This window comes from Myxocyprinus asiaticus, chromosome 20 (genome assembly GCF_019703515.2).
Source record: "Myxocyprinus asiaticus isolate MX2 ecotype Aquarium Trade chromosome 20, UBuf_Myxa_2, whole genome shotgun sequence".
Taxonomy (NCBI): domain Eukaryota; kingdom Metazoa; phylum Chordata; class Actinopteri; order Cypriniformes; family Catostomidae; genus Myxocyprinus; species Myxocyprinus asiaticus.
The window spans coordinates 3,718,752-3,840,647 of record NC_059363.1 but is presented as its reverse complement, the minus strand read 5'-3'; the positions used below and the strand labels follow the sequence as shown (position 1 = coordinate 3,840,647).

General features: G+C 36.9%; 6 protein-coding genes and 1 pseudogene across 7 annotated transcripts; 2 read left to right on the top strand and 5 right to left on the bottom strand.

The window, feature by feature from the left end:
- Positions 1 to 541: 541 nt before the first annotated feature.
- Positions 542 to 5,170, bottom strand: ddo (D-aspartate oxidase). The gene is made up of 5 exons (XM_051645833.1): positions 5,115 to 5,170; positions 3,967 to 4,140; positions 3,741 to 3,849; positions 3,469 to 3,645; positions 542 to 1,536 (listed from the first exon to the last, which is right to left on the bottom strand). The coding sequence occupies exons 2-5, from the start codon at positions 4,136 to 4,138 to the stop codon at positions 978 to 980; spliced, it is 1,017 nt and encodes a 338-aa protein (XP_051501793.1). The 5' UTR covers positions 4,139 to 4,140; positions 5,115 to 5,170; the 3' UTR covers positions 542 to 977.
- Positions 5,171 to 5,755: 585 nt separating this feature from the next.
- zbtb24 (zinc finger and BTB domain containing 24) lies at positions 5,756 to 19,780 on the top strand. 2 transcript variants are annotated; one of them, XM_051645827.1, is made up of 6 exons: positions 5,756 to 5,779; positions 13,689 to 14,592; positions 14,796 to 14,963; positions 15,956 to 16,123; positions 16,296 to 16,377; positions 18,462 to 19,780. In XM_051645827.1, exons 2-6 carry the CDS (start codon positions 13,716 to 13,718, stop codon positions 19,294 to 19,296), a joined length of 2,130 nt encoding a protein of 709 aa, XP_051501787.1. In that variant the 5' UTR covers positions 5,756 to 5,779; positions 13,689 to 13,715; the 3' UTR covers positions 19,297 to 19,780. The 2 variants fall into 2 exon arrangements, with proteins under 2 accessions (XP_051501787.1, XP_051501786.1); XM_051645826.1 differs by lacking the exon at positions 5,756 to 5,779 and adding an exon at positions 8,046 to 8,310.
- A 1,369-nt stretch (positions 19,781 to 21,149) lies between these two features.
- LOC127410779 (coiled-coil domain-containing protein 162-like) lies at positions 21,150 to 39,668 on the bottom strand. The gene is made up of 22 exons (XM_051645990.1): positions 39,346 to 39,668; positions 38,875 to 38,992; positions 36,278 to 36,440; positions 36,040 to 36,178; positions 35,713 to 35,860; positions 34,892 to 34,987; positions 34,618 to 34,782; positions 34,259 to 34,467; positions 33,984 to 34,122; positions 32,404 to 32,524; positions 31,496 to 31,608; positions 30,247 to 30,396; positions 29,600 to 29,653; positions 29,334 to 29,501; positions 25,964 to 26,116; positions 25,747 to 25,881; positions 25,498 to 25,650; positions 23,432 to 23,641; positions 23,227 to 23,347; positions 23,084 to 23,131; positions 22,857 to 22,987; positions 21,150 to 22,695 (listed from the first exon to the last, which is right to left on the bottom strand). Exons 1-22 carry the CDS (start codon positions 39,507 to 39,509, stop codon positions 22,582 to 22,584), a joined length of 3,012 nt encoding a protein of 1,003 aa, XP_051501950.1. The 5' UTR covers positions 39,510 to 39,668; the 3' UTR covers positions 21,150 to 22,581.
- On the bottom strand, positions 39,653 to 55,337 carry si:ch73-242m19.1 (uncharacterized). The gene is made up of 24 exons (XM_051645989.1): positions 55,237 to 55,337; positions 54,827 to 54,899; positions 54,615 to 54,725; positions 54,374 to 54,487; positions 54,095 to 54,289; positions 53,905 to 53,989; positions 51,984 to 52,135; positions 51,691 to 51,843; positions 51,419 to 51,520; positions 51,159 to 51,323; positions 49,747 to 49,811; positions 49,309 to 49,429; positions 48,234 to 48,437; positions 47,288 to 47,480; positions 46,059 to 46,165; positions 45,766 to 45,966; positions 45,549 to 45,670; positions 42,455 to 42,683; positions 41,386 to 41,588; positions 41,116 to 41,268; positions 40,276 to 40,369; positions 39,973 to 40,184; positions 39,759 to 39,868; positions 39,653 to 39,666 (listed from the first exon to the last, which is right to left on the bottom strand). The coding sequence occupies exons 1-24, from the start codon at positions 55,335 to 55,337 to the stop codon at positions 39,653 to 39,655; spliced, it is 3,279 nt and encodes a 1,092-aa protein (XP_051501949.1).
- A 9,263-nt stretch (positions 55,338 to 64,600) lies between these two features.
- Positions 64,601 to 75,981, bottom strand: foxo3a (forkhead box O3A). Its single transcript, XM_051645828.1, has 2 exons — positions 74,659 to 75,981; positions 64,601 to 67,931 (listed from the first exon to the last, which is right to left on the bottom strand). The coding sequence occupies exons 1-2, from the start codon at positions 75,223 to 75,225 to the stop codon at positions 66,561 to 66,563; spliced, it is 1,938 nt and encodes a 645-aa protein (XP_051501788.1). The 5' UTR covers positions 75,226 to 75,981; the 3' UTR covers positions 64,601 to 66,560.
- A 4,534-nt stretch (positions 75,982 to 80,515) lies between these two features.
- LOC127410777 (AFG1-like ATPase) lies at positions 80,516 to 86,900 on the bottom strand (annotated as a pseudogene).
- An 11,659-nt stretch (positions 86,901 to 98,559) lies between these two features.
- Positions 98,560 to 112,098, top strand: vsnl1b (visinin-like 1b). The gene is made up of 4 exons (XM_051645835.1): positions 98,560 to 98,831; positions 103,026 to 103,192; positions 105,054 to 105,269; positions 110,386 to 112,098. Exons 2-4 carry the CDS (start codon positions 103,031 to 103,033, stop codon positions 110,581 to 110,583), a joined length of 576 nt encoding a protein of 191 aa, XP_051501795.1. The 5' UTR covers positions 98,560 to 98,831; positions 103,026 to 103,030; the 3' UTR covers positions 110,584 to 112,098.
- Positions 112,099 to 121,896: the final 9,798 nt, after the last annotated feature.

The window sequence follows — 121,896 nt, the reverse complement described above, 5'->3', positions numbered from 1 at the left end:
GGGAATTGGGCATTCCAAATTGGGGAGAATTTTATATATATATATATATATATATATATATATATATATATATATATATATATAAAAATCCTAAAGTTCTCTCATAATTTTGAACTTTTATTGTTTGAATAAAAATATTAAAATATATTATACTTTAATTTATTAAGGTTAATGGTCAAGGGGGTAATTCTGCACTACTAGTGACACCAAATGGAATTGCACAAATAAAATGTTTTCATACAGGTTTTGCAAACACTCTTAAGACCAAAGTATACTTTAGTTTCCAGCGTGCCGCTATGTATCGCACACAGTGTTCAGGATGCAAAACGCACAGACTGTCTTTAAGTTCATGACAGAAGTTAGTGTTGGATGTCCTCACCGAACAGCTTTATAGAAAAGTATACCTTATTATCTTTAAGCCCACAGTGAGCAAGCCAAAGGCGGCTCTGTTGCAAGGGGAAAAAAACTCTAAAAGATGTTATTTAGTGGAGGGTGGGAAAAAAAAGACTTCGCTGGGGGAGCCAATCCACTTCTGGCTTTATGGTAAATGTACATATGCTAATATTATTTATATAAAGTATGTATAATACAAGTCATGTATTTATTTAATAGATTTAATGATCTAATTTTTCAATATGTCAGTAAGGCAGTTTTTAATACTGTAATGCTAACAATTAAATTCTGAGTAAATGATGACAGAATTTTAATTTTTTTTGGGTGAACTATCCCTTCTCTAGTCTTCTCTAGGTTTCAATTCATTGAACAAAAACAAATATACTTCCAATAATAATACATTAGTAATCAAGGAGACCGAAACATATATTAGATGCAAAACAATAAGTCATGTCTGTCTCTCTTACTAAGTTCAAAGTGCCATTTTTCAACACACTTACACAAATACACTGGTCCAAAATAAGCAGCATGTGTTATTGTAAAATTGTAGCATCAGTGTGTAAGTACTATGGTACAGAGCAGAGTCAAAGTTTGGCAGATGGTGGTTTTTCAAACAGACTTTGCCTCACCAGTCCGAGCGCGTCCAGTGCAGTGCCCCAGCTTAGGGTAACACCCCATCCGCCATGGCCATAGTTATGCACCAGAGGCACGTGACGGCCCTGTACGTTCAGATATTCCAGCTCCAATCGCAGGTTTGCCCGGCCCGGCCGTAGCCCCACCCACGCTCCAATCACCTGAGCCTTGATCAGCGATGGTTCCAGCTGGCTACAGCGTTCCATGATCCCCTCAGTGTCCGCTGTATCCACCTCCAACCGCCAGTCATCCACCTGCCGTGTGCCTCCGATGGTGACATGGCTGATACCAGGGTAGATGTAGGTCATGCCATCTCCATCTCGTATGAAGTTCTTCAGCCAGGAAGCATTAACCTTCAAGACTTGACCTCGTATTGGATAAACCTCCTCATCTTTAACCAAGAAGCGTGACCCTAGGCCTGAGCAGTTAATGATGACATCATACATCTGGGCCAGTTTCTGAAGGTCGGTCACCTTTTCATGATGGATTTGACCACCGGCTTCTATAAACCTACAGGGAAATGTAGTTACTGGTTACTGGTTCATTGATTAAATGCTTCCTTTTTCTCCCCTATCCTTTTTTTTTTTTTTACTTTATATATATATATATATATATATATATAGACACACACAGCATAATACATTAATTGGCTCAATAACTCTACTCTCTCATCTCCACCAATAGCTAGTGTGTGGTGAGCGTACTGGCACACTATGGCTGCCGTCGCATCATCCAGGTGCGTTCTGTCTCCTAGACATGAACGTAGTTTGGTGCGAAAAGTGCAAATCAATTCCAGAACAACAGCAAAGAACCTTGTGAAGATGCTGGAGGAAACAGTTACAAGTATCTATATCCACAGTAAAACGAGTCGTATATCAACATAACCTGAAAGGCTGCTCAGCAAGGAAGAAGCCACTGCTCCAAAACCGCCATAAAAATCCAGACTACAGTTTGCAAGTGTACATGGGGAAAAAGATCTTACTTTTTGGAGAAATTTTCTCTGGTCTGATGAAACAAATATTGAACCGTTTGGCCATAATGACCATCGTTATGTTTGGAGGAAAAAGGGTGAGGCTTGCAAGCCGAAGAACACCATCCCAACCGTGAAGCATGGGGGTGGCAGCATCATGTTGTGGTGCTTTGCTGCAGGAGGGACTGGTGCACTTCACAAAATAGATGGAATCATGAGGAAGGAAAATTATGTAGAAATATTGAAGCAACATCTCAAGACATCAGCCATGAAGATCGAAATGGGTCTTCCAAATGGACAATGACCCCAAGTATACCTCCAAAGTTGTGGAAAAGTGGCTTAAGGACAACAAAGTCAAGATACTGAAGTGGACATCACAAAGCCCTGACCTCAGTCTGATTTGTGGGCAGAACTGAAAAAGCGTGTGCGTGCAAGGAGGCCTACAAACCTGACTCAGTTACACCAGTTCTGTCTGGAGGAATGGGCCAAAATTCCAGCAACTTATTGTGAGAAGCTTGTGGAAGGCTACCCAAAATGTTTGACTCAAGTTAAACAATTTAAAGGCAATGCTACCAAATACTAACAAAGTGTATGTAAACTTCTGAACCACTGGGAATGTGATGAAAGAAATAAAAGCTGAAATAAATCATTCTCTCTACTATTATTCTGACATTTCACATTCTTAAAATAAAGTAGTGATCCTAACTGACCAAAGACAGGGAATGTTTCCTATGATTAAATGTCAGGCATTTATATATATATATATATATATATATATATATATATATATATATATATATATATATATATATGTAATTTAAAATATTTAAACAGTATAGGTTTGTTTTATAGAGTATAATTATATTTTATGTAATAAAATATTATAACATATGAATATGTTTTGTATATTTACTAATATGTAATGTAAATGTATATACAGCACACAGTAGGTATTTACTAATATCAAATATACAAAACACATCTATACTGTATATAAAATATGTAATTAAAATATGAATGTATAAAACAATTTATATACACTATAGATATGTTTTATACTTATATTTTATGTAACTTAATTTTTATACAGTTCATAAATTTGTATGCAATACAAAATATTTTATACATTTAATTTTCTGTAATATAATATATTTAATATACAGTACAGATATGTGTTATACATTTAATTTTAGGTAATATAATATACTTAATATATTTACAATATAGATGTTTTATACATATTTTTATGTAATATAAAATATACAGTATATATATGTTTTACACATTTATATTCTATGTAATATAAATTATTTTATATACAGTATAGATATGTTTTATATAGTTTATGTAATATAAAATAGTTTATGTATAGATGTTTTAATGCAGTATAGATGTTTGTTTTTTTAATTCTGTAATATACAATATTAGATACAATATAGATATATTTGATTTCTATTTTTTTTGTACTGTACCTTTTCCCCAGCCAAGGCAAGTAACTCGAACATTCACACTTTATTGTGGTGAAAGCTTGACCAAATTTATGCTCAGGAAAACGCTTCAGTTCACGATCTGTCATGTTCCTGAATCCCAGAACGAAATCTGACCAGAACGGTTTTTTGTCCCAGGGCACGTCCTTGAAAATTTGGTACCTAAGGGGAAGCAATGTAGAGATTATAAGAGGAAAGAAAAACACTACAGGACAATATTGTCTTGTCTTCTTTTTATCTTCTTTCTTTTTTTTTACCCTGAGCTGAGGAATACTCCAGCATCTGATGCTTGTGAGGAATCTGCAATAGCCAGTAGATGATCAAACGTCTCCTTGAACCAGCGCTGTTGCCACTCTCGAGGGATATCTGGTGGGAGATCATAAAGAAAGTGGTTTATGAATTTCATTGTATTAGAAACAAAACATGAAAGCAAGTAGAGCACATTAACTGTGTACTTCATGTATCTGTCAATGTTCATCTCACCATGGAACTCCGAGGCAAAGAGGATTCCAGCAGCTCCATCACTGGTGGTGTCAGGTGAGAACTTCTCAGCTATAATGGTCACCGAGCAGTACGGAAGAGTCTCTGCGATACAGACCGCAGTGGATAAACCGACCACACCTGCTCCAACCACGACCACTCTCACACGCTTCATGTCTGGGCAGATATACAAGATAAAATACTGTGGCCAAATGAGGATGTGTGTGCACTCAAACTGATTACATTCTTCTTGAAATCTTAACTAGTTGTTTTTGTTTGTGTTATTATTCCTCTTCTGGCTGGAAGTCTATGGCAGCCCATAGAACCTTACACAGGAAAGCTGTGAAATTTGGCACACCCATTGCTGAGGGTCTAATCATAAATCTGCCCAACTTTAATTTCATTTCATCATAGTTAAGGGTAAACATTAAACAACACTGATTTATGTTAATCCAAGAAAGGCAGTGACAAATGAGAACTTTGACCTGAAATAAGCAAATACAGTCCATTGGTGCGATAACGAAAGAATAGTTACATTATTTCATAACTGTGGTGAATTCCATGGCTTGCTGCTCAAATTAGTCAACATAACCACTCCCATTGCTTTTCTGTTGTACATAAACTTTGAATTGATTTTGCACCAATGAAATGTTCACAAATGTATTATATGTTTAATGTAGTATACACTTTGGAAAATTAGGAAATCCAAATTAAGAGAACCATATGTGTGGACCCTTGTAACAAATGTTTATGAAGTCTGTACACAACAATCTATAAATTATTCTGTAAATTAACATGAACTGCAATAATGCTCTGGCTTTTTATAATAATAATAATAATAATAATAATAATAATAATAAAAGTTGTGTTATAGCTGTTACTTTGTGTTTTTTTATTCATTAAAAGTACAATAATAAACACTAACAGATAAATATTAGTTCATTATGATAATTTTTTGTTTCTGTATGGTAATAATAGTTTAAATGTGTTATGAAAATTGGCAGCCTGCATACTAAAATTACACATGCAATAAACAATAATGTAGATATCCTACTAGATTTAGAATGAATGCACAACATTTACACCATTGCACAAAGAGCATACATTTATTGTTATTAAAAAGTCATTATATTTATATTTTAAACGCCTACCTGCAGTACACTGCGACGAAATACACAAGTCTCTTCTGAAGTGTGTTAATATTACTAGCACCCATAACGCTGATGAATCATTCGGGAAACTTCCTACAGGGGGCGCTTTAAGGCTCACGAAACTGAATCCTCCATTGAACAGTATTTAAATCTTAGGACTTTTTTTGTCTTATTGGAAGTATTAATATTCTAAGACGTATTACCTTTTAAATATGATAATAACAATAACTTTTTATCAGATATAAAAATAGAAAACCGAGCCATGAATTATTATTATTATTATTATTTTAAGAATCCATTCCCAGTAATCACAATCGCCTCTGATTGGTCCATCTCGAAAAGTGCTGCGAAAGTAACAAGCACCACGTGATCAATGTTTTTTTTTTTTTTTTTTTTGTCCTACTTCACAGCAAGCTGGACAATATTTTACACATAAATAATGACACTGAGAAACTTTAATAGCCATTGAATTGAAAAAATTAAAATAAATAAATCCACATTTTCAGAGGACTCGTGCATGTCCGATTAGAAGCCACTAGTCCCCGCAAAATTTAATACTACTTTAACGGTAACTGCCATTCTACTCTTTTATTCAATTTCTATGTGCTAAAATCACATTACGCAATTCTCGCGAGTTTTGCCTTGTCTGACTCGGTTCCTTTAAGGTAAGGTCCTGAAAGCTTCATAATCGTACATTCGAGTCCTTAGATAGCAGCGTGAGAATACTTTGAAATATATTTACAAATGAAAAGTTGTTATTTTAAAGTCAGCGCTGCTCTTTTAGTTAAATGAACGTGTTTTTAGAAGAAAAGCGAAGCTTTGTGTTGCTGCCTATGGCGCTGTGTAAGCGTGCAGTTTATTCCTTTATTTACTGTGCTGATATACCTTCACCTGATTTAGACAGTGTGTGTGTGCAAATGTGAGTGTGCGTGTGTGTATGTATGTGTGTGTGTGAGAGAGAGAGTGTGTGTGTGTGTGCATATGTGAGTGTGCATATGTGAGTGTGCATGTGTGTGTGTGTGAGAGAGAGTGAGAGTGTGTGTGTGTGCATGCGCGCGCGCGCATATTCATATGTGAGTGTGCATGTGTGAGAGAGTGTTTGTGTGAGTGTGTATGTGAGTGAGAGTGTGTGTGTGAGTGAGAGAGAGAGAGAGCGATAGAGTATGTGAGAGAGTGTTTGTGTGTGTGTGTGTGTGTGAGAGAGTGTTTGTATGTGTGCGCGCGTGTGTGTGAGAGAGAGAGAGAGCGCGCGCGATAGAGTGTGTGAGAGAGTGTGTGTGTGTGAGAGAGAGTGTTTGTGTGTGTGTGAGAGAGTGTGTGTGTGAGTGAGAGAGCGATAGAGTGTGTGTGAGAGAGTGTGTATGAGAGAGAGAGAGTGTGTGAGAGAGTGTTTGTGTATGTGTGAGAGAGAGAGAGAGAGTGTGTGAGAGTGTTTGTGTGAGTGTGTGAGAGAGAGAGTGTGAGAGTGTTTGTGTGAGAGAGAGAGAGAGTGTGTGAGAGTGTTTGTGTGTGAGAGAGAGAGAGTGTGTGAGAGTGTGTGTGTGTGTGAGAGAGAGAGAGTGTGTGAGAGTGTTTGTGTGAGAGAGAGAGAGAGTGTGTGAGAGTGTTTGTGTGAGTGTGTGAGAGAGAGAGAGAGTGTGTGAGAGTGTGTGTGTGTGAGAGAGAGAGAGTGTGTGAGAGTGTGTGTGTGTGTGAGAGAGAGAGAGTGTGTGAGAGTGTTTGTGTGAGTGTGTGAGAGAGAGAGTGTGTGAGAGTGTTTGTGTGTGTGTGTGTGTGTGAGAGAGAGAGTGTGAGTGTGTGAGAGTGTTTGTGAGTGTGTGAGAGAGAGAGAGAGTGTGTGAGAGTGTTTGTGTGTGTGTGTGTGAGAGAGAGAGAGAGTGTGTGAGAGTGTTTGTGTGTGTGTATGTGTGAGAGAGAGAGAGAGTGTGTATGAGAGAGAGAGTGTGTGAGAGAGTGTTTGTGTGTGTGTGTGAGAGTGTTTGTGAGTGTGTGAGAGAGAGAGTGTGTGAGAGTGTTTGTGTGAGTGTGTGAGAGAGAGAGAGAGTGTGTGAGAGTGTTTGTGTGTGTGTGTGTGTGTGAGAGAGAGAGTGTGTGAGAGTGTTTGTGTGAGTGTGTGAGAGAGAGAGAGTGTGTGAGAGTGTTTGTGTGAGTGTGTGAGAGAGAGAGAGAGTGTGTGAGAGTGTTTGTGTGTGTGTGTGTGTGTGAGAGAGAGAGAGTGTGTGAGAGTGTTTGTGAGTGTGTGAGAGAGAGAGTGTGTGAGAGTGTTTGTGAGTGTGTGAGAGAGAGAGAGAGAGAGAGTGTGTGAGAGTGTTTGTGTGTGTGTGTGTGAGAGAGAGAGAGAGAGTGTGTGAGAGAGTGTGTATGAGAGAGAGAGTGTGTGAGAGAGTGTTTGTGTGTGTGTGTGAGAGAGAGAGTGTGTGAGAGTGTTTGTGAGTGTGTGAGAGAGAGAGAGAGAGTGTGTGAGAGTGTTTGTGTGAGTGTGTGAGAGAGAGAGAGTGTGTGAGAGTGTTTGTGTGAGTGTGTGAGAGAGAGAGAGAGTGTGTGAGAGTGTTTGTGTGTGTGTGTGAGAGAGAGAGAGAGTGTGTGAGAGTGTTTGTGAGTGTGTGAGAGAGAGAGAGAGAGTGTGTGAGAGTGTTTGTGTGTGTGTGTGTGTGTGAGAGAGAGAGAGTGTGTGAGAGTGTTTGTGTGTGTGTGTGAGAGAGTGTGTGAGTGTTTGTTTGTGTGTGTGTGTGTTTGTGTGTGTGTGTGTGTGTGTACATGTTTATACTACATTGTGGGGACCAAATGTCCCCGCAAGGATAGTAAAACCTGAGATTACCTACTTTGTTGGGCCCAGCCAGTGGTCCCCATGAGGGAAATGACTTATTAAACATACTAAACAATGTTTTTTTGAAAAATTAAAAAAGCAAAAAGGTTTCTGTGAGGGTTAGGTTTAGGGGTAGGGTTAAGGGATAGAAATTATTGTTAGGTCTGTATAAAATCCATAAAATGCATGGAAGTCTACGGAGAGTCCCCACAATGATATAAAAACGTGTGTGTGTGTGTGTGTGTGTGTTAGAGGTCTGCATGGGCTTTAAAATGAAACCCGGACCTGAGACTGTGTGGCCCTACTCGATCCGAATGATACCATCAGATTTTAAGCCCAAACCCGAAATCGCTTACTATCTAATTTCTTCTCCTAGCAAGTAACACAAATGTAAGATTCTTTATTTGGAATAACTGCAATGTTTTGTGTAGGAATACCTTTTTTTTTTTTTTTTTTTGGATAACTGGTTTAGGAATGGGTTCTTATTTGTGATCAGTTGTTCAATAATGAAGAGCCTTTATTTGAGTTTGCAGAATTTAATTCAAGATACAAAATACCTATTAAATTAAAATCATATCATATGGTTACCAGGGCTATACTGCTGGTGTAGGCATACTTTTTAAAAACAATAACTATAGATAAACAGTAATGTCATCAATATCTGTCTGTCCTCCCAGACCTGAAAACACCCCAGTTGGCTCCATTTGCTTTTAGTTTTTTTTAATAACAAAAAGTTTTTTTGTTATTATATTAAGGATAATTACTCAAATGATGCTGATCTCATTATATTTTTGTGTAAACAATTTTTATGTAAATTCTATATTCACAAATGCAAATGGACAAACGGCAAGCCTCTTTTTACAGTGTTTGAGGAGGTAAAAATGGGTACAGATGTAATGTAAAAATCCAAAAACAGGAAAGCAACCAAAACAGTTGCAATATTCATTTAACATTCTCATATAAAAAGAGTGCTTAATGCTGCATATGTACCCTCACATGCATATTTTTCTATAAAACAGTTATATAATATGTAATTGATGATTATGTACCCTCCTTATTTTTTTTTTTTTTTTTTTTTGTCTTGCCTATGTAGCTATTTTATTTATTTTTGTCTTATTCTTTGCTTTTATGTTGTAATGTATGTGAAACGTCCTCCAGTTGTGATATTGCGATATCTTGTGTCATTCGTTGATAAAAACATAAAAAAGTACATCTGCCAATAGACCGTTTTCACAGACTGTGATGACGTGTTTCCGCCTTATTTAGCAGCGTAAATCTAGCAAAAAAATTTATACGTTACTTAATTCATTTAATAAATGAAATGTATTTATTTATTTTTAAAAACACGACCACCTAGCTGAAGCAGGCAGCACATAGACGGCGCTGTCACGTGGCACCTGTTACTTTTGTCAGCGCTGTTGAGAATGGACCAATCACAATCAATTGTTGCTGGAGGATTTAAAGATATATATTTTATACATACTGTTGTGGCGGATTTAACAAGTATGAATCCTTGCAACTATCAGTTTTAATTAAAAATGACTCTCCAGAGTGAAAAAATTATATGAGATATAAAACGTTCTGAGATTTGAATGCAGATCAATGGAGGATTCAGTTTTGTGGGGCGCTAGACATGTAGAGAAAGCTTTGTGTCTCACGAAATAGGTCATTTCTGACAACATTTGGGTCAATATCAAAATATGTTGACAAACATGTCCTTGACTTTTTTAGCTTTCAATTAGCAAAAAAATAATTAAATAAATAAAATAAAAAAATAATAAAGGGGTATAATTCTATAACCCAACCTTTAATGATATGAAATGGATTGACTCTGTTTTGCATTGTTTTAGAAAATATATTTGAAATTTTCAATTGGCTGAACAAAATCCTTGTCCCCTTCATCTGGTACACCACTTCTATGACATGTAAAGTTATTTATGTATTTATGTTATTTATGCCGAACAAGTGTACAAAAAAGCAAAATAAAATTATTATTAATAATTTAAATAATTTAAAACGAATGTTTGTCCATTGATTTCATGACATTGGTGTTATCAATGTAAAAAACATTTTTTTTTATGTTTTAATTTTTTTTGAAATGCGAAAATAATTTTAAGGCCAAAATTCAGAGGCTGCTTAAAGATGCATATAGTGATTTTTCCAGCATGTTAAAAAGTTATTAATTCACATTTTAACTAATATTTTCACACAAAAATATTTGGTGTTGTAACCCATTGAACCCTCAAAATGTGGTGTTTTAGCCTAATCCATTTAACCCTCATTAGTGTTAACTTCATTCGTGAAACAAAATTAAATAATAAAAGAAAGTATAACAGCCAAGTTGTCCTTTATGAATAAAAATCATGTCAGCATGTTATAAAATGTTTACCACCAGCGTTTATGGGCAAAAACTGAAATTAATGGAAAATTTCAATATTTTGTAAGTTGGAGTCCAATTTTTTTTTAGAATGACCCATTTGCAATTTAGGTCAGTTCCTCACAAAAATCTGTTGTGTGACTTTAGAAAACATGGAACATAGCACATGAGTCATATGGACTACTGTTTACAGACCCAGTTATCCACCATTGTTGTAAAGCAAAGTGTGTTTTAAGGGAGCACACTACAATTGCACATCAATTTCGTTATGAATGAACCAAGAATTGTTACTGTGAGAATATGTAGTTAAAGATGCACATTGTGATATGTTGTACTTGTAATAAGTGGTGTTTTATAAAAATAAATTAACTGAATGAATAAAATATTTTTCTTTAAAGTGAACGGCTGTGGCTCAGGTGGTAGAGCAGGTTGGTCACTAATCACAGGGTTGGCAGTTCGATTCCCAGCCCACGTGACTCCACATGAAATGTCCTTGGGCAAGACACTGAACCCCAAGTTGCTCCCAATGGCAGGCTAGTGCCTTGCATGGCAGCTTTGCCGTGTGAATGGGTGAATGAGCCACAGTGTAAAGCATTTTGGAACCGCTAAGGTTAAAAAAAGCGTTATATAAGTGCAGACCATTTACCAATTTGTTTTAATGAAGCCTCGAGCATAGCCCTTGAAAGCAAATAAAAATGTGCTTTGAAAGTCCTTGAATTTAACTTTGAAGCATCTGTACGAATCCTGGAAATGTAATAGTGGACTTTATCTTTTGTTCTTGGAGCAGATGGGTAAATGAAAACAAGATTTGCTGTGGTCTCCCATTCACTCCCATTCACCGCTGTTGAAGTTTACCCTGCGATCGTTTACTTCTGCGTTCCAAAACCCGGAGTGTAAAAAAGGTCTATAGACTGTATTTTATGTAAGCATATAGACAACATTCATAACAGTACTGAAACATACACAGTTTTAACAAGGCACAGCAGACCCTTAGTACACTAGAGCAGAAGGGGACAAAAGCATTGCCTTACCGTTTATTTGCTGAAACTTCACTTGGTGCAGAACAATCTAGAATAATATGAAACAATGCAACAGTCCCCTCTGTGAAGCCTGAACTTGTTCAGATATTGAGTCTTTGTCACAGCTGCACTAAAAACAATCTAGATGCAGTGCAAAGAATGAAACAGAGCGCAGGTGTCTCAACATGCGTTTTCGACAGTTTGAAGTTATTTTTAACTTGACATGGTGTTTAAAATATGCCAGTCTTCACTGAAAAAAGCGAGACACGGTGCAAATGTCAAAGACATTCATCCAGCATGTGTTTACAATGGGAAAACAGAACAGACGCACGCAATAACACGTTCGGTGTGAACGGCCCCTAACTCGTCCATTCGCCTGTGTGTATATATATATATACACACTATATTGCCAAAAGTATTTGCTCACCCATTCAAATAATTGAATTCAGGTGTTCCAATCACTTCCATGGCCACAGGTGTATAAAATGAAGCACCTAGGCATGCAGACCTCTTCTACAAACATTTGTGAAAGAATGGGCCGCTCTCAGGAGCTCAGTGAATTCCAGCGTGGTACTGTGATAGGATGCCACCTGTGCAACAAGTCCAGTCGTGAAATTTCCTCGCTACTAAATATTCCACAGTCAACTGTCAGTGGTATTATAACAAAGTGGAAGCGATTGGGAATGACAGCAACTCAGCCATGAAGTGGTAGGCCACGTAAAATGACAGAGCGGGGTCAGCGGATGCTGAGGCGCATAGTGCGCAGAGGTCGCCAACTTTCTGCAGAGTCAATCGCTACAGACTTCCAAAGTTCATGTGGCCTTCAGATTAGCTCAAGAACAGTGCGTAGAGAGCTTCATGGAATGGGTTTCCATGGCCGAGCAGCTGCATCCAAGCCATACATCACCAAGTGCAATGCAAAGCGTCGGATGCAGTGGTGTAAAGCACGCCGCCACTGGACTCTAGAGCAGTGGAGACGCGTTCTCTGGAGTGACGAATCACGCTTCTCCATCTGGCAATCTGATGGACGAGTCTGGGTTTGGCGGTTGCTAGGAGAACGGTACTTGTCTGACTGCATTGTGCCAACTGTGAAGTTTGGTGGAGGGGAGATTATGGTGTGGGGTTGTTTTTCAGGAGCTGGGCTTGGCCCCTTAGTTCCAGTGAAAGGAACTCTGAATGCTTCAGCATACCAAGAGATTTTGGACAATTCCATGCTCCCAACTTTGTGGGAACAGTTTGGGGATGGCCCCTTCCTGTTCCAACATGACTGCGCACCAGTGCACAAAGCAAGGTCCATAAAGACATGGATGAGCGAGTTTGGTGTGGAAGAACTTGACTGGCCTGCACAGAGTCCTGACCTCAACCCGATAGAGCACCTTTGGGATGAATTAGAGCGAAGACTGCGAGCCAGGCCTTCTCGTCCAACATCAGTGTCTGACCTCACAAATGCACTTCTGGAAGAATGGTCAAAAATTCCCATAAACACACTCCTAAACCTTGTGGAAAGCCTTCCCAGAAGAGTTGAAGCTGTTATAGCTGCAAAGGGTGGGCCGACGTCATATTAAACCCTATGGATTAAGAATGGGATGTCACTTAAGTTCATATGCATCTAAAGGCAGATGAGCGAATACTTTTGGCAATATAGTGTATATCTGAAAAGGTTATTGACAAAATATTATTTTTCAATCCATCCCAAAGTTCTTCTCTAATGTAAAAAATAAAAAAATTATTGGGAGTAATACTGGCATCTTAAAATCCTGCACCTCTGACACAATCGTTCAAATTGTAAGGTGTCTTCCTCGAAAGGGTGCTTACCTGCCGAAAAAGCAGAGTCCTCCATTGGGCAGCATGCAAAACTCAGGACATTTTTGACTTCGACAGGAAAGATTTGTACACAAAAAGTATGCTTGTTTAAATCTGTTAACTTAAAGGATAGGATGTAAGATACCAATGGTAATCCACCCGTATATTCTCAATAAAATTATTTTAAAAAAAATCTTTCAAATGACTGTGATTGGTGCATCCTGAGCAAGTGCCACGCGACAACACCAGCTTCCGAAGAGGTAAGACAATAATTTACACATTAATAATTAAACTAAGGAAATTTCTGTGTGGTAAAATTTCCCAAAATGTTGTTCAGGACATTTGAGTTTCTGAAAGATGACAGGGACATGTCTCTATGATCCCCACCTAAATGTACGCCTATGTTTTGAACTCAGTAAATGAAAACATGTCAATCATAGAAGAGGTGTATTCCAGGAATTGTTTTGTATAAATTGCATTTGTAATGTGTTAAAAAAAAAAAAAATGTTTTATACATCTGAACAAAAATGAACTGATGTCATTCAACAATTTTTTTTTTTTTTTTTTAGGTCTAAGCCAACACATGCGAGTAAACCATGTCTGTGCAGCCTCTACTGCCAGCATCATCTGTTCTCGCACTGCATTCAAAAACGCACAAGGACACAATCCTGCATGAATTTGACAAGCTCAGAAAAAGAGAAATGCTTTGTGACATAACTCTTATTGTAGAAGATGTGCACTTCAAGGCCCACAAGGCTCTTCTAGCAGCAAGTAGTGAATACTTCTCATTAATGTTCACTGCTGAAGATCAGGTGAGTCAGACGGTCTACATACTGGAAGGCCTGGCTGCGAAGACCTTTGAAGCCGTGCTTGAGTTCATCTACAGTGCAAATGTGTCCGTGGAGGAAAGCAACTCTGAACAGCTGCTTGAGATGGCCCGGTTTCTGGAGATCCAAGATTTGGTCAAAGCCCATGAAGATCTTCAAAAGGACAGGTCAAATGCAACGGTCGAAAATGTGCTGTCCACCAAAGGACCTGGTGTTGATGAAACCATACAGATTACAACCAAGCGCAAAAGAGGACGCCCTAAAAAGAACATGCAAGCTCAGGAGTCAAGCCAAAAAGAGATTCCAGCTTCCTTACAGACCAGTTTACCAACCCAAACTACCTCGGAGATGTCTTCAGCATTTCAAGAACCTACTGAAGCTCTCTTGGAGTCCACCTCCTCACCCAGAGACGCAAGCGACAGCGACTATAACCCCAGAGAAGACAGGCCCCGTCACAGCAAACGCAAAATAAAGCCGCCTGTCAAACTGAGAGGCTTCAAGTTAGGGGCCGATTTCAAGAGGCAGAAGGAACCTGGCAAGAGAGGACGAAAAAGAAAATATCCAGACACAGAGGCTATATGTGATGACTGTGGGAAGGTTTTTAAAAACCATCTGTTTTTAAAGATACATCAACGAACTCATACAGGTGAACATTTCTTTACAGTGGCCCCAGAAGTATTTGGACACTTTAGCCACACTAAAAATGTAAAAATGTTATTGCATTGTTCTGCACACTGTAAATTCTCTATTTAAGTGGTGTACATTTAAGCAGAAAATATTCAGATTAGTTAAAAGCCCATATTTACGGTATAATCTAAAAAAAAACAAACATTGTTTTTCTTCATGCAGGTGAAAAGCCGTTCAGGTGCAGTGTTTGTGGGAAGGGTTTCACTCAGAAACACACTCTTCTGGTTCATCAGCGAATGCACACGGGGGAAAAGCCCTTCATCTGCACGATCTGCTCCAAAGCGCTGTCCACCAAACACTCCCTACAGGAACACATGAACCTGCACACTGGTAATACAATGACAAGAATAGAAAAATATTCAGTTGATATTATATTATATACAGTAGTATATGATGATCTCTTTCTGTTTTAAAAAGTACTGTGGTGGTACAATGACAGTATCAGATGGTAATAACATGATTCATTAATATATACCCCAGGGTATTCAGTGATTACTGTATTAAATTAACTTGGTATTTTTCATGCTACTTATCATGGTATTATCAAGGTATGTGTCCAAAAAACATGGTACAGTATTACCATGGTACATTTCCAAATAAATCAATAAAATGGTATTAATATGGTACATATCTGTAAAAACATGCTATTACTATGGTAAATATCTAAAAAAAAACAACAACAAAAAAAACATGGTATTACTATAGTAGAAAAAAATTTATTAATATGGTACATATCTGAAAAAAAACATGGTATAACTATGGTACATTTCCAAATAAACAAAACAAAAAAACATGGTATTACCACGGTACTGTACATGTATAAATAAACATGGTATTTCTATGGAACATTTCCAACACCAACAAAAAATGTTACATTTCTAAAAAAACAAAAAAACAACAGCATGGTATTACCATGGTACTATACATTTTGAAGAAAAAAAAGCATGGTATTACTATAATAAATATTGGAAATAACATGGTATTACTATAGTACATTAAAAAAACATGGTATTACTATGGTAAATATCCAAAAAAAACATGGTATTACTATAGTACATAAAAAACATGGTATTACCATGTTATGTGTCCAAAAACATGGTACTGCTATGGTATATACAGTATCTGAAAAAATAACACAAAAAAAACATGATAATACTATAGTACATTTCTAAAAAACATGGTATTTCTGTGATAAATATCTGAAAAAACATGGTATTACTATGGTAGCATGTCCAAAATTCCATTGTATTACCTTGGTACTTTTGTGTAAGTAATATATATCAAAATACAACTTATAAAACTCTCAGTGTGTCTTTCCGCAGAGAATAAATCCTTCAGTTGTGACCAATGTGGTAAAACCTTCAGTCAGAAGCGGCAGCTGAAGAGTCATTACCGCGTTCACACAGGAAAAGCATTACCTGAGTGTGCACACTGTCATCACAAATTTATGGATGCAGCGCAACTAAAGAAGCATCTCAGAACTCATACTGGTAATATAAAGAGATTTACAATACAACTGGTCTCCTTACCAGCAAAGTACATACCTTTAGTGTAGTAGCTGTGTTTTAGGATGCAAATGTCATTAGTTTTTTTTTCATTGTGTCTAAAGGCATACCGATCATACAGTAGGCTATATCAATTATATCAATGTTATTGCTGCAGGTGAGAAACCGTTTACATGTGAGATCTGTGGCAAGTGTTTCACAGCCAAGAGCACCCTACAGACACACATCAGGATACACAGGTTAGAAACATCCCATAACTGTCATCACCAAACCTTTCAAGAACATGTTCAGGCCATATTGCACCCCAATCAAAAGAAAGAAATGTAAATATACAGTGTATATATATATATATATATATACACTATATGGACAAAAGTATTGGTACACCTACACATTACACCTACAGGAGCCTTTATGACATCCCATTCTAAATCCATAGGCATTAATATCGAGTTGGTCCCCCCTTTGCAGCTATAATGCTTCCACTCTTCTGGGAAGGCTTTCTACAAGATTTTGGAGTGTGTCTGTTGGAATTTTTGCCCATTCTTCCAGAAGAGCATTTGTGAGGTCAGACACTGATGTTGGACAAGAGGGCCTGGCTCGCAATCTCCGTTCTAGTTCATCCCAAAGGTGTTCAGTAGGGTTGAGGTCAGGGCTCTGTGCGGGCCAGTCAAGTTCTTCCACACCAAACTCATCCCACCATGCCTTTATAGACCTTGCTTTGTGCACTGGGCACAGTCATGCTGGAACAGAAAAGGGCCTTCCCCAATCTGTTTCCACAAAGTTGGAAGCATAGAATTCTCCAGAATGTCTTGGTAAGCTGAGGCATTAACATTTCCCTTCAGTGGAACTAAGGGGCCTAGGCCAACCCCAGAAAAACAACCCCATAGCATTATCCCTCCTCCACCAAACTTTACAGTTGGCACAATGCAGTCAAGCAGGAAACATTCTCCTGGCATTCGCCAAACTCAGACTCGTCCGTCAGACTGCCAGATAGAGAAGCGTGATTCGTCACTCCACAGAATACGTTTCCACTGCTCCAGAGTCCAGTGGCGGCATGCTTTACCCCACTCCATCTGACGCTTGGCATTGTGCTTGGTGATGTAAGGCTTGCATACAGCTGCTCGACCATGGAAACCCATGCCATGAAGCTCCCGGTGCACAGTTTTTGTGCTGATGTTAATGCCAGAGGAGGTTTGGAACTCTGCAGTTATTGAGTCAGCAGAGCGTTGGCGACTTTTACGCACTATGCGCCTCAGCACTCGGCGACCCTGCTCTGTAACTTTACGTGGTCCGCTACTTCGTGGCTGAGTTGCTGTGGTTCCTAAATGCTTCCACTTTGCAATAATACCACTTACAGTTGATTGTGGAATATCTAGGAGGGAAGAAATTTCACGAACTGACTTGTTGCAACGGTGGCATCCTATTACAGTACCACGACCCATTCTTTCACAAATGTTTGTAAAGGCAGACTGCATGGCTAGGTGCTTGATTTTATGCACCTGTGGCAATGGGACTGAATGAAACACCTGAATTCAATGATTAAGAGGTGTGGCCCAATACATCTGTCCATATAGTGTATATATATATATATATAGTGGAGCCTATTTTTAGTATCATTAAGATTTTAGCAGTATGTTATTTTCATGACATTTAGCAATTTTTTCCCCCTCATTCTAATGTAAAATTTTTAATGTAACGCAAGAAAAATAATATGTTTTGTAAATTAAGTATTTATATATTATGGTGATATCAGATTTACTGCCATTTGTGCTAATTTTAAATGTAAAAAAACATTGTATAACAGTATTTTGTATATTGTAAAAAAAATAAATAAAAGTGTATTACTGTAATACAAATCTAATTAGAATCAGCAGTGAGAAAAAGAATGACAAAATAAAAAAAAATAGATGTGAAATCCAGATGTGAAAACATATCACAACAAAACAAATCTCAATGGTCCTAGAATTGACTACATTTTCTTCCAAACAATATATATATTTACAAGTTTTTCCTCAGCTTTCATGACCCATGGGGCTGATTTTTATTAAGACTTTATTAAAAAAAAAAAAAAAAAGGTGAGAGATCTACACTTTATAAGGCCCACCACAGCCTTTATTTTTGGAACTTTTCAAATGCCTTTTATGTATAGATTTGACTGTTTTATCCTTGTTCAAGACCCAGACTTTCAATATTAAACTATGAAAGTCTGTTATAAAAATACAAATGATTACATTTAAAACTATATATAAAAAAAAATCTAAACAAAGTATATTTAAGATTTGAATATGTGAATGTTGATTTGTTATTTTGTCATATCTAGAGGAGAGAAGCCATATGTCTGCAATATCTGCGATAAGTCCTTCTCCGACCCCAGTGCGAGGAGACGACATGTGGCGTCTCACACGGGTAAAAAGCCGTTTGCGTGTTCCGTGTGCAGTCTGGCATTCGCCCGAATGGATAACCTCAAAGCTCACACCAAAACTCACAACAAGGAACGTCAAGGTGCCGAGACTGCCCAGCCTGCAGTGGTGGAGGTCACATCAGGGGCCGAGGAGATGCACAACATTCTCCAACTCCAACCGTACCAGCTCCCCACGCACCCCGAGCAGGAGATCCAGCTGGTCGTGACCAGGGAGGTCAATAACATCAACCTGGGTCATGATCAAGGTATCAGCATCATCACCGCTGAAGATTCTTCTGAGGAGCAGGGTCTCACTCTTCTCACCCAACCTTCAGGTCATGTCCAAAACCTGGCGCTGGTCACCCCAGATGGATTGGATGCCGGTACGCAAATTCAAACCATCAGTGTCTTAGGAGGTCAGGTGACCAGCGGACAGGCAGAGCAGATGCACGTAATCACGTTGACAAAAGAAGCCATGGAGCAACTTCAAGTACATCATGGAGCTCCACAGCAGCTGCAGGTGATCCATCAAGCCATACCAGAAATGGCTGTATCTCAGGAGGCCTCAGCTGAAAACCAAAGCCGCCCGAGTCAAACAGGAAGCATTCATATCAGTAGCCAGAGTGGTCAGCCCATCTCCATCAGTCAGACCAGCGAGCAGATCCCCAGTGACCAGATTCAGGGTCAAACCTTCCAGATCCAAGCAGGAACAGTTTCGTATCTCTACACCACCAGTATGGCACCAGAGAACTGAAGGGACACTCGGCTTACTGTCTGAATTCTTTAGAACAAATTCGTAATACTGACGTTTGTTCATTTCTGTTGTAAACGGTTATATTTTGCTTTAAACAATAATACTAAGGAATTGTGTAATCATATTTTTTTGATTTTTTTGGGTTTAATGATGAGTTCAATGTGGATCATGAAGATCATCACCATTATTTACTGGTTTGATACAAGTTAATGAGTAAACGCAATCAATATTACACATACAGACAACTCCAGTTGTTTTTGTCCAAAAACGCTTTGAAAATTTGTAATACTTGTATGAATATGCAGAACAGACAAAATGGCACCTTACAGTATGTCAGGTAATAAGGTGAATCTCATTAAACCTATCAAGATTATGTTCAAAATATGTCATATTTCAACCAATGTGATTTTCAGGACAATTAAGCACATTTCCTCACAGTTTTCTTACTGTAATGCAAAAAATAAAATAAAAATGATGCAAAACATCTTATTGGTCCTGAATGCAAAATATAATTTCTTATTTTTTCTTTTGATTTTTACGCAATTAACGCTGCACTTACAGACACCAATTGCCCAAAAATGCTTTAAAGAAATGCTCATGATTATACAGAACAGACAAAATGAAACGACCATTTTATTTGTTCAGGTAATAGGGTGAATCTCAAGAAACCTGTCAAGAATATGTTCATATTTCACCCCAAAATCAAAAGAAAGTAATAGTAATTTTATTTTTCTTAAAGAAAGGCTTGTTTTAGGACTTACAAATGTGATTCTCATTACTGTTATTTGGTACAAAAAAGTACCAAATATAATAATGTTACAATGCCAAAATACCTCAATGGTCCCAAAAAATAGGCTACGTTTTCTTGATGCAAAATATCACTTAATATTTAATATTTTTTTTCTTTTGATTTTGAGGTGAAATAAAAAACTATATAAAGTTTTAAACCATGAACCAAACTAACCAGCTCCGAGGTGAATCACAACATTACAAACACTTTGATTTCAAGCAAAACAATATTTGAAAATTGGTCAAAAGGACAAATGTACAACGTCCTTAACGTCTTTAACCCTCCTTCTATGGGAGTCAAAAATGGCACCTTCCTTTGGTATTCACTGTCATTTTTGACCGGAAGGTTTAGATGTGTAACCCTTATTTTTTGATGATGATGATGATGATAATGATAACATTTTTTCTTCTCTGAAGTAAGAACAATAAAATTAAGCCTTTCTTTTGTGATTTTATGCTATTTTGATCTTATTTACATGTACATTTCTAAATATTACCATTAATTTGCATATACAAATAAGCACATTTTTTACAAATAAAAAATTCAGAAATCTACACTTCTATAAGTTGAAACATGAAGAAAATATGAGAATGACATAAATTGGAGGCAGATTGCTGCCATCTGATGAACAAAATATAAATAACATGACTTTAAAACCATGTCATGCCAGTAACAGCCATTAGATGACTGTAGCCACCTACTGTGTAGTCTGATGGCTTGTTGTAACCTAATTTTATATTTTATCACAAGATATGCATTTGGATATATAATTTAGACGTTATCAAACTATTATTTGTCAAAGTTTAGCATTTTAAAATTGATTTGAGTGTCAGTTTTTGAAGTTTATTTAATTATGCTTGCTATCAAACCTGACCATGGTGTTACAAAGAGAAGACACATAATAAGCATTTTTCTACCAATAATTTATTTCAAACATAAAAATGTAATTAAGTAAATGCATAATAATGTCACGAAAATGAACATCAAGTTCTGAAAATTAGAGTATAAAACAGAAGAATCAGAGTAAACATTTTCAAAACAATTGTAATTTCAAACTTTCTATAGTAAACATTTATTTTGTGTGTATGTTTGTGAGGGTGTCAGGTTGCTGTCATCAGCTGGAAAACAACAGATGACTTATAATGCCAACAATGACCACAAGAGCTGTAGAGCTCCACTTATTGATGCCCTGGTTGGTTGTGTTTGTGTGTGTGTGTGTGTGTGTGTGTGTTCTGCATTGTGAGTGTGTTATCATCTAAACCCTTTATTTCTGAGTGTGTTTAGCATTGTGGCTGATTTATTTGTTTTATTTGATAAATGTAAAAAAAAAGTGTTGTGTGAAAGTCTCACCATTTAATTCTTGTGTGTGTTTGTGTGTGAGTGGGTGTGTATATTTTGCACTGAGGATGTTTTAGAGTCTCACCCTGTAATTTCTGTGTGTTTGTTTCTGCATTGTGGCTGATTTATTGATTGTATTTGACAGATAAAAAAATCTTTTTTTGCTGTTTTTTTGTCTTTCCCATTCATTTTCAATGGTGGGTCAATTTTGACTGCGAATACCAAAGGTGTTGCTTTTTTTAACGTCCACTTAGACTTATCGAATCAAGCTCAAGTTTTTTTTTTTTTTTTTTTTTTTTTTGTATGTTCAGATTCAAATGGAGGAAAAGTCAAACCATTTTTATTATTATTTAATTATTATTATTTATTTATTATTATTTTAAACATTTATTCAAATATAAAAATACCATAGTTAATGAGTGAATGAACTACAATCCCACGAAGCAAATGGTGTAATATGAAAATAGTGATTTAAAGTTGTTGATAAGTATATAAAAATATTTTAGTTTTATTTCAAAACAGTCATACATTAGTAGAAATGTATAAATATCAGTTGTTTGAGAGTATAGGGAGAATGACTCTTGCGTCATTCATAGTGTGTCATGGGAGTGAGCGGTCGCTTCAGAGCTCTTTTGGCGTGCTTTGTTCATTGTGATTCTGTAGGATTATGGGTAGTGTAGTTCATCACCAGAAATTCCACTATTAAACACGATTTTTTAAATATGAATTTGAAATAACACATACTGATGAGTTCAACAGAAGCATATATCATCGATTAACAGTCTGTCTTTAAAGGTTTATAAGTTCGTGTTTAAAATCTATTCCCCAATGGAGAATATGAATGGGAATTTTACTTCCAGAACCAGACTGTTGCACTCTATAATGATTATGGTAAATGTTAAGCATTACTAGTGAGTTAATAAATGCACAATTCAGATAAAAAAGGATCAGATCTGTGGACTAGCAGTTACAGTAGTGCATGTGCTTTGCGCATGAGCCTTAGACCATACGTGGGAGACACAGGTTCGAATCCAGCCTGTGTTTTGCATCCCGAAACCATTCATCCCATCTCTCCCCCAATTTTCTATCTTCTCAGTCAAAGGTCTAACAATAAATGGAAAGGCATCAGATCTGTTGTTAATATGTGGTTCAGATGATTATTTGTGACCCAGTCTTAGATTCTGATATGTTGTTTGGTTAGAAGGTGAGGTTCCATCAGTAAGACTGGGCAAAAGCGCTTCTGAAATGTCCAGATGTAGACCACTGGTGTTCTGTGAATGAGGACAGAGGAACGTCAAGGAACATCTAAATTCACACCACAGAATTTAAGTTCTTTCTGAACTTTAAAAGGCTCTCAGTGAAAGAGTCACCTTGCAAATAATCATTCATTGTAGTGTTTTAATTCTGAGTGTAAATCAAATGAATATCTCACTGTTTTTGGTCTTTCCAGAGGTGTCCAAGACTCCCTCCAACCAGTCTGAATATCAAGGCCTTCAGTTGTATAATCTCTATATATAAAGCTACTGTTTGTAAATGATGTAGCTGAGTTTTTCCTTAGCAATCCTGTGATACAAGCCACAAAGTTCTGCGATTAAAGCTATGAAGCGAAAATTCTTTTAAATGGTGTCAGAGAAATTAAGTACTGTAAGTGTCATTTACCAGCTGAAGCATTTCTTAAACGCAGCTTTCTTGAGGAACTTTGCCGTCCTTAAAATAAAAGGAACCAATTGTAAATGATACATTTAGGAAAATTCCTCAATGCTGTAAACATGCCAAATAAAGTTAAGCATGTTTGAGCGCACCTGAGGGAATGGTGGATTGAGACAATGCATCTTGAAAACTGTGGATCTGACTTTGTAGTTTGTCTACATGCTGGAATGCTTCTCGTTTCAGGCTCCGTTCCTGATGAAGCTGATCTCTCACCTTAAAAATACAATAATCGAGATGTTTGCAATATTTCAAACATTTTAAATGAATATAACGTAAACGCATGCTGATCAGACTCACGTGTTTGATTTGCTTGTGGTTGCGTTGTTGTTGCAGTTCCGTCTCTCGACTGTTCTTCTCTAGTTGTGCGCTCAGAGCTCGGAGCTGACCGTCTTTGTCCACTGTGTCCTCCTGTAGCTGCTCCAGACTTTGCATTCGCAGGTTCTCAAGTTCTTGTCGGCTTTGTGCGTCTCGTGCAGATCGGTGTTCCACGTCCTGTAGCTTCTGAGACTGTGATCATAGCAATGGCGAAGTTTTTATATCTATATCTGTCTACATATGTTTTTGTATCGCAATAACTTCTGCTAAAGGACAGTTTGGACTGCTGAGAGGATTATTGGTTGCCCCCTGCCCCCCCTTCAAGAACTATACACTTCCAGAGTGAGGAAAAAGGCTGGAAAAAATCACTTTGGACCCCACTCCCCCTGCCCATTACCTTTCTGAACTGTTGCCTTCTGGCCGACACTTAAGAGCTCTGAGCACCAGAACCGTCACAAGGCACAGGAACAGGAACAGGAACAGTTTTTTCCCTCAGGCTATCCATCTCATCAACAGTTAAAACTGCCCCTTTGAGCAATAATTAATGTGCAATACACAGCTTAGTCTATTTATATTATCCAACACATCCTACCTCTTCTGCCATTACATTCCCTTGCACTGTATATAACCGATTTGTATTTAGATTTGCACTACGTATGTGTATGTGTGTGTGTATGTATGTATGTATATTCATATATGTGTATATGTGTATATATACGTATATGTATATGTATGTGTGTATGTGTATGTGTGTGTATATGTATGTATATGTATGTATGTGTATATGTATATATATGTGTGTGTGTGTGTGTATATATATATTGTCTATTGTGTATTCTATATATACTTTTTTCTTTTCAATATTTATCTATTTTTTATTCCATTTCAATTATTTTTTAAAAGTTTTGTTGCTGTTTTTTGTATTGTTGTGTACTGGAAGCTCCTGTCACCAAGACAAATTCCTTGTATGTGTAAGCATACTTGGCAATAAAGCTGATTCTGATTCTGATTCTAACTGTATGTGCGTCCCAAACTGCACACTTCTGCACTATTCTAAGCCATTCTGTAGTGTAGAGTAAGTAGTGCGAGTAGTATTTTAACACTGAAAATGCAACAAAAATATATCCGGATGATGTACTTCTTTAATCATCAAAACTGAGTGTGCAATGTTGGACATGATCACGGCTTACTGTACGTAGCGAAAGGGGCGGAGTTACCTGGCTCCAGACACCATTGCTGGTCTGACAAAACAATTGTAAAAAATGGAGAATGTGGCAACTAGCGAAATGTCAGTGAAGACAGCACCTTACAAATGAGAGTTGAAGGCCTTACCATCACCCTGTGCTGACTGAATATGTTCATTATTTGAGATATAAGTGTTGAGCTGAATTTAGTTAACACGCTAAAGCAAGCAGCAACACATCACGTGCATTTGAAACGCCACTTCCGTAAGCAGTAAAAAAGTGAATGCTTCCATTTAGTAAAAAAACATCAAGCGTTCCATTTGGGACTTTAATAATTCATACACTACATAGCTGAGTGCATAGTGTATATTGTAACTACATAGTTTATAGTGCATCATTTGAGACACAGAGTGCATCTAGTCTTTGGTTGCGTCCTTATCCATATACTTCTACTGCAGTATGCACTGAACATACAGTACTGTATGTACTTAGCTGTTAATGGGAAAATAAATACTTTGGAGTATGTAGTAAGACAGTATGCCAGTATTTCTTCACGTGTATATCTTCATATTTCCAGATGCGCAATGTAGTCGAGCGCAATTTTGACATTTTAAAGAGCCAATTTAGGTGTATGGATCACATTGATTGAGTGACACTGTGCAGTCCAGTAAAAGGATGCCAGATCCACAGCCGTGCACAAATTGCAATCAGCACAGATTTTGTGGGAGTGTCTGCACACTACCTGATTTGCATAATTCTGGGAGTGAAACAGGGTTGTAAAACAACACATAATGCATGCAAATAAACCATGCTATCAAGAGGCGCAATTCATTCTAAATGGATTTCCCACTTTGTGTGTCATACCTGCATGGTGATCTGTCTTTTGATGTGTTCATAATTGGTCTTATACTGCAGCATGGCCTCCTTCACAGCATCAAGCTCTTGTTTTAGTGCGATCTCTCTCTGTTTTGAGATCATCTTCACTTTAACGGCTTCTGTTTTATAGGACCCCTCATTCTGGACACATAGGAGCCACATTCAGCATTACTGGAATCAAAGAGGTCCAAAGACTATCCAATACCTCTGGGTGAAGTATTCATTTAAGTACAATACCTGTTGCCATTGCAGCAGCTCTTTTTGCAGTTTGCCTTGATCGACCGCCAGTCTCCAGTATTGAAATGCTTTCAGTTTACAGAGAAGTCCAGCCAGCTTGCTATTCTCTGCATAAAGATCTTCTAACACCTCTTTCTGAATAAGACAACAACAATATTATACTAACAATATGATTTATGACTATTCCAGCATATCAAATAGCATTTTAGCAGATTACCTCATTAAGGGTCTGAGTGAGGGCCTCGTTATCTTTGGTAGATGACAATTTATTTTTCAGTTTGATGATTCTGTCTATGCCCTCTTTCCTCACTCTGCTCACCATCTGTCTCACATCTTGGTCCATATTCACATGGTATTTGTCAAGCTGTGACTGAGGCCAAACAAAGACATCCAAGTCAACTGGGAGGTCACGCTGCATAAATTCTATCAACAACATACCAAAGGTTTTAAAGAGCCCATGTAATGAAAATTCAAGTTTTGTGGCTTTCAGATATGTCTGTTAGTTTTGAGACTTTTAGATTTTAATAATTCCATGTCAACTCAACCAGAGTTTTTTTTTTTTTACTGATGAAAGATAAAAATATATAATGATGAAATCCAAAATATAAAATGCCAAGGATCAATATTTACTGAGTAATCCATTATTTTGTAGAGGAGGGTCAAAATAAAAATTTCGCCTATGACTTTGGAGGAAAACTACAGGTTAAAAAAATCATTTTAGAAAGGTGTCAGCATCGTTATTTTATTTTTTACACAAAGTTAGGTAAGCCTATTACTAAAATCGGTTGGTTTCAGCACTCCTTGTTGCATTAGATGCCAGTGGTGAGAGTCCAAAAATGGGGGAAAATAAACACTTTTTTGTGTTGTTTTGCAAAGTTTGAGTGCCTATTACTCAAGAAGTATTAAATATATCGTCTCAGTTACTGTCGTAACCTCCATTCCCTGATGGAGGGAATGAGACATTGTGTCGATGTAGTGACACTAGGGGTCACTCTTGAGAGCCCCGAACACCTCAGATCTTTGAGAAAAGGCCAGTGAAAATTGGCAATCGGAATTTGCATGCCACTCCCCCGGACATACGGGTATAAAAGGAGCTGGCTCGCAACCACTCATTCAGGTTTTGTGCTGAGGAGCCGAGACAGGGTCCCGGCCATTTCAGCGGGTAGTACAGCGTTGTGGCAGGGGGAACACAACATCTCATTCCCTCCATCAGGGAACGGAGGTTACGACAGTAACTGAGACGTTCCCCTTCTGTCACTCACTCGACGTTGTGTTGATATAGTGACACTAGGGGTCCCTGTACGAAATGCCACAACTAGCTGAACCGTTTTACGCGGACTGTCGGTGCAAGCAAGCTGCTGCGTGCGTAGTAGCAGGTGCACCGGTCTGCATGTAGCCTCCCCCAACGCCCCAAAAAATGTCGTATAGTTCCCCACATCCCTAAGGGGGGGAAGAGACGTATCTAGTATGGAACCTCTATGTTTTCTCTCCACAGAGTATTCAGTTATTTGGCTGGGGCCATTTTAACGCTCAATATATGCGTGGGCGAACGTGTTCTTTTCCTATCCTATTTTTTCAGGGGGAAAAGACCCCGCGGAGACCACATTCTGCCCGGAGGGGAGGTAACATGTGGCAAGCATGTCATGTGGTCTCAGAGCCGCACATGGAAGAGTCACGGTGGTAGGTCCTGCCTGAAAGGGGAGGTGCTCTACAAACATGGCGACCAGGACAGAGAGGGCTCTGTCGAAGGGAGACGCAGGTCTGCCGACAGGGGGACCGTACTGCGGAAAATACATCACAGGGGGTTACCGGAGTAACCGGCACCTGTGGAGCACCTACCTCAGTAAGGGAATATTAGCACATGTACTGGTTCCGGCTGCGAATTCCTCCGCTGAATTTGTGAGCCACAGGGCTAGGGAGGAAGGACATCCAGGGTTCACGGGTTCGTGAACTCGCATGGGAAAAGAAGCGCACATCTTCGCCTCTTTGGAGGGGAAAGGCGCTATATGCAAGTATATATATAAAGCTGCCTCGTGGAGGGAGCTCTGACCTGAGTGATTGTGTCTACCACTGCTGGTGGTAGGCCGCTTAGGTCTTCCGCGTCCTGTCCAAGGGCCAGACATGGAGGTTCCAGAGGTCTGGGCATGGGTGCCAGATGGTGCCCCGTCCCTGAGAAAGAAGGTCCTTCCTCAGGGGAATTCGCCAGGGAGGTGCTGTCGCGAGGAGCGTGAGGTCTGAGAACCAAGTCTGGGTGGGCCAATATGGGGCCACGAGGGTGACCCATCCTCCCTGACCTTGCTCGCGCCGTGACCTTCATCGCCCGGAGGGCGAGGTCGGTCGCCGAGCGCAGCTCCTGCATCACATCGGGATCAGGACTACCCACGTGCAGTTCCTTTGGTGCCTTGGCCTGGTGTACTTGCAGGAGGGCCATGGCATGCAGGGCAGAGGCGGCCTGACCAGCGGCGCTGTAGGCTTTGGCCGTCAGAGATGACGTCATCCTACAGGCTTTGGAAGGGAGTGCCAGGCGATCCCGCCAGGTGGCTGTGCTTTGCGGGCACAGGTGCACCGCAACCGCCTTATCCACCTGAAGGACCTCCGTATACCCGTGGGCCGCCCCGCCATCGAGGGTAGTGAGAGCGGACGAGCTGGGAGGTCGGTTTCGGGCAGAAAAAGGTGCCCTCCATGACCTCGTCAGCTCGTCGTGCACTTTCGGGCGTGGCTGAAATGCGGCGTATATCCAACAGCATACGCTTCTTAAGAGGTGAATGGAACAGCAGTAGTATACAGCTCACTGATAGTACAACCGCTCTGCTCTGAAGAAAAAATCTGATTGAGTGGTTGTGAGCCAGCTCCTTTTGTACCCGTATTTCCGGGGAGTGGCATGCAAATTCCACTCGGCAATTCTCATTGGCCTTTTCTCAAAGATCTGAGGTGTTCGGGGCTCTCAAGAGTGACCACTAGTGTCACTACATCGACACAACGTTGAGTGAGTGACAGAAGGGGAACTAAATATCCTTTTGGATTCTGGTTCAAAACAAACTTTCCTTTTTGTATTTTAAATTTGAAGGCCCTTTATTGTTAAATCCCAGAGATATGGGGCTCTCAGTGTGGTACATTTTACCCATTTTTTAATAGTCGAAAAACAGAAGTGGGTCACATGGTCTGAAGCTAGTTTTTCTTGTCCAACAAAACAAAGGTCAGAAGTACAAATAATGTTGAAACCAGAACCTTTATTTATTCACATAAAGCAACTGTCAAAATTAAAAGTCCAAGTTAAAATTTAACATTTTTCTCTTTCACAAAAATGCTGTGTTTTGTCAAAATCTTGTGCTGTACAATTTTTTGGCAAGTTAAATGAATGAGAATGTGGCAGGAGTAAATTTTGAAAGTGTTTTCATTGCTTTTGTCCATGGTACAAGATGTCCAGCATGGTTTTGCATTATAAACTAAAGGCTATCAACTATATAAACAAAGGACAAACCTTTTAACATGTCCGACCCCAACTTCCTGTTTCAATAGTAAATATGTCTGCACAGCAAAGAAAACTGCCCTCAACACAATTTCGTAAGGTCTCAAGAGATACATACCTTCAGAAGAATACACGTAGAAAAGAGCTGGCGAACCAGCGTGTCATAACGTTCTCTGTGTTTAAGGTTGAGATGTTGATCTAAACTTCTCCTTTCCTCCTCTAGTTGAGTTACTCTGGCACGTAGAGCTGTGATCTCGACCATCATCTCCCGACAAACCTCTGCTACCTGTGATTACATGTGTTTACTGACCATGCTGTGAAGAACTGTGGTACAATATGAACAAATGATGGTATACTGCCTGCTCACTCAAACTCACACTATACCTTTGTATAGGAGTCATTGGCTTGCAGATCTTTGCCTTCAAGCTCTTTAACATCCTGTGAAAAAAGATTATTGAGCACTTAGGAAGATACATACTAGCAGCCTCAGTTTCAGCCACCTACAGTCCGATCACTGACCATCTGATACAAACTGCACACAAAAATGACAAGCGGTGACAAAAAACGGCAGTTGATTAGCTGGCTGAATGCACAGTTAAGTTTAGTCCACCAGGAAACAAGTCGAGTTTACAAGGTACTGGGCTGCTACAGTGAAGTGCTTTTGAGGAAGAACTAACCATTGGGTTTGCCAATGTTTGCAAGATTTGTTGCATCAAAGATGCTCAGAGTTTAGGTGCTCATTAGATATTAAACTAAATATTAGAACTGTATATGCATTTTTCAGCTGTACAACTGGTCTATTTTACAGCCTACTATTATCATTTCTCCCCTAAATGGCATGTAAAAACAAAATTAACTGTTGTTGGTCACTTTACATGTCAGATGGTCTCTTCCTGTTTAAGTGGGTGGTTCATGGCCAGAATTAGCTGCAAAGTGGACCAGACTTTATGCCGATTCTGGCTAAAAATTCTGGCTGTGTGAGCCTATATACAAGCAGTTGAGAGGGTTAAGTAGATGGACTCTTTCTGTACCTGTTCTCTCTGGTAGAGTAGTTGTCCCTGCTGTTGAAGGATTTGCTCGTAGAACTGTGAATATTGCTGGAAGGTGCTCCGCTCGCGATTCATTACAGCGCAAGCTAGATCAGTCAAACACTCCTGCAGATGAGCTTTGGAGAAGGTCACCTAAAAACATTCAATATTTGCCATACATATCATCCACATCAATAGCTCATCTGTGGAATTTTGTGGAATGGACTGAAACGGTAGAATTATTATACAGATTGATGATTACTATTATTAGGATTTATTTATTTATTGATTGATTGATTATTAATTTATTATTTTATAATTAATATCTCAATTAATATAATATAATGCATCAATATAATATTAATATAATAAATATTACTTATATTTCATTCATAAATATTATATTTGCTATACAATATTCTATTTAATTAATATATATTGTATAAATTAATTAATTATACAATAATAATTGATAGCAGAAAGCACATTCAAATTTGGAAAAATATTTATTTAAGAATTAATCACAAGCTGTCGGATGAATGATTATTATTATTAGTAGTATTTATTTATTCATTTATTTATTATTAATTTATATTGTTATAATTAATATCACAATTAATATAACATAATAGATTTATGTAATATTAATATAAAAACATAATTTATATTAAATTAAAAAAACAAATATTGTATTTGTTATCAAATATTATATTTAATTTATAAATATTGTATAGTAAATTAATTAATTATACAATAATTATTGATAGCTGAAAGCACATTCAAATTAGGCAAAATATTTATTTAAGAATTAATCACAAGCTGCCGAGCTCCTGGATTAATGATTATTATTATTAGGATTTATTTATTCATTTATTTCCTATTAATTTATGTTGTTATAATTTATATAGCAATTAATATAACAGAATAAATTAATATAATATTAATATAATAAATGTTACTTATATTTAATTAATAAATATTGTATAATCAATCAATGAATTATACAATAATTATTGATAGCTGAAAGCATATTCAAATTAGGCAATATTTATTTAAGAATTAATCAAAAACTGCAGAGAATGTGTAATTTTATGAATTATTTAGATTAACATTTTTCTTATCAGGTACAGTATTTCAAAGTTCTGTCATCATACTAAGTCTTTTCATTAAAAAACATTACATTAACGATGAATGGAAAAATGTAGTTATAATAACACTAGTGAGAAGTATTTCCAGTTGACAAGTTTCTAACCTGTGCTTCAGTCTCATCCTCGTTACCGTTCATTAACTGCTGGATGAAATTCTCCACAACCTGGGGTCTTTCAAGTGAGAAGCTGTGCTTCATGGAGGCCTTTTTCCACAGATCTACAAGCCATGTGAAAACAGCAGAGGAAGACAGTATGAGCAAAACTCTCAATTTTATTATTTATTTATTTTTATTTATTATTTTCTTTGTTAAAGCAAAAATAATTATAATAATAATTATAATAATAATAATAATAGCGTTCTCATCGTAGATATGTTTAAAAGTAAAAAAGCTAAACTGTTCATGTAGTTCAGATTTTTACGTGCCCTGCCAAAAGTTTCACTGGCCCCTGCACAAAAAATTATAAATATTATTTTTAGCAATGTTTTTATATGTATATTAAAAAAAATCTATATTTTTTTATTAAATGTTAACTATTCTTTTAAATTTTCATTAATCTATCTAAATAATATAGCTTACATTATATACAGTACTTCCACTGCTATACATTAATATGCACACTTTTGTTGGAAAACGATGGCATATGATGCAAAACATCACTTGCTTGTTTAGAATTTTGAACCCGTTTTAACTGTTGTTTACCAAATGTTTACATTTGCAAGACATAAAGCCAATAAGGCAAGTGACAGATCCGTCAACTAGCCCAAAACTCTCACACCGGCTCGGTCCATCAGGTCATCCTTAACCTAAAACTCTGTGATGACTCAAATAACGCTTGATCCCAGTGTTCAGTCCTCTGTAGTATAGAATCTTCTGATTCTCAGAACAGGGTGTGGTGAGGTTTATTGGCTTCCTAATGACAGCCTGCAGATAGAATGAGGCTCAGCGCCCGTTCTCCTGTGATGCTCTTTGATCTTCTGTGGGTACCTGCGGTAGCATAGGCTAATGGGTACCTGCAGGGAGCCCGGTGTCATGCCGTGTGCGCTCTGACATCACTAGAGTCATTTCACCGCTAATCCTCATCTGAATGGCTCGGATCATGTCACACTCTGTGATCTCCAAGAGTCGCAGTAACTGCAACACATACAGCAGAAATATCAGCAACTGTTTGATGTGCACTATATGCCTGAGATATCAAACTAAAGAATTTTTAATTTTTCTAAAGAAAATGTAAGTAGTAGTGGCTTGCCAATGCAAAACTCATTGGGTGTTCTAGGCGGTTGCTAAGAGCTTCTGTGGGATTTTCAGCATGTTGCTATGTGGTTGCTAAGGTGTTATGGGTGATAGTTAGGGTGTTACGTAGTGGTCAGGATGTTTTTGGTGGTTGCTAGGTGGTTACATTAAAAAAAAAAATTTATTTGAAGATTTAAACGTTTAAATTTCACAACATTATTCCATCAAATTGAATGTAAATGAAAAAAAAAAAAACCTAAGTATTTTAGTTGTATTCATTTAATTTAGTTAAAAAGTACACAATTCAATTTGATGGAATTTTATTATGAAATTTAAATGCCAAAATCTTAAAATAGGGTAAAATAATTTGAGTGTATTACTGGCCCAGGTCAAAAAGAGGCCCCCCTCAAGTATCTATGCACTCAAATAAAAAAATAAAAAATAAAATAAAAAGATGGTATTATTTAACAGAGTGACTGTTTGCACTAGGTGTAAATAGCACCTGTCACACAGCGTGGCTACAGTATATGCACTCCAATAGTCTGGTGGAAACACTGAAATTAAAGACAAACTGCTCCCTCAAGTGTCGCCGCAATTGTGTAACGTGTAAAAACGGTGCAGATGTACTTTTTCCATGCGGAAGGACCCACATTTGATTCCCCCTTTTGTCCTACTTTTTTCCATCCTGTTGCCTGTCTCCACTCTAAAAATTTCCTTTAATACTACTTATAACAATAAATACAATTTTATTTAAAGTTTGATTGCCTCGCAGTGATTTGGTCACGGTGAAGGTTGGGGAGTTAGATTTGATCCAGGTAAAATTGATCTGGTTTACTATAGTAATATTGTAGTAACCATGTTTTTGGCGGAAGCCATTGTTTTAATGGAATTAACCATGGTGTTACTAGTCTACAGCAATATGGTGTGGTAACCATGTTTAATTGTGTGGTTACTATGATTTTACTACAAAATACCATGGTGATACTATGGTTACTGTCGTAAAACCATGGTTAATTTTTGTAAGGGAAAGTTAGGGTTAGGTTTAGGGGTCGGGGTGGGTGTAGGGTGCTTGTGGGACTCAGTAAACACAATAAACATTAAACTCACTGCTATTTTATTAGGAGTGAAAATACCATCTAACACTATTTGTACTTAGTGCAAAGAAGACTTTTAGTGCAAATAGCCTCTGCTATTATTTGATTGCTTTAAACAAACATTGCAATTCTGCTATGCTAGGTCTCTGAGGGTTAAGGCTATAACTGGATGTTTAGATACATGAATTGTCTATAGATGATAAATTACAGTAATAAAGAGACCACAATACTTCATAATAAATACAAGGGAAGTTTATGTACTTTACCTGCCATGTTTTGATGTCAACCTCTGCTGCTCCTGGAGGTGGTTGAACAGACTGATTCTGAGACAGCACAAGCTCATATTCCTTCTCTTTACCCATGTGCTGGGCCAGAGCTTGCATACTGGGAAAGTAAATCTCTGTTCTACAACACAAGATCATGGGTCACAACATGGGTCCTTACAACTGATTTTAAACGTTAACACCATCCAAAATCAACTCATTTGAAATTCTCAGCAATTACCAAAGAGCGTGTTTGGTAATGATGAAATGTTCTTAACCTGTAAAGTTGTGAGATGTTTTTAAAAACTGCAGGGGTGTTTATTTTCACCAAACCCAGCTGTCGATGTGTCCAGCTCTCTTTGAAAACTTCCATTTGTTTCCAAAGCAGTAAAAATCCTCGCTGGTTCATCAGGGATCTTATGGGGTCTTGAATTTTAGACATAACTTCATTTTTTCCCCCCTCATTTCCCATGTTATCGTTGGAGTCCTGTCAGATGACAATACAGAGACAACTGTGCTTAAAGTAATTAAAAAGCAGATAGGATAAAGGTGTCATGAGCACAATAATTCTACATTGCTGATTTTGTAGTTGGATAAAAGCATCTACTAAATGAGTTTGTGTAAAATGTAAATTTACTTCTTTCCCAGACTCAACAGTATTGTTGGGGCCTCCAGTGCTTTGTAGCTGAAGGGGTCCTGCGTCTTGTCCACTACTGAGCACATCGTCAATAATCAGAGCTACGCCCAGTATCGCCCCGTTAGCCTCCATTCTACAGCGGTCATTCAGATCACACAAACAGAGCTACAAAAATGCAAAACATGTACGATCATGCTAGTAATAAAGCAGAGAATTGATTGAAGGTGAATCATAAGACTTTATGCGGTAATGAAGGTTACAGAGAAGTGCACACCTGCATGTAATATTCAATCGGTGGGACGTCCCATATGATCAAGGGGTGTGATCCATGGCATGCAAGAAATGATCTCCATGGATACAATTTTTGGGCCTAAAAACACAAATGAAGCAGTTATGAAAAGTTCAATCACAACAGAAGAACAGCTTGTTCGTATCCATGCATGATAAAACCAGACATATGCTATCTTGGTAAGAAATTTGGATTTGTAACACCATGTCCAGTTGTTCTATTATTACTAGGTCTATATGGAATTGGCACATTTTGTGGGGGTAGAACAGAATTTTGTAATGGATATAAATATGGTAAAATGTATTAAATTAGAGGTTGTCAACCTTTTTCTGTCCCACAAACCCCCACCCAGATTCTCACCCATCCCAAGGACCTATTAATATAAAAATTATAGCTTTTCTTGGTTTTTCATAATATCTTCCATTATCTACCTTAACCAACTATACTGCATTATATTAAACTGTGTTCATCATGGATTAATCCAAGAGCGTAGCCAGGCATTTGTTTACTGCGATTCTCTGATTGGTGGGTTCCGCCGTAGGATTATGGGTAGTGTAGTTCTACACCAGGCGTTCTGCTATTAATCATGTTTTATTTAACGAATTTGAAATAAAACAGATTAATGAATTCAACAGAAGCATCTACCATCGATTAACAATCTCAGAGCTTACAGAAGGTCTGTCTTTAAAGGTTTATAAGTTATTTTTCAAAATCAACTCCCCTATGGAGAAATGAATGGGATTTTTACTTCTGAAACCAGACTGTTGCACTGATGCAGATTCTGTGCAGTTCTGGTCTTTCCTCACCTGCAGGCAGCATGGATCTAGTGTTTGAGGAACAGAGAGAAAACTGGCTTCTCCCTTCACACTGTCACTCATGATTGGGAGGGCGTGGCTCATGTTTTCACTCACGCTTTGATAGGCTGAGATGTTTCCAGAGGTGAGGAACACTTCCCTTGTGGAGAGATAAAACGCTCATATGAAGCTCATATGTGATTATACTACAGCTACTATTAAAAAGACTTTTGGACCCCACTGTAACTAGGCATATTACTGTAGTTTTTACCTAATTTCTCTTTATCTAGAGGGAAGCTGAAGTAAAAAGTGGCACATCTTTTCTCCACTCTCCCCTACCTGATCATGTACCGCACTGCAGTATCAAAGCGCAGGAAGAGAACTTCCCTGTGTAGCTGCAGGAGCCGCCCGACAGCCTCTGAACTTCTGGGCTCATGGAGAGAGTCAATCTGTCGCTGGACGTCCCACAGCTCAGCCCCTTTGGACAAACATCAGAGCATAACGACACTAACACTGTGCTTGAAGTGTTTATGCTGGATATGAGCCACACCCTGTGTTTTCCAAAATTATTTTATACCGATGCTCTCAGATCCGCCCCAGTTCGCTGTAAGTCTCTGAGCACTGCTGGGATTGAAGGACGTGTTTGGATTGCCCAGCCGAGCAAAGCTCACCAGGAAATAGACAACATCATGAAGAGATGATATTATTTGCAGTGTGTTTTGAAGAGCTTGTTGACATTCCTGTAACAAAAACATCTATTATCCATCACCCATTTATTTCTAAATTGTGCTTCACATATCAGAAATTAAAAGTCAAAGACAGTGACTGCTTTAAAATAAAACTGTATAATATATATATATATACAGTTGTGCTCAAAAGTTTGCATACCCTTGGAGAATTGGTAATATATGTACCATTTTTAAAGAAAACATGAGTGAGCAGGCAAAACACATTTCTTTTATTTCTTATGGGATTCATTTTCAACTGTAGGTTATAACAGAATGGCACAATCATAAAACAAAACATGGCAACAAAGAATGAAATTAAATGACCCCTGTTCAAAAGTCTGCATACCCTTAGTTCTTAATACTGTGTATTGCCCCCTTTAGCATCAATGACAGCGTGCAGTCTTTTGTAATAGTTGTCTGTGAGGCCCCAGATTCTTGCAGGAGGTAAAGCTGCCCATTCATCTTGGCAAAATGCCTCCAGGTCATGCAAAGTCTTTGGTCGTCTTGCATGAACCACACATTTGAGATCTCCCCAGAGTGGCTCGATGATATTAAGGTCAGGAGACTGTGATGGCCACTATAGAACCTTCACCTTTTTCTGCTGTAACCACTGGAGGGTCAACTTGGCCTTGTGCTTAGGGTCAATGTCGTGCTGGAAAGTCCAAGAGCGTCCCATGCGCAGCTTTCTTGCTGAAGAATGCAAATTGTCTGCCAGTATTTTCTGATAACATGCTGCATTCACCTTGCCATCAACTTTCACAAGATTCCCCGTGCCTTTAGAGCTCACACCCCCCCAAAACATCAGTGAGCCACCACCATGCTTCACAGTGGGGATGGTATTCTTTTCACTATTGGCCTTGTTGACTCCTCTCCAAACATAGTGCTTATGGTTGTGATCATAAAGCTCTATTTTGGTCTTGTCACTCCAAATTACAGTGTGCCAGAAGCTGTGAGGCGTGTCAAGGTGTTGTCGGGCATATTGTAACCGGGCTTTTTTGTGGCATTGGTGCAGTAAAGGTTTCTTTCTGGCAACTCACCTGTGGGTTTTTCTTTGTATCCTGAACAATTCTTCTGGCAGTTGTGGCTGAAATCTTTCTTGGTCTACCTGACCTTGGCTTGGTATCAAGAGATCCCCGAATTTTCCACTTCTTAATAAGTGACTGAACAGTACTGGCATTTTCAAGGCTTTGGATATCTTTTTATATCCTTTTCCATCTTTATAAAGTTCCATTACCTTGTTACGCAGGTCTTTTGACAGTTCTTTTCTGCTCCCCATGGCTCAGTATCTAGCCTGCTTTAATTGCCATTTAAACCTGTGTGTGTCACCTTGTGTGTCTGTAACAAGGCCAAACATTCAAGGGTATGTAAACTTTTGATCAGGGCCATTTGGGTGATTTCTGTTATCATTATGATTTAAAAAGGAGCCAGACAACTATGTGATAATAAATGGCTTCATATGATCACTATCCTTAAATAAAAGACAGTTTTTTTGCATGATCAGTCATATTTTCAAAATCAATGCCAAAATTTCACAATTTCTGCCAGGGTATGCAAACTTTTGAGCACAACTGTATATATATATATATATATATATATATATATATATATATATATATATATATATATATATATATAATGTAATTCAAAATTTAAATAATAATAATAATAAGTAAAACAAAAACAAAGTAAATGAAGAGACGAAACATTCACACATACATACCAACATATCAACCAAATGCTAATTTTAAAAAAAGAATATATATATATTCTTTAAATCCTTTTTAAAAATGTGGATGCTTGGAGCCTGTCTAATTTCAGTATGTATTTTACTCTGTGGATATTCCAATTAAACAACCTGAATGCCTTTTCCAAAAAATAGTTCAAAATAGGTAGTGAAAGTATGTGATTTATTGTATTCTTGGTCACAGTTTTAACCGTTGAGAAACTACAGTCTTTATAAGACCCAATAAGAAATTGCAAACAATAAAGTAACATAATATTGTAAAAAAAAGAGCAGTCTTTTTATTAAATCAATAATAAACCCTTTAAAAATTTAATCTACCAAATATGGTAGTTGTATGTGTTTTAAGAGAGGTTTAAACTCCTTCCTTTCATGGAGATTCGACACTATCATTATCACAGTGGAATTATATGGCTCTGGTCATGTGACTATTTGCACCACCCATGTAAACAACTCTGTGTAAAATACATCAACAGTTCCTTTCAGACCCTTAAAATTTCAAGCTAGATTTCATTCACAAATGTTACTTGGTGGGATTAAAATGTTTATTACATGTCTGTGGTTGTCACACTTAAAAATGTACTGCATGAATGCCATTGCAATAATAACATTCCTACTGTAAGTGTTCAAATTTGGCTTAAGTGCCCAAATACGTTTAGGGCCACTGTATATTATTGAGAACTGGGGCAAAGATGCATTTCTTACCTTTTCCTCGAGAGATTTGAACATGAGCAGCACCTCTGTGTAATGAGGGATGAACCACAGGTTTACGAGACTCTTTCCATCAGCTGATAACAGTCTTTTAGGGCGAGGTTGAAATGTCCTGATGAGTCGAAAACAGTCTTGACATTTATATTGTGTAAACTGATAAAGATTTAATGGGATAGATCACCAAAAAAGTGAACATTCTGTCATCTAAATGTCAGTGTATGGCTTTTCTTCTTCCATGGGGCACAAAAGAAGTAATTTAGCACAAAGTCTAAGTTGGTATTTTCCAAACAATGAAAGTTAATAGTGACTAAGGCTGTAAGCCCCTAACATTCTGCCAAACATCTGCTTTTGTGGTCCACAGATAAACAAAGTTATGACAGAAATTTCACTTTTTTCCAAAGTGTCCAAATACTTTATATACATTCTATATCTCTTTTAAACATTCAGTAATGTACATGTTTCCACCTTGGATCAGGGCACATGTTCTCTTCAGACTGCAGGTCTGATCTGGTTTCATTGGGTGGTCCAGTCACAAAATGGTTTTCACGGATGTTTGGCACTTCATCTAATAGTGATGTGAGACTGTGACAAAGAGCAACAATCTGCCCTCTGATACAACACAGTGACATATGTTTATTAAATCTGAAAAGGAGTAGAGAGACATTCTATCATGTTTGTTTTCATGCTTATGGTAATTTCCTCCAAATAAGAGCCGTTGTTCATTGACCAAACATACTTGTGACAGAACTCGAAAATCAGTTTCCTCTTGATTTTAGCCACCTCTGCCTATTGAGGAGCACACGAAAAAAAAAGTAATAATATTTGTATACATATTTTCATACATAAAGAACAAAAATCACCTTCCCCTTCATGCTTACGTACAGAGCTTAACTTCAGTGTATGTTCTTTGTTCTTTATAAATGCATTCAGCATTTCATCTCGAAGAGCCACTTTCTCCAGTTGAATGGACACAAACGCACCTGCAAGCCTGAATTACAACCAACATTGGACTCAAGGTCTGTAAGTCCACTTTGAACAAATTCATGACCAAATAATTTCACATATACTTGTAGAATGTGGAATATTCTGCACCTGTTTTTAGTAGCCAACGCATGTCTTTGTGCTCCAGTAGAAGTGGATCTGTCATGATGATGTGGCTGGGCTCTTGGTTCTGTGGATGGACCAAACTTCTCTGCCCAACAGCAAAGCAACGCCTGTTTAATTGCTCCAATCAGTGCGTTCTTCTGTACCATCTGACAAACCAGGACCACTTGCATGTTCTCCAGGCTGGACGGATTCATTAGCTGTTGAAAGATCACACAATTAATATATTGGAAAAAATAAATGCAGTATAATGTTTCAAAATGCAACAAATGTAAATCAGCATGTGACTACCTGTAAGACAGCCTCGTTAGATTGATAGCTAAACTTGCCAATATGATTCTCATCAAGTTCCTGGATGGCCAATGGCAGGTTAGTAGGGACATACCTATGAAGCAAGAAGGTAGAAAGAAAATCAAACTAGATATTTCAATTTTCAGAAAAAAAAAAAGAATAAAAAGTGTCTGGTGATTTTAATAGGCATACGGGTTTGCTCAAATAATAATAGTAATGCTTGTCTTAATTACAGGCTGCAACATACCATATACACACTACAATAAATACAACTAATTAAAACAGAAATAGATCATTTCTAAAAGTGTTATCAGACTGCAGGTGAATAAATGTCCTGCACAAAACAAAACAAAGCAAAACAATACAAAACAAAATAATAAATAAAACAACAAAACAAAAACAATAAATAAAACAAAACAACAAAGCAAAACAAACAAAGGAACATGAGGAACATGTTCAAACAAAACAAGAAAAACAAAATAAACAAAACCATCAAAACAAAACAACAAGCAAAACAAAATAATAAAAAGAACAAAACAAAAAGAACAAACCAAACAAAAACAATGCAAAAAATGAAATAAGCAAATGCAAAACATAGTAATAAACTATGCGACCCCAGCTACGATTAGAACTTAGCAGTGCGATATGCGGATATTGTTGACTTTTGTATGACTAAATGCTTATGTTCCTCATTTTGTAAGTCCCTTTGGATAAAAGCATCTGCTTAATGACTAAATGTGAAAAAACAAACAAACAAAAAAAAACATTAAAATAAATAACTAAACAAAAATAATAAACAAAACTATAAAGTTTTTATATATATAGAAAAAAAGCTGTAACCTGTCAACACACTGACTGTCCTCCTGAAGAGCTGTCATAAACACAGGAAGTTGTCTTGGTATCTCTTTCTTCACAGCAAACTCAAACTGCACCGGCCGCATGTATAAATGAAACTGATCAAAGCCCATCATGCTGGCAATTGATTTATATAACCTAGAGTAACATTAGACATTCAGTTTAATGGTTTTCAATTGCCATTTTAAAGGCAGGTCTGAAACACTTTTACAGTCCAACAAGGAAAAGAAGTTATAAATCCTTGAATAACTCAACTGGGACAGACGCTCGGTCTCTGATGCTGATTGAATGATGCGGTGACGGATTGTGATGAGTTCTAGCAGTGTACAGAACGTCTTCACCATAAACATCTGTCTTTCTTTGCCTTGTTTTCTCTCCTGTTCCTCAGCACATCTCACAACAGATATAGCGAGCTCTCTGGCCAGGAGAGGGTCTTCAATGAACACATCTGAGAATAACTGAAATGAGAGAGAACACTGAATGTATCTGACATCTTTCTGTTAATAACTGCTGCAGTGTGCTCTTTTGCATACTTCAATTTTGGCAAATGTAGTAGGCCATATGGTTATTCAATGCACACAGAAAATGTGCATACTGTGCACAGTACACATTCTACATACTACACAAATTGTAAAATTTGTATGTTAGTCTCCTATCACAATACTATCATATCTCACAATGCAATGCACACATTTGACCTTAGCAACAAATGGAAATTACAAAAAAAAAATACATTACCAGAAGTAATATCAAACATGATAATTAACATACCTGTTTTGTCTTATTATTTAGATTGTCAAGAGTTTTAACAGAAACTGAACTACAAAGGAAGTAGACTACTGTATACAGCAGTGGTTCTCAAACATGGGGCCTCAGGAAACTTCCAACGGGGCCTCAACATGACTTAAATGATTTAAAATAGGTTAATAAGCTACAATAAAACTTGCTATACTGAATCTGAAAATGCTTTAAAAAAGCTAAAAACAAGATGTACAACATGCAAACTCACATCATATTTCTTATCTTAATTCAACAACTCCTCTCAAAAACAAAAAAACAAAAAAAAATGTATTGAAAAAATAGGGGCTTCAAATATAGTCTTGGACAGTGGAGGGCCTTGAAGTCAAAAAGGTTGAGAACCACTGGTATACAGCACATACTATGCAGTATACTGGTATTGCATTTCAATATTGCGGTTGCAATAAAATTTCCATCATGGTACTAATGACGTATCTACATATCTAAAGAGGGAAGGGACTTTTACTTTTATTTCCCCCTTAAACAGTGACATCTCAACTTATTTGGCACACAAAATGACACATACATCTCTCTGGATCTGAGAACTGCAGGTGGCACCAGGAGTGGCAAGGGTGTTCCAGTGATGCAGGGCCATTTTCAAGAGCCTTTGCTCAAGTTTGACTCTCTCAGATGCTGTTTTAGCTCTGTTTAGCTCATACAGTTCAACACAGACACGATCAAGAGCATTGTACAGCTGAGATGCCAAACACAAGGACGGATGTATCTCCAATAAATACACACTCTTCAAAGCAGGCCTGCGATGAAAGTAGAAGGAGATGCCATTAAACAAGGAATTTCTTAGAAGTCTTTTGTCTTTTATGTTTTTATATTGCATATAAGAGAAATATTCTGGGTTCAATACAAATTAAACTCAATCGACAGCATTTGTGGTATAATATTAATTACCACAGAACTTAATTTCGACTTGTCCCTCCTTTTCATTAAAAAAGGCAAAAATCCTATGATTGGGAAGGTTAATATTATTAAAATGAATTGTATTCCAAAATGTAACTACCTGCTACAATCTCTCCCTGTAGATGTCCCCCTTTCTTATTTCAAGCAATTTGATAGCATAGCGAAGTCCTTCATTTAGAATGGTAAATGTCCCAGATTACATTTCAGTAAATTGCATAGGCCAGTTGATAAAGGTGGGATAGGTCTACCCAAGATTTTGTTTATTATTATGCATTCAATCTCAGACATTTGGCTCATTGGTCGCTTCCACCTGAGAGAGCCCCTCCCTGGTTTTGTATTGAACAGGAAGTTCTTGCCCATATTTTGCCATTGCACAGCCTATCTATCAAACTAATCGGAGAAGTTAAGTCGCACCCTGTTATCTCGCATTTGCACTCGGTATGGACAAAAGTGTCCAGAGTGTTTAATTCTGGCATTTATTTAAATGTTGCTTCAAGCATATGGCTGAACCCAAAATTATGTATTAATATGTCCCCTCTCTGCTGGACAGAGTGGATTGTGAGGGAGGTTAATAGCTCGGTGACCTATATGAGAGTGGAGTGTTGATATCCTTTGAAAATATGGTTCAACATTTTGGGATTCCCAGATCTCAGTTTTTTAGGTATTTACAGCTGAGCCACCTGCTCTGTACTATTTTTGGGAGTAGCATACACCCCCCTAAAGCAGCAGATACTCTGGGAGTGGTGATAACTGCTTTTGGAAAAGGTCATGAGGCATCAGTGTATTACTTCCTGTTAATTCAGAGTCTGGGGGATGGAGCTTCAACTTCTCTCAAGAGATTATGGGAGAAAGATTTAAACTTGATATTGGAGGAGGGAGTGTGGGCTAAGATTCTAAAAAACGTCGAGTCTACATCTGGAGATGCAAGGGTGCGCCTTATGCAATTTAATATTTTACATCGATTCTATTGGACTCCCATTAGATTGTATAGGCTTGGTCTTAAAGACACACCCACCTGTTTGTGATGCCAATCAGAAGATGGGGACACAACCCATGTTTTTTGGTGGTGTGTTAAGATCCAAGAATTTTGGTTGAAGGTTCAGAGTTTTATGTGTGACGTATTGGGCACTCAAATTTAATTTTGCCACAGACTCTGTATTTTAGGCGATGGGGCGGTCATTAATATAGGGGATAAACACATAAAAAATTGGGTCCTAACCAGTGTTATGATTGGCAGACAGATTGTTCTTAGGGGATGGAAGTCGGCTGGAGAGCCCTTATTTCAAGAGTGGTGCACAGAGATGAGGAGGGTGGTGGCATTCGAGGAAATGTCATGTAGAAGGCTGCGGAACTTAGATTAATTTGATAGGAAATGGGGCAGCTATTTGGCCTTATTGGAGGGCTCTCAGGAGGGGCAGTGGAGAGAGAAGTATAGTTTTAAATGTGTGTGATTATTATATATATATATATATTTTTTTTTTTTGTATTATTATTATTATTTGTGTGTGTGTGTGTGTGTGTGTATAATTATGAGTGACCACAGGGATATTTGTTGAGGGTCAGGGTGGGGTTGGGGATTGGGAGGGGGAGGGGTAATAGTGGGGGTTAAATGTTGATTCTGTGAATATATGATTTGCTTTTCTTTGTTAATTGTATGAATCAATAAAAACTGTTAATCAGAAAAAGAAAGGCAAAAATCTGTTACAGTGAGGTACTTACAATTTAAGTGAATGGGGCCAATCCGTAAACATTAAAATACTCACTGTTTCAAAAGTACAGCTACAAGATGTAAACAATATGCGGTAACATGATTTTAGTGTGATAAAATCACTTACTAATCGCATCTGTGTAAAGTAATATCCAATTTTACAATGTTGTTGCCATGACGATGTAATGCTGTAAACCTTAAAACGCCACAACGATGTAATAACAAATCAACTGTGGCTTTTAAAATAAATAAAAACAAGCACAAATAATACACTTTTATAAAATTACAAGCATCATTTTCTGCTTGTAAACCCTCCAAAAATTGTCCCCATTCACTTCCATTGTAAGGCCTAACTGTAACCTCGATTTTTGTGCTTTTTTTAAAAGAAAAGAAGGGATGAGTCGAAATTGTTTTTTGTGGTAATCAACATTACGCCACAAATGCTGTCGATTGAGCTTAACATGTACTGAACCCAGAATATTCCTTTAAGGTGAACATAAATCAGCATTCACAACCCATTTTACTTCAATAATCGGACCTATTTCAAAGTAAAGATTTAATATACAACAAGAAAAAAACATCAGGAATTGATGGGATAGTGAAAAGTGGCCGTTCCATACCAGAACAGTGCCTGACCTGAATGCGATTTTGCAGTAGATTTTGATCATTATTTGATTTAATTGCCTTAACTTTTATAAGCATTTACATTAATCGGTATAAATTTCAAGATTAGCAGGATTTTAGAAAGGATGTGATACATTACCTGCAACTGTAGCCTAAAACTATACCTAAACTTTATTATCCCTGCCTGTGCGGACTAAGTGACATCAGCCAAAAAGAAAAAGAGTTTTTAGAGGTGTAGAAAGTCATTACATTATGTTGAAGACTTTTGAATAAAATGCACTAATAACTCACATTAAGATTGGGAACATGTATGAAGAAAGTAAACTGGGTCAATTTTGATATCATGTTGACTTTATATAAGTTTGATCTTTACCAGCTTCCACCAATTGATACCAAATGCTTCGGGATGTAATTTGGTGGCAGCCCGTATTCACTAGGACAACCATTCTGTCCCTCTCTCCATATTCTCTCCAGATACTGTCTCTGCTCATCAATCTAATGTGCCGAAAATAAGAAAACAAAATCATTTGACAACAGCGAAAGTGACTGAAGGTTATATAAGCAGGATTAAAGAAGGAAAGCTCAATTACTTGATTGTTCAGCACTAGTTTTATGAGTTGTTGGTGGCTCTGCAGACACACAATCGCATCCCTGTAAGCTTGTGCAAAGTATCCAGCTGTGAAATCCATCTGTGGTCTTTTGTGCATGATGTCTGTGATGACCTGAGCAATGCTAAACCGTTCCTCTGGATCTGTGACATGCTGATAAGCTTCCAAATAGCAATTCAACAGCTGGGAATGAAAGTTAAACAGAAATTAATAAATTTTTTATCTGTAAAATTGATTTTGAATTGCATTTTGATACGTACGTGCCACAAACAAACCTGTATTTTGTGCTCCAGAAAATCTACTTCACACGTCCAGGTGTCCAAAAGAACAGCCAACCGATCTACATCCATCCCAGCTAAAAATTCTTTAGATGCATATGACTCTGTCCGAACAACATGGTATAAATGACTAAGTTTAGGCATGAAACTCTGAATGGCGCAAGCTGATACGTTTTTTGAACTTATCTGTTAGCCAATCAGCACGTTCACATATGTTAAGTCAATCGGCTCACATGGTGTGAGCGGATAGATCTTTTGATGTGGTAGCCAATCAACTTATGTAATCTCTCTTTGCCTAACATTTATGAATGAATGAATGTTATATTTATATAGCGCTTTTTCTGACACTACACTCAAAGCACTTTACACAGTGAAATCTCCTCAACCACCACCAGTGTGATGCGACGGCAGCCATAGTGTGCCAGTACGCTCACCACACACCAGCTACTGGTGGAGAGGAGAGTTATAAAGCCAATTAATGGATGGGGATTATTAGGAGGCCATGACTGAGAAGGGCCAATGGAGGGATGTTACACCCCTACTCTTTACGAGAAGTGCCCTGGGATTTTATTTTTATTTTTTCTCCCAATTTGGAATGCCCAATTCCCAATGTGCTTTTAAGTCCTCGTGGTCGCGTCGCGTCAGCACACCCTGGGATTCGAACTAGCGAACTCCAGGGGTGATAGCCAGCATCTTTACCACTGAGCTACCCAGGCCCCCTATGCCCTGGGATTTTTAATGACCACAGAGAGACAGGACCTCGGTTTAACGTCTCATCCGAAGGACGGTGCCTTTTTACAGTATAGTGTCCCCGTCACTATACTGGGGTATTAGGACCCACACAGACTGCAGGGTGAGAACCCCCTGTTGGCCTCCCTAATACCTCTTCCAGCAACAACCTTATTTAGTTTGCAAGTTAGCGGTTTCACTACAGTGTGCTGTGAGAGTTTTCTCTGAAACCCTCCTCCTCCCCAGCTCCACCTGTGAGTTGTCATGGCATGTCATGGTTTCTACTTGCCGGTGCAAAATTTGACACCACAATGCTCTAAAAAGTCTTTTTGCAATCTTTCTTGAAAATATAAACACTTTTGGTTGTCGCACCTTCACTGCATACAGGTAAACGTATCAGTCATAAAAAAAGTATATGCTAACTGTAAACTGAGCACAATTATGTACACTACATTTTTATGTAGATAAAGTCCATTCACACAAATGACTGTCCTGACCTCTGTTCTTCTGAATGAAATGGGATGCTGTGAGTAACAGATGATGCTCCAACTCTTTCAGATCCACCAGAGCCGCATCATAGATGATGTAGAGACCTCGCTGGTCCTGCGTGTGGATGAAGCTCCCATCAGTGCTGTAGTAGTCATGGAGATTCTCCACCTCAGGAAACTCCATGAACTCGGCACAGTGAACCTGACATGAAACAAATAAGGCTGAGTTTAAAGATGAAGTATGTCATTTCTGCACCACCAAACAAAAACATTGCAAATCAAACTGTTTCGAACTGGTTCCCCCATCTGCCATTGGTAAGGTATCCAGACAGCCCCAAACTCATGCCATTTGTTGAGCCAATGTTGCCGTGTCAGTTTGCATATTAAGCAGGCATAGACATTATTTTAACATAAAAAATACAGACATTACTATTAAGTGGTGAAAATGATCATTTACAATTAAAGTACAGAATTCAAAAACCCAAAAACAGCAATCTTTGTCTTTTATGTTACATTGGTTTTATGACCTGTAATAGACACAACACAAAGTAAAGTACCAATAAGCACTGGGCCAATTTGCTAATTACGCAGCTAAATATTTTATGTTCTAAAAACATTTTCCTAACGTTCCCATTAGGTTGTGATAAAGTTATTTGAAACTTCTGGGAACATTCAGAAAAAAGTCCAGTTTTTTAAAAATGTTTTAAAAACGTTAGGAAGACATTCTGGAAAACTTAAAAAAATGTCAGAAATGTTTTTACAATGTAGTAACATTTGAAGAATGTTCCAATAAGGACGTACTGTATGAATAACATTTTCATGCTTATGTTATGAGAACATTTATTAACAACAGAAACTGTTGAGAGAACATTCTGTTATCATTACTGCAAGAACGTTTGTTCATAACTTTTAGAGAAACTTCAGCCAAAGTTCTGATCACGTTCCTTATAGGCACCTTGTAGTCAACGGGACTGTTGTAGATGTAGTTTTGTAATCTGAGAGCTCCTGTAGAGCTGTCACCTCCTTGAGCAGCACTCATCCAGCCCGTCTTCTCCACACTGCTCACCAGATCACCTTCAACCATCTCCAGACCTGCTGCATCCATCGTCAGAGTCCTCTCCACTGACCGCAAGTAGTTTAGCATGCTCAGACACGTACGCTACAGAAACCAGAGGTCGAGATAAACAGACTCACTTCAGTCTGGTGTACCATGATACAGTGATTGTATCGACATAGTTCTGAATGATTAGCATATTCATATACCATATTTACATGGTATTCCAATGTACATCAAAACTACCATGGCATTACAATGGTTTTAACATAAACATGTTAAAACCATGATATCAAAAAGAAACAAGTTAATATATTGTACATGCCCAAAAACACACGGTATTATCATGGTGCATGTACAAAAACATGGTATTATCATGGTACATGTACAAAAAACATGGTATTACCATTGTAAATGTTCAAAAAAGCATGGTATTACTACAGTACTTGAAAAAAATAAAAAATAAATGGTAATACAATAGTAAATTTACAAAAAACGTGGTATTACCATGGTACATTTACAAAAAGAATTGTACTATCATGGTACATGTACAAAAACATGGTATTACCATGGTAAATGTACCAAAAAAAAATTACTTTTTTTTTTTTAAATTAAATTGTAGTTTTGTAATGAAATAAATTAATATGGTGGCACAATTATATTTTTGTCTACAAAACTAATTTCAAACATTTAAGCATACGCCTTCAGATCAAAAGATTTTTAAGATCATGACAAACATTTCAGTCAAGTGTTTCAAAACTTTTGACCGGTAGTGTATGTCAAAAAACATGGTAATATGATGCAACAAACAAAACATATTGATACTGTGGAAACCCCCTAACCCCCCCCCCCCCCCCCCCCAAAAAAAAAAACAATGCTTAGTACATACCATAGTACCATATTACATTTTGCTCTTTTATTGTAAGTGAAAAGACAATTGTAGAAAAACAAACCAGATTGAAAATGTTTTTTTTACCTTCAGTTCTCTGATCCTGAGGTGTCGCAGGTAGATTAAACACACAAACGCTCCTCTGGATGATACAGGATCATTGGAACTGTCCTCAATATCTTCATTTTCCTCAAGATCATAAGCACCACTGATTTGAAATGTTTGACGAAAGAGAGCGAAAAGGAAAAGGTCACACACAAATGCGCCGTGCTGGTAACATTCCTATAAAGTATATTTTAAGGCTTAGAAGAGCTGTGTTGCGGCTTCAACCCATGTGAATTTTCCTCTGGTTTTAAGGGTAAGTCTAGGGTTAGGGTTAAGGTTAGGGGTAGAGATGGGGAGGGGAGGGGACTTTGTCTGACAGGAATCTTGTTCAAGGACCAATAAAACATGTTGATCTATGAACACGTCCTATGGTCAACGTGCAGTGATAGATTGCAGACACATTTGTGTTTCTTAAATTACCGATTATTCTTTTTCTCATTGTGTTTTTGGTTTCCATGCTTAGATGAACGAACCTTCAAGGCCACCTAAAATACAAAGAAAAAGAACAGTTAAACTCACAAAATCGCAATAAATTTTTTATTAAATGAGTTACTACCAGACTGGAAACAATCATTTTCTAACTCAATATTTTATTCTTGCTCCTCACACATTTCCTTGAGAAGCAAAATGACATACTGTAAAACGTTAAGATTTGTTTTTAGAGAACTATAACTAAATTTAATGAGATTTATGCTTTAAATTAGAAAAACTATTTGCCAACTGGTTCAGAAAAATAAACTTATTGAATTAAGTTCAATAATAAGTATTTTTCTTACCCTATTGGCAAATAGTTTTCTAACGTAAAATAGTTGTATAGATTTTTTTGAGCATTAACCTCACTCATTTTATTTAATTTTTTTATTTAATTATATTTCCCTGAAAATAAGTCTTAATATATTATAATTTTGCTTCTTAACTACAGTAAATGTGTCTTGTTCTAAGTACAACAGTGTAAAATGCATTTTTTATTGTATTTTCTCCCAAAATAGCACTAAATAGCAACTAAAACTACCACAGCACTTTCCTAAAAACCTTTTTGTCACTATACACTGCAAAAACATTTCCTGATCTATGAGATCATTGTGTGTAAAGTCTAAAGTTTGATTTTCACGCAATTTGATATAACATTTAATCATTTATAAAATTTATATAGCTAATGAATATCCTGGAAATTATCACATTTATTTTGAGACAAAATACTCATTTGTTATTTTCAGTTTCGTTCGAGGTGATTAAATCAAACGTTTCAATAACTGTCCAATAAGAGAAAGTTTATTTGGGGTTAAAATCCTCATGTTGCAGTGGCTAAAGGCCCCTATTAAACATTTGGGGCGAATAGATTTGTTATGAAGAATACTCAAAGTGGGCTCTCATTGACTGATCCAATCACAATGGAGATTCATTTCTTTATAGAATACTAGACAAGTAATGAAATGTCAAATGTGTTTAAAATTAAAAGGAAATTGTGAACCCTTTTCTAAAGTGGATATTTTGAATATGCATTATCATTATTTGTTACTCAAAATGCATCTTGATGTCTCAAAATTATTTGCATAGTTGACAAATTGTGCACTTATATCTACACAATATTACTATTACCCCGCAAGTGTGGGGTAAAAGACCCCCTCGCCACTTTTTTTTTATTTTTATGAATGTTTAATCAAAACAATCTTCTGTTATTATATCCTGAAACATTTTGTGACCAGAAAAAAGCACATTTTCCTTAAAGTGTGTCTTTAGACGAATTTTACGCAACAGTATTTACTGGACAACAAGACAAAAATACTGAGTAAGAAAATACTTTTTGCAGTGTAGTTCAGATAAATGTTCACCTGAAACATGTTTTCTCTGTTATAAATGCTTCTCCACATTTTAGATGTATCTTTGAATGTCTCTTGGAGTCCTGTGCTGATGGATGGAGGTTTTGTGATGTCTTGTTGACAGACAGATGCAGCATACTGCTTCAAAGCATCAGTCACTATATGTAGATCTGACTCCTTTAAAAGAAAGTGCAAAACAGGCCAAGTATAGTAATGTTAAATATAGAAGTGCAGACATAACATTTGTGTTTCAGTGCATTAGATTTATTCACCTCAAGGAACTTGCTGTGCATGTGAAGTAGTTCATCCATTGATCTGAGCTCCTTAAGTTTGGCCATTTGTTTTTGTTGCCATGGATCTCGTTTTGGTTTCACCTGTTTGAAGCACAATATTGGTTATAGATTATTGCGTACACTGAAAACAATCTTTGCCATGTTGCCTAAAAATGTGGTGACATCTAAATGAAATGATTTTTATTCAAGTCAACCTGACTGAATTAGGTTACAACAACAAAAGCTCTATAATATAAATATCTGATTCTCACATGAATGTGCGGAATCCAGTTGGACTCTTTCCTGAGAGCCATATTTGGGCTCTTCCTCCCCCACTTCCTCTCTGTAGCTTCAGTGCTGTCGTACTGCAGGAAAGTCTTCATCTCCTCCTGGCTTCTAAACACTATCCTGAACATGTGACTAACCTACATTCAGGACAGATAACACTGTTTAATTCATTCACAAGAATGATTTTTATTTTCATAATGTTTGAGAATACATCATATTGCACGACTGTGTTATATCCGATGATATCATTGAAATGCTGTAATTCAATTCAGATTACCATACTGTACAGCTCCATCTCATCTGCTGTTGTCTTGATGGTGTGGATATTAAATTGGATGTTGTAATGTGACAGGAGAAACTCCAACTGGGTTTTGAAATCCTCTGTTTTGATGGAGTGCAAGGGAATATCTGACATTGAAGCAATTACCCCTGATGGGTCAAGAACAACAACAAAAACAAACAAACAAATAAACTGATTGACTGATTAATTATGTTTTGAAAAACAATTACTTAGAGAAAGATCTTGTAATCTAAATTAAAGACGTGGGTAAAACTTTACAAAAAGGTTCCATTTGTTAATATTAGTTAATGCAGTAGGTATCATGAACTAACAATTAACCATGTTTTTTTATTACAGCATTTAGTCATCTTTGTTAATGTTCATAAAAATACAATTACAAAGCCAAGCACACCAACGGTATGTAAGGAAGTATGATTGGACTTCACTGATTATGATTTCAAGAAAAGCAGTATTAAATACATCAGTAAAATTGCTTATATAACAATAAAATGCATTGTAACTTTTAAACATTAGGTGGCGCTTTCTCCAAATTTTTATGGAGCAGTCAGGGTGCAGTTACACACACATGCCAAAGCATTTCAGAGATACAGCCTCAGATGCTTTTTGGCATTGTGCCATCTAGTTCATTGGGGCACTATTCGAGAACCGTTTGGTCTACCGAAAAGCTTTTGATAACTTTTTGTTGTGAGTGTCCCTAGATGATACACAGGCGAATCGGACGTACAGCCTTGGAGAAGTAAAAAAAAAAGAAAGAAAAAGGTTTTCAATTAAGTTCAAAATGGCGGACAGGGAGTATGGCTGACCATGGCAAATTGGGTTACCAGCGTACTCTGCCTAACCTAAGGAATCTTAAAAGAGCAGTCACAATACAATAGGCCAAAATAATTAAACGTTATAAGCATTTTTTAACATTTCATAATATCTACTGACCACAAGGTGGCGCTGGCCCCAAATTTTGTAGGTAACCTCAGGACATGGTACTGATAATACATACCAAGTTTTGTAATAATACGCCAATGCATTTGTAAAATGCAGCACCTTATGACAAAATTAAAAATGGCCAACATAGAAACATTGGGTATCATTTGACTCTGTATGCCCCAAGGAATCTAAAGAGACCAGTTTTGTGATTTTAAGCCAAACTATTCAGAAGTTATAAGCAAAATAAGCAATTTTTCATATCTCTTGACCACTAGGTGGCACTGTGACAAAACTGTGCAGGTACCCTAAAGTCATGATGGCTATGGCAAATACCAAGTTTCTTTTCAATACGTTAAAGCATTGCAAAAATACAGCCTCACGTCCATTTTGGCATGCTCGCCGTCAAATTGATTGAAGCGCAGTACGAGAAGGGTTTGGTTTATCAAAACGTTTTTTAATAACTGTTTTTTTTTTTTTTTTAAATAAAATTTTCCGACAAATCAGACATGCAGCCTAGGAGGAGTTAAGAAAAGTCATTTTTTTGGAAAATAAAAAATTGTGGAAAATCTAGTCTGGAAAAAGTTATAAGCATAAATATAAGTGCAATTTTGAACTGTTGGTGGCGCTAGAGAGTTTGAGTTAGAGACCCCAAATTTGGGTCAGTGATAGTTTAATGTGTCCTTTATCAGTGTACCAAACTTCACAACTTTCCTCCAAAGGGTTCTATGGGCTACTCCCAGCCGGAAAAAAAAAAGAATAAGAATAATAATAAGAAGAAAACTAACGGATACAATAGGTGCCTACGCACCTTCGGTGCCCCTAATAATAGTTGTCCATCCACATTAAGCTGGCATAGGAAAAAGTATATTAAACACTTCAGCTTTATAAGTTCACTTTTAAATCACTAGTGATAAAGTTTATTTCAACTTAAGGGCAGTATGAAAAGTCACTTTCTGAACACATTCCAATTTCTTACCTGAAAAATAGGCAGGACAGGTCAAATCTTCAACACTGGACATCTGTTCATTATTCCATTCAGTTAAAGGGAGATAATGAAGCACCTACAACATATAATAAAAAATAATAATAATAATAAAAAATGAATAATCACAGTTTTCTTTAACACTGTCAATATGAGACTTGACCAAGTTTGCAGGGATTCTCACATGCAGGAAGCTGTGGACGGTTTTGACAGAGTGCAGATGGCAAATAAGCCACTGCAGGTAAATGATGACATCTTCTTGTGTGACCACACTGATGGGACTCTCCACACCGGCCAGCACCTTCTCTCTGGACACGGCGAGACGACGAGCACGATGCACAGAATCCTCAAATTCATAAGTCATGTGTGTGATCTGCTTCTAAACAGTAATATTACATACAGAGTTATTTAACATAACATAAGAAATTAATTAAAATATTCCACAATCCAGAGAACAGATTACCTTATATTGAGGATATCGTTTTTCCAGGACAGTGGAATGATGGCCGAATCTCCTCCATCTGAGCATCAGTTGATATTTGCATTGTGCCAGTTTGAAAGTTTGATCTGTGTAAAACTATAGTGAGAAAGAAAGAAAAATGTCATTAGGAATACAAATTCTGTTAATGAGCGAAAACGTTAGATCACAAATAGGCTAGAAAACTCTAATGTGTGACCATAATAAAGCGCAGTCTGCAGCACACCTGATGCAGTAGTAAGGGTAAACTTTCAGGTGTGTACTCTTGGATCAGGCAGCTCTCCAGCTCCCTCTGAGTCACTTCTGCTTGTGACACAACAGGCTTTATGGATGAAACCTAAACGACACAGTGTTATTTAACAAGCCTGTCTGACATACATAGAAAACTAGAAATGTAAAATAACTCCAGACACTTACAATCTGCTGAACAAAACTTACCTGCAGTCCTTTGAGGAGCACCTGTTGCCTCTCCATACGAAAGTAAGACACATCTTTTGGAATATGGATGGAGCTGAAAAAGTTAGGATTTTAAAGCATTACAGGACCAAAAAGCAGCCAGGACATTCGGCAAAATTTCTACTTTTGTGTTCCACTGAAGAAGAAAAAAGGTAATGAGGGAGAGTAAATAATAATGACAGAATTTTCTTTATTGGGTGAACTGTTTCTTTCAGGCTATTCGGTTTGGTTGGATACATTAACGAACACCAGTAAGTCATGCATATAGATTGGAATATATGAAAATATATGAATGATGAATCAAGTTTTTAGGACATTTCTGAATATTTTGAATGTGATTATATTTTTAAAGGTTATTATTACTGTAAGTGAATAAATATCATCTGTCTCACCTGTATGGTTTTGAGGATGTATTATGTAAAATCTCCTTCTCTTCAATTTCAGTCCTCAAAGCCTGAAGCTGCGCGGACAGTTCCGATTCCAACTGCTCCATCTTCACCGAGGAGCTCAATTTATATGTTTGTGACATTTTCTTAGAAATATTCAAATTAAGAAGAAATTCATGCAGTCAGTGGGTCCGCTCTGTAAAAGAAAGTCTACAAAAATACGCTTTGCAACAAATGTTTAAGATAAATAACTATATATATATAAATCATAAGAAAGCAGTTTTAAAGAGTTCTACTTTTCAAACTTTTGCTTCAGTGTATTCAGTGTTCGTCAGTTGTTCCCGCACAGTGTGGTTGCGCGGTGTCCATGGAGACGACAAACGCACACACTTCAAAGGGATGGCGGTAAATCACAGCTTGACTTCTAAACACAAGAGCCCTTACAATGGATGATAAGTTTGAAAGTTTTCTTCCTCACAAATATCTTTAAAGTGAAAGATGTTGCTTATTAGAAGTTATTTTAGAATATATAACTTGATTATTAGAATATTTATGCAATATTTACAGTACACACACACACACACACACACACACACACACATATATATATATATATATGAAAGGCTGCTGTGGTTGCCAGACATTTACCTTAAAACATATTGTTTATATTTTTTTAATGATATAAATTAATAAATCATTATATCGTTTATGTTATTAAATTATATAAACTTGATATACTCACCTTCTGGAACTTAAAAAAAAAGTCTGCTTTTCACTTTAAATGTATTGATCATCACTATAGTAACTACAAAAGACCACATGATGACAAAGTTCATCAAGACTGGCTCTTCCAGGAGCAATAATTAATACACATTTAGAAACAGTGCACTCACAAAAACACAAAACACCATCAGGGTCACATACTGTATGTGACACTAAAATAATGCAATATATATTAACTAAACAACATAAATTATAACACAGAACACCCCAAAACTGATATAAAAAAATAAGAAGAGACATAACTATTCACAGACAATTTAATGAAATGTGATGGGTCACACAGGGACTTATTATTATTATTATTATTATTGTTTTAAGTAATTTTAACAATATTTTACAGTAAAACAAAGTACATGTATTGTCCTGTTTAACATAATATACATTTTTACCATTAATAAAATCATTATTTTTATATCTAACAAAGAAAATATTTGTACAATATTTTACAGTAAAATTACATGTATTTTCTTGTTAAATATATTTTAAATTTTCACAGCATTTATTAAGGTTAGCCAACTAAATATACATATATATATATATATATATATATATATATATATATATATATATATATATATATATATATATATATACTGTATATGTGTATATATATATATATATATATATATATATATATATATATATATATATATATATATACATATACAGTATATATATATATATATATATATATATATATATATATATATATATATATATATATACACACATATATATTTGTATCACTTATTTGTATCATATATTGCTCTCTTAATAAAGCTTGTAATGGACTTGTCATGGAGATAGCATTTCTGCTTAAGCTCATATATCCAAAGCATTCACCTTTCAGTTTGTATATATAGCACTGTCATATTTGTAAAGCGAATAACATTGAATGAAGGTAATAAAGCATTTATGTGAATCTTCATCACGTGTAATTCGCTCTTCACCTGCAGAGGGCGATACAACTCTCTTTGTGCTGACAGAAGCAAAGAGAAATCTGACAGAAATCTACCTGAACTCATGCACGTTATTTATTTATTTTTTTTAATCAGTCTCTTTTTTCGATTTAAATGAGCCTATTTCAAAGTTATAAATGAGAATCTTTGCCATACAAAGAATATCCACATATTTTATTACCTGATGAATTTATGCCAAGTCTATGCTTGAAATGGTAATGCACAGTAAATCAAAACATAGTTACAATACTTTGATGAAAAGGTTATTAAAATTTAAACATAAAAACAAAAACCTGTCAATCACGCAATTCTCGATCTAAAATTCAATACATCGCACACCTTCTCTGGATTTAAATAGCTCAACATTCCAAGTTGACTTGGATACAGAAGACCTGATTGGTTTGCCGAAAAGCAGCCGACATCCAATCAGAGCGCATCACCGAGGTGCTGTCCCACCAATCAATGCACAAGGACATAGGGAACATTTTACAGCTATTGTCACTAAGGGGTGCTTTTCCTCCCTAAAGAGAGCAGTGAAATATTATGAATGATTTTCTTACCACACAGTTTGATTGTGCAGTGCTTATGAATGAGTAGCTGATTGCTACATTTGTATCAATACTCAATAATTATGCAACAGAGGGGCCTCCATCTACGAGAACATTTAATGCATTTTCAAGGGCCATGTCTCCTTGGCAACCATAGATAATCTGGATGTCCTTTGATGTGGTATTTTTATAATATCGGACACAGAGCCTTATTTCACCGCTTGTACAAGGGATACAAGGGAAATAACTCTCAAGGGCTTTAAATATTCTCTCTGAGCCCAGGAGAGATAAGACAAATCCAGTGGGGTGTAGATAAGTATGTGAGATAGTGATTTCTTTGGACTGAGTTTCAATCTGGTTTCAGTTCACCTGTCCTATGTTACATTGCCTTTAGAAAGAAATCCCTTCACTCCGCACGATTGTAGCTCATTTCATCAATTAGCGAAGTTAATGTGAAGCTCATTTAAATCAGAATTTTTGTTCTCTACTCCTGTAGAAGTTACTCTCCCTGGCATTAAAATGAGTTGCCTAAAATATAGCAACCTAACCTGATGAGGTATTCAATGATCTTTAGAGACGTTTCAAAAATGATTACAAGGTAACCACATCTTAATGTCAAAATCCTCATGTTTTATTACTTGATTAATATCACTAACCTTGTAAAGGTAGGCTACAACAAATATGAAGAGCTACCTGTGGACATGAAATCACAATGAATGGGACAAAGACAAATACGATGTAGATAGAGATGATGTAGATCAAAAAAAAAAAAAAAAAAAAAGATGAAGATGTCCACTGTAACAAAACAGAAACAAGGACAAGTACATGACAGGAGGAAAATGGACAAGAAGGACAATAATGTCAGCAACATGATGAGACCAGAATCAACGCTGACAGGGTTTCAGAGCTCTTTGGTTGAAATTGGAGAAACTAGCCTGTCAAACGTATCAACGATTCAAAAATATGGCCTTCTTAGTGGCAATATGTCAATATGACAAATGTCCATCAAACTGAATTGTAACAGGTTGCAATTGTTAACATATACTGTACATAACATGACTATGCATTTAGCATGCAAGTATTTCATTAAACTAAAATACTTCGCTTGATTACCACAAAAAATAACTCAATTTCTTTCTTTCTTTTTTTTTTTTTAAAGAAGCAAACATCTAAGTTACAGTGAGGCACTTACAAATGAAGTGAATGGGGCCCATTTTTGGAGGGTTTAAAGGCAGAAATGTGAAGCTTTAAAAATTGATAAAACAACTTACATTAATTCTTATTAAAACTTGTGTATTAGCTGTAAAGTTGTTTAAATCATCGTTTTTACAGTCGTTTTAGAGTTTACAGCATTATGTCGTCATGGCAATGAAATTGTAAAATGTGATATATCATTACACAGAAAATGTTGGTAAGTGATTTCATCACTAAAAACCTCTTGACACACACTATTTACGTCTTGTGGCTATAAATAAGAAACAGTATTTTAATGTTTATGGATTGGCCTCATTCACTTCTATTGAAAGCGCTTAATTGTAATCCATATTTTATTTTTGTGTGTGTGTGTGATTTCAATATTATGCCACAAATCCTGTCCATTTATCTTAACATGTTGAACCTGGAATATTCCTTTAATCTCCCAGTATATTGAATATTTATTTGATTCAATTAATTTTTAATGGAAATCTTTAAAATAGTATACAATATATATGTACATCAATACATATTTATATACATAGGCCTATTTATACCACGGTCTATTCAAAAACTCGATTCTGATTAGCTGGAATGTGTGCGTTAAATCTGTTTAATGCACAAGTAGTTCCAGTCAGTTCTACTCTGCTGTCCTTCATAATGAGACATTGCAAGTTTTATGGCTCTGTTCAAACTACCTCCAGGAGCGAATAATATGTTGCAAGTCTGATGAGCCTCAAAGACGGGATTAACCATCACATGTATGTACAAGTCATGCAATGGCATCTTTAAATCAACTGTTAAGCCCAACAGGAAACAATGGAAGAGTATCCAGTTTATACTGTATGTGTGTGTGTATATATACAGTATATATTGGGTGTAGGATAAATGTGTTTTGAAGTGTCAGTTATTATTATTTATTTATTTACTTGCAACGAGTGTGCATGGATGGCCAAATAACTTCGAGCATCTTTATCTCAATCTTCTTGTTTTTCATTTATTTTCTTCAAATGTATTTGAACAATAGTTAAGAGCTATTGTTACTCGGCTGCAAGGTTGGACATGTGCATTCATTAATAACAGTCAACTGTGCCACCAACATCAAATTAATGAGAACCTGTGGATATTTGCCAACATGAGCTTTGATCAAAATTAAACTATTAAGAAATTAATATATTGGTCCAACACTCTCCTCATTGGCCAGTGACTGATATTCATCATAAAGCATACATCACCATGCAATGTCATGACATACACTATATTGCCAAAAATATTCGCTCATCTGCCTTTAGACACATATGAACTTAAGTGACATCCCATTCTTAATCCATAGGGTTTAATATGACATCGGCCCACCCTTTGCAGCTATAACAGCTTCAACTCTTCTGGGAAGGCTTTCCACAAGGTTTAGGAGTGTGTTTATGGGAATTTTTGACCATTCTTCCAGAAGCACATTTGTGAGGTCAGACACTGATGTTGGACTAGAAGGCCTGGCTCGCAGTCTTCGCTCTAATTCATCCCAAAGGTGCTCTATTGGGTTGAGGTCAGGACTCTGTGCAGGCCAGTCAAGTTCTTCCACACCAAACTCGCTCATCCATGTCTTTATGGACCTTGCTTTGTGCACTGGTGTGCAGTCATGTTGGAACAGGAAGGGGCCATCCCCTAACTGTTCCCACAAAGTTGGGAGCTTGGTATGCTGAAGCATTCAGAGTTCCTTTCACTGGAACTAAGGGGCCAAGCCCAGCTCCTGAAAAACAACCCCACACCATAATCCCCGCTCCACCAAACTTCACAGTTGGCACAATGCAGTCAGACAAGTACCGTTCTCCTGGCAACCGCCAAACCCAGACTCGTCCATCAGATTGCCAGATGGAGAAGCGTGATTCGTCACTCCAGAGAATGCGTCTCCACTGCTCTAGAGTCCAGTGGCGGCGTGCTTTACACCACTGCATCCGACACTTTGCATTGCACTTGGTGATGTATGGCTTGGATGCAGCTGCTCGGCCATGGAAACCCATTCCATGAAGCTCTCTATGCACTGTTCTTGAGCTAATCTGAAGGCCACATGAACTTTGGAGGTCTGTAGCGATTGACTCTGCAGAAAGTTGGCGACCTCTGCGCACTATGCGCCTCAGAATCCGCTGACCCCGCTCTGTCATTTTACGTGGCCTACCACTTCGTGGCTGAGTTGCTGTCATTCCCAATCGCTTCCACTTTGTTATAATACCACTGACAGTTGACTGTGGAATATTTAGTAGCGAGGAAATTTCATGACTGGACTTGTTGCACAGGTGGCATCCTATCACAGTACCACGCTGGAATTCACTGAGCTCCTGAGAGCGGCCCATTCTTTCACAAATGTTTGTAGAAGCAGTCTGCATGCCTAGGTGCTTCATTTCATACACCTGTGGCCATGGAAGTGATTGGAACACCTGAATTCAATTATTTGGATGGGTGAGCGAATACTTTTGGCAATATAGTGTATTTATGCTTGTAACATTGCTACTATATATTACATATGATGCATACAAAACATTTACATTTATTTTCCGATCTCTCGCATTCAAAAAAACAAATAAAACAAAAAGACACAAGAAATGTGTGCTATTGTGTTGTACAAGCTTTATTTACATGCACCTTGCCTTGAACTACCTAGTTTACATTATCCAAAATGGAAATACACAGGTAAAGTCAAGAATCTACTACTGGTAACTATAATGGCCAATTGTAGTTTGAATTGATACATTTAGATGTGTTTTTTTAATTTTTTTTATTCATTTGTATTCTCTCTTAACGATTAAGATTATTAACAATGAATCAAAACTGATCTAAGCTGTCATAAAAAATGTACCGGGCCAAGATATCAATTTAAATGCATTTACATTTAGGCAAATTGTTATGCTGAGCCGAGATTACACAATGTGAAACTGAGTAAACAAAAGGTAAACACAGCACAATCGACTTCAGTGCTTGAGAGGTTTATGAAAATTCTGGACACGTGTCTGACTTTAAACAAGATACATTCGACTGATGTCAAAAGAACTACTTAAAAGTCTTTTTACACATTTCAAAATAACTTTTAATGTCCCTGAATGGCACTACTATTTTAACAAACAAAATAGCTGCATTATTTCTAATCAGCCTCAAATTATGTTGTCCGGCATTTTCAAGAAAAATTGTGAAATACAGTACAAAGTAATGCAGGTGCTTTCTTACATACAGTTGAAGTCAGAAGTTTACATACACCTTAGCCAAATACATTTAAACTCAGTTTTTCACAATTCCTGACACAATTCTTAGGTCAGTTAGGATCACTATTTTAAGAATGTGAAATGTCAGAATAATAGTAGAGAGAATGATTTATTTCAGTTTTTATTTCTTTCATCACATTCCCAGTGGGTCAGAAGTTTACATACACTTTGTTAGTATTTGGTAGCATTGCCTTTAAATTGTTTAACTTGGGTCAAACCTTTTGGGTAGCCTTCTACAAGCTTCTCACAATAAGTTGCTGGTATTTTGGCCCATTCCTCCAGACAGAACTGGTGTAACTGCGTCAGGTTTGTAGGCATCCTTGCTCACACATGCTTTTTCAGTTCTGCCCACAAATTTTCTATTGGACTAAGGTCAGGGCTTTGTGATGCCCACTCCAATACCTTGACTTTGTTGTCCTGAAGCCATTTTGCCACAACTTTGGAGGTATACTTGGGGTCATTGTCCATTTGGAAGACCCATTTGCGACCGAACTTTAACTTCCTAGCTGATGTCTTGAGATGTTGCTTCAATATAATCCACGTAATTTTCCTTCCTCATGATGCCATCTACTTTGTGAAGTGAACCAGTCCCTCCAGCAGCAAAGCACCCTCACAACATGATGCTGCCACCCCCATGCTTCATGGTTGGGATGATGTTCTTCGGCTTGCAAGCCTCACCCTTTTTCCTCAAAACATAACAATGGTCATTATGGCCAAAAAGTTTAACTTTTGTTTCATCAGACCAGAGAACATTTCTCCAAAAAGTAAGAACTTTGTCCCCATGTGCACTTGCAAACTGTAGTCTGTCTTTTTTATGGCGGTTTTGGAGCAGTGGCTTCTTCGTTGCTGAGCAGCCTTTCAGGTTATGTCGATATAGCACTCATTTTACTGTGGATATAGATACTTGTCTACCTGTTTCCTCCAGCATCTTCACAAGGTCATTTGCTGTTGTTCTGGGATTGATTTGCACTTTTCGCACCAAACTACATTAATCTCTAGGAGACAGAATGCATCTCCTTCCTGAGTGGTATGATGGCTGCATGGTCCCATGGTGTTTATACTTGCGTACTATTTTTTGTACAGATGAACGTGGTAACTTCAGGCATTTGGAAATTGTTCCCAAGGATGAACCAGACTTGTGGAGGTCCACACATTTTTTCTGAGGTCTTGGGTGATTTCTTTTGATTTTCCCATGATGTCAAGCATAGAGGCACTGAGTTTGAAGGTAGGACTTAAAATACACCCACAGGTAAACCTCCAATTGACTCCAATTAGCCTATCAGAAGCTAATTTGGCTAATTGCCAAAAGGCTTGACATAATTTTCTAGACTTTTCCAAGCTGCTTAAAGGCACAGTTAACTTAGTGTATGTAAACTTCTGACCCACTGGAATTGTGATATGGTCAATTAAAAGTCAAACAATCTGTCTGTAAACAATTGTTGGAAAATTTACTTGTGTCATGCACAAAGTAGATGTCCTAAATGACTTGCCAAAGCTATAGTTTGCTAATATGAAATCTGTGGAGTGGTTAAAAAAATGAGTTTTAATGACTACAACCTAAGTGTATGTACATTTCTGACTTCAACTGTAGCTTGTCCATAGAGGATGTAATACTACAATATGGTTGCTTTTAATTTTAAAATTATTAGACTGCTTAAAACATATTGCCATCAGAACTGAAACTGCTTTCTACTAGCACCACCCACTGTACAAATATGTACACACAACATGTTAGTCATATGAACTGACCGAACACAATTTCACTTAGCACCAAATGCTCTTAGTTTCTTCTCTCCCGCTACAAAGACACAAACATCTAGTGGTCCTTAATCATCATTCTGAAATCTATAACTAATATATATATATATATATATAGACACACACCGATCAGCCACAACATTAAAACCACCTGCCTAATATTATGTAGGTCCCCCTCGTGCCACCAAAACAGCACCGACCCGCATCTCAGAATAGCATTCTGAGATGATATTCTTCTCACCACAATTACACAGAGCGGTTATTGGAGTTAGCGTAGACTTTGTCAGTTCGAACCAGTCTGGCCATTCTCTGTTGACCTCTCTCATCAACAAGGCGTTTACGTCCGCAGAACTGGTAGATGCTTTTTTGTTTTTGGCACCATTCAGAATAAATTCTAGAGACTGTTGTGCGTGAAAATCCCAGAAGATCAGCATTTACAGAAATACTCAAACCAGCCCGTCTGGCACAAACAAAGATCCATGCGATTATCTAATCAGCCAATTGTGTGGCAGCAGTGCAGTACATAAAATCATGCAGATACAGGTCAGGAGCTTCAGTTAATGTTCACATCAACCATTAGAATAGGGAAAAATGTGATCTCAGTGATTTAGACCGTGGCATGATTGTTAGTGCCAGATGGGCTGGTTTGAGTATTTCTGTAACTGCTGATCTCCTGGGATTTTCACGCACAACAGTCTCTAGAATTTACTCAGAATGGTGCAAAAAACAAAAAACATCCAGTGAGTGGCAGTTCTGCAGACGGAAACACCTTGTTGATGAGAGAGGTCAACAGAAAATAGCCAGACGGGTTAACCACTCGGTACAATTGTGCTGAGATGCGGGTTGGCGCTGTTTTGGTGGCACGAGTGGGACCTACACAATTTTTGACAGGTGGTTCTAATGTTGTGGCTGATCGGTGTGTGTGAGTGTGTGTATATATATATATATATATATATATATATATATATATATATATATATATATATATATGAATCCAATATTTCTGTGTATATACACACACATATACAGTGTTCAGTATTTGTACACATACACTATGGGCCTTCTACATGAAACAACACAAAAATTCTTAAACCATTCTTACGTTAACTGTCACAAAAGAAAAATGTACACGCACATACATCTACAGTGTACAGTTTGTGTACAAGCCATTTACACCTTGGGCATAGAATATGACAATTGACTTAAGAATAGCTTTATGAATGGTTTATGCAAAAAAGTTTTTCAAACCATTTTCATGTAAATTGTTGCATATATGAATGGTTTTTCGAATCCTGTATACTGTAAATTGTAAATGCGAAATTTTACCCAATAATGGTTTTACAGACAATTTACAAAGAACCACTTTTATGAATATAGTCATATGCAAGAACATTTTTTTTTTATTATTATTTCTTTATAAATTGTGAATGCAAAATTTTACGAGAATGGTTTTACAAACAATTTACACAGAAATGCGTAAAATTATTTTTACATAAATAGTTGCATGCAAAAATGGTTTTACGAATTTCTGTATAAATGGTGAATGCTAAATTTGATCTAAAGAATGTTTTTTTTTAAACTATTTTTACGTAAATTGCACGCAAGACTGATTTTACGAATTGTAAAGTAAATTTAGTGGTAAATTGTCTGGTTTTACAACATAAAGACATTCATTCTGCTCAAGTTTACTTAACGAGGCCCTGTGTGTGTGTGTGTGTGTGTGTGTGTGTGTACAAACAGTAATATTAATCTATAGCTCATTATCTGTTCTAAAATATTTGATGTTGGAAGTGAATGTGGTTTAGAGGTGATGAAGGTGCTCAAGAACTCTGAGCAGGACAAATGCACACAAAGGTTGTGTTAGGAAATAAACACTGATAAACTAGTTTCATACAGCAGAACACTAAATATTTAGCTTATCATCATATCATAATTCATTTTTCCGTAAAATGAGTCAATGTTACATTATGATCACTGATTTCACAAAACACAATTTCGATGTAATTGTCCTAAGGACTAGTTTGGTAAAAGGCAAGTGTTTGTTTCGACTTGATGACAAGAAATCTCGATCACAGTTACAAATAATTACAACAAACTAAGTGCGGCTACATACTAGAGTTTATGTTGCATCAGAGAACGCTGCAAATCCTTTGATTTCAATGGGAATTGTGCAATGCAAAGACATCAGAAAAATGTACTGCTTTGTGAAAGCGACACTCCGTCATGTGATAAAAGGTTGAGAAAATTTTAACTTTTGCTGCAACAAGGAATAAAAAATTCACAGAGGCAGGTCCAGATGCACTTCACTGTATTTCCCACTTGCTTCCAAACTAACCCTGTTCTTTCCACACTCTCAAAACACATTTTCTGATTCCAATCTGTCAACTGTCCATTAGCACTTTCTCTAGTGTGCAGGTGCCCTAATTTGCATTGGTGCTGTTTCTAGAGCGTGGGTTTAATTTTTTTTTCTTTTCTAAATAGACCAAGGAAAGTACTGATGGCCAAGACTTCATATATAGACAACCTTCACAATACAATACTCCACTTGAGCAGCTGAGTTCAATACTTGGTGATTAGATTAAACTGCAAGCAATTCAAGCTAAATTTTGATAAAACTCTTCAAACCGTCCATCAAACAAATCTCAATCATGAAAATACAAAACATACAGCCACAAAACTATAACACCACCAACTGGGTAAATCACTGAAGTTGACTCAAACTCATTCCAATGGATGTCAAATAGCTTTTCTACAGCACATTGTACAGTTGTTTTACAGAGGACATTGGCTCAAATGTTGTGTTCTGCCCTGACACTACATTCCTGGGACTGGCCTGATCAACCTGGTACCCAGCTTTGAGAGGAGGTTCGTTTGGTCCCAGAGAAGCTCCCTGAAGTCAGGTTAGCATTCTGAGAGGAGAAGAGATGTGAATCAAAGCTGAACTCCAGGCCTTCGGCATCCATTAGGTCATTGCGGGTGATGGCGTCTATATCACAATCGAGACTACCACTTAACGCTTCGAGATCCAAGTCTGATGGGAATCGATCCTGAGACACTGAGTGAACTGAGTTCACACTGCCGTTGAGACCTACCAACAACGAATCTGAGGAGTTGAGCTGCACAGATGTGCTTATGAAGGGAGACTGTTGGAGATGTTGCTTCATCAAGCTTTGGTAGTCTGATTCACTGCTCGATACACTGTTCATCCGCCATCCGGATGGCGACGCCTTCTTGAGTCCCGCTTGTCCACCAGGCCCAGCCTGGTTGGAAAACATGGGGTCATTACGCAGCAACAGAGCACTGCGACGAGCATTCTGAGACGAGAGCGAGGCACTGGCTTGAGACATCAGAGGGTCAGTCTGGGTAAGAAGGACATCAATGTGACTGTGGGACTCTGAGCTAAGCAAATCCTGCAGACTTTGCTCGCTAAAGAGGGAACCGCAGGAGAACGTAGCCTGTTTGTTTTCCTGGATCGTTTGCATTGGAGACTGCCTCAAGCCAGTGATGGACGGTGGGCTGAACATGGAGTTAGGACTGTAGCTGCCAGACGGAATTGCCAGACTGCTTCCAGAGCAGCTGAAAGTAAACACAGGGCTTCCTTGTAGGTTGCCCCCACTCTCATCTTCACCTGGAGATTGGGAAGCCGTCAAGCTGATGTTGTCAAGAAAGTCATCCATTAGGTTGTCGGAGAGGCCGTCGTTGAGGTTCATGGTTCCTGCGAGGTCAGCCAGACGGGGCAGTTCAGTCAGGCCGGTAGATGGAGACATACTACTAGGGCTAGAGTACAGCATGGGTGACAGCTGAGAGTCATCATCGGGAACTTCATCCACCTCCAGGTTGGCCAGGATTGGTGAAAGACGTCCACTTAGGGTGCTGGCATTTGAATTGGTGCGGGAACGGAAATCTGTCCAAGCATCGAGCTCGTCGCTGCTACGGGACATCGGGCTCCCGGTCCATTTGGACAAGTTGGAGGAACTCTCAGAGCTTCCGTCCTGAGTAGCCTGTAGAGCGGCCTTCTTTTTTGCAGCACGGCCACGGGCGCTTTTGATCAGCTTATTACTGTTGTCCATGGAAACAGCACGCCTCCGTGGGGCTTTGCCCCCTTTTCCACCATCTGGGTTGACCATCCACCATGAACTCTTTCCTGTCCCTTCATTCTGGACCCGGACGAAGCGACTATGGAGTGACAAGTTATGTCGAATCGAGTTCTGTAAAAAGAGAAGAGTAGTCAATGAGCTGTGCATCCTAACACATACATTTGAAACATTCATATAGATCTTTTCAGGATAATGGCCCAACATTCAAGGTTCATTCAATTTCATTTGTATACATATGATCTTGGACTCCAAAGAGCACAATGTTGAGTGAGGAACAATACTACTGTAAAGTGATTGCTTTACCTAGAGACTGAGGGGTCATATGACCCCTCTCTGACTAATAGAGTCCATGTGGTAAGGTAAACAAATAAAAAGCATTACTCAAATTAGGATCACCAATAAAACAAATGTTCTATCCTCTTTAAAACTTGTCTAGGACAACCTCTTTCATGAAAGGCCCTTATTGCATGTTGCTAGGGTGTTCTGGCTCACCCTCTTGTCTGTATAATATCCTGGTCCCTCGATACTGCTCGGGTCCTTTCGACAATGTAAGTACATGAAATGTTATTGAAGTCTATGAGAGGTGTATTGAGACGTCTATAAGAAGTCTATTTGTAGCCAGGTGAAAATCATATATTATTTTGCTTAGAAAAGTAAAATTGCATAGCATTATCTCCTCAGCACTGCACTCTGCGGCTATGTATTTACCTTGGGCATAACTGGTTCATTTAATATTACCCAAGCTTTGCATCTAACTACTTTCCTAAAACCTACTTTTACACATGCAGAGAAAGCTAACAGATGTACGGAGAGTTCCTAAACCACACAGAAAGTTTAAGATTGCAGTTCAGTGAAGCTGCATTGTCTTCTGCAGTACAGAAGATAGAGCAATCCATAATGCAGTATCTGGAGAGGTGTTAAAATTCACAAGTTCGACATAGTTTTCCTCGTTGGAGAATAGCAGAACAGTCTGAATTTAAAAATGGTGTGAAATTATCACGTCGTCCTGCAACATTTTGAAGAAAGCTGTACTCTTCAGACCAGTGTCCTGTGAACACCTCCACAATGACCTTTGTACTTCTCGAACAGTAAATGGGCTGACCTTATGACACTTCACTTCCATTAAAGCCTTTGCTTCAAGCCTATTACTGGATTTAATCATTGGAAGAAAACTTTTTGCTCTCCTTGCTGAACATGCATCTCAACTTATACTTGAAGTGCTTGAGCAGTTTTCCTTTTTTGCTTTAAGCTGGCTAACCAAATTGATTGGATTGAGAATCTAATCTAAGACACATGCATCGGTTTGTTCGTTGACATTCATAGCTACATTGATTACAAAACAGATCGTTAAAAAAATAGGCTTACAACAAGAGCAGCACTTTCGATGATAAACAGAATTAGTGATCAAGCCAGTTTTACTATGGAAAACAGCATTTCCTCCATGTTCACTTTTTCTGGAATTACATTACTTGTGGAAACTGTGATGAGTTTTATGTTTCTGAAAAAAAAAAATAACTTACAGCTTATTCATTTAATATGTTATTTGCATTCCTTGGGAATTGTACTCATTACCTTGCCATTGCTAGTGCCATGATCAACCAATTGAGCTACAAGAACATTTGACATGCTTTGATTATAAGCAATATAATGTAGTTCCTTGCAATTTTAGAAGATTCATGTCATTCAAAGTAAGTTCACAAAGCAAGTTCAATTACAATTCCTGCTGAGAATTCCAGAATGTTTGAAGTGCTTAATTGTCATGAAATAACACCACAATGCCAAAAATCTTAAATCGCCCAAAAACATGTTTCATTTACTTTATTCAAAATATTTTGTTTTTCTCATTTTTATTTATTTGTGTGTTTTTTTTTCTTTTGATTTCTAAGTGAAATTCAACAGTGTTTTAACAGTTTTGATGAGATTCATTATGACATTAGTAATCCATGATATTGACTATAGTGTAGGCATGTGACAGTATTCATTTATACGGTATATCACGGTAATTAACATGCAAGATATTGTTATGGTGGGGACTTCAAAATACCGTAAATAATTCCAGATATCCTTTTGGCCAAATTGTTTAGATTTTCCTGATCACACAGTAGTTTTTTTCCCCCATCAACGAATCAAGATACACAACACAGCATGTACGCGGCACAAATGACACATGCGCACTCTAATGTAAACAAAGTCCTGAGAACTAAGTCCTGTAATTAATAATGGCAATGTGGCACAATGATGATTTCAAAATTAATTTCAAGTTGGAACACCACACAATCGTAAGTTGCCTACAGTGTGAGTGAACTTGCGATTAAGTTGTAGCTAGCAATATATTAGCAACTGGCTTGCTATCCAGAAAAAAACAAAAACAAAACATGCATACTAGAGCTGGGCGATACATCGAATACCCATGATATAATCGTGTTGATTTTGCTGACGATATGAAATTTTAATGAGTGATAAATAAAATTTTAATGAGCCTTTTATTTGGCCATTAAGTTTCATAGAGTGCATCAGTAGACTAATTTCACGATCCTTCAGGGCTGTATAATTAATCAAAATAACATCAAAATGGAGATATGATCATATGTAATTATTTAACTGCCAAAGGCAGCGATTAAAGACTAAACCGGCGACACGCTGATCTGTGCACGTGTGGGGGCGGCGGGGCTCATGAGCTACTGTTTTTAGCGCGCTGCAGGTTCAAGCACTCGCGCAATTCCAAACATTAGTAACTGCTATAAAGTTATTATACAAATCTACAAATGCGGAACAGTAAAGGAGAGTTTGACAGTCACACGATGCGAAACTCATAACTGTCAAACAAACATTGCACTTCCTGTTTCATAATAAAAGCTCCTGGTGAAGGTGAAATAAACATGACTGCACTTGCAGTGTCAAAATTAAAACCCCAGTTTAGGATTAATTAAATGGGACTGAAATATTTAACTTTATCTTTAACAAATCCTCTCCTGAAAATAATAATTCAGTATTATATTATAATAATAAACCTGAATGGGTTCCACAGTAATAATTTAGTACTATGAAATATTCATCTGGTTTCCAAAAAAATAAGTGAAGTAGTTTTTGCACACTTTGTTCATTCACAAAGAAAAATGTATTAGTAAAAATATATGAAGGTAAATATGATTTTTATTAAGCTTCCATATATGATTGTATGTTAAATATACTGTAAGTATAAACATACAAATCACTAAAACTGATTACATTTTACCAGGGGTGTAGATTCCGGGGGGGATGGGGGGGAAGGTAACCCTCCCAATAATCAAAACAAGCAAGTACAACCCAACACCCCCCCAATTATTTATACCATGATCAATGGAAACATGTAATTGCTTCATGCTGCAAAAAAACACTTTTATGCTATTTCAGAGCAAAAACATAATTATCGAGATATATATATCGAACATCGTCAATTTGCTGAAAAATTTCGAGATATAATTTCTGAAGCCATATCGCCCAGCCCTAATGCATACCTATGTTGTAGCCTAGTAGCTGGCTTGATAAAAATGAGTCTAGTCTTACTTTAACATTAGCCTCATCAAGATAAGGTCTGTACTGATCTGTAATGATCAGTGGCCCAGTGGCATAATGACATTTTAAATATTAAGACATCAACTTATATTTGGCTATGTATCTGTGGTGCTGATGGTAGTTTTTTAAATGTTCAGGGTTCTTTTTAAATTTTGTTATCTGTTCATTTAAAAGCCAGTTTGGTATTGAAAAAGTAATTAAATTGCTATTAAGAGAACAACAATAAAGTTTATCTTTCAACCTGTTTTTGTAATGTAATTCAATACCGTGATAATACCGTATACCGTGATAAAAGCTTCAGCAATTATCGTGACGTGAAACTTTGATACCGTCACGTGCCTAAAGGAGTATGTGCATTGTTCATTACAATTCTCCTATAAATTTCTTTGGTGCTGCTTTCCATTAAATTCAAGCTACAAAGAACCTATGAAATATAAATATAATGGCTGAAAAGAGGGTTTGAAATCATCTGAAAGCCATGATGCAGTTGCTTTTGAGCACATCACCGCATAGAACAGCAATGGAATGCTGCCAGTTTACACACAATGCTGTGTGTCAGAGTCAAACAGCAAAGCTCTTCACACGCTGCTACACACTGACCTACATAGTTTCCAGTCAGCTGATTGCTGCTTATGCTGAAGCCCTGTGCCAATAGGAAGTGGAGGTGGGGACCGAAGAGCCAATAGAAACACTGATGCTGACGAAATCCTCATAGTTTCTGTTTTTTTTTTTTTTTCATTTAGAGTCAGGCAGATGCAAACACTCTGCAGGGCGTGCAGAATGGCTTTATCTGCACAGAGCACGGCTCATTGTTCATGCAATCTGCTCAGTGGTGAGAAGGGGCCTGTTTTACAGAATCAAAATCTATGTTCTATGAAATTTAAATCAATGTTTTAGTGCAGAGTTCAAGGAGTAGTTCACCCATAAATTAAAATTTCTGCCATTATTTACTCTTCCTAACATCAAATGATTTTCTAACTTCCTAGGAACATGTTAGGAAAAAAGTTACAGGTTCCTAGCTAAATGTCCAAGCTGCGCCAGCTGTCCCTAGTCCTGTTCCACTTTAATTGTATAAATAAGAGCAGCTTGGACATTCTATTAAATATCTTCTTTGGTGTTCCACGACACGAGGGTGATAGAATAATGATAGAATTTTCATTTTTGGGTGAAGAATCTCTGAAGTAATAGATTCTGGGAGAAAGCAAAAAGCAATTATTTAAACAGATTAAAATAAACAGCAAACCTATATGTTGCTATGAACACCTCCAGAAAACAACCTTTCTATATCTAAAGGGAAAATATGTTAAATATTTTCAAACAAATCATGCAGAGCTGTTTAAGTCCAAACTATGGTCGCAAAACTGCATTTTTGCCAACATAAAAAAAACCCTGTGATGATGTATTGAAATAATCGATTATTTACAACTAGTTATTTTTTTAAATGGTATTCAATCGACTGTGATTCTCCACCCTCCTGGTCTTACAACTGCAAGATTGCACTGGGATTTCCCAAGGATTTTCTTCTTATTCAAATCCATGCCAAAAGTATGCATCAGACTTGATTCCATGTTGGATAAATTGCTTTTCCAGCCCAAGCTAATCCCTGAAATCAAATAGGAACAAGAGATTTGCATAGCAAAATCCCTTTGTACAATTGTGTAAAAAAAAAATTATAATTCAAAAAGATTTACTGAATAGCTCACAAATATGGCAAGGGAGTTTCAATTATTTTCCTGAAGTCTATACTTAAAGGAACAACCAGGCTCTTAAAATGTGATCATACATGTTGATGATGAAAGAATGATTAATAAAAAGGTCTGGGCTTCATGTTGGTAAAACTAACCTATACATTAAGCTCAAATACTAGGTAAAATGGTGAGTTAAGCAGGCCATTTAAAAAGACAGGTATATCACTGGCACCTTTTCTCAATTTATCTGTTGTTGCTGTAATTCCCTATGCCATAACCACACAACCATGCATCTGATCAGTAAAAGACACATTACTTGACTGATAGTCCAACATCTGTGGCATTTGACCACCCTGTCATCCTGAACAAATTAGGGATTCACCAGTCTGATACCTGGAATGGTATCGGCTCAGATACTTACATTTTTAACTGGATCAGGTATCGGTCCGACGAGCCTGATCCAAATTCGATATTGTGTGTTAGTCATGGTTGTTACTGTCAAGCTTCAAAAATGGCATAAAAGAACCATAAAAGCGCCATTAAAGTACTCCATATGCCCACGCACAGACACTCTAAAGTTTTTTTATTTTGTCAAAATAAAAGCTCCAGGGTTTTAAAGTTAAGAAATTACAACTGAAATACGTTGTTTGTATATATATATATATAATTAATAATAGCAAAACATAATTATTTTAGTTTTATTAGTAGATTTTTATATTCAATTTCAATGAAACTTAACTTGACTGAGTCCCCCCCCCCCCCAAAAAAATGTGGGATTGAAAAGTGGATTTACAACTAAAGTGAACAAAAAAGAGGTCTGAATCCATTTAGTCCAGATACTATTTGAAAAAAAAAAAAAAAAAAAAAAACCTGTAAAGAGAACTGGCTTCTTTAAAGACTTTCACTGGAATTACTTTTAATTTTGCTCCTGCATTATTTAGTAACTAACGTTTTTCTTACCAGGCTACATATTTTATGTAATGTTTTTTTCTTTATTTTATAATAAAATAATGTGTAGTTAGATGTTTTTATTTCTTAACATATATTAGAGTACCTCCAATCAGTTCCACACAGTAGGTCATTGATAATATTAAAAAAAAGCGCACAATACTGGTATTGGAATCGGCCGATACTGAAAGTTCAGGTATAGGAAGAGGAAAAAAATGCATCACTAGTACAAAGGCAAACATTTTTTTTAACAGGGTTCCCACTCTTTTTGTCCAGTAATTTCCATAACCTTTCCAGTTGTTAGCGATTACTGGATATTTAAAAAAAATTATAATAAATAAATCATCAAAATTCAGACCAATTCGTTAATGATTCATTCCGTCCAATTTGTGAACCACTTCGACTGATTGAAAAGAATGATTTACTCACAAATCAAAAATTCTCTAAACATTTAGAGCAGAGCATAACTGTAAAAAATGTATACTAACTATAGAAATGTTAATGACTTTTCCAGCACAATGCTACAAAAGCATTTGTATCAACCTGAAACCTATGTATTTAGATGTATTTTTATAACATATAGTCTTTAGATATGCACAAAAGCAAGTCAAGTTTAAAATCAAGCACATCTCTATGACATGGCATACCTTCCACCCCGCGGAGCTGTTGCTGTCACCTTTGTCCTTGAAGTATGGCACATTTCGGACCATCCAGTCGTAAATCTGGGCCAATGTCAGCCTCTTCTCCGGTGAGCTCTCAATAGCTTGAGTGATGAGATCTGCGTAGGAATAGTTTCCCCAAGCGTTCCTGCGGGCAGAAGATTTTCTGGGCTGTTGAGGAACAAGGCCATTGGCGCTGGAGTCACTGCATGCAGCGGCCAGCACTTGTTGGGAAGATATTGGAGACCCATAACTGTCTTTATCATTGATTGCAACATTGGTTTCTATGACAGGGGTAGCAGTGCTATTGCTCGGTGGCTTTGATTCTGTATTGGCAGCTTTTGATGTATCAGTAATGTTGCTAGAAGCACAAGCTTCATCAGTGCCATTTTCATCCACCTCTTCCTCTGGAATGATGCCCACTTCTCCTGGTTCGGCTTTGCCCGCATCGGACTCCGGTCTGGGCAGAGGCCATGTGCAAGACCTAGGCCTTTTCTGGGGCTCGAAATCGGGGTCTATGTCGACGGGGTTCTCCACAAGAGATGCCTCTGCCATATTTTCTCGACTCCTTTTCAGATGAACGATGTATGGACGGCTCTTTTGAACACAACAGCGGCAGCGCCTTCATGCATTCCATTAATGAATCAATCCTAGAGTCCACATTTCAGTGCGGGACATGACTTGGACAATTTCTAATTAGATTATTTATAGGAATATTTAAAAATGCATTCAAATGCATTATGTAGCGCTATAGCGATTCTCTGCAAGATTTGAATATGAATCTCGCGTCCTTTTGGTTAGTTTAAAGGGTCCACCACTTCTCTACATACAAGTTTGATGGTTATAACACAACTTCACTATGACAAAATGCGTTTTTGAACATAATACAACACAAAATGATGAAGATCTACTCATCCGCAGAAGCTTCCGTGGTTTAGAAGGACAAAGAATATAGCACAGCGGACGATAGGAATCTGTTACATTGTTTCATGACATCGCGCTGCGAATTTGCTACACTGTAACATTACATCACTCTGCGAATTTGTTACATTGTTTCAAAACGCATTTGCCTTCGTCATATTTTGTTTTAAAGCGATCAGAAAGACTGTGCGTCCGTGCATTCGGTGTGAAATGCTTCTCATTTGATCAAGCCATACCTCCACAGCCTTTACTCTGCAAATGAACACAAAAGAGTCCTAACAGAGCGATTGGTTTCCCCGATAAGCCTCCATGACTCCCGTTCCATGTCGGAGCAGGACGTTCCGCCCCGCATCCCGGACGATCCAGCACTGCCGAAGCCCCGGTACTACACCTCTGACTGCTCGCCTTTAAGAAGTCTGCTGAAAAAATAGAGAACAGCAACACAAACATCTGCCCCCTGGAGACAATTATAGGAATTGCTTCTTAAAGGGCCGGCGAAAGAACTTGAAGCCGCATTCAGTCCATCTCTCTCTCTCTCTCTCTCTCTCTCTCTCTCTCTCTCTCTCTCTTATCCAATCTCTTGAACACACACACACACACACACACACACACACACACACACACACACACACACATATAGAAAGGATTTTTTAATGCAGTACAATTTAAAGTTCTACATTTTTTACATTAAACCTGTATTTTGTGTTAGGATTTTTTTTTTAATTTTCTTTGCATTTTGTCAATATTTCCATAACAAATTACTCATTACTATACTGCAAAAATATTCTCAATCTCATTAGCTGAAGAATCACTGATAATAATTGGAATAGTAAAAGACACTACAAACATAAGCATCATATGCAGCTCAAAAGACAATCAAAAGACCCCTAAATCTGATAACTTAGAAAAGTAACAGCACTCCTCTCTCCTCAACAAGTCACATGATTTGAGGTATCATTGATGTGGGTAGCGCAAACTGAGCAAAATGCATGCTAAAGTTAAATACGTGTTCAAATCCCTAACCCTAGTTATGAGCAAAAGTTACAGTGAGCTTAAATTAGCAATAAATGCACATGCTTCAGGCCCTCGGAGCAATTGACCCTTCGTTGGAACCAAATATAAATGACTCTTATTCTCATATTCTGTGTTATAGAATGTGATGCATAAAAGATAATACTGTAAATTAACCAACAAATGAATTCATAACAGCAAGGATCCCAAACCTGAAAAACATACACTAGCGCAGTGGTTCTTGACTGGTTTTTCTTCAGAATCCAGATTTTCCAGACGAACCAGAAATGTTTATTGAACAAAAGTAACAAAAAATGTCTTAAAGTCAAACAGGAAAGTAATAAATATTATCATGAACTGCACAGGCCCAATAATATGCACAATTAACAACACACTTTATGCTTAAAAGGAGAGTTCACCCAAAAATAAAAATTATCTCATTATTTACTCACCCTCATGATATCCCAGGTGTGAATGACTTTCTTTTTTCACCAGGACACATTTGAAGAAAAATAGAAAAATATCTCAGCTCAGTAGGTCCTTAAATATTTATAAAATAACATTACTTAAATAATGAGAGAATTTTCATTTTTGGGTGCTACTATCCCTTTAATAGGAAAACTGGTTTGAATTTACTAGCATATGACCAAAACTGAGCCAAATATTTCCATATTATCAAGTGGCACTAAAATACTGCTGTTTGGTTGGATGCACAGCTTTTGATGTCAACAATACAGATAAGCATTTTCACCTCATTTTCAGAAGTTGACCACCAGTTGAGAACAAATGCCCTAGACTAAAGAAAACTTCAACAGCCAGACATCAATCAAAAAAGTCGTTAAAATAATTTCAATGCAAACCTTTTTAAATAGGTGGTTTATCAGTTTTTTAACCACTACAGATGTCTTCAGAATTCATTTACAATGGATATCCTTTGTATTTGGTGATTATGTTTCTTAAAGTCATTGACTAGTTTCACAATCCCTCGTATTGTGACGTGCGAGTATGAAGGCATTAAGGGAGGTGTTTTAAAAGTATCTGATTTAAACTTAACTTCAAAGTTGTATGCTTTTTTTGCAAAAAGCTTTAGGGTTGGTACATTTTTTTCATTTCTGTGAATAATTCAAAACTGTCAGTTCCAATGAACCGATTCAACACTTTAATTATTTAAATCTCTGAGACATTGAATCATTAAAAACGAAAAACTTTTTCAGAGCAAATAAATATTGAGATATACAGTATAGAGTAAAGGCTGAAATATGTTGTGATATAATCCCAGAATTGATCATTTATGTTACAATTTCAGCAACCAAAGCTATAGATAGCTAAAACATTTAACACATTTCTCTAAAAGACTTTAAATAGCAAATTACTTATAAGTGACCTTTGAAATGCCAAAATCATCCAATAAAACATGAGTGTCGTGGTGATCATCGTGACAGTGTTGGTCATGAACAAACATCTTTTATCCTAAGTGTTTGATATTACACCGATTATACGGACAGTCTTCATGGAGTAACCTGAGATTAGATGCCTTATTCACGGCAAGAGCACAATGGTTAAAGCTCCTGGACCACTTCTTAGTGTATTTGAACCTGCAACTTTTATTTTTTCAGTATGCCTCTCCCAAAAAACAAAAATAGCTACATAGAGTAATATAAAAATATAGTGTCATACGATAATCGAATACAGAGGTTGTCATTTTACGAGTTTATAAAAAAATTATTTACATTTATTTACATAACATTTTATCCTAGTCCAGTGTACTTATATGTATGTGTTTGTGTGGGTAGAGTTGTTGAGACATTTAATATTTTATCACCAAACATGGAAATTCCATTTCAAGGACTGTTCGTTGGTGACGTCAAGTGACGTCATTGTTCATGAACATTTCCTGCTTGTCAAAAGAGAGACTATTTAGCAGAGACGTGCCACTTCTATTAAAGAGCACCTATTATGGTTTTTCAAATATTACCTTTCATGTAGTGTGTTATATAGCTGTTTGTGAATGTAAAAAAAGTCTGCAAAGTTTCAAAAATCATAGTGCACGACAAATGGAGTTATTGACTCCCAAAAGAAAGAACCGATTCTGAACACCTGAAACGAGTCCTTAGTAATTCCAGACTTACTTCCTGTTCTAACCTATGTAATTTGATAACAAAACACCCACCTCTGGTCTTCACTGGCTGCTCACTAACAGCTTTGACCCACCCTCAAACACTACACTAAGCGGTAGACCAATCACAACAGACTGGGATATCTGACCAATCAGAGCAGAGTAGGCTCTCTGAAAGGAGGAGTTTAGAATGAATCCTTTAGAACGGATAATTGAACAAGTCGTTTTTGACACTGGGAAAAAAAAAGGTAATGCTGCAATTTAAATTATGAGCAAATTAAAATGTTTTTGACCTTGGATGCATGTAAATCTATTGTATGAGACCTTTAAAACAAAATTAGGCACATTTAAAAACCATAATAAGTGCTCTTTAAAATGAATGGGAGAAATTAGAACATCCAACAGCAGCCAACGGTCAACCCGCCTTAGAGGTAAAATAGCCAATCACCTTTTAGATAGAGAAATCGCCTGTAAATCAACTGGAGAACACGCATGCGTATTTGCTGTACAAGACAGTATAATTGCGTTTTTAGCATAATCTGAGGTAAAGAAACACAATTTATTATTCCCATGGATCATCGTCACCCTGCCTCGCGATGGGGCTCGTGCAATCACCGCTGCCTTTAAACACAGTTTTATTGAACTGCTCTCTAGAATACTTTATTCTAATTGGTCATTCACAGCATTCTATGCTCATATGTATAATTGACCGTTGTCCCAGGCAACCAATTTCCTACATAGCTGTACAAAGTGTGTCACTCTATGCTCTATCATCACATAATAAAATCATTGCAACTCAAATCGATAGTTCCCCTTCTGTCACTAACTCGACGTTGTGTCAGTGTAGTGACACTAGTGGTCGATCTTGAGAGCCCGAGACACCTTCAGATCTTTGAGAAAAGGCCAGTGAGAATTGGCGAGTAGAATTTGCATGCCACTCCCCCCAACATATGGGTATAAAAGGGAGGCTGGAATGCAGATTCATTCAGATTTTTTCTTCGGAGCCGAGCGGTAGTATTTCAGCGAGCTGAATACTACTACTGATCCATTCACCTCTTCAGAAGCGTGTGCTGTTGGATATACGGCACATTCCAGCGGCTTTCTCTCCACTCTGCACTCCACTGCAGACTACGCCCCTGGGTGCTTCGACAGTGCTCTAAAAGAGTTTATTTCCTCTATTAGAGCAGGCACAGTGACGTTGAACGTCTTTTTAAAGACGTGTCTTTTTAAAGATGGCCTTCCGTCTCTATGTAGTTCCTGGATGCGGTCATTACCTATCCGCCTCTGACGGTCACGATCACTGCCTCACGTGCCTGGGCCAAAATCACGTTGAGGAAGCATTCGTGGATGGTTCATGTTCTCATTGCTAGCACATGACCATGGCAACGTTGCGGTCATGGCTGTCCCCCCCGCTGGTCCTTCTACCTATGGGTACGAGGCCACCCTGGTTGACGCTGAAGGCGATTCGGGGGCTTCAATGGGTACGGTTCTGCCGGGTAAACCCCCACAGACTGCCCACTCCCCGGTACGCTCGTTTGCACCCGTCCAGTTCTGGGATGAGACAGGCAGCTCGCCTCAGTGCCAGCCTAATGACTCTGCGGGAACTCCAGAGCTGGTAGCCAGACCATTCCGTCCCCCGGTGGAGGGCCGGGAGGAAAATCTTTTGTTCCCTTTTTCTTTTTTGTTCGCCGCACCTCATACAGGCTGCGGTACTCGCATTGTCAAAAAAAGAGCAGTTTCCTCTCTCCTTGGGTCACACCGCCAGTGGTCACGGTGTCACGGTCACCACCCCCACGGCTACCAGACACCGAGCGCCTGCAGCCTGGGCCTCACGAACCGGCCTCCTGCCTTCGCATGCCCCACTGCATCACACAAACCACACCCCCGGTGGTGACGAGTCTCGAGGATGGCCCGAGAGGCCCTCCTCCTCAGTTGCCGGCCCACCTTACTCTCGGTGCATGCTTTGCATATCTACTTGGATTGCACACAGAGCTTTAGATGTTCTGAGCAGCTCTTTGTCTGCTTCGGCGGACAGCAGAAAGGGAACGCTGTCTCCAAACAGAGGCTTGCCCACTGGATCGTGGACACCATCGCTTTGGCCTACCAGACCCAGTCCGTGCCTGCCCCCTTGCGGGTTCGAGCACACTCCACAAGGAGTGTGGCATCCTCGTGGGCACTGGCCAATGGCACCTCTCTAGCAGACATCTGTAGAGCAGTGGGCTGGGCAACACCCAATACCTTCGCGAGATTTTACAATCTCCAGGTTGAGCCGGTTTCGTCCCGTGTTCTTTGAGGTACGAACAGGTAAGTTTTGTTATGCTGGGCAGCTGGCTGGGTGTACCACTTGTGTATAGCGCCTTTCCCCTCCACAAGGTGAAGCCGTGCGCTCTTCTCTTCCATGCGTGTTCATGACCTGTGAACCCTGGATGTCCTTCCTCCTAGCCTTCTGGCGGAGGAATTCGTAGTCAGACCCAGTACGTGTGCTAATGTGCCCTGTACTGGGGTAAGTGCTCCACAGGTCTTGGTTACTCCAGTAACCTCCTGTGATATATCTTCCGCGGTACAGTCTCCCTTTTTCAGTAGACCCATGTCTCCCTTTGTAGAGTCTCTGCGTTTGTAGAGGTTTGCAGGACCTACCGCCACACCTCTTCCATGTGCGGCCGTAGTCCCATATTTTTTACCCTCCCCTTCAGGGCAGGTCTTTTCCCCCTGAAAGAATAGGAACAGAAAAGAACGCCTTCCCCGGTGCATTTTATGAGCCTTTAAAGCCGAATCTAATTTTCTGTGGAGAGAAAAGGCAGCGGCTGGCGCGGCCTGCTCCCATACTAGATACATCTCCTTCCCCCCCTCAGCGTTGTTGGGAATTACATGACGTTTTGGGGCGTCTGGGGAGGCTACATGCAGTCCGAGTGCATCTGTTTCTACGCTCACAGTAGTCTCGGTTACTGTCGTAACCTCCGTTCCCTGATGGAGGGAACGAGACGTTGTGTCCCTCTTGCCACAGGCTGAACTACACCACTGTAATGGCCGGGACCTTGTCTCGGCTTCTCAGTGCAAAAACCTGAATGAATTCGCATTCCAGCCTCCCTTTTATACCCGTATGTCGGGGGGAGTGGCATGCAAATTCTACTCGCCAATTCTCATTGGCCTTTTCTCAAAGATCTGAAGGTGTCTCGGGCTCTCAAGATCGACCCCTAATGTCACTACATCGACACAACGTCTCATTCCCTCCATCAGGGAACGGAGATTATGACAGTAACCGAGATGTTCACGTCCATTTATGTATTCATTTGATAAGTAGCCATGTAGTAGCATGATTGGCCCCATTTACACCTGGTATTAAGATGCATCTCGTGTGATCCGGTCACATGTGGTCAGGTGAGACACATCGCTGTTTACACCTGGTCACTTAAATGTGTCTTCTGTGACCATTTGTGATCGGATTTGGGGGACTCTGTTTCATGACGACATCAATCACTAAGTCAGTGTGTTACTGCATGGCATTCAAGTGCAACAACATCAGAAAAAACAAAGAAAGCGTGAAAAAATGAGGTGATATTTCTACCAGATGCAGCTGAAAATTAATCTAAGCACAAAAACAACATTTCGAGCAGAATTGTCTGTTATTTTAATGGATTACCTGTATTAATGTGAGCTGCAGATGTCCGTGCATGTTGATACAAGACACATTCAAAAAGATCTGTGAAATTCTCGTGTTTATGTATTTGCTTTTTTTATTTTTCTATCGGACGGTTATTTCCTTTTAAAGCTGCTCGTAACCGACAAAGTTAAACTCTTGTTTTCGGTGCAGCGGTTTATTGACAGGTGAGGGGAGGCGCTTCACTGCTACCGCATTCAGGATGGATTATCGTTTACAACTCAGATGTGATGTGGTCACATGCGTTTTTGACCACATTTGTATGTGGTGTTTGTGATTCGATCACAAAACGTTTTAGACCCCATTTAGACCTGTATTTAGTGCTGACCACATGTGACCGGATCACCCGAAATGCATCTTAATACTAAGTGTAAACGGGGTCATTATGTTCAACCAGCCAGTCATTTTCACAAAAGAACCCCCCCAGGATTCCTAAGTCCAAGTCCTGATCACCCTGTCAAGGCTGTATATTACTTTATCCAAAGAAAAAAAATAACAAATGAACTGTTTAACAAGGCAAAAGGGCTAAAATGCCCTTTTACTACAGTATATAATGCCAATACACATTGTTTCTCATCATCATGTCTTACTAACTGTATTAGATAATACAAATACTGCTGTATCACTTACCTTTAGCACAGCTATAAATGGCACAAAGTTCACCCTCAATCTGTTTTTGTACAGATCTTCAAAATAATATATTGTGTTTAGTACAAACATAAAGGGTTACTGAAAAAAACAGCACATACAGTGATGGCTAACACACGTCAGTCCATTAATAAACTCAACATACAGATCAAACTGAATAATTAGACGCGTTTTTATGATTATCAGACCTACTGTTGCTAAACACAGTTACATCAATTAGCACGCTGATAAGAACTACTGTAGAAGCAGTAACGACACCTACATTTACAAATTAATGTTAATAACACAACGTTAATTCTAGGGCTGAGTATTGATACAGATTTCCTGATTCAATTTGATTCTGATTCACAAGCTCTCGATTCGATTCAATATTGATTCGTATGGTTATAATGTCCCTTTTGCTTACATATAAAATAAATTATTACCCTGCTAATGCTGTTAATTATACAGGGGACCTTTTAACTAGGTACATTAGGAAAATATTAATTTTACTAATTATATTTTATTACTTTTTTTTATCATTTTGGTCACATTTTGTCTTTTTAAAAATTAACAAATAAATATATTCAATCAATAAATAAGATATTATATTTCATATATTATTTTAGATACATATTTATTGTTAAATTGCATAATGTGTACTATTTACAGGACATGTGCTATAGGTTGAACATGTGCTAAAACTGGTACTGTTTCTTTAAAAAAAAAAACAGCATTGCTGTAAACAGCGCCTTTAAATGAGTGCATGTTAATTAGAGAGGACTTCACCTAATCTGTGCAATGCATGATTAGAATTAAATGTTTTTTTGTAGTTGTTTTTGATCAACAACTGACTGTAAAGAACAGAAAGATTATTAAAAGAGACCGTATTCAATGACAAATGGGTTGCGTGGATCTCGTCTTTGGACACAAATTCAGGGCCGTAGCAAGGAATTCTGGGCCTCGTGAATATATATTGCTCTGGGCCCCTTACCAATTAAAATAATACAGTTTCAAATTTGTTGTGGGCCCCTTTGGACCTTTGGGCCCTAAAATCATTACCACCTTTCACCCCACTAGCTACAGCCCTGCACACATTACACGGAACAACTTTTACTCTCAACACGCTGTGAAAGGATCTCGCTGCTGAACATTTCACGACTAAACAACACAATTACTGGTGAGTGAAGTAAACATTTACCAGCCAGGTACCAAATATATACATTTTAGTCGCATAGCACGAAATTTGGTTGCAAATACGAGTGATTTCCTCTCAATGTAGTAGAGGGTTGCGCATTGAGTTAAAGATCGATCTTGGGATTTATGAATCGATATCGAGATTCGTGAAGATTGCAATTAATCAGAAAAACAATACTTTTACCCACCCCTAGTTAATTCATTCAAGTATTGATTCATGTCATAGTTGAGACAAAGAGATCACAGTGCAATAGTGCATATGTAGCAGAAATCACTATCAAACAAGGCTTTTCTCCTTTAAGCTGACTGTGATAAGCATGTGTCTTGATTTTCATTCCCGGTCTCTACAGTTTTTAAATCATGTTGCGGCTAAACTTTACAAATGGCATAATGATGATGTTTTTACAATGTCACACTTCATTCCAGCCCACTCAAGAATGATATGCATTCAATTTTAACCACTGAAAATTGCACTGTTCATTGAAATCTTCATTTCGTTCCTGTGGAAAGTTCAGTAAAGATCGATTGAGGGAGCAACAGCCACCATGTGGGGTGAAGCTAAACAATGGGTTATCCGGAAGTATCGTACATGAGAACATTTGAATCTCTTACCATCTGGAGGCCAATTGGAAGTGGCAACAACTACAACCCCATTTAGAAAGAGGTTTTCAAAGAGCTGCTTCAGAATCATTGCATCTGCTGTATCGGTGACCTGTTTAACAGAGTACATAAAAGAAACTGATTTATTCTCTCTATTGATTTTAATTGCCATTGCATAGATTGAAAAGATAACATAAACAGATTTTAGCATGCTGAAGTGATCACAAAGCTTGATTAGATTATAATACTACAGTTACACAGTGTAACATTCACCTGAAATTCATCAAAACACAAGAACAAATTCACTGATTTCTTCAGCGACCGATGCAATAGGCTCATACACCTTTGCCATTTTACCCACTTTTACCCATCACATTTATGCACATCCAGCATGAATCCATGAAAATGGACACTCTTTTTCTTCTCCATCTCTACGAGGTTATAAAACATGTCCATAACCATTGTTTTTCCCAAACCTGAAATCCAAAAAATACTTATTGATACAGCACTAGTTCATTTCTTTAACAGCAAAACAAAGTCTGACTAACATCACAACATGATGATGCAGAACTTACCAACATCTCCACAGATGTAGTAACCTTTTGGTGGCTTTTGCTTGAAGAACTTTTGCAGATGGAAATGAAACAAAAATATAGGTAGCTAGATGAACTAGAAGTGCATTTCAATGTCTGCAGGGTATTTTTGGCTGCTTTAGTCCATGCAACTTTTAAAAACTTTACCTTTGAAAAAAACTATGAACGTTCATTGCTGAAGCCTCTGAGATCCTTTTGCATCTGATCCCATTTTTGCAAAACAGCCTTTTGATGCAGATCTTCTCGTAACGCTCCATCTCAAATGAGACTGTTGTAATGTTCCAGAGGTCCTTTAAAACTATTGTTTGGAAGGGTTGTGGCACTGGGCTCTTCAATAGACTGAGACAACACACTGGCTGCAAACTCTGCATGATAGAATAGTGTTTTTCAGTTTGAACAATTATGGCCATTGACTATAAAATCAAAGTAACAAATACAAAAGTAGCTGTAAATAATCATTAATGCATAAGATATCATAACCCAATAAAACATTCTGCTAGAATCCATTATAAATAATTGGCTGATCTCTATAACAGTATACAGCTTTCACATTCAGTGAGTGCCAAGTTTCAATCAAACATTGTTCTTATCATAAACATTAGAGTGTAAAGAAAAGTATTAAATATTAGAAAACTAGTATTTCCCCCCATTTTTCAAACATCTGGGGCATTTTTGTCACATTTAAAAGACATTTCTCCTATCATTTCTGCTTAAAACCTAGATAAAGAAATTTCTCCAATATTTACTATATCTAAAACATACATAAAGATATTTCACCAATATTTCCTGTGTCTTTAAAAAAAATAAAGATACAGGTATTTCTTTTAAATTGACTAGGTCTTTGACAAAGATAAAAGATATATCACTAATATTCATTGTCTATAACCAAAATAACTTTAACTGCTATGTAAAAAACAAACAAACAAACAAACAAACAAAAACAAAACATAGACATTTCTTCAATGTTTTCTATGTTTATAACAAAGATGAAGATATTTCACCAATATTCTCTATGTCTAACCAAAATAAAGATCTCTCTTATAATTTCTATAAGATAAAGACATTCCTCCAATATTTCCTGTCTATAACAAAGTAAAAGGAATTTCTCCCATTTCTATTATGTTTATGGTAAAGATTCAAGATAGTTTACCAACATTTCTTAAGTCTACAACCAGGATAAATAAAATATGTCATATAATTACTGTATAAAACAAAGACATATACATTTTATGGCATATATTGTCAGTTAGCCTATTTATTATCTTTACACGTATTCTCTTATTTCTCTTCTATTTTAATAGGCAACCTGTCAAATTCTGGCTGGAGCTCAGTGTAAAGATAATAGCCATTTATCACGCAATTCAACACTTTTCACAATGCGCCGATGTAATAACTTACCTCTTCTAATACAGCTGGTAAAACTAAAGCAAGTTGACTTCGATAGCAGTTTATTTTTCACATGGAACTGAAGTCCAAGCACCACCAAGGATGCTTTGCCGGTGTTGTATCAAATTGTGTTCCCCGTTGGAATCTGTTTCCCCTAGCCCCAATAGGGTATGGGGTTAGGGTTAGGGTAGGTAGGGTAGTGTAGGTTAGGGTTAGGGTTAGGGTTAGGGTTAGGGTTAGGTTAGGTAGGGTATGGTAGGGTAGGGTACGGAAGGGTTAGGCTTAGGTTTTTGCATGGGCGAACGCATTCTGTCAGCGGAGAATGTTACCCACAAATACTGTTCCTCCCATACAGATCTACTGGGGGGAAACAGTGTCCAACCGGGAAACAGAGTTCGACACAACACCGGCTGCCATGTTAATGTTGAATAGTCAGAAGGTGGGCGTGGCATTGGCTTGGCATATGTCAATTGGGTTCTTTTTTTTATATTCCTGAGCTTATTTGTCTTTCCCATAATGTGATACGTAAATTTATGTAGATAAATTACTTGTTACTGTGGAAAATATTATAGGCCTATTACAAAAAGGGGTTGTTTGAAAACACAATTTTACACATTTCCAGAGAGAGTCTATATATTTTTCTAAAAACAAAGCCAGGATGACTTGTTTTTTTTGATGAATTTTTCGTGATGCCCATTTATTATTATTGTTATTTTTATTATACTATTTTTATTTGTATATACTATTGATGCATTGCATTTATTTATGCGGATGAGATATGTTTGCATTATGAATTCTCAATAAAATTGCGTCCAGAATAATCATAAGGTGGGCATGTTTTAATGTTACAGATATCAAGATCCAAAAATCAAAGCTTCATTGGCACAATAAACTAGGGTTTATGTTGCCAAAGCATTATGTAAAGCATCAATTACACATGCATTCATGTGCACATAATAGACATATCCATGTTAGCTTGATGTGTGTGTCCATGTGTAGGAGAGGTTACTTTATATGTTGGAAGGTCTTTAAATATGTGATTTCATAACAAGCCAAATGCTCCCATTGAATGACAATTTTACATATGCCTGTCTCCCCCTTTTCATATGACATTATATAATATAGAAGAATGTTGTAGGCTTTGAAAATGTAATGGGAAGCAGCCCAGGCACTGGATGTCTGTTGCCATGACAACACTGGTTCGGTGACTTCACAGCATCATCATGCATACTGTAGACACATGAACAGCCTTGCTTACTGTGGTGATCAGAGTACTCAGGAACAACTCTGAAGGCTTTCTGTCCAGCTTTTGCATCTTTAATAGTTCTTCTATGGCATTTTTTTCTGTATGTCTTGAGTGGAAGGGAAGGTGAGAGGGTTGTTTTAGCCATACTCATTATATCTAATGATGTATATAGTGCTTTCATTCTCAACAGAGCCAGTGTCCATCGCTGCTTAATGCAAGAGCATGCTGAAAGCCTTTGTCAGTATGCACGTTTATGTGTGTGTGTATCAATAGTAAAACCACTTGCCTACTCCCCTCAGCTAAATGCTTTAGTCTTTTAGAGTCGTTTGGATTCAGTGTTAGACATGCATTTTGGGGGAGGATATATTAAAAAACAATACATATCAGACTACACTGCTATAATCAGCTGCCTGGTTAATGTGGGTTAATGAAAGCCTGACAACTAAATGTTTAAGGAGAGCAAGGGCAGTGACTATTGTTGTGCTGTTTAAAAGACATGATTGTGATTCATGGTTTCATATAAGTGTTTATAAAGATGAACATATTGCATATTCTGTATTTATCGGTTTTATCTGCTGCATTTGATCACCAAAACAAAATTAATTTATTTCATATTAACAACCTACTCCTGGTTAATTTCATGAAAAAATATTCAGGTCACATTTCACACCGAAATAAAAGGGAAAAGATATCATTATCATTAAGATGTTTTACATTGTAACATTATTTTCAGGAGAATTATGCACACAATTTTCATTCATGTAATGCATTGAGACGTTTTACTTTTGAGTTGATTTTTCCTCATTACTGTAATACAGTAATGTTTGCACAGTAAAAATATGAATTACAGTGAATTTTTCATTTTAAATCAGTATAAATTAAAGACAGTGCAACAAATATTACCTATAGAGGGCCAATTTACTTAAAATTAAATCATTAAATATTTAAATATTAAATATATTAATTAAATAAATTATGAAATATCTATAAATACTATAAAATAATTTTTTTTAACAATTTTATTATGTATTCAATTATTTATTTAAATATTTATTTATTGTTTTTGATTAATTTGGCCCTCCATAAATACCAGAATGTGTACCTAACAATTTAAATCAATATTTAATTTTTATTTCGTTATTGTAATTATTTTATTAATATTATTATTATTATTTGGCAGTACAATAATGAGAATGAGTTTGTTTGTATTTTTTTTTTTTTTTTTTTTTTTTGCCTGTTAAATATTTCACTTTGTAGAGTGGAAAGTAGAAAAATGTAAATCGACTATAAAAGTTTTTCAATTACTTTTCCATGACTATATTAATGTTGGGCCTCATGTATTCAGATAGAAGACAAAGGCAGGCCTAACAGTCATAAAAAAACATTCCTCAAGCCCCCTCCTTCTAAGTTGTAAATCTTACTGATAAAAATCGCGCCAAAATCAAACAAAGGGAGTCCAAAACAGACTACAGTTCCATGAAGCCTTGCCCTCTAAAGGATCGAGCTCTCAACTCCTATTGGATGAGGCACACCACGGAACGTCCCTCAAACATGACATCATCAGGACTTCAAGTAATTCTGAAATGCTTCCAAAGTTGCTTCCAGCAACTTAGTTCACCGAATACGGACGTAGCTTTTTGCTGCTCTCCGGTGCAGCCTCGTGGCATAAGGAAGTAATGTCCGACTTGAAACTGTAGCCATACGATCTCCATTTCGCTGGACGAGTTGAGATTACTCTGTGTTCAACCGAACACTCTAACGGATCCGAAGGAGACCGCCGAGCAATTCGCATCTTCATCCGTTTGCCTACAGAAGTGAAAAGATTAAAGATTTCTCTTCCATCTTCAATCAAGTCGACATTTCTGAGTTCTCCGCCAGCCCGCCGAGAATCAACAGCCGTACCGCCCGCCGACAGAGTGAGGAAACGGCCTCCCGTCATCACCCGAGCCTCAAGGAACTGGGTCAGAGTTAAAGGACGGAGGAAAACACATTCTATCTGTGTCCTCATGTGATTCAAGTAAGAGGTTTACGTCTGGGCAGAGATAGAATATTATAGTGTGTTATTCTTGTGTTTCAAGGTTTTTGCTTGTACAGTTTACGGACCGCCATGTCCGCTCATTATTAATACTCAGGGTATTAATTATCACAAATTTGTTTTGCTGTATTGTGGTCCAACCAAATTGGACTGTTGTGCATTTTCGCCATCGCGGGTGAGACAGCAACTGAGTTCATCCATTAAAGAGTCAAATAACAAGGGACTTTTACGAGCCCCCCTTGTAAAACCGCGTCTCTGAGTGATGAACACGGCTGCTTTATCTCCAGCTATCGTGAAATCAGCTTTCGGGCCGTCACTTAATCTCTCTCTCTCTCTCTCTCTCTCTCTCTCTCTCTCTCTCTCTCTCTCTCTCTCTCTCTCTCACTAACCACACTGTCACACACACACCTTGTGTTATAGAATTATTTCCATATCTAATCATATCACTGTTTATTTTGTAGTTGTAAGTCGGAAGTTTATTGACTGCATTGTATTAATTATTAATTGATATTACTGCATAAATAAACTTTGTTTATATTACAAAGAGAAGTGTTTTGGTTTGTTTTGCATACGCCTGTGTCATGCTGACGGGATGTCAGTGCTCGGATTCAAACCTTCATTCATTGTATTCTTCGGATGTCGATTTTCCTAAGAAAACAATCTAATATTGAGACTGTTTTAATATTCGGTTATTAGTCCCTGATTTCAGGGTGGTGCCCCGTCAATGTTAATCCTTATTAATATTCTATTGATTTTTGATAATTGATAATTAACTTTGATTGAATTTGAATGATCAGTAAGCTAGTGTTAATTTTAATTAATGTTTCATCGATGTTAACAATTAACGATTATCTTTGATAATTGTTGATTTTAAAGGATTAAAAAAACTAACATTGATTCTCATCAATGTTCTATTGATTTTAATAATTAATAATTATCTTTGATAATTATTGCTAATAACCAAACTTGCTCCTAAACTTGGCACACTACATTTACTGGAGTCCCATATGAGGTTTTGAGTTAGATCCAATTAATTAATTTAAATATTGATTAATAACTACAGAAATAATTATTAATTACAGTAACACTGATCTAAACAACCAGTAAAGCCCTACATTAATTTTCTGATTCTTTTTTTACTGTGACTTTCCCAATGGAAATCTAAATGTAGTAAGTTATCAAATTTTGACAGAGAAAACCCTTAAGACCAGTAGCCTTTCATGTCAATATTCTCTGTTTGTTGTCTATAGGTGTAATGTGTAATCGTGTGAATTCAGCACAAAGGGCAAACAGCAGGAGTGAAATGCAATCAGCTTCATTGACCGACTCATTCGTCTGCAGCCAGACAGGACAGGTACCACACGCAAGTGAGGCGGACCCCCACTGCACACCGACACCATAATGGATTTTCTAAATCACTTCCTTGAGTCTCTCCTTCCAATTGAGTTTCCAAGAAAAAAGGGGAGAAAACGAGGATTTAAGGTCAGTCCATGTGAAGTATGACCAGGTATGTTATTATAATCTAATCATGATTAGTTGTGTTTACAAAGGCCACATCCACACTAATAAGTTTTTGTTTGAAAACGCATTGATTTAGCTACATTTACGACTCTCTTTGACACTGGAATTGCATCTTCCTCCACCGAAAACGGAGCGCTTCGACAATGCTCTACATAACTACAACTTGTGTAACTAACAATGATGTTAGTAAACTTAAACTGGAGTTTTCAAATGAAAATGGATTAGTGTGGATGTGCCCAAAGTCTAGTGTGACTACTCCTTAATCCGTTTTAGTTCAAAAACGCATTGATTGTGTTACATTTACACCTCTCATCCACACTGGAATGGTGTTTTCGTCCACCGAAAACGGCGTCTTTCGAAAACTGTGACTTAATAACCGCATATTTTAGAACATGAGAATGTTAGAAAACTGAAAATTGAATTTTCAAACTTAAACGTATTAGCCTCGTTTAATGTCATCGTTTTCCAAAGTATGGGGTAATGAAGAGCGTTTGCAAAACGCACTGTTTACAGTGGATAAAAATGCCGTTACGAAATCAATGCGTTATCAAAAGAAAGCGGATTAAGGGGTGGTCACGCAAGACTTTGAGCATGCAAAATTATTTCGAGTTTATGGTTTTAATAAATCATAAATAACCATTAATAATATTTTCAAAATGTGGAAATATAACATCTACTCAATTTCGTGCAGCAATTAAAACACTTTGCTTTGAAATATGCATTCTTTGTATTGAGCCAAGAGGTCAGCGAGTGATGTTTCGATCTTCTATTGGTCACACATCTTCTCGTCATCTGAATTCGCAGGTCATCAGACTTGATCTAATGCAAATTTTATTCACATGAGCGTTGGCTCAAAACCGATTCTAATCTGGCTATTCAGTGAATTTCATGTATCGACCGTTCTGCAGTAAAAATGTTTTATTATCATCTAGTTTTATACACTGTTACTGTGTTATTTCTTTGTGTCTGTTATTGATTAGTCAGTCAGCCAAAGTGAGTAGGCCCATGTTCTTATATTAAAATTACACATTAAAGTTGTACACTAAAATGCTTGTTGGTTCTCCTGCTCCCTGCTGAAGCCAAGAATGGTGATGCATTACTCTTTGTTGTGATGTCAGCTCATTATATTTCCCAGGATGCTTCCAGGTGGTTACAGGTACAGTTGTGCTCAAAAGTTTGCACACCCTGGCAGAAATTGTGAAATTTTGGCATTGATTTTGAAAATATGACTGATCATGCAAAAAAACTGTCTTTTATTTAAGGATAGTGATCATATGAAGCCATTTATTATCACATAGTTATTTGGCTCCTTTTTAAATCATAATGGTAACAGAAATCACCCAAATGGCCCTGATCAAAAGTTTACACACCCTTGAATGTTTGGCCTTGTTACAGACACACAAGGTGACACACACAGGTTTAAATGGCAATTAAAGGTTAATTTCCCACACCTGTGGCTTTTTAAATTGCAATTAGCACAATATAACGATACTTGAACAAAAATGAGCTGCATGGTCGAGTTGCCAGAAAGAAGTCTTTACTGCGCCAATCCCACAAAAAAGCCCGGTTACAATATGCCCGACAACACCTTGACATGCCTCACAGCTTCTGGCACACTGTAATTTGGAGTGACGAGACCAAAATAGAGCTTTATGGTCACAACCATAAGCGCTATGTTTGGAGAGGGGTCAACAAGTATTGTGCTCCTTGAAACAACCACACCATCTTTTTCCAGAGCAGCCTGTATTTCTCCTGAGGTTACCTGTGGGTTTTTCTTTGTATCATGAACAATTCTTCTGGCAGTTGTGGCTGAAATCTTTCTTGGTCTACCTGACCTTGGCTTGGTATCAAGAGATCCCCGAATTTTCCACTTCTTAATAAGTGATTGAACAGTACTGACTGGCATTTTCAAGGCTTTGGATATCTTTTTATATCCTTTTCCATCTTTATAAAGTTCCATTACCTTGTTACGCAGGTCTTTTGACAGTTCTTTTCTGCTCCCCATGGCTCAGTATCTAGCCTGCTCAGTGCATCCACGTGAGAGCTAACAAACTCATTGACTATTTATACACAGACACTAATTGCAATTTAAAAAGCCACAGGTGTGGGAAATTAACCTTTAATTGCCATTTAAACCTGTGTGTGTCACCTTGTGTGTCTGTAACAAGGCCAAACATTCAAGGGTATGTAAACTTTTGATCAGGGCCATTTGGGTGATTTCTGTTATCATTATGATTTAAAAAGGAGCCAAACAACTATGTGATAATAAATGGCTTCATATGATCACTATCCTTAAATAAAAGACAGTTTTTTTTTGCATGATCAGTCATATTTTCAAAATCAATGGCAAAATTTCACAATTTCTGCCAGGGTATGCAAACTTTTGAGCACAACTGTACCATAATATTAATATTATAAGATTATAAATAATATTACAGTATATTCATATAATACATTGTGGTAGTTACCAAATATGCCTGCCATTGTTCATTATCTTAAAGACAAGAGGATAAAGGATTACAGAGTAATTTAATTCAAGAAGTACCATTTGGGGAAATTATATGACTGTGGTGACATTTTTCCAAAAGAACAAGGAACGTGGTTCCTTGCATGTATCACAGAAGTTCAAAGGTGAAATTTCTACTGTGTGTTGCTAAAAGCATGTTACATTTTCTCCCAAACAGATGAAGTTTTTACAGTTAATGCTCTATCGAGTTTTAAATAAACAAACCGACCTCCCTACCCTAAACCTTAAACCTAACCGATAGTGTCATAAAAGAAAATGTGAGATGAAAAACACGATTGCACCATGTGTTGACGTGTGTGCTCTGCAGGACTCGCAAGTGCAATGCTCCATCACGCAATTTGATCACATTCAAACTAGCTTGTAAATGTAGTTGTTTATGTAATGCAAACGTTCAAATGTATGGCCTTACAAGTCATGCACTACAGTAAATGTGTTTTGATGTCATAAGATAGCATTGTGTGAGGAACAGGGCGAAAAGCAAGTGTTTATGAACTGACAGTCTACCGTTTTTCTCGTGATTTGTGTGAAAGTGAATAAAAGTCATTGTTGTTGTAGCATTTCTAGTGTTAATTTCATGAGTCACTTAAAATCATTTTGTATAATGATAATAATGTGATTATGAGACCAGGTTTTCAATATTCAGTGAGGTGCACAAAACATAAAAAATCTGCTATAAAGTGTTTATATTATATTAAATATATCAATTCAACATTAAAACTTATTCAATGTCTCCTTTTGTGTTCCACAGAGAAAATGACAGCATACGGTTTTGAAACGGCATGGGAGTAATGACAAAATGTATATTTTTTGTGTGAAGTATTCATTTAAAAAGTGTTGGCTTACATAGTCTCTCCCATGTAAACAACCTTCTGTTAATCTAAAAACACTGTTATTTCTCTTGACTTCACTGAACCGACCTGACTCACCAGAGCCTGTGGTTGAAAGTGCTTTTCTGTGAACCCCAGTGATGCAACGTACAGCACTTCAACCTAGTCCCATCATCACAAAACTTTCTTTTGGGTTTCACTTAAGCAGACAGCCCTCAAGCAACGGTGTTACCCGTCCTTCATGCGGGCAGCCCTTCAACTCTAATCATTTCTCAGGAGACATCATAGCAGGCAAGAAGGAAATCCCTGCTAGCAAGAAATTCAGAATAGAACCATAAAATGAAAGAAAAACATGTCATTTATTAACAAAACCTTGGGAAACAGGTCTTTTCACATTCTCTAAATGATATTGTGCTTACAAGACCCCATGAAATGGGTTAAAGAGCACAGTTTTCTTTCTTATGTTGACACATTTCCTGTTGAAACAGGAAGTTGGGGTTGGAAATGTGTTTTAAAAAGCCAGTAGTCTTTACTTTAAGTAACATCCACGAACCACGGTTTGCAATGTGCTATTGACACTCAGATGAAGGTGGTATCGGGGGGAGGCACATTCTCTTTCTAGAGGGAATTTGATTGGACAAAAATGGGATACACCCATTAAAGCAAGATCAGTATTTTTCACCTCTTTTCCAGGAAGAGAAAGACGGTAGATTTGAAGTGTGTATAGATGCTAAAATATACTTTTGTCAACTTTTAGGGGAACACTATCATATAGATGACCTCAAAGTTAATAGACATGGACTGAAAGCCTCAAAACTCCAATTTTGATTTCACTTGATTTCATCTTTAAACACTGACAAAGAGTTTTTCATTATGTGTTTCAAAGAAATCTCCAGATTCCAAGGGCTTCCCTCCACTTGGTCATCTGGTTCATGAAGGATGCTGATATCAACACATTGGGTCCACATGCAAATGTGTTTAGGAAACATGTAAGCAGATCATGTATTTGATATTTGATCATCTAAATAGTCCATGTCATTTTTAACTTTATTGAAACAATTCAATCTGCAACCTTGCATTGCTGGAATGAATCTGGTCCTTATTCCAAACAGAAACAATACAGTATGCCATGTCTACCACTTAAGGCTAAAATATTTTGCTTGAAGTATTTCTCATATTTAACTGTTATGGAAAGAGAATGGGAAAACTGATTTTCAGTGAGGAAGTATTTATGAGTTCAGAGCTTATGACCTTTGTATACTGTATATTTAATTGTCATATCATGTGATTTATGAAGTTGTGGTGCACTCAAATGGTGTTTAAACTGACTTTTTAAGAATTTAACATGGTCCATTCAAGTTTGCATATTAGTGTTCAATACAGTATTTTTTTATTTCATTTGAAGTTTTTCTCTGCAAATCAGTCTTTTTTTTCTCACATGAGATTGATGGCAATGCATTGCTCCTTTTAAGGAGCAATGCATGGGACAGAAACTAGGACCTGCCCTGCTGCTCTGATAGTGCACCAAAAGATTAAAACAAATAGACATTTAATGCTTCTCTATTGTCTTGCACTTTCCTTTCAATACAAGTTAAGCTCAATCGATAACATCTGTGGGATAGTGCTGATTACCACAAAAATTTATTTTGACTTGGGTTACAGTGAGGCCCTTAAAATGGAAGTGAATGGGGCCAATCCGTAAATGTTAAAATACTCACTGTTTCAAAAGTATAGCTACAGCATGTAAACAATATGCATGTTAACATGATTTTAGTGTGAGAAAATTGCTTACTAACCGCATCTGTGTAAAGCTGTATCCAATTATACAACTTCGTTGCCATTACGGCGTAATGGCGTAGACCCTAAAACAACCATAACAAATTACTATTTTCTCACCCTCATGATATCCCAGGTATTTTTGACTTTCTTTCTTCACCAGGACACATTTGAAGAAAAATTGAAAAATATCTCAGCTCAGTAGGTCCTTAAAACACAAGTGAATGGCGATTTCTTTTTTGAAGCTCCAAAAATCACAGACAGTCAGAATAAACATCATCCATACGACTCCAGCGGTTAAATTGATGTCTTCTAAAGGAACACGATCACTTTTGGTGTGAAAAAAAGATAAATATTTAAGTACTTTTTAACTATAAATAAATATAAAACGTATAGTTCATACAAAATAATTTTGTTTAACCATTGACCCACAACACTTAATTAGTTTACTAATTTTAACCACTAATAGTTCTAAACATAAATAACTAATATTGGCATTATATTAATTCATTATCTGTTATAATGTAATTTCCTGTACAGCTGCTTTGAAACGACGTCTGTTGTGAAAAGCGCTAACAAAAAAGTGTGACTTGACTTGACTATAATCCAACGTGAGGGTAAGCTTCAGGAGAGGGTGGAGTTCAAGCGGTCTCTCGTGTGACGTATTCATGTTGCCATGATACAGATGTAATCTCACATTCTCCTCTTGGTTGAGACATCCAGGATAAGCACACAAATGCACCATTGTGAGTAAAGAAACAGATAAATACAGATCTAAAGCAAAACCAACCAAGCTTCTGTACAGCGTTTCTCCTACACTCTTGTAATCAGCGCTGCTCTTCCGGCTGTGTCGCACGTGCATCAGTTCTCGCATGTTTCAAAGGCCAATGAGATTACATCACACACGCGTACGCTCCAGACCGGAAGTGATGATTTAGTTTTAAAAAGTACTTAAATATTTATCTTTTTCGCACCAAAAGCGATCATATCACTTTAGAAAACTTTAGAAAAATTAATTTAACCACTGGAGTCATGTGGATGACGTTTATGCTGACTATCTTTTATATATATATATATTATAGCTTTTAAAGAGAAATCTCCATTCTTTTTCTATTTTTCTTCAGATGTGTCCTGGTGAAGAAAGAAAGTCATACACACCTGGGATATCATGAGGGTGAGTAAATAATGAGAGAATTTTCATTTTTGGGTGAACTATCCCTTTAAACCGGAGTATTCCTTTAATGTTTTGTAATCTTTATGACACTCTCTTAAAAGTTAATTAATTTAATGACAAATCCTACATAAGCTTAACAAGGGTACATTTTGTGCTCCTAATGAAGTATACTTTATGAAATAATTTACATTCCTATTAAAATGTATAAATAATATGAAATGTCTACAGCAGATTATAACAAATAAAATGTTACAGTATCAGAAACTGAAAACTGAGTAATTGTTTTAACTGAAATTTGCAGTAACTTGCAATTTAAAAGCAATTTGAGTGAAATTGAACATAAAATATTTTATTAACAGTTGCACTGCATAAGATTTGAAAAGGAAACAAACCTGATCAAACAAATCCTGCCCTAACCAACTGAATTCCCTTTTAAAACCTATTGAAAAAGTATGCTGCATAGCTATAAAATCACTTAGTATCAATGCAAAATCTTGCATAATCTAAAACCCATATTTTAAGATTTTGCAATGATAATATAGACACTTAATGCATGGTGTCATGCACAGCATACAACAACGCCATTCACTAACAGACTCCCATGCACAGCAACATGTAAAGCATGCATACTGTATGATGGCGTGATGCTTAATAGATTGTTTACTGACACGAACACCCTAAGAGCAGGGTTGCAAGCATACAAGTTGCGCAAACGCACGCCGAGGCTCCACAGCAGTCGCGCGGTGGTGATGATGTGCTGATGCTCCGTGTGTGCCGCATGTCTTGCGTCGCATAGTGCACATTCAGACGGCAGAGGGTTCGTGGCAGCCGGAATTACCTTTATAAATTATTTGGCATTCAGTAAAAGCGGCGAATCCGAGGAATTTGGGTTCGGGTTCTGAGCACCATCATACATTTCGATTAGCCTCTTCCAAATTACTTGAAGGTAAGAAAGAGGCGGATGCATGCATGCATATGCCAAGGCGTGATATTGATCTTTTTTGTTTTGTTTGCTGTTTATTGCAATGAAATGATCAGGTTTACATCCCCTCGGAAAACGACAGGAATGAATGCATGATTGAACGCATTAATTGCGTTCTGCATACACTTGCGTGACTGCGTTATACATGGCCTGATTACAGCATTCTGCGCACGTTAAGAGTATATTAGGCTTTAATTGAATCATTATGGAGTATGTGAATATATTTGAGTCGATGCATTTGAAACACACATTGCACCGTCACAATTGCAACATGATCGCACGGGTTACTTGTTACTCTCCATTTGTTAAGTGACAATAGCATTCGTGTTGTGTAATGAACAAGAGACGCATTGGTGCTTCTCCTGATTTTTATTTGATTTTAGCGCAGTGCAATGCACAGGCAAATGCGACTGCGTCTTTTCTCTGCGGGCTATGTCAGAATGGTTCGAATTCACGCATTTCAACATTAAAATGAAGAGAAAATGATTGTTACGCATGTAGGATTGGTTAGATATATACCCAAATTATGTTTTACCCACATAAAGGCTTACATGGAATAGGGCACAGTATAAATTACTTCTAATCCAATACATCAATGGTGGCACTACGTGATTCTCTAGGTTATATTAAGTCTTCTTTAATCCTACATTTAATATATAGGCTATATATTATCATACTGGATTGCTTTCCATTTTGGTTTCCTTTCTCAAGGTCATTTGTGTAGCCATTAGTGCTTGAAAAAGCCCCAGCACTGAGCTATTACATTAGAGATACAATTGGGTTAGCAGTAATGACAATTGCTTATACTCCTTAATTAAGCAGCATTCTTATAAAACGTGTTTGAGGCTGTTCTGGTTTGCATGCTCACATTTGGTGCAGCAGACAGATGCTCCACATGGAAATAGCTGCTCTTCAACTCCACCCCATTTGTAGCCTATTTTACCTGATAACTATTTACACATAACCTCTTGTGACTTTGATCTATTTAGGGAACAATACAGCCAGATTTGTTTGAACAATCTGATCACACTTAACATCACTGTCCACACGTGAGAGTGTAATAAAAAACTGAGAAATACAGTACATTTTGCATAAAGTAAATGAAACATATTTTACACTCCAGTTCTAATTATCGTAAGATGCATGGATGTTTTAGCACAAGTCTACCCCCCCCAACACACACACACACACACACACACACACACACACACACACACACACACACACACACACACTATATTACAGTAAAAAAAGATGCTGTTGAACAATTAATTTGATTTAAAATCAGCAAAAATCAAAGGCAGTACCAAAGCAATACTACTATGATCTCAACTGAAATATTATATAAATATTTTCACAATGCACTACTGAGAATATCACAATGATCATCTTTTTCTTTTTTTTTTTTTTGCATTGCGGTAATGAGAATTGGGGGGTAAAATGTGCATAACTGTCATGAAAATAATAACAATGTAAAAAAAAAAAAAAAAAAAATCTTAACAGCCCTAAAATAGGGCCAGTACATTTTCTGACAGGTTGCATGAGAATCACCTAAATAGGTTTTAAGTACAAATATTTCATGTGGTCTCTCAATTAATATAAGGTCATATATTTACGTGCATAATAATTGTAAAAAAAAACAAAAAAAACAAAACAAAAATGTGCAAAATACTGTTTGAAATAGTTGTACATGGAGTATAGCCTGCCACATCACAGGACATGTTAACTTTCCAAAAGTATTGCACGTCAGCTACCCATTTACAGTTAATTTAAAGTGTTTCCAAACATCTCTAGATCTTTCGTGTGTTTTTTTTAATGGCCAATGCGAATTACCAGTATATAATGCTAAAATACTTTCTATACATAATACATTGTCAAATCAAGTAGTCATCATCAAGGTTTTGGATGAGTCATTTCCAAAATCTCCAAAAACAACACTGTCTATGGATAGAATACATTTTTTGATAAAAATATTATAGTTAATTTTGTGTAAATATCATGAAATATATGTGTATATAGCATAACAGAATTATATCAGCAGTCAGCCACTCTGCTCTCTTGATATCAATATCTGTATTGGCCAATGAAAAACCCTTACCAGTCAACCACTAATTAAAATAGTCTTTTGTGACAAACTTTTGTGTGGTTGCATTTTGGGATCAATGTATATTGGAGTTTGTTTGTGGGTCAATGATTTGACGCTATTTGTTTTCTCTCAATCTTTTATTATTATTTCTTGAAAAAATAAGCTGTGAAATATTTTTTTTGTAAAGATATTATTCATATTCGAAAAATGTTTGTCCACCAAAAAAAAAAAAAAAAAGAAAAAGAAAAAAAAAAAAAGAGAGGACCCCTTTAGAAACTCACGACTGTGTGTTAAGTTGAAAAAATATATATTTACAGATATGTTTACATTTTTATGAATATGGAGTAACCCAGAGAAACTGTCTTGATATTCTTGACTCAAAAATTCATATTTGTAAAAAATTAAAAATAAAAGTATTTTTTTTTTTTTTTTTTAAGTATTTTAATACCATTTACTTCATGGTTACACCACATGGCATTTTAAGTCATTATATATATGTATGTTTCGGAAGGAAATTGGTACTTTTATTTACCAAAGTGGCATTCAACTGATCACAAAGTATAGTCAGGACATTACTATTTGAAAAAAGTCATTTTTGATCAAATCTAAACAACTTATCCTTGAGTAACCATGCTAAATTGCTAATTTAGTACTAGAAAATCACTTGCCATTATATCAAACACAGCTGAAAGCTATTTGGTTTGTTAAATGAAGCTTAACATTGTCTTTGTGTTTGTTTTTGAGTTGCCACAGTATGCAATAGACTGGCATGTCTTAAGATCAATATTAGGTCAAAAATGGCAAAAAAGAAACAGCTTTCTCTAGAAACTCATCAGTCAATCATTGTTTTGAGGAATGAAGGCTATACAATGCTTGAAATTGCCAAAAAACTGAAGATTTCATCCAAATGTGTACACTACATTCTTCAAAGTCAAAGGACAACTGGCTCTAACAAGGACAGAAAGAGATGTGGAAGGCCAGATGTACAACTAAACAAGAGGATAAGTACATCAGAGTCTCTAGTTTGAGAAATAGACACCTCACATGTCCTCAGCTGACAGCTTCATTGAATTCTACCTGCTAAACACCAGTTTCATGTACAACAGTAAAGAGAAGACTCAGGGGTGCAGGCCTTATGGGAAGAATTGCACAGAAAAAGCCACTTTTGAAACAGAAAAACAAAAAGAAAAGGTTAGAGTGGGCAAAGAAACACAGACATTGGACAACAGATAATTGGAAAAGAGTGTTCTGGATCTTAATCCCATTGAGCTTTTGTGGGATCAGCTAGACTGTAAGGTGCATGAGAAGTGCCCGACAAGACAGACACATCTATGGCAAGTGCTACAGGAAGTGTGGGGTGAAATGTCACCTGAGTATCTGGACAAACTGACAGCTAGAATAACAAGGATCTGCAAAGCTGTCATTGCTGCACATGGAGGATTATTTGATGAGAACTCTTTGAAGTAGTTTAAGATGTTCTGAAATTTTTTTTCAAACTGTAATAGTAATTTTTCATGTTATTAATGTCCTGACTGTACATTGTGATCAGTTGAATGCCACTTTGGTGAATAAAATTACCAATTTCTTATATATATTCTTATATTCCTGTATATATATATATATATATATTTTTTTTTTTTTGTTTGTTTTTTTTTTTTGCTATAATGCTATAAATGTTTTTTTATTAAACAAAATTAGACACAAAGATAACATTTCTACATTTCAATGAAGTAGATTTTAAAAAAATAAATAAATGCTCATTTATATCGGCTCCACAACCTTTTTTTGTCAAGGACCCTTGCACACTTGCAGTGATCAAAAAGGCTTTTGTATTGCTTCAGACTAACTTTAAACTAAGACTCTCTTCTGTTTAAGAATCATTTGTCACTGAATAAGGTTATCTGTAACAGATATTCTAGCATTATTAATGTTTATACCATTTCAATCAAAGCAACCCATTTCAGGAGCAGAGCAATTGCTGGAGGTCAAAATAACAATCAAGATGACGTTTCTATAAATAATTTTAATCTACACTTGCATCCTTGATTAAAATGCATTTTTTTTTAATGCAGTAATCATGGGAAAACAGAACAGCAAACTGACCCCCGAGGTGATGGAAGACCTGGTGAAGAACACAGAATTTAATGAACACGAGCTCAAGCAGTGGTACAAGGGCTTTCTGAAAGACTGTCCCAGTGGTCGACTGAACCTGGATGAGTTCCAGCAGCTCTATGTGAAGGTGAGAAACAATCAGCTTTCAGGAAGCAAATTTGAACAAAACCCTAACCTTAAATATTAAACTTTGATTTTTGACTTCTTTCTTTACTTATGCTCTTTGGCCTTTGAAACAACATATTGATTGTTGTGTGCTGAAAAAATGCATTTTTGTTCTTTTATTTGAGTTTTTCTTATGTTTTTGAAATTGAAATGTTTATATTGTTTGTCCGAGTTCTTTTTTTTTATGTTTGTCTTGTTTGAACTGATCTTAATGTACAGCAGAATGGTATGCACTTTAGTTTAAAAAGCAATAGTTCACCCATAAATGATTTACCTCTTGCCGTCTCAAACCAGTATGACTATCTTTCTTCTGCAGAACACATACAAAGACGTTTTGAAGGATATATGATGTATTTTTGTCAATAGGGTCCAAAAAACATTCAAGCTCCAAAAAGGACATAAAGGCAGAATATTTTTGTGAATAAGGACTTAAATTTTGGTCTGTTTCTTACCAAAACCGATCGTATCGTTTTAGAAGACATAGATAAAGCCACTGGAGTCGTATGAATTACTTTAATGCTGCTTTTATGTTCTTTTTGGAGCTTAAAAGTTTTGGACCCCATTGACTTGCATTGTATGGACAAAAACGCATCTTACATCCTTCAAAATATCTTCGTTTGTGCTCCGCAGAAAGTTATGAGATGGCATGAGGGTGAATGAATGATGAGTTAAATGAATTATCATTTTTGGGTGAACTATTCTTATAAAATGCTTTTAAATACAGTAAACTTGACTTTTACTCCAAAAAATGTACTTTTATGCTATTATTCTAAAATCTGTCCTATGAAGTACATTGCTTATGAATTAATGCCCTTTAATCCTCAATGTTTTTATAGAAGTATTTAGAATAAACTAATAGTGTTCTGTACATACAACACAAAAAAAGATGTATTCTGAGACTTGCATTTAACAACTTCTTTTTTAACATATAAAATAGAGTGAAAATAAAATAGAATAAATAGAACCGAGGCATACTTTTACCAAAGATAGTTCTATTAAAAAAAGAAAATAATAATCCACTTCGTTGATTATTGGAAGCAGCCATATGCAGTACTCTGGTTTGATAAAAAGTCTGATAAAAAGAAGAGCAAAGCAAAATAAGTCTAATTTCAGAGTCAAAATTGTAGGGTTACACACTTCAAGAAAACCTTTTACTGAAGTGAAGTACAACTGCCCTCAAAACTGCAGTCTGTGAAATGTTATTCATAGAATTGCTGTGACATTGTGAGATATGTGTGAATAAGGACCTCAGTGAAAACACACACTTTTTCATGTACTTTTAGTTCTGGTTACACCCAAGTACATGGAACGCCTCTGAAACAAAGAGAAGAACATGGTGAGGTTGCAATAGAAATGACAATCAATAATGGTTAAAAATACTGTAAATACATTAACAAATCCCTCTTTTCGTAAATCACAGCAATTGTAGGATAGCTGACTAGAGTTAATACAATTGTAATCCATTGACAGCCCTACTTTTTCTCTATTTTTTTTTTTTTTTTATGTTTGTTTTTTGAGCATCCCAACCAGATCGACATGGCAACATTGGCTCAACCAATGGCATGAGTTTGGGGCGGGACTAGTCATTTGTCTAACCAATGGTAGAAAGGGGGAATGTTCAGGAAACGTGTTTGAAAACAGTCATAATTTGTGCAATTCCATTTGGTACCACTAGTGGTTTAAAAATTACACACTTCACCTTTAAACTCTAAAGTTGCATTACCTGAAAGTTTAAGACCATAACCTCTAGTAAATACCTGGAAAAAGATTGTCGAACCAATCAGTTGGTTTAAATCCTGTTTTTTTTTTCTTTCTTCCTGCAGTTCTTCCCTTATGGTGATGCATCAAAATTTGCACAGCATGCATTCAGGACCTTTGATAAGAATAGTGACGGTACTATTGACTTCAGAGAGTTCATCTGTGCCCTGTCCATCACATCACGAGGAAGCTTCGAGCAAAAGCTCAACTGGGCCTTCAACATGTATGACCTGGATGGAGACGGCAAGATCACTCGGGTAGAGATGCTGGAGATTATAGAGGTACGGTGATGACCGAAAGATTAAAAATGTATTGTTTTGCATGAATTGAATGTCACTGGATGAACTGTGTTTAACTCAACCTGGTCTCATAAAATCATGTTACTATTCCAACATTTTTGCAATTTTTTTTTACATGGCTCGTAGTACGTACTGCGGCAGTTTCCTGGTGAAATAAACACAAGAGGTGCTACAACAACAATGACTTTTATTAACATATCACTTTTAATTACGAATAATACGGCTAATTCATAAACAGTTACTTTTCGCCCAGTTCCTCACACAATGCTATCTAATGACATCAAAACACTTTTACTCTATTGAATGACATTTGCATTACATAACAACTACATTTACAAGCTTGTTCGAGTGGGATCAAATTGCACGGTAGCTCAGCTTATAGACCGGGTAAGAGTTCTGAAGAGCACACGAGTCTTCACATGAGCCGAAATTGTCATAGAAGCACCCCAAAAAAATTACGTGCAGCAATTGCGCTTTTCATCTCACATTTGATTTTTATAATCCTATCAGTTCTATCAGGAAGACTCGCAGACTTGAGTGAAATTTAAGATGACATTTATTTGATGAATATAAAACAGAAATGTAATGTCTCTCTTTGGCGTAAGCCCCGTCTGGCGGTCCGAAAAAGTTGTACTCCTAACCGTCATATCCTGCCGGAGATAGGAGGCAGGGGCGAGGAGCCTACCCATGTGTAGGACGGGACTCGACTGGTGGTGGTGGGGTGGTGGAGGTTGCCGTGTTAGCACACTGAAACAGCAGTGTGATAGATTGTGAGCAAACTTATAAAGCAATGGCTTACATGTGATTGGCTAGGAGTTACCTAGCTAATGGTGCGGTGTTATACAGCTGCTAGTCTTCCCACTAGAACTACGCTGCGCTTACATTTAGGTTTAAGTTTAAGGTTTAGGGTAGGGAGGTAGGTTTTGTTGATTTAAAACTCAATAGAGGATTAACCTTTAAAACCTCACCAGTGTGGGAGAACAGTTAACTCGCTTTTAGCGCCACACAGTGGACATTTCACATTTACGTATAATGAACCACGTAATATCATATTGCAAAAATGTTACCACAGTCACAGAATTTTCATGAGATGAGGCTGGTTTAACTCTGTTTAAATAATAGCCACTTTCCATGAATAGGGTACAAACAGGGCCTGAAACTAAAAAAGTGATTTAAACATTTTCAACAAATGGTATATATATATATATATATATATATATATGCAGGGTTGGGAGCGTTACTTTTGAAATGTATTCCACTACAGATTACAGAATACATGCTGTAAAATGTAATTTGTAACGTATTTCGTTAGATTACTCAAGGTCAGTAACGTACAGTATATACTAAATGCTTTGGATTACTTCTTCAGCACTGGTAGATTTTTTCACTTGTTTTGACTATAAAAACTCTGCCAGTACAGTAAGACAAAATACACATGTTAAAAATACATTCTCTGAAAAACCTAAATATCTTATTCAATCAAACTGATCTTGTTTTAAGGATTTTTAGATATTTGTTACAGGAAAACAATACAAAATTATTATCAAGAATATGATTTTTGCCATAATATCAAAGGTCTTACAAGAAAAAAGAAATTATGATTTAACGTGAATTTTCTTGATAAAAAAAATATGATTGTGCCTGGTAACGTGCATGTAAAATGGCTAGAAATAGCATTTTAGCTTAGCGTAAATCTGGCAATTTACACAAGGTTTATTTCTATTTCTTCTGCTCCAAACTTACTTCAAACTTACTTCTCTGTCTGCTCGTATGAATGTAACACATCATAAGAAAGTGTTTCACTGCTGTTCAAATGCACTTTGGATCACATCATTTATATGTATAAATGTTTTCCATCTGAAAGGACGAAATATTAAATGAAACAAATGACAATAAAATGCAAAGTAATCTCTTCAGTAATCAAAATACTTTTTGAATGTAACTGTATTCTAAATACCAATGATTTAAATTGTAACTGCAGTGAAATACAGTTACTTATATTTTGTATTTTAAATACAAATTCCCGTTACATGTATTTCGTTACTCCCCAACCCTATATATATATATATATATATATATGTATATATATATATATACAGTTGTGCTCAAAAGTTTGCATACCCTGGCAGAAATTGTGACATTTTGGCATTGATGTTGAAAATATGACTGATCATGCAAAAAAACTTGTTACCTTGTTACGCAGGTCTTTTGACAGTTCTTTTCTGCTCCCCATGGCTCAGTATCTAGCCTGCTCAGTGCATCCACGTGAGAGCTAACAAACTCATTGACTATTTATACACAGACACTAATTGCAATTTAAAAAGCCACAGGTGTGGGAAATTAACCTTTAATTGCCATTTAAACCTGTGTGTGTCACCTTGTGTGTCTGTAACAAGGCCAAACATTCAAGGGTATGTAAACTTTTGATCAGGGCCATTTGGGTGATTTCTGTTATCATTATGTTTTAAAAAGGAGCCAAACTACTATGTGATAATAAATGGCTTCATATGATCACTATCCTTAAATAAAAGACTTTTTTTTTTCTTCATATTTATCATATTTATCATATTTATCATATTTTCAATATCAATGCCAAAATTTCACAATTTGTGCCAGGGTATGCAAACTTTTGATTTTGAGCACAACTATATTATATATATATATATATATAAAACTAACAACTAACAATGTTAACTAACAACCTCAGCAGGTATAATTAATATAACTATTTACCATAAAACTATAAAAAGTTTATATAGTTTACATAGCCCTTTTTTAAATAAGAACTGTGTTTTGTTTTATTATTAAAGTTTACTATAACAAAGCCTGAAAAATTAATAACTGAATTTACACAAATTATCTTGTTCATAACCTTGTTTCTTAATATCGTGTGCTTCTCCCTCCAGCATCAATAACTGTTGGTAGCCTTTTGTGATGGTTTAGATCCAACTTTGCCACTCCGGAAAGTTGAGGGACTCATACACAACTATCATGAGATAACAGTTTATTGTTGTCATAGTTTTAAGATTAAACTGTTTTGGGGGGCCTGGGTAGCTCAGCGAGTAAAGATGCTGACTACCACCCCTGGAGTCACGAGTTTGAATACAGGGCATGCTGAGTGACTCCAGCTAGGACTGCTAAGCAACCAAATTGGCCCAGTTGCTAGGGAGGGTAGAGTCACATGGGGTAACCTCCTCGTGGTCACTATAATGTGGAGCGCATGGTGAGTTGTGCATGGATGTCCACGGTAACACACTCAACACGCCACGTGATAAGATGCGCGGACTGACGGTCTCAGACGTGGAGGCAACTGAGATTCGTCCTCCGCCACCCGGATTAAGGCAAGTCACTACGCCACCACGAGGACTTAGAGCGCATTGGGAATTGGGCATTCCAAATTGGGGAGAAAAAGGGGAGAGAAAAAAATAGATTTACATTTTTGGAGACAGTCGAGAAAGGTCAAGACCTCTGAGGTGGGGCAGGACAAAATCACAGTTTTACAGGAAGGAAGCAGATATTTGATGTATATAAAAAAGGCTGTAGATTTAACACATTGATTCAGTGTAATTAATTATATAAAAATCAACGTGTTAAAAAATGTAATGCAATTAATCATGCCATACTTAAATTCCATCAGAAAGAGGTCGTCATATGAAATTTCAAAATATATGTATAATATTATCATGGGCGTAACATTGTTTTAAAAAGTGGTGGGGACAGTTTGGAGGGTGTTAACTCACGAAGTGCAAAACTCATGAATATTAATTAGGTTACTTGCAGGTAAAGTCAAATAATCCTTTACTGTTTTGAGAAATAGTCATTCTTGATGTCCAGTTCAAGTGCTACGATAAATATTTCACATAATTAATTTGATAACTTTAACCATATATTTCACACTGTCAGTACTGATAATAAATCCATTGATCACTAGAATGACTGGTTGGGTTCATGATAACGTTTTCACCTCTAGTACAAGGGGGTTCTGGGTACTAATTCACCCTAATATAATTTTCATTTTGATAAACGAAGATATCATCAGTGCATATCATCAGCGGGGACAGATCTGCTTGCATTTTGCTTTGTGATTTAACTGGAAAGTAGCAAAAACTTTGGAACAGCGGAGTGAGAAGCACGTGCATCTGCATGCACAAGAGAAATCATCGCTGCCCGCCATCGCTCAATGCCACTGATAACAGCCACAATGAGCACTCATCATAACAAAAATAACAAACTCCAGCGCCGGATCACCACTTATTACAACACAAATGGAACAGATGGAACAGAAACCCCCGCTCAAGAACTGGAGATGTTTCTTCTGCATTAGACAAATAACTGATGAAAGCTAAAAGTGCTATAAGGCAAAACGTGGTAGGGACATGTCCCACCCGTCCATGACGTTTATGAATATTATATATATTTTTATATAATTATTATTATTATTATTATTTTTCACCCAATTTGGAATGCCCAATTCCCAGTGCGCTTTTAAGTCCTCCTGGTGGCGTAGTGATTCGCCTCAATCCGGTGCCTCTGAGACCGTCAACCCGCGCATCTTATCACTTGGCTTGTTGAGCGTGTTGCCACGGAGACATAGCGCACGTGGAGGCTTCACGCCATCCACCGCGGCATCCACGCTCAACTCACCACGCACCCCGCCGAGAATGAACCATATTATAGCGACCACGAGAAGGTTACCCCATGTGACTCTACCCTCCCTTGCAACCGGGCCAATTTGGTTGCTTAGGAGACCTGGCTGGAGTCACTCAGCACGCAGCTCTGGGATTCGAACTAACGAACTCCAGGGGTGGTAGCATTAATTCGATTTTTAAAAAAATGTAATCTATTGACAAACCTAAATTAAAACTACCTACTCATGCTGTTGTCATTTTATGTTAGCTAATAATTTCTCACTACAAAAAACTACCTCAAACAAAATAATGAGACACCAAAGTGTATTGTATTCATGGAAAGTGACAATGGTTGTAACTACAGTATAAAACAAGGTTTGAATGTGTATACTAGTTCCTGTATCTTAATGCCAAATTTAATCTAATGCCATTGAAACAAATATATCGTCTTTTTTCCCTCTCGTGTGAAGGCAATTTATAAAATGGTGGGCACGGTGATCATGATGAAGATGAATGAGGATGGTCTGACACCAGAGCAGAGAGTGGATCGAATCTTCAGCAAGATGGATAAAAACAACGACGACCAAATCACACTAGACGAGTTCAAAGAAGCGGCAAAGAGCGACCCGTCCATCGTACTGCTGTTGCAATGCGACATGCAGAAGTGAGGGTGTGCATGCTAGCATGCTCCGGACTGAATCCGTTAAAATCCGTTTCCACTCATTTCCACGAGATTAACATGTTTGGACTACTTTTAAATGAACTTTCTTCTTGTGATCAAAACAACAGCTAGTATGCATGAGAATGTGAAATGCTAAGAGTTTAGAGTATATACGTTTACTTCCGAACATGCAACAATGTGAGACGTATAAATCAAACGAGTCCAGTTGTTTTCACGCATTCATCGTTAGTGAAGTGATCCGCCATATTTCATTTCTAGTTGCAATATCGCCAGATCACGTGCACCATGTTTACTGCAGTATTTCACGCAGTAGTTTGGGTACCAAAATCAAAATGTCACTCTAAATGTTACGATGAAATCAGTCTGTTGAACTTCAATACACAAAATTAAGGAGGGTAGACAGGTTTATGCGACCCTCCATCCAAATGTGCTTGTACTTGAGAATATAAATGTAAGTTATTTGCATGCATGTCCTACTGTAAGTGTAAAAATCTACTTTCTCGCTTTCTTCATTTTGGCAACCTTGACAAATAATACAAGGGAGGCCGTATATAAACGATAGTATCAATAACAATACTAATGTGTGAGATTTACATTTGTTACTCAATTATCCACTAGATGTCCACCCTTGGGTGCATGTTTCTTCTTAAAAGACTTGCAAACAATGTATGTTGTAAATGCTTTCTGCAAGGCACATGTTACAACCCCAACTCTTGTCTTCATTGAAATTTTGCATTATTTGGCTATTATCATGATACAAGTACCTAACATAGAGTCAAACTAATGCTTTTTTCTCACGTTAAATGACATATTGCTGCTCTACCACCACAGCTAAAAAAAAACAAAAAACAAAAAAACGTATTGTCGTCATTACACGCATGAATGGTTGCCTGTGAATTTGTTTTCAGTGATAATACAGAAAGGGCAATATAAAAATGTTAAGATCTTTTCCCTGGAGGGCATTTAATAATTGATTCGCTTCCCCGTGTATTACAACAAAGCCGCAAAACGTGTTTGGTACACATTTATTCTTGGTGTGCTGCATTTTTATTGATGTGTTTTTTGTAAAAGGATATTTCTACTCAAGTTCCAAACATTTCAAATTATATTTAATGCCACTGCATCCCTCCAAAAATACCTTCTGAATAGTTTTGAACTTCCTCTCGTAACTAAACATACCAATACCCGCTTTATTTTACAGCCTTCTAATTTTCTGTTTATCAAAGATTTAAAAATATCTCCCAGATTTATTGCTTGCCACATGGCAACAAACAAAATCCCTCCGGCATGGAACAGGCGCATCTTTGTCAAATGCAAAGGCCCAATATATAGTGTATATCTTTGCCCTGTAAATATTTGTACTTAATATGGTAAAGCCAAATAATTTATTTGTGTAATATGAGGTTTGTGTTTTATTTGTGGCATGTCTTCAACTCGGTATGTAACAGTTGCACTACATTGTGATTAAAATCAATAAACTATCTATGGGTTGTTTTCAGAACACAGGTGCTTAGTCGTGTGTGACCACAAATCAAATGTTTAAGAATGCATAAAAAGTGCAACAGTTACTTTGGCTCAACAATGTGGTTCACAAAGAGGATGCCAATATTAACTGACAAATGTCACAAATATTAAAAATGTACATACTCAAGATAACAGTCATGAACAGGTGTTAACGGTTATAAACTGAACTGCTTTCTTTGTTTTCAAGAGAACAGACCAGCAGGAAGTTGTGTGAAGGAAGCAGGAAGATTAAACTGAGGTGTAACAAACCACATTACTGTACATTCACACAGATTGACGAACTGCAAAAAGAAATTATGATGAATTTCACAATCACACTATGCATTAAAATGTCCTCTGAAGAGCAATTGAACAATTAAAGGTAAACATAAAACTTCTTTAAAAAATAAATAAATAAATAGAGCAAAGCACATACTGTAAATAGAACAAGTGTAAACACAATTTTCACTATCTAAGCAGTGTCCATACCTAATGCACCTAATGCACATCGTCCTCTGGTTCTTGTTCGGGATCCTGAAGTTGGTGGATTTTAATATGGGCACTTTTAGGCAGATTGCTGAAAGTTATGTAAGAAACATTAAATTGTATATACAGAAACATTATAATGAACATATTCAGTGTTGAATAAAGAGAGCAACATACAGTACAGTATAGTGTTTTGGATTTCTATTCTGACCATCTTAAAGGAATACATTCCAGGTTCAGTACAAGTTAAGCTCAATTAAGCATTTGTGGCATATTGTTGATTTCCACAAAAAAAAAAAAAAAAAAAAAAAATAATAATAATAATAATAATAATATATATATATATATATATATATATATATATATATATATATATATATATATATATCGCCCCTCATTTATAAAAAAAATAAATAAATAAAAAAAGAACAATGGAAGTGAATGGGGGCCAATCCATAAAGGCTAAAATACACATTGTTTCAAAAGTATAGCCACCACAAGATGTAAACATAACATGTGTTAACATTATTTGAGTGTTTTAAAAAAATTGCTTACTAACCGTATCTGTGTAAAGCTATATACAATGTTACAACTTCGTTGTCATGACAACAAAACCCTTTAATCTTGGTATTGGACATAGCTTTACATAAATAAGGTTAGTTAGCCACTTCATCACACCAAAATCATGTTAACACACACAATATGTATTGTGACTATACTTTTAAGATAATGTGTAGTTAAGGGTTTACTATAGACTGGCTCAGTTCACTTTCATTCTAAGTGCCTAATGGTTATCGTCATTTTTGCTTCTTTTATTTTTATCTGTTGAGTCTAAAACATTTTTTTGTGGAAATCAAAATTATACCACAAAAGCTGTTCAATGTGGTTAACTTGTATTGAGCCCAGAATGTTCTTTTAATAAATAAGATCCTGGTCGAAAACAGACATTTAAATCCCTTTTAGACAGGAATATAATGTTTTGCATTTCCTGCCTGAATTCATGCATTTATGTAAGAAACAGCTGAGCTGATTGATGGCTCATATGACTGAGTGGGATGTTTTGGGAGCTGTTTCTCTACCTGGTGCTCTGAGGAGTGATGCAGATGATCTCCCTGAGATGCTGACATTCAGAGAGCTCCAGAAGCAGATCCACTGAAATGCGGGGATTGTTCATGTCCCTGTACACAAAAATGAGATTTATGTAATTTTCTTTTATATGTTTAATCAGTGGTTCTTCACTGGTCATGGGCAGCAAGTTACACTTTACAAATAAAAATAAAAAAAATGCAACTAACCATATAATTGGGCATAAATAGGATAGCCAAATAAATAGGCTGATCAACTTTTTAAAGGGAGAAGAAATGCCTTTTATATCTTTTGTTGTTGATATGCTATACGTCCAATCTAATTCCAGGGTACTTTTTTGCATATTACACATTACATCGATATCAACATGGACAAAAATACAACAAACAGATTTTGTTGGCTGTGTTGTGTCGTCACTTTACTTCCAATGTACAATCTGCATCTTTAAGCAAAATCAGTTGAATTAATACTGTATGAAACAATATTACTCAACACATGACATATGCCGTTGTTAATGAAACAGTACATACCATGTAGGCATCAAAGTTGTCCAGGCACCTAAAAGGCAACTCAGTAAATTCCCAGAGTGACAGAATGAAACAGACAGTGGAGAAAGAGCACTCGCCACCTGACAGAGAGCGCATATCACTGACGTTGTCATTTTCCCGACCTTAAGGCTTCACCTGGGAAAAAACAAATGAAAAGACATGACTAAAGAACACAAAATATTCTGTACATACACACTTTATAAATACAACATGACCAGTGCTGGGTAGTAATGGATTACATGTAATCTGTATTACATAATCAGATTGCAAAAATCAAGTACTTGCAATTGGATTCAATTATCTGATTACAATTCACGAGTAATCCACCCAGCACTGAACACAACATCAGATTACACTGAGTGAATTATATTATTATGGATTATATTTTGCATAATGACTATTTTTTAGGAACATTAAGTTACTTTGCACTGTAACATTATTTACATGACAATTAAGCATATTTCACTTTATAAATAATATCATTAGATTTACTGTAAATATATATATATATATAGAGTCATGATATTTATTATATATTAATAAATTTATTATAACTATGTTATAATTGTATATTATAACAACAATAAATATTGTTAAGTATTTATACATCACAGTATTTGTTGTAATTAAAGCTGATTTAATTTGAATGGATTTTGTATTAAAGTAAATATCACAAAAATAAATGTATATCAAATTATAGTAATAATAATCCACTGATTTTTTTTTTTTTAAATGATTTACATTTCTAAAGTACAAAATCTAGACACAGGGGAAAATATGCTTAATTCAAAAAATCTTAATAACCCTACCTAACAGAGACATTATGGGTTAAAATATGACACATTTTTGAGATTCAACCCAACTATCTCCTGCGTGCTGATTTTTTGCTGCAGTCGTGTGATCTTGGCATCAATCCTTTTGGCACTTCGATCCAGCCTCTGTCGCACAGATCTCTGGGGCTTTGGCTTCAAAATCCTAGATAAACATACGAAAAAAAAAAATAAAAATTAAAACTATTAACCAAAATCCAAATTCCAAATCATGTGAATGCAGCTTTACATTTGCTGTAGCAAAATGGATAGCCATGATTAATATTGTCAGAGACTATTTAGCAGAGATGGGCCACTTCTATTAAAATAAATGTGAGAAATTGGAACGCCCAACCAAGGAGCTCTGAGCGCCCAACGGATGTAGAAAGGAAGTCTCACCTTACAGTTAAAAGAGCTGAACACCTTTTAAATACAGACAACACAAGCTAGGAAAATTGAGTTTTTCAGCATAATATGAGGTAAGGAAACACAATTTATGATACCAGTTTTGTCTGATTTTACTGCTGATTTGAAATATGTTCTTTGATCGTAATCTTGACCAACCGTTTTTTAGATTTCGGTGTTCCTCCATTCAAGTAGATAGGAGCTACACTGGCATGAATGGAAATAGCCTCCCGAGGATGTTCCAAAGGTGGCCATCAGTGGACTGACTTGCTAGATAGATTTTGATATTGTGGAGGATGAAAGTTAAAGAGATGAAATGCCCATTGCAATGAAAATGCAAACTACGGGGACTAGATTAGTCAACCTAGTTTAATGTTACTTGAATTGGTGCTATTTCTGTCTTTATGCTGTTCAATGCTTTGTTTGGAATATGTTAATAAAATGTTATTTTTACATATTGTTTTCTTTTCTTAGCTAAGAAGGAACTAAATGCATTTTGACATTAAAAGATATATATAGTGTCAAATTTCAGCACATTCAAAATCTGCGATTAATCGCGATTAACTATGAAAAATCATGCGATTATTCAGAATAAATATTTAATTGACTGACAGTACTGGTTGAAATACTTTTTCCAACATCAGTTTAATGTGCAGAAACAACTAGAAGAAAGCCATTTGTAGACTGAGTTCCCTGAAAAGTGTCCCCCCCCCCCCCCCCCCAAATTGCTGTTTGTTTAAGTGGTCCAACATGGCAACATTTTAAAATTTGCAGCGGAACTATTGATTTTTGTCCAACCAATGGAAGACAGGTGGAGTATTCAGGGAAACCACTTGTGGCACAGAAATTACACTTTTACCCTTTAAACACAAACATTTTAAAATTGGAAGATGTGAATACCTGTCAGGGCCGTAACCACAATATACATTGAGGGGGACAAGTCCCCCCCAATAATCAGATATGGCCAGATTGTCCCCCAATAATTGATATGCTTGTTGCTGATCTGCTGCAGTTCATTATGCACCGTTGTTTAATTGTCATTACGTTGTTGCAGGAATAACATAATGTTTAAAAAAGGGAAACCATTTTTAGCATGCACACTCAGTAGTCTAACGGCACTCGTCAATGTAAGTTGAGATAGCCAATCAAATCAATGAAGGCAGGACTCAAATTTAAGAAGCTGAGCGGGAACCTTGTGGATTATTCCAGCACCATGCAGCATGCACGCATCAGTGTCAGCAGTTCAGGTTAAGAGTGTTAGTGTCATGTAAGATTTCAGTATATAACTAACCATGCAATATTTGCCCACTATTTTATGATTGAAATGTTGTACAGACCGTACAAACTATTCACCATTTAGCGAAATTTGCCATTTTGAATTAAAAATATGTCACGTACAGTACATGATTAGTATGTCATTCATAATTTTGAATGTGAAAACATTAACGGAGCCATTTTCAGCATATCAGGCTTAAAACAAAGAGTGAATGTGTGTATACTGTAAAGGAATTGAATGAATGTGGTTATCTGCTAAGTTTCTGAAGTACCTTTTTAGAAAATTCACTTGATATTGTCTTAGAAAATGATCTATAGCACAAAATATTCATCCTCAGATTCAAACTAGAACGGTAAAACCTGTGACTTTTAGGTTTTGGCAGGACAGTGTCAAATATTTTTAGGTAATAATTTAAAATCAATTTAAGATTTTCTAAATCATTTTTGTCTTTAATTCTGAATTTTGTACAGCATCTCCTAAGAGTCTTCTTTTAGAAGAGAGGATGAGCCACCAGTTAAAGGACTAGTTCACCTAAAAATGGAAAATGTACTCACCCTTATGTTGTTCAAAACCCACATGCTGTTACTTTTCCTTGGAACATAAAAATAGATATTTTAAGCAGCTCTATTCCATAGAATAACAGTTTATAGTGAGCAGGAGCTGTCGAGCTTCAAAAAGGACAAATACTATAAAGCACTATTAAAGGTTCAGTATAAAGACATCATAACAGTCGTCTATATGACTCGTGCATTATATTCCAAGCTTTCTGGGGCCACACAACAGCTTTGTGTTGTATGGACTACTTTTATGGTATATTAATAATGATTATTTTTCTTTGGGCCATTCGGTTTCTAGAAGATTGTGTTACGATTCTACTGGGGGGAAAAAACGCAATGAGGCACAACTTGATGGCTTTGTGTATTTTCTTTTTGCTAGCCAGCTGACACAGTCATATCATTTTACAGATACATCAGCGATGAAAAGAAATTCAAATTATATTCATCTTTTCATTGAGACAGCACAAAAAAGAATGAAAAGATGACTAAAACAGGCAAACTGCTAGTAATGTAGACACAGTGGAAGTCTTGTACTGTGTGAAACCAAAAATTATAGAAATGTTGGGCCTTTTTTGCATTTAAAGCCTTTATTCAGCAAATTATTGCATTCAGAGCCTTTACTATTTCAAAGAACCAAAGAGGACAATTATATTTTTGACCTCAACACCCGTGACCCCCCCACCTCCAAAACAGTTTGGTCCCCCCCCAATGTTCAAAACATGTTACGGCCTATATACCTATGCTTTTTCCTCTTTGAGAGCGAGCACGGCTCTCAGCTCCTGAATACTTTCTTGGTGGCTCTTGAGTTTCTCCTCAAGATCTTCATAGTCTGATCGAGTTTACTGCACTCAGCCTCCACTTTCACTTGCTCCTCCTATTGCAGACAAACCCATCTTCAGATAGACACTTTTATTCAGTCTGATCCACACTTAACCCTTATGTTCTGTTTGGACATTTTTGTCTGATTTGATCCTCTTATTTGTATATAAGAATGGTATCCTTCATCAGAGGATACCAGTTTTACTAAGTCTACTCTTTGAAACACGATGGTCAGGTTTGACTTTACATTGAGCACTATATGTGGCATAATTGCAAAAACTGAATATTCAGAGCAAGTGGTTTAAAAACAGCCACACTTTTACAGACACCATTCAACAATTCAATGATAAGGGGAGCACTGAGGCCACCTATAGGCTATACTTGACATTGCTATGAAATTTGTGTCATGTTTTTTCCAGCAGATGGCAGCAGACACTACTAATTCATGACACATAGCAGCCTTTCCTTAAATATTCAACTTTGCTTTTTACTGAATTAAAGGTAACAAAAAATATGCTTATTTTATATTAAAAAAATTAATGGTTTAATTTGAGCTAATTGAGTTCTAAATCCATAAAGTCCCCCTGAAAATGCAAAAAAAAAAAACAAACAAAAAAAAAGTCATACAGGTATGTAATGACACACTGAGTACATTTTTACATTTAACATTGTTGTGTGAACTACTCCCATAAAGTTTCACATATACCATGTCAGTGTATTAGAAATGTAACAAATGTGACCGCAATTAAATCTTTATGTCCATTGATCTGCCAGTGGCATCTCTAACCTTCAGCTATTCTGTCTCATCTGACAGCACCTTCTCATGTTTCTTTAATTCATTCTTAGCTTCTTTCACATTTCTCCTCTCTGATTCAATCTTCTGTTCATTCTCTTCTGCATCTTCTTCCTGCAGATATCACAATCACATTGTGATGAGGAGGAGGGCGGGGCCGGGCCGTGACTACGTGCGCCCGGACCCCAATCGGGCTAATCAGCCAAGGTGAGGGATAAGTGCAGCAGAATGCGGCAGTTCAGGAGAGAGAGAGAGCCACACGCAGCTGCAGTGTGTGCGTTTGTGTTCTGTGTCTTTTTGTTTAAGTTCTCATTAAACCATTATTTTGACGGTTAATTGATTTTCTAAGCATCCTGCAATTACAGTAGTGTATTGAGGTAGAAGTTTTGTAGAATTGAACAAAATCAGTTTGATAACTTCAATGTGGTGGTACAACGGTGTTGCCTGTGCAGATCAATTTAATACCTGATTCTTTTTGCTGGCCATGATGACACTGTGCACTTTCTCCTCCATGAACTGAATGTCTTCCTTCACAGAGCTCAAGTGAAGCTGGAAGCGAGACAGCTGAGCCTGATTATTCAAACATAATTCCCCTCTGAACATACATTACCTTACAGATCTGGACCGAAAGGTTGTACGTTCGAATCACAGGCTACAACCATAAGCTATAATAGGAGGCTTGATGATTTGAAATGAATCATTTCAGTCTTTGATGTTCAAAACTATTTTTTTCACATTGATTTTAGAATTTATGCATGAACATCTTGAACAAAAACATTTGTTTAAATGGATTAAATAATATCAAAAGACCACTAGTTAAAGTGGTTCCATTTTTAATTTGCATTTTCTTAATTTTAAAGTTAAAAAATCCTAAAACTTTGTTTATTTCCAGGTGTAAAGCTGAATTTTGTAACTTTTTCAATGTTAAAATACTTTCGGCAACATAACTGAGTTAGTCAATGGCTTAATATTGGGGGCGGGGCTATCTGTTTGTTCAACCAGTGGAAGATGGAGGGAGTATTTGGTTTGAACACAATGCTTATTTTTGCAATTCCGTTTGGTGAAATGACACATTTTAGCCTTAAAGTAGATTTTTAATCCCAAGTTTTCCATTTCTATTTGTAGAAATATTGAGGGAGTCCAGCACAGATGGAAACTCAGGATGTTGGACCACCTGACAACCAAACACAGAACCATCATGATTATTTACATAAGATTGCTTCTTAAAGCTGAAGTGTGTCACTTTTTCTGTGATAAAATACTTTCTCCTATCCCAGTTTAATATGCAGAAACAACTATAAGAAAGCCATTCATAGGTTAATTGTTTTTAAACTGTAAACATTGCCTCTGTGACACTATAAAATTAATCTGATTGTTTTGAATGACCCGTCCAGCCCGACACAACATTGACTCAACCAGTGGTGTGAGTTTTGCAGTTCCGTTCAGTGGCGCAGAAATTACACACTTCAGCTTTAAGCTTCCAACATTTTTCTCACAAATATTTCTTACTGGATTTGAAGGTTATAAACCCGGTCTGTGAATGGGCACACCATTATCTGAGGCCTACTGCCTTTGGGGAAGTACGGTGACATAAGTCCCTGCAGAACATTTTCGTCCCTGTATTTGTCACAGCAAAAGGTTTTTACGAAACCTCGTGAGCAACTTTACATGCACCTAACAAAGAAAAAAAAACATTACTGCTAAAAGAGTATACCGTGTCATAAAATTGTGTCATAATGTTGATTACCACAAAAAATTATTTTGACTCATCCCTACTTTTCTTTACAAAAAGCAAATATGGAGGTTACAGAGAGGCACTTACAAGGGAAGTGAATGGGGCCAGTTTTTGGAGGGTTTAAGGGCAGAAATGTGGAGCTTATAATTCAAAATAAATCAAAATCAAAATAAATGTTTGTGGTAATTAATATTATGCCACAAATTCTGTCAATTGAACTTAACTTGTATTGAACCCGGAATAGCCCTTTGAATTAAACAACAAACATTGAACTGATACTTATGGGTTTACATCACAGATGAACCATTACTTTTTTGAGATTATGAGTAAATATATGTCAGATTTAGTGCAGCGGTTAGCAACTGGTTTTGCTGCAGGACCCGGATTTCACAATGAGCATTAAGTGGTGTGAAACACTACTCAAAAGTGAACAAATACATCCTTAAAATCAACAGTGAAATTGATTAATACTACAATGAACTCCACAGGCTTAACAATATAAAGAAGTTTATTGAGTTTGATTGGACACCGACTTTTAACGTCAACAACAAAAGATTTGGAAAGCGTTTTCTCCTCGGTTTTAAAAATTGATAAGCCTATTTATTAACTATAATTATATGATTAGTTGCATCTTATTATTTACATTTAGCATTGTTTTTTCCCTGCTGTCTGTGACCCTTTCAGAACAGACCTGCAACCCATTTTCAGGTCATAACCCATCAGTTGAGAACCACTGATTTATCCAATAACTCGAAAATTTCTTCAGGCTTTGGAGGTCTTGTCACCTATTGGTCCAAGAGATTTCTTGATGAATTGCCCTTGAGCAAATGCTTTGTCGATAGAATCCAATGACTCTGGCATGTGATCACCAAACCGTCTCAGTCGTTTGGATCTGCTTTAGTTTGGACTCGAGAGATACCTGGATGTTCTTTTCCTCCACGCTAAAAAGATGAGAGTATAAAAGTCTAATACAGGTAACAAGAAGCATAATCAAAATACAGAAAGAAGCAAGGATTATGTACAATAGGTTTTGTCTTTAAATGTAATGTTCCAAAAATTTTTTTTACAGTAATGCACTTTCAACAGAACTACACAGGGTCTAGAAATAAATGTTACAATACATACTGCTCCGTAAGTCACAAGACTTAAAAATAATACATGCCAACAAGAATCTAATGTGATGAAATTGCTTGCTAACCTTGTCTGTGCAAAGTAATATCCAATATTTCCAACTCTTCATGACCATCTAAAGCCAATGACTTTCACATGATAAATGCAACAA

Excerpts from the sequence above, each read along its gene's own strand:
- ddo (XM_051645833.1), bottom strand. The coding sequence starts at position 4,138 with ATGAAGCGTGTGAGAGTGGTCGTGGTTGGAGCAGGTGTGGTCGGTTTA. Across the intron at positions 3,850-3,966 it reads CTTTGCCTCGGAGTTCCATG|ATATCCCTCGAGAGTGGCAA; the intron begins GTGAGATGAACA and ends ATCTCCCACCAG. Across the intron at positions 1,537-3,468 it reads TTGCCTTGGCTGGGGAAAAG|GTTTATAGAAGCCGGTGGTC; the intron begins GTACAGTACAAA and ends ATTTCCCTGTAG.
- zbtb24 (XM_051645827.1), top strand. The coding sequence starts at position 13,716 with ATGTCTGTGCAGCCTCTACTGCCAGCATCATCTGTTCTCGCACTGCAT. Across the intron at positions 14,964-15,955 it reads ACACATGAACCTGCACACTG|AGAATAAATCCTTCAGTTGT; the intron begins GTAATACAATGA and ends GTCTTTCCGCAG. Across the intron at positions 16,378-18,461 it reads ACACACATCAGGATACACAG|AGGAGAGAAGCCATATGTCT; the intron begins GTTAGAAACATC and ends TGTCATATCTAG.
- LOC127410779 (XM_051645990.1), bottom strand. The coding sequence starts at position 39,509 with ATGTCACTGTGTTGTATCAGAGGGCAGATTGTTGCTCTTTGTCACAGT. Across the intron at positions 36,441-38,874 it reads TCAAATCTCTCGAGGAAAAG|GAATGTCAACAAGCTCTTCA; the intron begins GTAAGAAATGCA and ends TTTTTGTTACAG. Across the intron at positions 23,348-23,431 it reads ACCACAAGCAAATCAAACAC|GTGAGAGATCAGCTTCATCA; the intron begins GTGAGTCTGATC and ends TGTATTTTTAAG.
- si:ch73-242m19.1 (XM_051645989.1), bottom strand. The coding sequence starts at position 55,337 with ATGGAGCAGTTGGAATCGGAACTGTCCGCGCAGCTTCAGGCTTTGAGG. Across the intron at positions 54,290-54,373 it reads AACGATATCCTCAATATAAG|AAGCAGATCACACACATGAC; the intron begins GTAATCTGTTCT and ends ATTACTGTTTAG. Across the intron at positions 51,324-51,418 it reads TGCACAGCAAGTTCCTTGAG|GAGTCAGATCTACATATAGT; the intron begins GTGAATAAATCT and ends TTTCTTTTAAAG.
- foxo3a (XM_051645828.1), bottom strand. The coding sequence starts at position 75,225 with ATGGCAGAGGCATCTCTTGTGGAGAACCCCGTCGACATAGACCCCGAT. Across the intron at positions 67,932-74,658 it reads ACAGCTCCGCGGGGTGGAAG|AACTCGATTCGACATAACTT; the intron begins GTATGCCATGTC and ends CTCTTTTTACAG.
- vsnl1b (XM_051645835.1), top strand. The coding sequence starts at position 103,031 with ATGGGAAAACAGAACAGCAAACTGACCCCCGAGGTGATGGAAGACCTG. Across the intron at positions 103,193-105,053 it reads TCCAGCAGCTCTATGTGAAG|TTCTTCCCTTATGGTGATGC; the intron begins GTGAGAAACAAT and ends TTCTTCCTGCAG. Across the intron at positions 105,270-110,385 it reads AGATGCTGGAGATTATAGAG|GCAATTTATAAAATGGTGGG; the intron begins GTACGGTGATGA and ends TCTCGTGTGAAG.